The following is a 131,342-nucleotide window of genomic DNA, read 5'->3' on the forward strand; positions in this document are numbered from 1 at the left end:
AATTAGCAAATTCATTTGAAGCTCGACAAGTACAAATAAAGTGGTGATAAGGATAGAAGATGCTAACTTCATGGCAAACAATGCCTCTTCTGTAAATGAATACCATGTTGTAATGAAATTATGGGGGAAAAAACTCATAAATACATTATTTTTTTTAGGTGGATGAATAGACACCTAACATCAAGCCTCCCCTCAAACGATTATTCATCCATCCACTCTCTACCAACCAGGATTTTTCATTCTCTACTTCACCGTGTTGGGGTCAGGACATGTCCATGAAGGGAGCACATCGCCTATCCAATAGAGCTTATCCATGGATTACATCGTGATTGGGGGCCCACTACCTTCGTTCGGCATTCCGAGGATTCATCCATCATGGCTAACTCTGGGGCCTGGCTCTGATACCATGTCAAAGAACCATCTCAACCTAAAAGCTTAAGCTTTAGGTGAGGTCCCAGGATATATACCCCCATGATCCTCCTCACTTCTAGCCAATGTGAGACTTTGGTCGTACACCCAACAATCCTCCCCTCGAACAAAGGACCATCAAGCCTCCCCTCAAACGATTATTCATCCATCCACTCTCTACCAACCATGATTTTTCATTCTCTACTTCACCGTGTTGGGGTCAGGACACGTCCATGAAGGGAGCACACCGCCTATCCAATATAGCTTATCCATGGATTACATCGTGATTGGGGGCCCACTACCTTTGTTCGGCATTCCGAGGATTCATCCATCATGGCTAACTCTGGGGCCTGGCTCTGATACCATGTCAAAGAACCATCTCAACCTAAAAGCTTAAGCTTTAGGTGAGGTCCCAGGATATGATTTATAAAGAACCATCTCAACCCAATAGCTTAAGCTGTTAGGTAAGGTCCCAGGATATGATTTATATTATTCTCTAACACACCCCCTCAAGTGAAAGCCCTTTGGGCTTGAAACTTGCACAGACCCATATTACCTTATGCTTAATTTTTATCAAATAAATGGGGATGGTGAGATTCGAACTCGTGACCACTTAGTCATCAAGGCTCTGATACCATGTCAAAGAACCATCTCAACCCAATAGCTTAAGCTGTTAGGTAAGGTCCCAGGATATGATTTATATTATTCTCTAACACACCTAAAGCAAATTATAACAGAGAGAGATATAACAGAGTTCTTCAACAGAAATTTTCCACACTTTATTACTGTTGTTGAGCATAGATTTATACACAATGTATGCTGAATGTAAGGAGTTAAAGAGGAATTACAGTAAGTTAAATATAGAATGATTTGCAATTGTTTTCCTATAATGTTGCTGCATTATCTGTCTGCATTAATATACATGATTCTCGACTAGGAGTCTGGTGGATCTGGTTTTCCATGAGCTGTGCTAATACACCCCCTCAAAATTGAGCTGCCATCAGCAAGAGCAATTTTGCTTCTTAAATGCTCTGTGCGTTGCTTGGAGAGAGGCTTTGTTAACAAATCAGCAAGTTGATCTTGAGTGTGGACATGTCGGACGCGAATAGCCCCGCGGTGAACCAAATCACGAACAAAGTGAAGATCAATTTGGATATGTTTCATCCTGGAGTGATGTACCAGATTGTGACTGAGATGTGTGGCTCCAAGATTATCGCATAGTAGTGATGGAGTGGTGTTGAGTGTGAATCCAAGTTCATGCAGGAGAGAGTGTATCCAAACAGTTTTCGAAGCTGCATTTGCAAGAGCCCTGTATTCAGCCTCTGTTGAAGATCAAGCTACAGCACGTTGTTTCTTCGAGCTCCATGAGACAGGATTGGAGCCAAGAAAGATGATGTATGCGGACGTGGATGTGCGATCGTCAAGGTTGCCTGCCCAATCTGCATCTGAAAAAGTGGTGAGGGATGGATGAGAATGACGAATCAGTCGAATACCATGAAAGATGGTCTGCTTCAAGTAGCGCAGGAGGTGCTTGGTTGCTGCCCAGTGAGTCTGAGTAGGCTTGTGCATGAATTGAGACAACTTGTTTACAGCAAATGAGATATCCGGTCTGGTGAGAGATAAGTACTGAAGGCTGCCAATTATTCTTCTATATTCGGTGCTGTCGAAAGAAGCAATGCCATCATTGAGTTTCAGAGGTGTGCTTGTGGAGAGAGGGCTACACACTTTCTTTGCCCCAAGCATGTTGCTGTTGGAGAGCAGATCACGAATATACTTGTGCTGGGAAAGGAAAAGACCACCTGGAGTGGGTATGACTTCCATTCCTAAGAAATAATGCAAGGACCCCATATCTTTCAATGAAAATTTGCAGCCAAGTTGTTTAACAATAGAATTCACAAAGTCTAAATTATTTCCGGTAATCACTAAGTCATCCACATATACCAGAAAATAACAGATAATTGACTTATGCTGAAAAATGAATAATGAAGAATCTGCCTGGGAGTTCTTAAAACCAAGCTGAAGTATGGCATTTTTCAAGGCAGAATACCATGCCTGAGGGGCCTGTTTGAGACCATAAATGGCCTTTCGAAGTCAGCAGACATGACCAGGCTTGCTTAAATCTTTAAAACTCGGGGGTCGCAACATATACACAGTTTCACTAAGCGCCCCATGTAAGAAAGCATTATTAATGTCCAGTTGGCGTAAGCCCCAACCATTCATCACAGCAATGGAAAGTATGATTCTAATTGTTGCAGGCTTAACTACGGGATTGAATGTCTCCGCATAGTCCACTCCCGGACGTTGATGATACCCTTTAGCCACTAAACGGGCTTTAAATCTATCCACTGTCCCATCAGATTTACGTTTGACTCTAAAAACCCATTTACAACCGACTGGGTTGCAGTGTTTTGGAGGAGGTACCAGTTCCCATGTCCCATGCCGCATGAGAGCAGTTAGTTCATGAGACATGGCCTCACGCTAGTGAGGTTCAGAAACGGCTTGACTGACACATGTGGGTTCAATGGTATCGGGTATGGGGTGTTTGGTAGCACTGCTCAGTTGTTTGGGTTTAAAAATTTTATTCATAGACCGAGTGGTCATCTGGTGGGGTCGAGAGATTGGTGGTTGTGGGTGGTGGGAAGTGATTTGTGGTTCAGTTGCAGGTTGAGTAGTGGGTCTAGGTCCTAGGGTATGATTGACTCGATGAATGAAGGGTAGAAGGGTAGAATTTAGAGGTGTGAGGGTGTTACCAGTAGAGGACGAAACCAATTGAGAAGATAAATTAGAGGAAGTAGAGACTGGAGGGTTACCTGGAGGTGTAGTGACCGTGGCGGCTACATCAACCGAAGACACCGGTGGTGAAGAAGGCAGGACAGTAACTGGGACCGAATTAGGAACAGTGGAGATAGGTGAGGTAGTGGGTGAAAGTAAAGAGGAAACAGATTCTGTCAACGGTATTTGATCTTCATCAAATAAAACATGGCGTGAAATGTAAACACGTTGAGTGCGTGGATCAGACACCGATAGGCATTTTGAGTAAGGGAATAGCCTAAAAAAATGCAGGATCTGGATTTTGGTTCCATCTTGTGTTTGTTGTATGGTTTGGTGAGAGGGTAACACACACACCCAAATTTTCGCAGTTTGAGATAATTGGGCTGTTGACCGAAAAGAGCTTGATATGGGGAAATATTTTGAAGCAGTGGTGTTGGTTGACGGTTGATAAGGTACGTGGCTGTGTGAAAAGCATAAGGCCAGTATATTAAAGGAAGATTTGCATCATGAAGTAATGTGAGACCAGTTTCCACTAGGTGACGATGACGACGCTAGGAAACACCATTTTGTTGTGATGTGTGTGGAGCGGTAGTGAAATGACTGATGCCATGAAGGGAGAGAAAAGGTTTTAAACTCATATATTCACCCTCATTATCTGAGTATATGGTTTGGATTTTGCTTTGGAACCGGTTTTCCATGAGATTTTTGAATTGTGGAAAAATTTTTGCAACCCCAGATTTTGTTTCCATAGAGTAAAACCACATGTATCTGGTGTAGTGATCAATGAAAATGAGGTAATACCGAGATCCATCTAAACCAACACAGTGAGCAGGACCCTAAACATCAGTATAAATGAGATTAAGAGGTGCAGTGCTTGATAGACTAGTGGATCGAAAAGGTTGTTGATGTGCTTTATTAATAGAACATGAAGGACATAGAGTTGACTTTTGAGCGGTTGTGAATGGAAGTGAAAACTGACAAATAACATTGTGAACAATTTTGAAGGAAGGATGACCAAGCCGTTTGTGCCACCCGTCAAGAGAAGTTTTTTCATGCACATTGGCGACCATAGGGAAGAGAGTTGCCACCAGTGTATTCAGGAAGATGTAAACACCATTTTCACATGCACCTTTTGCCAGGATCACCCCCGAGTTCGTGTCCTTCACAAGAAAATGAGACGGGTGAAATTCAATAAAGACATTATTATGAGCAGTAAAATGGTGCACAGATATAAGGTTTTTGGAGATATCTGGAACACAAAGTGTGTCTTTGAGAATGAAATTTTTGTGTTTTGATTTTAAGGTTAAGGATCCTATATGTGAGACAGTCAAACCTGAACCATCACCGAGCACAACTTCATCAGTGCCATCATATTTTGAGTGGATTGATAGGTTGTTGAGATCACCAGTAATATTATGGGATGCAGCAGAGTCCATGAGCCATTTATTGTCTGTGGCATTAGCGGTAGAAGTGCAGTTTGCTGTGACTGCATGAGAATTCAAGCGGGGGCATGTTTTGGCCGTGTGACCAATTTGGTCACAAAATTGGCATTTGGGCTGATACCTTTTTTGTGTTGTAGTAGGTCTGCCAAATGGCTTAGTATTGTACCGGTTTTCTCTGTGGGGACCCTGGTTTCGTGAGAAACCACTAGGTTTTTTATTCTTCTGAAAAGAATTACCAAAAGAGTTCTTGCGATTTGTGTAATTCGCCGATGCCACAAGTTGATGGGTAGCCGATTCCATCCGCCGAAGGTAGCTGTCATGACCAACCAGCAGATCATGAAGTTCTTCAAAATTCAAGGATTTCTCCCTCGCACGAATTGGTGCAGCAATTTCCCTGAAATCAGAACCCAAACCATGAAGAATATAAAGAGTTAGATCATCATCAGAGATGGGATGGTCAATTAGAGCAATTTCATCAACCAACGCTTTTACTGAGTGGAGATACTCCTGAATCGATCGATTTCCTTTTTGAATCAAGGTAAGATCCTCCTTGAGTTGCATAGCTCTCAGTCGAGATCGACTAGCATACATGTGATTTAGTTTTTTCCATGCCTCATGAGATGTTTTAGTGGTGGCGATGAGGGGAGTAATTGAGGTGGAGGTGGAAGCAAGAATTGCACTGAGAATTAATTTGTCCTGCCGAACCCAATGGGTTCTTTTCAACGCAGATTGGGAAGTGCCATCAGATGAAGGACACACTGAGAGACCAATGACGTAGTCCAGCAGATCATACCCAATTAGAAGAGCTTCAAATTGGGCACGCCATTGTGGAAAGGTGGAGGGAATTAATTTCTCGTTGATTTGAGCTGTAATGTTGAGAGCAATCAGTGGATTCTCTGTGTGGGAGGTGGGTTGGGTGGTCAGATTTTGAGATAGAGACATGTTGGAAGCAGGGATCGTAGTCTCGTTTGAGTTATGGTGCTCTGATACCATAAAGCAAATTATAACAGAGAGAGATATAGCAAAGTTTTTCAACAGAAATTTTCCACACTTTATTACTGTTGTTGAGCATAGATTTATACACAATGTATGCTGAATGTAAGGAGTTACAGAGGAATTACAGTAAGTTAAATATAGAATGATTTGCAATTGTTTTCTTATAATGTTGCTGCATTATCTGTCTGCATTAATATACATGATTCTCGGCCAAGAGTCTGGTGAATCTGGTTTTCCATGAGCTGTGCTAATACACTGGACCAGAGAAAAATTCAACATCGTGTGCAAATTAAGCTGGCCAATAATAATAAGACTTGATGAGTCGGATATGTGCGATTCGATCACGAAGAAGACAACTTGGATAATGCAGTCTCGAAGGCTTCTTTTCTACCTGAAGAATCTATAGAAATTGTGAACAAGCAAACATTAATCACAAAGGAGAGGTAGTAGAGTGGTAAGTTTGTCGTGCGATTAGTGTAGCAGACACAATCCTACAGTTTAATTGCATGATTGCACGGAGTTTCAACCATGTGCTGATTGATAATTTGGTATTGAATGATTTCATGTCGTGGACACTTTTTTTTTTAATTATACATGTAATTATTCTTTCATTTATGGTTTGGTAGACTCACGGGAAAATGTCATTCTATTTGGGGGTGAATACTATTCAAGAAAATTTGAATTGCATAATTTTCTAAACTAATTTGGGTAAAAAAATTAAAAAAAAATCAAAGAATGTGATGATGTTGAAAAAAATTCAATTAGTTTGGAAACGAGGTTTATATCTTGAATAATTTACTATTCTTTTGATTCTGAAAATCTATTTCATTCTTCCTAGCCAAGATAGCTGGTGGGCAATGCCTGATACCTGCAAAAAAATTGTTTTTTTTTTAATTTAAGGACTCTATAATGATTAAATTGATGATTTTTTTAGAAAAAATACAATAACAGTAAAGATAGATATTTTTAAAATAAATATACAATATAAAATATAGATTCTGATCTTTTTGTTTAAAAGATATATATTTATAGTTCACAAGTCTTTTTATGGAAAGAAGAGACTAAAATGTAATATTGTCCTAATAATATTAAAGAGGAAAAATTATCCCTAACACATGTATTAATATTGGTTGGAAATATCCCTAATAAATGTATTAATGTAGATTGAAATATAATAGATCTTTAAATGATTTTTATACACTATTTTTTTTATATAATATTAATATTAATAGAAATATGATGAATCCTTAAAGAATTTTTATACATCTAATAAGTGTAGAAGGAGTGAGAAGATGATTCCTTCCCTTGGTCTAATCCAATAAAGACGGGTCTTTCTTTTAATTCAGTAGAATGAAGGTATTTTTAGGTTAAATTTAAATTAATCAAAATAAAAAAAATTGAGTGCTTATCCGAAATAATTTTGAAGAAAATCAGGTTAGGGTTCAATTTTTTTGAAAAATTGAAATACCTAGAAAGATTTTTAAAATTTATAAATATACAAGTAATTTGTTACTTTGTTGGAAAGAAATATAATGCATTGGGAAAAAAAAGATTTAATTTTTTTTATTTTATAGAATATAATTCAAAGAATCAAAAAATTAAATTGGGTTAGAGAATTTAAAAAACATTTCAAAAACTTGATTTTTTCTCTCAAAATCTCAAGTGCATCCGATTGTAGCCAAAGAGTGTTTGCATATCCAAATGATGTATATACTCTTGATATCTGCACAACATGTCTTAAATTCGAGTCAGGACATGGGTACTGAATGGGTAAGTCGTCAATCTCTAAAACGGATTATGTATTGTACTTTATCTGTTGGGTTACGGGCGGGCATTTTCCAGAGGTTTCTATTGTATCAATCTACCCTTGTGTAATTCCTGTTAAAGACATAGACTCGGGGGTGGTTCCACGGCGTGTACCTTTTATAAGAGCCTGGGACAGCCGAGATTTTACTCACTTACCTGGACCCACAAAATGTATTTTCCGGAAAGTAGAGTTTCCTCGAATCCAAAAAAAAATAAAAATCCAAATGATGTAGTTACTCTTCTATCTTTTATTTCTATTTTATTTACTTTCGTACACTGAAATTTATTCACTAATTCCTTCGAACATTTTATCGGCGAACAACGGACCTGCACTTTCTTTGTTATCCAAAATTCACGACGAGTTCTGAAAATTTACCTCCAAAGTTCGATGGCTGACAAAGAGAAACTGTAACTGATGTTGCTGATAAATTTTTTGCCTGAAATTTACCAAATTCATTTGCAAAATTATTATTTGCCTAAACTTCACCAAATTCATTGCATGAACATGTACTATTTTAATTTAATTGCACCGCCGTCTAAAGGAAATTTGCCCACTTTTTAATATAAATAATGATTTTATTCTGAAGTAGAGGAAGAAAATTTCACGAGAATGCATCTTCGCATCATTTTGCAAACAAACTGATGAACTTTAAATTTAATAGGTATAAATAGGATTGTTTCAGGGGAGGAGTCTCCTTTCATGGGTTCATCTTAGGGGTGGAGTCCGGGCTTGCTTTGCTTCTTGCTATTAAAAAAAAATATTCGAGTTATAAATATATTATGAATTTTTTTTATTTTTAATTTTTTTATTATTAATATTTTTAGTGTATATATTTTCAGAGTTTATTTCTTTAAAATATTTTTAGATTTTAATTTTTGTATTTTTCTGGATTTTTGAATATAAAAATATAAAAATAATTTTAAAAAATCCAAAATTAAGTTATAATAATACATGAACATAATTAACAGTGTAATTAGAATTTTATTCTTTTTGTCGTGGAATGGTTTTTCAAACACCATTATTGTATATGACATTCCTTCTCAAGCAATAGAAATGACTTTTCTAATGTCATGATTATTTCATGTAATTTCTTAAAAAAATTTATACCAGTCAACATTCAGTTTCAAACAACTTTAATTTAAAGAACTTCCCTAGATTTTAAAATTAATTTGGACTCTAAATTATTGATTCACCGAGGTTAAATTGACAATAAACTACATATAATTCCAAGATGCAAGCCTGATGGTTAAAGAAATGTTTTTTATATTTTGATTTCTTGGATTTAAATATATATTTAACTTTTTTAATATACTAGGTGATATATTTTTAAATTTATTAATAAAATGACTTTGATATTATTGCATGTGCTGTGCAAAAAGTTTTAAATTTGTTATTGGTGCAAACCGTGTTTCTAAATAATTTAATTTTTTTTGTTAAAATTTAATATAATTTATATGTTTTGGATCGTTTTAATGTGTTGATATCAAAAATAATTTTTAAAAAATAAAAAAATATTATTAATATATATTTTAACATAAAAAATTATTTAAAAACCAACCGATATCACACTATCAAACATCCTTCATCATCGATAACCAAGCCAAGTCAAGCCGAGGCTCTGGGGGTAGGTTTGAGGTTATATCTAACCGTCCACTGACATTTCTGCGCGGGAAGAGAAACCGGCAGTGACTATGACGCGCCACTGGACAGGCTGTTGGGCCTGCCAACTGGTTTCCCCTAGAGGCAGAAATGCCCTTCCATTTTTTTATTTGTTTTTCCTGCATGCCCTGGGTTCATTAAAATACCTTTATGGCCAGGGGCATCTTCACTAACAAAAATCATATGAAAGAGTCAAATAATTACTATAGTATTTTGAGTAATATTATTTAGCTTTTATTATTTATTTATTTCATGTGATATTCAATGGAAAAAACCATTTTAATGAGTTATTTTATAGAAAGTTTTTTAAAAAAAGCAGTTAAAAAATTTTCTTTTATTTTATGTTTTTTCTCAAAAAAAAATATAAATAGCTTTTCATTTGACTATCTCCTCGTAAACTCAAAATTTATAAATAAAAAGCTATTTTAATAGTTATTTTCTATAGCAATCTAGAAACATTATTGAATATTTAACAAATTATCCATTAATAAAATGAAGGATAAGACTTTGTCAAGAGACAACTAATTGAATACACACACACACTTTTACTTGGAGGCTTAGTTTAGGCCGGGAATAAGTCTTCTCTATTCTATTTTTTTAATATATTCTAATTTAATAGATTGCAAAGTCAATCTAATACTTTGTATGTTTGATATTATATTTAAAAATATATTAAAATAATTTTTTATTTTGATATTTGTACATCAAAACTATAAAAAAATTAAAAAAAATATTAATTTAATATTTTTTTAAATAAAACAAACTTCTAAAACATAACCAAAAAAAAAAAACTACCATATTTCTAAACACCGTGAATCATTTAATTGTTTTGTCAAAGGATATCCTAACTCTAAAATCACTTCCAAATTTCTAATCCACACGTAATTATTTCTCCAGACCAAGTAAAAAGATATGTGCTGCACGGAGAGATATTAAATAATTTTAATCAACGGCAGTCCATTCTATATTATTGCCAAAAACACGAAATAAAATATCGGTACAATCATACATTAAATTCTTAAGGACAATTTTGTCACAAATCGCACCATAAATTTGGTCAGTAATGATCTCATCATTCCCTCAGTATCTTTTTTTTTTCCAAGTCTCAACAGGAATTAAACCGATACTGCAATTCCCTTATCACCCCCACTTCTATTTTTTACGAGAAAAAATTAAATCCCACAATTATTTATTTATTCTTACCTTTCTTTCTAAGCCGAAGCAAAAATAGAACTTTCTGCTCAGCTCCAAACTGTCCATCTCTCTCTCTGCCGAAAATCAAAGACTCTCATGCTTTCACATAAAAACCTCTTCACTTCCATGGTGTTTAACGCTTCTCTTTGATAAACGTTCCTTTTAAAGCACTGTCCATTCATTTTTTGTTTTATCAATTCATTAAAACCCAGTTTCATTCCCTCAACTTTCTCATCTGGGTCTCTCCTATTTCCCTCAAATTCCTCAGCTTTTAGCCTAAGGTTTGTATCTTGACCTTGGTTTTTGGCTTAACTTTAGTTATAAAAGACTCCATAGATTTATTGAAAGAAACCCATGTAACTTCACTCGGTTTTGTCATCCGGGTCTTTTTTATTTCTCTCAAAATCCTCACTTTAAGGCTATTTTTGCACAATTCAGTCGTATACTCATGTCATTAACGGGAGATCCGAGTTCTGAGTTGCTGAGTCGACTCGTTGACTCAGTGAAAGAGATTTCTGGGTTACCGGAGTGTAGAAATGTTTTTAAAAAGACGCATGGCGATTTGGTACGTAGGATTAAGCTATTGAGCCCTATGTTTGAGGAATTGAAGGATAATAATGAAGAGCTAAGTGAAGAAGCAACTAAAGGATTTGAATTATTGAGAACCGTTTTAGATTCTGCTAAGGAACTTCTCAAATCGGTTGTTGAAGGAAGCAAGGTGTATCAGGTACTGTTTTTTGTCCTTTCTGTTTGGTTACAAGGAACAAGAAAAATGAAAGCATTAAGCTCTTTGTTTTTTCTTCTTTGTTAGCTATGAGTTGGAACTATGGTTTAATTATTCTCTGTTCAAGGATAAATTATATTGTCTATTGGATAATTTTTATGAGGAAGATTTCATTTATTTGATTATTTACCTCAATTTTCTGTTTGGTTTCTGAGAAAATGGATGGAAGTTATGTGTTTTGAGTTTTTCTTTTTTCTTATATTTGATGTATGGAGATATTATTGATTTAGAATAGAACGAAAGCTAAGGACTTTGATTATGAACTTCCTGACTGTTAGTTTTATCAGTAACTGAATGCATAGCTGTGCGTGTCTGAAAACATAAGAATCATCTGTAAAATTCTCGATGAATTGAAAGAACAGACCTGGAAATACAAAGTTGTCCTAATACAGGTCGAGTCGTGCAATTGCTAATGTCTGCCACTGAATTTTGTGACCACCTCCCATATTTTTTTGTTTTTCGTCCCACGGTTAGGATATTGCAATCAGCATCCTTAGTTCGCGGCGGGATTGCATGATTTCTTGGAATTCTGACTATACCCATCATCTTCCCATGCTATGCTATGCTTCTGGTGTTCTGCAACAAATACTTTGGTTTTTTCTTTTCATTGATAGTTTTAGAACTTGATCATTCAGTTTTTGAGGTTGAATGATTTGATATTCGCAAGTCTGTAAATTAAGGTGTTGGTATCAAATTTAGCAGTTTTTTTATTTGCAAACATGATTATTTAGATCCAAGCTTCCAAATTTAAATGAAGCCATGTTTGGAATGCAGACCTTGCAAAGGGACGACATAGCAGATAAGATCAACCAGATTACAGAAAAAATTGAAGCAGCATTGGGTGAGATTCCTTATGACAAACTCAATTTATCAGAGGAAGTTCAAGAACAGGTAATCTTATGACCAAATTGATTTCTTTTAGCATATTTACAAGAACCTCCTTTTCCATTTTATTTATGCACATCATGAGATATTCCAAAGAATGATTTTGGCACAAGATGATGACTCAAATTAGTCAATGGATTGCATAATTTTAGTGCTGTCAGTTGATGTTAAATCCACTGCTTTTTTCCAGATTGAACTTGTGCACGCTCAATTCAGAAGAGCAAAGGGAAGACAAGAACTCCAAGATCATCAACTGGAAGTTGATTTGGCCATAGCACAGAGAGAAAAGGATCCTGACCGTGCAATACTAAAAAGACTTTCAGAAAAGTTGCATCTCCAGACTATCGATGATCTAAAGAAAGAATCCCTTGCTTTCCATGAACTGGTTATTGCAAGTGGTGGAGATCCAGGAGACTGGTTCAAGAAGATGGCATCCCTCTTTAAGAAGTTAAAGGACTATGTTCAAACAGAAAACCCTGAAATTGATTCCGCTGAGGCTGGAAAGGGTATGATTAAACACAGATCTCCTGTTATCCCAGATGATTTTCGGTGCCCAATATCTCTTGAACTGATGAAAGATCCTGTTATTGTCTCTACCGGACAGGTTTTCTACAAGTTTTCTTATAGTTTACAGCTTTGCATCTTTGTTAGTAGTCATTATTCATTAATCGTTTATTTCCTTGTCCAGACATATGAAAGATCCTGCATCCAAAAATGGCTAGATGCAGGCCATAAGACATGTCCAAAAACGCAGCAGACCCTTTTGCATACTGCGCTTACACCGAACTATGTTTTGAAGAGTTTGATTGCTTTATGGTGTGAGAGCAATGGAGTAGAGCTCCCTAAACAGCCAGGGGCTTGTAGAAGCAAAAAAGTAGGAAGCAGCATGTCAGATTGCGACCGAGCTGCAGTCACTACCTTATTAGACAAATTGGGCAATGGTAGTCTGGAACAACAAAGATCAGCTGCTGGAGAGCTTCGTTTATTAGCAAAGAGGAATGCGGATAACAGAGTCTGCATTGCTGAAGCAGGAGCAGTTCCACTCCTTGTGGAGCTATTATCCTCAACAGATCCTCGAACCCAAGAGCATGCTGTTACAGCACTTCTCAACCTTTCCATAAATGACCTTAACAAGGGAACCATTGTTAATGCGGGAGCCATTCCTGATATAGTTGATGTTTTAAAAAATGGAAGCATGGAGGCCAGGGAAAATGCAGCCGCAACTCTTTTCAGTTTGTCCGTGATAGATGAGAATAAGGTGGCAATAGGAGCAGCTGGGGCAATCCCAGCTCTTATAAAGTTGCTTTGTGATGGGACTCCAAGAGGAAAGAAGGATGCTGCTACTGCTATCTTTAATCTTTCAATTTATCAGGGAAACAAGGCTAGGGCTGTAAAGGCTGGTATTGTGCCACCCCTAATGAGGTTGCTGAGGGATGCTGGGGGAGGAATGGTGGATGAAGCACTGGCGATTCTTGCCATCCTTGCAGGTCATCAAGAAGGGAAGGTAGCAATTGGTCAGGTTGACCCGATTCCTGTTCTGATAGAGGTCATCAGGACTGGATCTCAACGCAACCGAGAGAATGCTGTAGCAATCTTGTGGTCGCTTTGCACTGGTGATTCACAGCAGTTGATCTTAGCTAAGCAGTTTGGTGCTGAAGAGGCACTAAAGGAGCTCTCGGAGAGCGGTACTGACAGGGCCAAGAGAAAGGCTGGAAGCATATTAGAGCTCCTTCAACGAGCTGATACTGTGGCTGATCAAAGCTGATTCTGAATCACGCTGCAATACTTCAGAAAATTGCAAACCAAAATCATGTCTGTTTGAATAGTTATTCAGTTTTGAATAGGTATCTCTTTACAAAAGGGTAGATATGGAAGTGTGCATCTCGGCGGCTTAGGCATACAAGACTGGTGCGTATCCCCCAGTTAAGATAAAGGTAAAAACAACGGTCAGCTTTCACCAACAGGCAGGAAAGGTCAGTGGCCCTACATTTAAAACTGTGCCGGCTCTGGTGGGACTTGGTCTCGTTCTATGAGCTGCTGCTGATTTCAGGAAATTATTATCTTAATGAGATGGAGGAGTTTGGTAATATAGAGAAGATGAAAGCAACAACTCTACAGCGATTTGATGGGGTGATGCCAGCCTTGAAGCATCGCATTCAAGGTGATGTGTTCTTTCAGTGAACGTTTAGAAGTGCTTGGGGCATCCACATTTCCTCACCAGATGTTATGTAATATGTCAAGAGGTTGGAATTGACTTATAATGGCTATATTTTAGAAACATTTTCAGGTGTCATCTGATCCCTTTTCATCCATGATTGTTAGTTAGAAGGTGCAACTGTAGTCAGCCTAAGATGGCGTGAAACAAAATTTCATTGCAATGAGTTGTAGAGCTGGATCGAAAGATATTTATAGACTTGAAGACAGTCTTTTTAGCTATTTTCATCTGAAGAAGGCATGTATTGATAGTAGCATTCATTGATTGAAAAAACCTCCCTTTCATTCAACCCAAATAAACACTTTACAAGAATTCTCTAGAAATGTCGACACAGCGTATATACACAAAAAATTCCGGCCAGGGAAAATAAAATAATCAAAATACTAATGTTTCTCCGCACAGAATAGCTCGATAGCATTACCTTGGCGCTTTCTGCGCGTTTTCCGTGAGCCGTCTCATTCTCGGCTTGGTAAGCCAAAAAATTTCCAAGTCGTCGCTTAAGAAGTCGGTGTAAAATACAATTCTTTACAAATCAACCCAACTTTTCCATGTATGTCTGGGTCAAGGTGTTACCGTTGACGATTTTTGTTGTCCCAATAATCATATCATATGCCATCGCTTCCTGAAGAATAGATGAATATTTATATATATATATTAAAAAAAACTATACACAACATAACAACCATTCAAATACAATCTTGTCAGAATCCAAATACTTGAGACAGAATTTTCTTTTCAGAAGTCATGTTATAGAGCTTTTCATTAACAAAAGAGAAACTAGACTGGAAAAAAAGATCCAGTAAAATCATCCAAAGGGATGCGCCATCCTTCATTCATTTTGAAATGTTAGTCTAAATGCTTTCACTAATATGGGAGAAAAACCAAGGTCTCACCCACATGCAACTTTGATAATCGAACTGCCTACCTAATCAAGATCCGCATATTACAATTGCCCACTACAGATTCAGACAGCAAAGTATTTAACAAACCTGAGCACTGAGAAATCGAAGTGCAGAAATTTCTGCAAATGTTACCCCTCCAATGAAAACAACAAGTACCAGGGAGCGTCTTCCATCAGCAACTCTGAAACATGTAAACTCGTGTTAAAATTCAACGAAGATCAAGATGTTGCACAATACAAGTTGAAAATGAATCTACTCTAAGCACTTGGAGTGCATGATTAATCCAACCAGTTCCTTGATCAGTCATTCACAAAAACTTTTTGTACTATTAAGTATTTGGTAAAAGTGATACAAAGAGATGCACAATAAAAGTTTTATGATCCTTGATCACAGGCAATGCTCTTTAGATTATATCAATCAGAAAATGTAGATAACCTCACGGTCATCAATGATGGCATGATGCCATCAAAGCAATGTAAATATCAATTGACTAGAAACAACAGCTTGAGCAAAATACAAGAAACCAGGATGAGTTTGAACATGCCTGTCAACAGCTGCTGAAGCCCCATGCAAAGTGTCAAACGAAGAACTGCTTGAGAATCCACCCTGCACAAGTAGTATGAAAGCTATTGTGGTAAAGATATCAAAATTCTATGGCATGCATATATGTAAAAAACTAGAAGCATACTATCAGTAAAACAAAAATATTAGAAGCAACAGCAAAACAAGAGGAAGGGAGGAAAGAGAGAAGTGTACTGACTCTCTTCATTTCTGAATGAGGTCCTGGCAACAGCTTCAAAGTTTCTTCCATGGGACGCCTGAAAGGTCAAGCCATCATGTTTCACTAAGATAAGGTCACTTGTAAAGTTCACATTTATAGTGCAAAGATGGTTATATATCCAATTAAATGTACCAAAGAACACATGAACTTAAGCTTCTTGGAATCGCAAACAAGGTGATAATCAAACTCTAAACGATTGTGCATCAGTTGGACTTGATCACATTAAACTTGCTTCAATTCAACCTATAATGCTTAAGGGGCTTTATCTTTAAGTAAGACCAGAAAAGGCACAGATGCATTAATCTTTAAGGTAGCTCACAATTTAATTACAAAAATGAATATAGATAACCAGTAAACATGCAGGATCCACTGCTGAAGAAGTACAAAAGCTCAAAGCAGAATTCAAAATAGACCCCACCATCCAGATCGAACAGCATGCTGGACAAGGCGGATGCTAAGTGGTGCATATCCAGAAAAGACATACGCAATGTCGTTGGGGCTGTTGCATAAGAAGTAGTTTTACAAGTTATGAAAGAAAGGGATTGTTAGAAAAGGCAAACTTGCAAAATAAATCAAAACAGCATAAATTTATAAATGCAGAAAAGTGTGCTTCATTTTTTTCATGGCATTCCATTTCATTTTTCAAGTATGAATTTTTCAAACAGTAATAGATTTGGAGAATTTCAATTTAAGATGATTTCAACTTTTTAGAGATAAATTAGGAAAAACAAATTGAAAGCATACTACAGATGCTCATGGATGCAGTTTCAGGAGAATTTAAGAAAATGTGTTTTTAGAAAACAATCTAAAACATGTTTGAGCAGACTCTGTAATTTTCAACTTCAGAAACAGATAAAAATAATAATTCTGAGCCACAGGAAAACAGGCCCCATAATACATTCCAGTTCATTATCCCCAGGCATCTTCAGCTTCGGAACAAAAGATTAGCAGAGCTAAATGGACAATGTATTAAACATTCTTTAAATAATTTTATTATAAAAAACAGATTGCATGATCAAGAGGTTGCATACTTGGTAGTGTCAGTATCCTCAGTTACAAGCTGGAGATTACGTTTGATTGTCAGCCAGTTGCCTTTACTTTCCTGCAAGACTAGAATGATGTACAATGAATTTGGGAATTTGAAAGATGCCGTTTACCTTAACTATTAAATTACAATGTAATGCAAACGAAATGCCTTGCTATGAAGGAAAAATCATACTAAACCTGCTTTTTAAGCAATCCAGCCTTCTCTAAATTATTCAACATTGCTATGTGCTCAAATCCATAGCTATGAAGCAGCTCCCTCCTAAATGAGGAATACAGAAGTATTGAATAACCATAATGCAGAATAACTGGAAAATAATTACATAATAGAAAGGATAAAACAGCTGTGAAAGTCAAGAGCAAGAGGAATTAAAGTTGAAAAAAAGGTGAACCAAGCTATTCTTACCTCAAATGATCAAAATTCTTTTTTGGAAGCCCTGAATTTGTGATGGAAAATAAGATCAGAAGACGCACGACAGTAACTAGAGGCTCCTGCTTATGGATTAATTCTTCAATGTAATCATAGCATCTGACAAAACAATCTTAGTCAATTACATTATTCCAAATGCATACAAACATTTTGAATTGAGGAAGCATTTCCAATATTGTGTACAGGAAAGTTTTATCAAAGCACACGAGCAGAAAATAAGTTTGATTAATAGGACTAGACAGAACTCTTATACTATTGTTTGAAACATTGGCAGTTTCTATCTTGCCACGTGCCCAGATTTCTGTCCAACATCCCCTACTGCACAAGTTTGTCCCATGTAGTCTCCTTAGACCAATCCATCTACTCATCAAACACGCCCTAAATTTTTAAAAGAAATCAAATAAACTATTTTTTTGCACACAATATAAAAATATCACATCCAGCAGCTTCTACGAGCGTCAACATGCAGAAAAAGGTCGGTAACTGAAGGAAATAGAACAAATGCAAATGTTGGCCTATTAACCTATTAATCAATATGCAGAAAAGAACAGAGCATATAAAGCTCTCAAAGCAAGGATGTAAGAAGTCAAATCAACTTACATGTCATAACTCTGAGCCTCAACAAGTGTCTGCTCCATGTCAAGTCGTGACTGAAATGAATGCTTTGATGTGAATGTTGACAGATGCTGAGCAAGATTTATGTGTCTCTGAAGCCATTAGAAGCAGCAAATCAAAACCTAGCATCACTGGAACAACACTGACAGAGGGCATGATAGGTGAGAATTGAATTAGAGTGACTTACAGTCATCTCCGGCAATGAATTCAGCTTTTTAACAAAATCCTTTAACTCAGAAACTGTCTGGTGCTGTATCAATTAAATGACACCTGATTAGAAAATGCACATAACTCTTCAAGTATCCAAAAGTAAAGCATTCAAGAGATTAAGCTTGCATGCAATAGTAATCTGATTATTGGTATAAACTGTAGCAGCAACTCTCGACTTGGGAAGCTCTCTCATAAAGCAGAAAGAAGAACAAACAATTACAAGGCAGCTACTTAAGCAGGTAGTGAGTCGGCAACAGTTATTCGTTAATTATGAAAAAACAAACATGAAAGTTCAGGTGATGACAATTCACGTACAGTAGTCGTCATATCTGTGTAGTCCTGCTTCATAGATGTTGCTTTTTGACGAAGGACCTGTAATCATACTGCAGATGCCCACTAAGGAAATAGAAACTGAAGAGCATACAAAGAACTGATAACAGTTGAAAAGGAGAATCTTAGATTAATGTGGAAATTAAAATAAACTTCCAGAAAAATGGAGCAACCTGGACAACAACTTCAAAGTTGAGATCTCGAATTTCCTTGAACAGCTTGTCACTGAAAAAAGGTTCAGCCATGTACAGTGAATTAATTGTCAAGACATAAGAAAAGGGTAGAGAGCAAGAGAGAAGGTTGAAGGTTCTGATAGCTCAGTGAAACATGGGGTATATATCTTAACCCAACTGCACCTATGCAACAGTCACTTATAAGAGTTAGGATTTCAATCAAGGATAACACTTCCTCGCCAACATCCATCCAAACCCATTGTATCATCTCTTTTTCCCTTTTCTATGGAACAGATAAGAGGGGGGAAAGTACCCATATATCACATAGCATACCTTGAATTAAGTGGAACTTTCATCTTTTTTCCTTCTTGTTGAACACCCATGATAGATGAATCATGCTCCATGGCACCATTGTTGATGTGCAGAAACTGCACTAAATCTAATTAGAGATTGGCTAATAACATATCCAACTAACCATAGATAAGTATTGTCATTTTTGTTCATTCAGAAACACTTCGAATATTCAGCATCCAAATAATAGAAACTAAAATTTTCTGATGCTCATGCTAGGAGAGATCAAATATTTTTGTGTCGAAGTTATACTTAATTTAAGGCAGAAACTATAGAATTACAGACATGGACACAAACACATTTTTCATCAGTAATCATATTTAGTAACAAAATTAGCACATATAGTCTCCAAAAAGCAGTCAAAATAGCTAAAGAATCTTGGTTTAAACTTGAGTGTCAAATTACCTCATCCAGAAGTCCTTCATACGTTAATTGAGAGCACATAGGAGTAACCATGTCCACCTGCAGCAAGCGGATAAATTTTTAAATAGCAAGAGTATTTATTTATACATCAAGATCATAATATGCAAAGTCCAAGAGATATCAGCTTTACAATTCATACTACAAGTTTATGCTTTAATTCTAGCTTGGCCCAGGTATCAGCTTAGCTCAACAGCAGAAACTTCAATCAATTTCTTTGCTGACTCATTGATATGCACACGCCTGCAAAGCCCTACAACTAACTCATTGATATGCACACCCCTGCAAAGCCCTACAACTAACTCCTAAATTAGCTAAAGAATCTAGATGTCTTAATTTCATGACCATAGGTGGAGTTTAACCCTATAATATCCCACACAGGCGGGTGAGGGAGTGGTAGATGGCCTTATTAAGAGTACTGGTTGCCAACTTGTTATATGTGTTTTGGGGCATCAGGCTCAGAAGTTAGCTTGCGTCACCAGGAACAAAACCGTGAGGGCGGTAAGGCCCAAAACGGACAATATATGGCAGGTTGGGCCGGGCTGTTATATTTGGTATCAGAGCCGACCTCACTGGTTGTTCGATGGTTCCGACAAGGTCATCGAGCTCCTTAAGGGGGATGGATTGTAAGATCCCATATCGGTGGGTGAGGAGTTAGTTGCTGGCCTTATTAGTAGTGCTGGTGCTAACTTGTCATACGCGTTTTGGGGTGTTAGGCCAGAAGGGCTCGCGTTACCAGGAATAAAACCGTGAGGACGGTAAGGCCCAAAGCAGATAATATATAGCAGATTGGGCCGGGCTGTTAGAAACCCAATGTCTACACAACTTACAATCATTGCAACTACAGTTTGGAATTTCAATTGGCAGATACCATGGAAACAGTACTTGGACTCTAGAAGAACAAATAGAGAGAACTTTTAGTTTATATAAATTTTTTTCATGAAAGAGGGTGTTTACAAAGTTTTCCCAGGAGCAGTATATATAAAGCAATTTCCATCTCGTTATCTAGGATTGTGACCAATCTTTACACTTAATATCCAATATCATGTTTTGAGATGTGCAGTCACTTTCTAATTTTCAGTTTTCTTAAAAATTTTCAAATGCTCGCCCTATTCAAAAGTGCAATCATGTTCTTAAGACAATGATGGGAAATTTATGCATGCCAGTGCACATGTACATGAGTAACTTGCATCACATCGCCTTGCAAAAGTTAGATACAATTGATTATGCTAAGAAGGAAAGGAAGAGAGATAGTTCACCTCCCTGTCTATAAGAATGAGAGTATTTATTTCTGGCATAACCATCTGAAATGATGAGCAAGTAATCAGTCACAGGCAACAAATCAATTGTAAATACACAAAGAAGTGTCTAACTGGCACATTGGTTAAAACTTAAAAGCATACTAAAAGTAGCCACAATTACATCGGATGAGTTAACTGGTTCTTCTGCTTGCATGCGATTGAGAATGTCAGCAATGCGTACTGATGCTTTACCTTTTGCTCTCACATTTGGTATCACTCCAAAAGAAGACTGCAGGCATAATTTTCCATAAAGTATAATCATGAGAAGCATAATTATCAGGAAACATTCTCAGTACTATATTGTTTAAAAGTAAATTTTTTGGATCCATCAAATCATCTAACCTCAAGCTTGTGAATGGCCTTTGCAATATGCCAGAGTGAACTTGTATTACCATCAACTAGGCATTCCTGCCACAACTCAATGGAAAAAAGAAAAGAAAAGGAAGATAATATAGATGAGGATAAACAAAAAGAATATTCAAGAGGTCTTTTGGAGAGAACAAAAACAGCAGCCATACTTTGTTAGCTAAGTCAAGTTCAAATGATAGTACATCCTCATCCAATGGAACCATGTATAATGGGTACTCCCCGATTGTCACCAAGTTATGAACATTTTCCTCCTCAAGGACCTGCACAACCAAGTAAACACCTTACAACCCTAGACATGATCAATACATGAGAATTCAAATGTACACATGAACTACCACTAAAACCATACCTTCTCACAAACAACCTCACGACGAGGCACAAAATAAACATAGTACTCCCTCTGGAGTCCTTGTGACGTGTCATGATGAATATTGGAACATATGAATCTCATCAGACTGAACTCTGAACGAACAAGGTAAACCACTTTAGTACAATCAGTCTGAACTGGTTCCGCTGAAAGATGCCGCAATTCAGCACCATTTTCCTGTTTATTACCAATTAACACAACAGAATTTCTAAAATCAGCAATTAAATTACACAATTCAAATTCATCAAGCTAATAAAACACACTAAAGCATGACAGAATAGAGAAACTTTTTACCCTAAGAATTGTTGTCTGGATGATCAGCGAAATTGATCCACTAAGCTTTGGATCAATCACTAAACACTTCTTTCCTCGAATCTATTAAATTTACAATCAAAATCAATATTGAAATTCAATAAAACATCAAATTTCTCAAAATTCAAGAAAGCTAGCTGGAATATGAACACCGCTAATCTACATTGTACAAAGAATTCCGTTAAACTAAAGCAACGGATCTGCAAGAAACTTGAGAATTTGCATTTTCTCGGGAAACAGACAACGAACTTACGTTCTTGAGGATGTCAACGAGATCCTTCTGAGATTGTTCCCTGAAAAGTTAAAAATTAGTAGATTAGTGATCGTGGTTAAGAGTAGTTAAGTAAATGGTGATTATTGCAGACCTGAAGGATTTAAGATTGAGAGGAGAGTTGTCTAAGTTAGGGATTTGAGCCATTTTTGCTATGAATTCGAGAGTTCGATAAAGTGAAATCTTTCTCTTCGGCTTCTGTTCTGTGTCTGCGACAGGGAGGGAGACGGAGGAGGAAAGGAGAATCGAGAAGGAGATGATGACGTGATTATGGGTTTAGCTTTTTTATTTTTTGAACTGGCTTGAAAGAGAGCTTGGACATTGTTTATGGGCTTGGGCTATTATTTGTTTGTTTGACAGTGTGGTTGTGGTTACTTTTAAAATAGTTTTTTATACCAAAATATGATTTTTTTTATTTTTTAAAAATTATTTTTGATATCGGCACATCAAAATAATTAGAAAACGCTAAAAACATATTAATTTAAAGTTTATAAAAAAATAAAAAAAAATTCAAATTTTATCAAAAACGCTTTTAAAACGCAGAAACAAACAGGCCCATATAAACCTGAATTAGGGAAATATTTGTTGTTTACACGGTAACTTCTACTTTTAAAACTTACCGTATCACGTTGGATAACATTAAAATATAATTTACTATTTGTTTGGGATCTATGTATTTTTTTTTTGTTGAAATGCTAGTTTTTTAAAAAATAGTTGAGAGTTGCTTTTCATGTTTTTTCAATATGAATAATTCACTTGAATATTATTTATGTGAACAGTGTCATTATTATAACTACTTATATTTAAAAAATTATTTTTTAAAAATTATATTTTACCTGAAAAATTAGTATTTAATATTATTTAACAATATTACATAAATTAAAAGAACATCACATAGTAACATAGTATTTGTGGAATTTGATCGCAATTCCAATTTTGTTTCTGATGATATTTAACCTGATTTTGTTGCACGCTCAAAAAACCATGAAAACTATAGTCTTTATCAGATGAATTTCATACATAATAAAATTACATATAAGTTAATGGAATAATAAAAATATTTGATATAAAGTATTATTTATTTAATGATGTAGTAATGATAGTTAAATCTACAATATTTAAATTAAAAACAATCAATAATATATATATATATATATATATATATTATTTATTTATTTATTTTATAACCTCAATTTAAAAAGCATGTTTAACTAGATATATTAAACTATTTTTTATTCAATCTCAATTTTAATCACGGTTTTAACTAAACATATATAAATATCAAATTAACCTCAACTAAAAATACTTTTTATAAAACAATTTTTTTAAAATCACAACCTTAAAAGCTACCACGATACCAAACATACATATCCAGTTAAACTAGGGGTTTGTATCCTGCAGATTAGATGCATCAAATATCCTAAGCTGGTTTATTTTGTGAAAATATTTTTAAATTCTTTTATTATTATTTTGTAAAATATTTATTGTGCGTGTTTGTTTTTTAGTAGAATATTTGATAGAAAAACTAATTAATAAAAAATATCTTACGATTAATTTTAAATTTTAATTATTTACTAAAAAAATATTTTAAAATTATGAAATTATGTAATGAATAATAATTTATTTATAGTATTATTAAATTATTTCAACCGCCAATATTAATTTCTCCCCCACCATTACCTTTAATTTGATCATTATTATTGCGGCGAACATCTCATCACTATCTCTTCATCCATTATCATAATTAAATATTTTATAATATGATTTTTTTATGTAAGTAAACAAAGAGACCCTGGTATATTTTAATAACGCGAGATTATATAGTTTGTTAAGAAAATATGTTACATTTCTTTCAGTTACAGTTGATTACAAGCTCATTTGACAAAGCTTTTTAAAGTTGAATGATATTTTTTGTATAGAAAACCAAAAACCTATTTTTCTACGATGTCATGATTGCATTATTTTTGCACGCACTATTCTCCACGCACGAAAACAAACTTTAAGGGAAGATTTCCTATTATCAAAATATTTTTTTAATGTGATTTTCCAAGTTGTCTTCGAAGGGATTTGATGTCCACAGCCACAATAATAATTTTGCGTGTTAGGGGTTCGTCAATTTAAAGTTCAAGGAAAGTTGGTTGTAGAGTTTAAAAAGGTATTTGAAAGTATATTTAAGTTGTTTTTTAAAATATTTTTTATTTAAAAATATATTAAAATAATATTTTTTTTATTTTTTAAAAATTATTTTTGATGTTAGTAATTTAATAATTTAAAAATACTAAAAAAATATTATTTAAAAAATATAATTTACACCACATTTCCAAAAGCTTCCCAAAACTCTAAGCTTATTTTATTAACCAAAAAATTTAATTTAATTTTTTTTATTATTAAAATTTAATATGATTTGTATTTTTTGAATTGTTTTGATTTTTTTAAAATAAAAAAAATTATTGACATGCATTTCAGTATAAAAAATTATTTTAAAAGCAACCATTACCATACTTTCAAGCACCCTTTTAATATCCTAGTCTTGAAAAAAAATGATATTTTTTTTTTTTAAGAAAAAAAAGAAGGAAAGATGAAAAAAAAGAGAGTTACATTTAAAAGAAACTGAGCACGGGAGTAAAATAGAGGGAAAAGCCCAGGCCATTAGAAAAGGAGACCCAACCCAAATACAAAATATCAACTTAACGGCTAAGCTTAACCTCCCGCAGACCAATCCCAATCCTCCTCCCTAAAATGGCAGCATCGCTATCCACTCTCCATCTTCACCACCAACTCACCTTCTTCAGAAAACCCTCACTCTCCCTCCTCAACAAGTCCATCCGTCCCACACGCATCACCGCTTCTCTAGAATTCAACATCACCTTCGCCCCTCCTAAACCCAAACCCAAACTCCCTGCCAACCTCCAAACCGACGCCGCATCCCTCTCCCTCCCTCCAGGCCAGCTCTTCATTCCCTGGATAGTCCGCGGAGAAGATGGAAACCTCAAGCTCCAATCTAACCCTCCCGCGCGTCTCATCCACGCTATCGCCGATGCCAAAACACAACCAAAGAAAAAGAAAGACAAGGTGAAGAAAGAGAGTGGTGGAAACGTGAAGGCCAAGTTGGAAGCGGAGCCTACGCGGTCTAAGGCGGCGCGTAGGTTCTATAATGAGAATTTTAGAGACCAAGCGCAGCGGTTGAGTAAAGTTCTAGCCGCTGCCGGAGGTAAATCACTGTTAAATACTCCACGTATTCGTTTATGCATACGTAGATACACATGTACATACGTATATGTAATGTATATAACTGTTATTAATTCTGCAATTAGTGGCGTCGAGGAGGAGCAGTGAAGCGTTGATTTTTGAAGGCAAAGTGACTGTTAATGGTTCTGTGTGCAATACTCCACAGGTAATAATAATAAAAATAAATATATGATTTCTCTATTAATAAAACTAGTATTTCTGTTGGAATTTGGAATTTATGGCTTTGTTAACTTGTATTAATGATGTTTAGACTCGAGTTGATCCCGGGAGGGATGCTATTTATGTTAATGGAAATCGGCTTCCCAAGAAACTGCCCCCGAAAATTTATATTGCTCTCAATAAGCCAAAAGGGTAGGCTAGCATTTATGTTTGGGTTGTTTTTAAGTATTCTTGATGGTTATGCAGTATGTGCGGTGGAGACTGATGTGATCCGCGAATTATGGCAGGTACATTTGCTCGTTGGGGGAGAAAGAGTCTAAGTCTGTAATGTGCTTATTGGATGATTATTTTCTGAGTTGGGTAAGGTGTTTATGTTATTTTTTTTATCTACTTGCTTTTGGAAGTTTGTTATAATTGTTTGTGTTTTGTAGGATAAAAGAAATCCAGGATTACCTAAGCCACGGCTATTTACTGTCGGACGACTTGATGTTGCCACAACTGGGTTGATTATCGTGACCAATGATGGTGTGATGATAACATTATGATTTGTGAATATATTGAATTTGGATTTTCTGAGTTTTTTTTTTTTTTTCAAAATTCAATGGATTGATAATAACTAATGCCTTTCTTCTACAGGAGACTTTGCCCAACAAATTGCACATCCATCATCAAATTTATCAAAGGAGTAAGTTTTCATGCAATTAGTCCTTTATTCAAACTACAAACTGTTAAGCTTAATTTTCCTGCAGAATAGATTGAATCATGACTGAAATTGCTTTCTAATTTTTGGTGAGAAAGGACTGGATATAACTTGCTGTGAGTGGTTAGACACGGGAACATCCTCTGCATTTTAGTAACTGTAGGTGTGATTGCAGATATATTGCAACAGTTGATGGTGTAGTAAGCAAGCGTCATTTGTTTGCCATCAGCGAAGGAACAGTCATTGAAGGTGTCCATTGCGCCCCAGACTCTGTGGAGTTGTTACCACACCAACCAGATAGACCAAGACCTCGTCTTCGTATTGTGGTATTTTTCTCATGTTTCAGTCAGCAAGAATTATTTTAATATCGTATGGTGTTGCATCCATAAAGACAAATGTCGCCCAATGATCATTTTCCTTTTCAATTTGTATAACGCTGTGCGTTTCTTTCTGGTTTTGAGGTTTTGCTTTGTTCAATGTCTCATCTCAGCTGATTAACACGCATAAATGCTAAAGACTTTTTACTGTTGTTGCAGGTTCATGAAGGGAGGAACCATGAGGTCCGAGAACTAGTAAAAAATGCTGGGCTTGAGGTTGGTTTTAGTTTTTTATGAGACCCTTGTTACAGTGGAAAAAAAAGAAGGAAACTAGCAGTATCATCAGCATTGTTATTTGTATCCTCGATCAATTATATCCTTACTAAGAGGTTGTATAGGGGAAGTACAGTGATATATTGATTGCTTCTTATTCTTAAGTGTGGCTTGAGATGATAAACAGTTTTGTCCTTTTACTTGCATGCTTTTATCTTAAAAATTCAACACAGACAATGGCCATTACCAGTTTTAGTGGCACTCTTCCTATGTTGACTACTAATAGCAACTCCATTCTTGTCTTGTTTATCTGATTATTGCTCAATGTGTTTCCATCAGATATTTCTCCTTTTTTATTTATTTTTTATTTTATTTTTCAGATTCATTCATTGAAACGTGTCCGCATTGGTGGTTTCAGACTCCCATCAGACCTCGGGTGATTGTCTCTGACATTTTTCTGTTTTTGAGAACATTCTTTAAGTTCCTCTCTCTCATCCTTTTCACTTGAATCAAAATTTTCATTTTGCAAAAGTGGAAGAAAGAATGACAAAGCTTATCTCCCTTGCTAGTTGTGGTAACTTTAGCAGCCTCGATGCTGATATAGTGAACCTTGGAAAGAAAGAAGAAGTTAAAACATTTGATACATCATGAGATAGATGTTTTGGGACAAATGGTGGGTGCCACGCCCAAATTTACTCTCGTCACTTTAGGGAAAGGGCTCACTGTTGTTGCTTGTAGTAGTTGATGCAGCGTGCATTTTCTAAAAGAGGCTGCCTTTCGCTGGCGATGCTATATTTTTTAGAATCCAACTCTTTTGTGATCATTTCATCTGAAAGCTCTAAGTTTTGTTTTATTTTATTCTCAGGCTTGGGAAGCATGTTGAGCTAAAACAAACTGATCTGAAGACTCTGGGATGGAAATGTTAAGGGCAGTCGCTGCAAAATAGCTGGAGTTTTACATTCTCTTCCTGGAAGCAACTTTCAAAATCAGATGGAACCCAGCTTCAAGGTTCTAATTTACGAGAGGTGCCTATGCTTTTTGCACGCTATTGCATTGTTGGATGGCATAAGTATTTATGAATCGGAATGGCCTTTAAATTGAAGGGATTGATCTATACCACTGCATGAGAAGAAGGCAAACTATGTCGGGGAAGCTTGCATTACGAGCATCAAAATGTAAATCCATCAATTGAATCTGCAAATATCTTGGTTGCAAGGAGGATCTGTATGCATACAATGGCAATGTAAATGCGAGTGAAGAGCCTACATGTGGTTTTTCATGGAATCAAAAAATATTAACTTGTCATAGAGATCAAAGGTATGGAGATTTCATGACCTATTTTGATTACTTGAACTAGCATTGTTACCACCATATACATTTCTTAGTAGATAATAAATTTAAAAAAATAAAAAAATATTATTTTAATGTATTTTAAATTAAAAAACACTTTTGAAAATCAACTGAAAGGAATCTTGCAGCAATGCTAAAAAACTCAAAAAGTCTGGATTTTCATACTCGCGTTTCTATATTTGTTGAACCCCACAAACGATTTACGAATTTGAGAAGGTTGCTTCCCACTTCTGTATCCCAGCTTGCACCTGGAACCAAACTTTCTTCTTATGCCGGCCATAATGGATAAAACAAAACAGACAGGAAAGCAATAATAGAAACTGTGGATTCATTTAGGCCCGTTTGTTTGCCGGTTTCCTTTTGAAAAGTGAATGATAAACCCGTTTAATCAGCATAGAAAAGCAAACTGAACCCTGGCTTTAACATTAGGAGTATGAAGTAGTAGTTAAACTGGCCAGTGACAACGATTTAATCAGCATAGAAAAGCAAACTGAACCCTGCCAGCATAATTATATGATGAGAATGCGAGATAAATGCACTGCAATTAGGATAAGAAAAACACATTAAATAAAACAATGTGTAATTAGCTACAAATAAGTTCTTAAGAGTTGTTTTGATATAGCTGTCTTTGTTAAAGTTCTTGACGTGCTTTATAATAATTTCAGGGTAAGTTTTTATTTATCAAAATGAAAGGTAAAAGGAGATATATTCTTTCTATTTTTAATATCTTTGTTATTTATATTAAAAAAAAAAACCAAATATTACTGATATAAACTCATAAATATTCAAAAATATAACCTCTAATAACATGATATATCCGAAAATATGGTCTTCTTCATTTTATAAGAGGAATTTATTACTACTAAGAAAAGTATTCAACATTTGTAAATTTTTGTAACAAAGATAATTCTCTCGAAGTGATCAACTTGAATAAACGATGATGTATGTACATTAGTAATTGGGGCGGCACTTTCTTGGAAGCTCGGATGCCTAGGAATGTTCAGATGCTCAGAACATGACAAAGCAGAACAGGCCCGTGGCTGTGGGTTTGTAGGCTTGTAGCTAGCGAAGTACTAGGAAGTAGGAACGTTAATTATATAGAACTGACATTAATTATACGATGATGAGATTTTAATATCATCATGATAATATTGTAATCTTGTAGCAGTTCCACTTCCACATTAGTTAATGAGCTTTGGAAAATTTGTTTCACGTCCCAGATTCTTGATGTGATTTTAGGATTTTATTTTTTTTAGTTTAATGTGGGTGTTTGAATTAACTTATATATATTTTATTAATTTTATGAGTTTTAAAATTAATAATCATGTAAGCTTTCAGTAATCATCGTATGAATAACTTGAACCTGAAATCATAAAAAAAAAATAATCATGATTCTAGAAAACCTGGTCCATGAAAAAAAAAAGAAGAAAACTTCCATTTATCCACGTTTTCACAAAAGGATTGCAGATAATTGACGCAGCATTCATTGGGCAACACAAACCAAAACTCCATTAACGAACAGTACAGCCACAATCACAAAAAATTGAAATTCTATTTAAGTGAGTCTCTCTCTGTTTTTTTAGTGTGTTTTACATGGAAAAAAAATTTAATTAATATGTTTTTAGTATTTTTTAATAATTTTAATATATTAATATTAAAAAATATTTTAATATATCTCTTTAAAAAAAAAACACGATACATCACTAAAAACACACTTCCAATCTCTCCTCTCTAGGTCTCAGGGCTAATTTTAGCCCTTTCATTAGGCCCACTAATCCCAAAACGGCAACACCTAACCTAACCTAACAACCAACCTAGTAACCTACCGTTACTAAAGTAACTAAACAACACTGACACCAACGTCATGTCGTCCATAACACCACCTCAACGCGCGGGAAAGAACCATATCACACACACAAAACACACGCTACGTCCCCCACTCCCATCGTGCCGGCCTCGAACTTTTATCTCTCTCTAGAAAGGAAAAGAAAAGAAGAGACAAATTTCCAAAAACGAAGAAAACGGTTTCCTTCACTTTTTTTTTTATTAAAAAAAATGGTTACGCTCTGGCTTTGAAATTCCAACAATGGCTCGCAATTCAACAGTGAGAGTGTCATGCAGAGTAGAGAGGCAACAGCAACAAAGTCAAATTACTCCTCTCCATGGATCTTCTTCATCTTTCTCTTCGAATTCGAGAAATGGAGTTCACGACAAAATTATAGTAACTGCAACCATTCTGTTCGCTCTAAGGCTCCTTCCAGACGCTCTGTTACTCCTACTTTCTTGTTATTTCGGAAGAAAAAAAATTCAAAAACCGGAGAGGAGTGTTTTTTCTTTTTTGAATTCTAAAATATTTGATTATTTTTATTTATTGTGTTAATGACAGACAATGGAAGAGTGAGAGTAGCTGCAAGGTTACGGCCAAGGAATGCAGAAGAACTCATTTTAGATGCCGATTTTAATGATTGTGTGGAATTACTACCTGAGGTTATATATATATTTTTTCCTGTTTGTTTTATGTGCTGAAAAGTGATTAAAAATGTTTTTATTTTATTTATTCACACATATTTTTTGTAAATAAGAATTCATGCGTGTGCTTGTTTCTTGATATGCAGTTGAAGAGGTTGAAATTGAACAAAAACAATTGGAGTTCTGAATCTTATAGATTTGACAAGGTTTTTACTGAAACTGCTTCTCAAAAGCGCGTTTACGAAGCTGTTGTGAAGCCTGTTGTTGTTGAGGTAACTAATTCATATTTATTAGAATGTAATGTGCGATTGAATATATGATTAATATATTTATGTTTACTCATAATTGGTTATGAAAGAAATCGAAGTGATTGTATGGTTTGGATGCAATATGTTGATCATAGACTGGAAATTTTTGATGTACCTTTTTGCAGAGTGTGTTGAGTGGGTATAATGGGACAGTTATGGCTTACGGTCAAACAGGTACCGGAAAAACTTATAAGGTTGGGAAACTGGGCAAAGATGATGCGGCGGAGCGTGGTATTATGGTCAGAGCTCTTGAGGATGTACTTGCTAGTACGATACTTGGTTCTGATGTTGTGGAGGTCTCCTATTTGCAGGTATTGAAATGTTTTTATATGTGGGTGCCAATTCATGTGAAATGAAGAAATGAGTATACGTAACCATGCTCAGTGCTAATAATTTGAGATCAAGAATTTGTTTCTTTATGATCTCAAGTTTAAGCTCTTTGATTGCTAATATTGATAGTCACTGGAGACTTATTTGATCATTAATTTCAAAATCCGTAGAAATTAGTCAAGGTACGTATAAGCTGATTCGGACATCCCAAGTGAATAAAAAAAAACAAGAAAAAGAAAAAGAAATGAGTATACGGGGCACATTTTCATGTCTTGTTATATACAAGTTTGTGATTGAGAGACGGTAGCATGTGGAAACCTGTATTTTTAATTCAAATGAAGACGTACTGCAATGGCGTGGCCCCTCCCTGGATGGGACCACTGTGTATCATTTGGTTGTCTGCAATGAAAATGACTCTTTTAATTGATTATTATAACTAAAAACAGCGTTTTTTTCCTGCACTTGCTTTGTTATCAAACAATTTCTAGGTGAAGATAATCATGCTAGTTTTAAGATGGATGTTTTCTGTTAGATTCTCACTTCATGTTGCTGCTCCAGTTGTATATGGAATCTATACAAGACTTGCTTGCACCAGAAAAGACTAGTATCCCTATTAATGAGGATGCAAGGACTGAGGAAGTATCATTGCCTGATGTCTCAGTAGTTAAGGTTCAAGATCTCAATCATTTTTCAGAACTGCTACAAATTGGCGAGGCAAACCGTCATGCTGCTAATACAAAGCAGAATACTGAATCTTCCCGAAGTCATGCAATTCTAATGGTGAGCATTTTGTTGGATAATAGATTTCCTTGTTCATGTAATTTCAAGTTTGCAGAGGATTCATGGTGTTTCTTGACCAGTGGTGACAATCTGAATTTTTAGCATCCGAACCTTTTTGGTCTTACAGGTTCATGCACGGAGATCCATAAATCAAAAGGCAGGAGATGAAACCGTTTCTCAAGAGAAAGATGTGAAAAGTAATTTAGTTGGTGGCAATGGGTTACCTAGAGTACGGAAAAGCAAGTTGCTGATTGTGGATCTTGTTGGATCTGAAAGATTAGACAAATCTGGTATGTTGGTGATATTATACAAGTCAGAGCTGATATCTGTACTTCTGTTTTGTTTGGCAGGGCCTTCATTGGAATTTCTGTCAAGCATACATTTTAGGGTGTAACAAGCCTTGTCCTGTATATTTGTTGTGTAGGCAGTGAAGGTCACTTGCTCAAAGAGGCTAAGTTTATCAATCTTTCTCTTACTTCCCTTGGCAAATGTATAAATGCAGTGGCAGAAAACAGTCCACATATACCCACAAGGGATTCTAAGTTAACCAGATTGTTGCGTGATTCATTTGGAGGTTAGCCCCAACAGTCTTTATTTTCTGCTCCTTTTCACTTAATCCCTTTGTTCTCCTTCCAAATTAAATTTTACGAGATTACAGCAACAGTTTCTAGTTTCCCTTATTTTGACATATCAACGCGTGGTGTTATAACGTTTTCCCAGGTCAAATATTAGTAGAAAGAGGCTGAGCATTGCCTCGCTATATTCTTTCCTTACCTAAGGAGAACTTATTTCTGAAATTTATTTTAGAATTCTCCTTTATGTGTTGTGACACATCGGTCCTGTTATTTTTTTTTGAATTCGTACTGATGCTCAAGTGCATCTACCACATTTTGCTAGTATTCTTTTATTTTTGATAAATTTCTTATGGAAATTCATAATCACTTTCAATTAAACAAGCTCTGCAAGGACTTCACTGATAATAACGATTGGGCCATCTGGACGACATCATGCAGAGACCACTAGCACAATCATGTTTGGGCAACGGGTGAGTCCTATAAAGAATCAAATTGAGTATTCTAGAATTCTCTTGTGAATAGTGAACATGGTGAAACTTAAAGAAGAATTTGACTATGAAAGTTTATGTCGGAAGCTTGAGACTCAAGTGGACCATCTTACTGCAGAAATAGAAAGGGAAAAGAAATTGAGAGAGTGAAAAGTTTGACTTGGAGAAACAGCTTAAACAATGTGAAGTTTCTTTTTCTGAAGCAGAAAAGAATCTAGTCACAAGGTCTGAGGTAGTTGTCTCTCCTGTGATTGTGTATCATTTTTGTTTCTGAAGTAATCCCTAGGGTGGGTTTAGTTTCTCTTGATATGATCAACCAGCTTATGTACCGTTTATGAAGTGATTGCTGCTGTATCTAAGTGTTCATTTCAATGTATCTTATAATTTCCTAGCTAATATCTTCTATTGGCTTCCAGTTTCTACAGCAGGAAAATATTCGTCCAGGGCTGGAGATGCAAGACATCGCAAATGAATTGGAGTCTCAAAAAGGCTGTAATGATTTAACATGTGAAAATTTCTCGGCTATAGCTTAGCTTAACAAGTAGCCAGGTTTGTCCCTCTTCCACGATCAATTTATAGCTTGTTGGCCTCAGCCTTTTCTTTTCTGTTCTTTATTCTTTTTTTTGGTGGCGTGTGAGTATACATGTAAAACATATTTGACGACTATTTATACTTGTGTTATCCAACAAATACTGTCCTTGTGCATCTATCATCCAAGGATGACTCACCTTGTAATAAACTTAGCAAGTTTACTTGGACTTGCCATGATGATTTTGAATTCTAGACTGCTCACTGCTTTAGCTCCGCTTTCATAATGAACTCAAGCTAATTGTGAGTGTCTTGTTTCGAGTAAATATCATTTTATAGGTGTAAGAACAGTAAATTTCAAACTGGAATAATTATCACATGAAAATTCGGTTCTAAAGTAGACTACATATTTTTTTGAACTTGACTAAAAAAACAAAACCATGATAAAGAAAAAAAAAGTTGAATCATTCCAGTTACACCATTACCAGTTGAGATTACTCTCTCATTTGGCACAGAATGGTAAACTGCCCATTGAACTAAAGCATTTTCATTGAAGAACTTGAGTTTCGAAACTACTAGTGAAAATCTGGAAGCAAGTGCTTGGCTGTTTTGAAAAAAGAAGAAAAAACAGGGAAATTGTCACCACTAGAGGTGGTGGTTGGATCTTAAATTGAATTTTACCAAGAAAATATAGGAGCTAGCGTCTACACCATTTCATGTCTCTGTGCTAAAAAGAAGAGGATAGGTTTATATATATATAGATCAACCAAAATCAAGAACTTTAATACTTGCAAAAGCATCTGGAGAAAGTCATTACCATAACTACATCTCTACTCTAACCTGGAGTTCCATATGTATCTTTATCTTCCAGATCTCTCATGACTAATAAATTATCCACTACCTCTTGCAAAAGTTTTTTTTTTTTTTGGGTAAAATATCATTCTGTATGATGATCTTTTCGTCCAATCATAATGGTCTTGGTAAGTCAGCTGAAATAAGAATTCAAGGATAGTTAAAAGGCCCAATGGAGCAGCCATAGTTTCTTTTCCAGCAAGAGCCCTAAGGATCTTAGATTACTACCAAATCTTTCAACGGTAAATCAACAGAGATCGAATGGCAACAAGCCACCAAATATAACATAGTAAGGTGTAAGCTAATCCAGTATGAAATGTGCTTGCGTGTATTGTCAAAAACTTTGCGGTTAACTTTGACCATCTCTCATACAGAGTATAAACAAGTTCGATGCCTAGCATTTATTTTATTTTATTAAAAATAATAACTAGACTTTCAGTGCTAAGAGGATCTGGGGAAAATAATAACATGAATGATTTACAAAGTAAAAAGAAAAATGCATCAATTATTTTTCTAGCTAGTACTCAACCCTGGTCCTCCTCTCTCAAACCCAAGGAAAGGAAAGACGTACAAAAATAATATTACTACACAAGACGCTACAATAACAAAAGCATTGACAAGCCCCTTACCTCTGCAATATGCCCCAAAAATTCAACGCAAAGTGGCACATACTTGGAAGGTGATATCCATGAAACTGGCTTTCTGCATCTGGCCGTATCCACAAACTTGAAACAAGTAAATTATCGGTTCTATACATTTGTGAAGCAACATTAATAATGAACCGCTTGGATTTTCACACAACAAAATAATCCTCCTCCCACCAATGAAAGAGTTAATGAGATAAAATGTACAATACTCGATCTTGTGCATCTGGGGGGGTTTCTCTCCCTGAGACGTTGACCTTTAAAAGGTTGATATACCTGCAAAATCAATGTAATGTTTTATTTAATTAATTTTAAATAAGTTCTTACCAGTGACGCAAGAGAAAAAGGGTCATATAAACTAACTCTGCAGCTGTAAACAAGCCCTCATGTTCTGTGATGAAAGCAAGCAAGGCCTGAAAATTCAGGAGATGGCAGCGATCTTAGTATGGATGTATAGAGATTTATTAACAAGAATAAACTATGTTTCCAGTGACTTGCCTCATATGGCATGTTTAGCAGTTCATAATATGTTCGGACATGATCTAATCTCTGCTGTACAGCTTCGCTATCAATTGATGGAATAGCTGCAAGGGCCTGTAAAATGCCAATAAAAATAATTATACCACATTTTTTTCATACAATCTAATGGCAAGGTGCGTTTCAACTAACAGTAGTCAATTCTTGGTATAGATATCATCGGGTTAATAGAAGGATGCCAGATTCCACAAATTACAAAATTATTATGTATTAAAGTTTACCTGTTCCAGCGCAATTGAATTTCGGCATATTTGTTGAACTCCAAAAAGGTTAATGGACTTCATGTCAGCCAGAGCCTGATAAGACATTGTGTTTCCAATTAGTAGCGTGGAAATGGAAGATAACAGGTACCTAGCATTTTAAAGGGCAAGGAAAAAAAGAAGAGAAACAACATCGAAGTCAGCCAAATTTTCAAGAGTAGAGATTCAAACCTTGATAGATGCACTTGCTGCGACGCTACAAATTCCACCAAATATGTAATTCTGCTTCGCTCCCGCAACAAAGGGTGCCATTTCCTCATCTCTACGTGTTATCTACAGTAAGGGAAAGAGATGTAACATTTGATTCCAAGAACATACAGGAAAACTGAAGAAATGATATAAAATTTGATGACAATAGCATTAAAAGACACTGAGCAAGATAGGTAAAATTCTCCAAAATATGCTCCATGCAACAATGTTTCATCTAAAAAAATTGTCCACACAAGCTGTAGGAGAAGATTGAAATGGACATCTACTGTTTAATACCAACATGCCAACCATACATCATTGACACTGACCTGTGCAGTGAGTGAAATAATAAAGTCATCTGGCTCTTCTGCATCCTGGTCCTCCAAGTACACCCTGTTGGTCATTTCCTGTTTGAAGATATTCCCTCAGAAGAGTTAATTTGAAAGATATCACTTCCAATTTAGGGATTAAATTCTTGGAATACACGTGTTTCTCAAACCTGCATATGGAATATTGTCTCCAACTGCATCTCTACACGCAAAACCTTTAGGCAGTCAATAGCCAATTTTCTATAATCATCAGCAAATGATGCTAGTGTCTTGCCCTTATCTGCTACTTGATTTGGTGATCGTGAGGTTATTTTCCCAAGCCTATAAATTAAACAAAATCTCACATGAGTTAATGCCTGGTATTTTCTAATGAATGGAGTTTTGAAAAACAACAATTTTCTATTTATCAGAATTGCATAAAAAATTGATCCCAGAGAAGATAGAAGATGTGAACTAGTCCCTTCTACAGTTGCACTTTATCGGTGACAAAAATAAACTAAAGTACTAAATTAAATACTACCATAGCAAGTGGCACGCCCAAAATATATGGAGATATTATCATGGAGATAAAAGGTAACAACAATGTTTACCAAGTGTCTTGAAGGGGTAAATCAAGAGTAAAGCTCATCTATTCGCAATTATCATCCTCTAAATAGGAAAGATAATGAGCTTTGAGAAGGGTTCTCCAATCATTCAAGTGCCTTCAATAGGGGTTAGTCAGACCCTTGCTAGTTCGAAGGTTCACATAGCCTGATCCCACAGAGCGCAAACACGAGGACATGGTCAATCAAGGAGTATTCCATGGGATTTTAGTTGTCATTTATTTTTGAGGCCCAGGATATGCCACAAAATGGTTGGCACCGATTGAAAGTTCACAACCAATAGAACACCCTTATCTTCATGTCTATTCCAAATAGGTATTCATGTCCTGATGACCATAAGTTCCAACAAAGGTTCACCCTTAATGTAGAAGGCACCTAATACTTCAATACAGAACTTGTATATAGCCACCAAGCATACTATAGCAGCTCAGATAATGAATTGCAGAAAAGGAAAGCATCAACGGTGTCATCAAGCCAAGAACAAAGGGCTAGTTTTGGACAATAGAAGATTGATGTTTCTTAATTGACTTCCTCATTTCCTCCTATTGCTTATTCATGCAACAAACAAAAAGAATACTAAAGCACACATTTATTGCTCTAATAAGATGAACTTGCCTTTCAATTGAGTCTGCAACATACTCAAGTGAATCACTAAGGGAAGCCAGCAAAATAAGCTTGTTATCATCATGAATTAGATTTTCCTGCAAATGAGACATGAAAGGAAAAGAAAATCAATTTGCATCTGTGATACAAATTTTAGAGAGAGTCCAAAGCAGGGAAGATAAACTCATCAACAAGACTCAATAAAGTTCAATTATAATGTCCACTCTTTTAGTCAGTAATGAAGGAACTGTCTCCAAAACAAGCACCTCAACCATTTCAGTACAATAGAATTCTAGTAATCTTACCCGCCCCTGCCACATCCCCACCCCTAAGAGAGAGCAATACTTTGTGACAACAAAAGGGAAAAAAATAAACCCCTGTAATGAAAAATACAACTAGCTGATATAATTACACATACCTGTTTGATAGGTCGCAGATTGAATAATAATTCATTCAATTCTGATTCGATCTCTAAAGATTCAGCATCTGAAGCACTGTTTACCATGTTTGATTCACCAACTGAATTTGGTAAACATGCACTTGATGGGTCAAATCGCATCAATTTCTCAATATCATGCCTTCCGATCAGCATATAGCTCTGCTTCTCAAGAACTGCCTGAAAGATAACCAACAAATTTAGCTGATGGATGCTACATGGTGACTACACAATACAAAAATAGGCTTATAGACACATGCAGAAATCATCTCTTTTCAATGTTAAGGAACAGTAACAACAAAGCAAGAACTTAATGCTTTCGAGAAACATAAAATTAGATGTTATTGTAAAAGACAGATTAAGCAAACAGCACTAATGATTCTTATGGTTAATAGGAAAAGAAAAGGGGAAAATGCCTCCATATATGATGTCCGACATCTTTCATATGTTCGCTCGAGGAAAGTTTGTACAAATTTCACAAGGTCACCAGCAAATTTAGGCATTGCTTGAGCCCAACCAAGCACCTGGAGTTAAGGATAAGTGTTCATTAGACGTCACAAAATCCAATACATCAGACCAAAACTAACTGACAGGAAACGTCAAAAAGCATTCCATAACATATAAAAGCATCACAGTCAAGATCTTCTCAAACCCAACAAAAATTGCACTTATTCAAGGAATGGCAAAATGGAAAGATAAGATATGCTTGCCTCTTTTGCCAAGAAATCAATAGCCAAAAGTCCCTGCAAGACAGGTCGACCTTTCTCAATTGATGGTGTATATGGAGCAACAGTGTGGGCCCTTGGACGAAATGCAGCTGGACCTGTGATAGTACTTCCAGAATTAGATTTTAAACAGTATAAACAATAAAAAAGAGAGTTCAACAACAGAGCAAATGAGTTTCAACAATCTCTTATTGAGCATGCATGTTCTCTCAGCATCATTAAAATTGGTCAAGGTATTTAGATTATCATGTAGCTTATTTGTATTCCATGCCCTTGAGCATAAAAAAATAAAAATTTGGGATCCAATTCAGGATTTTCCTTGGAAAAGGCCTCAAAAGCTGACTCGACAAGGGAAACCCTTGAAATCAGTGCCCCCCCTTGTTTGTTTGCTTTAGAGAGAGGAGACCTCCATAAGCGATTTGAAGCTCTTCATTGGGAGGAACAGTTTATTTTATTTTTATTTTTTTCACAATGCTAGTAAAAAATAAAGTTCTTCCAATTGTCCATGTGATTTCGGCACTCAATCTATTGTCTTACGATCTACTGACACTGTTGCATCTTCAAACAAATATATCTGCTGATGGTATATTAACTTGAACAAGAGAAACCACTCAAGGGAATATTAACAAGTGTATGATGAACTTAATTACTTTATGAAAAGGTATATCATGCATTATTAAACAATCAACACAGTGAAACTAAATTTTGGAGCATATAGAAGAACTTGCTTGATATAGCCTGCTGTACTCCCTTCCGGTAATCCACAAACATAGTTGGTAAAAAATGATCTTTCACAAAGTTCTCCACGAAAGCTAGCAATCCATCATTCCTGCAGTTTTTTAAGCAAAGAGTACAAAAATCACATCAGGATCCCCAGAGAGTCTCTTAGACAAAAAAACACAAATAACAACATAAAATAACTGTGCAGCAATCTTCGAAATCAAACATTTGATTGAGCTTAATATACTATGGTCAAGCTCTAAACAACCAGGAGTGCAAGCAGCACGAAAAGTTCCACTCTTCATAGTTCAAAATAAATAAACACCACAGATGCCCACTCATTGTGATCACCTCTAAGCAAATGTAAAACAAAAAGAACTACCTAGGTAATGATGTAACGAGACCATACTCAGGTCACGTTAGCTCACTTTGGCTAATTTGAATGCCAACAACCCCTCTGCCCCTTAACAGAAATGGTATCAAATACAGTGATTCTGTTCTGTAGTTGATTATGGAATGAGAATTTGGACAAACTATTCAAAGAGTAAAATTTTGGTTGGAAGGTGGTCAGGCATCTTCCCTGCCTCCACAATTTGACTTTGGCACGTTACTTTCATATAGTGCAATGTTTGAATTCAGCCAAATGATGAATAAAAAAGGAAGTTGGAACACAGAAAAATCTAAAGAAAATTTTTGGCCCAATATCTACACTCAAATATGCATGGTGTGGATCATGCAATGTGACCTTTGATTGCATATGCACGCCACCCAACAAGAAGCACAGTGGTTTTCAAGCTTACCCAAGCTGGGAATACTTTTCCGGCAGCATTGAAGCAACCTTATCTGTAAACTGCATAAAAAAATCACTTTAGACAAGCCCAACAAGATAAGCCTTGAACACTTAATACGTTTCAAGTTTGACACTCTGGTTCAATGTCAGTCACTAACCTGAAGAACAGGACGGTATACAGATGCTGCTAGATATATGCCTTGCTCAGGCAAGACAGCAGCAGACCCATAGCCTTCTTGTAACACATTTGGACCCTTCCTGTTCCATCCTTGACGAATGAGATCAACACCTGAATAATTGATAACATGGGGAACCATGAAACTTATGGATTAATCAGACAGGAGCCCATAGCCTATGAAAAACAATTCTAACAACAAAGAAAATGATTGAAAAAAAGTTAACACAGATGAAAACTGAAGCATAATTGGGGATGCGGCCATTGCATCATTGGGGCAAAAAACATGAAGTCACCAGTGACTGTTTTCTTCTAAATCAAGATGAGAGGAGAGTCCCTACTACTATAAGATTGTCATCTAAAGCATGGTTTCAGTAAATTCTAATAAATTTTCAACGGGCCTAATTTCAAACTATTCAAGATTGTAACAAAGCAGAAACAACAGCATTACAAAAGAATGAATACCAACTACCTTGGTTAGGAATAGATATAGTTGCATCCGTAAAGCGAAAAGCAAAGGCGAGCCCATCTTCTGACCCATCCCTGTAACACGTTAGAATTGGCAGGGCATTACTATACAATCTTTCTGAAAAAACAAAACTGTTCAGTTTTTTTTTATATATTAAAAAAGAAAAGAAAAGAAAAGAAGAATATTTCATTCAAAGAGAATGAAACATGATTACATGACACAAGAACTAGAAAATTACAAAATAGGAGCTTTTCTGACTGGTTGAAAGTGACCTAAAGAAACCCCCTTATAGACCCAAAAGAAAATGTATCATAAAGAAGCAAGGAACACTGTAAGAATTAATGTTACCCACTTTTTTCCCTTGGAAGGGACCTTGCTCGCCAGTCTAGCAGTTTGTACAGAAGCATCTGCAGATGCAGCTTCAGGAGTAGCTCGCAGAATTTCACATATGAGTTGTTGGCATTCACTCTTTCACACAATTATATAAGGAAAACAATAAATAAAAATGAGCAAAGGTTTACTACCAGAAAATAGACATTCAAATGCACTGACTTCATTCATCAAGTACCTGTAAGACTGTCAAGGAAAGGCCAATACTGTAACCTCCAGTGACTTGAGATGCTTCAGAATCTGGGCTCCAATTTGCATCTGATGTCAACGACCTTGGTGTGTTCATGTCACCATTCTGAGCAGTTTTTACTTCCAGAAGCTCTCCAACAATGACATGATTCTCTAGACCAACAAAGGTGTCAAGGGTAAATGTATTTTTTCAAATCATATTAATAAAGATGGCAGCCAGTAGCCTACCAAATATTTGAACAACAATGTCCAAAATTGAATCAAGAAGCTCTTTTGCAGCAGCCTGTGCTTTCCCTGTGGGAGCCATCACTGGTGAGACAGGGCTTACTGCCAATAGTGTCCGTGACAATGACATCCCATTCTGACACTTCTGTTTTGACAACTGGTAGCTTTCTAGTTGTCCTTTCACAGAATGAAGACCTCTGGCTTGGGCATTTTGGTCATTGCTAGACCTTGAAGAGTTGACAAGTTCTGAATGAGCTTTTATCTTGGAAGTGATGATGTCATGAATTGTAGGACGCAACCTTTGGCTGTTGAGAAAAAAAAAGGGCAAAGAATGTCATATACTCTCTCCAAGCACTAACTAGTTCTATATGAGCATGAATAGAATTGTAAGATGACTTAAACATTCAATAAGACAATGCTTCTTTTGGTTTTGTATAACTAGACAAGGAACATAACCATGCCAATAATGTATACAAGAAAACTGAACATGAGACAGAACTTCCCTTGATAAATGTTGTTCAAATACATATCCGGTCATTAAAGGGGAAAGGAAGAAAATAAAATAAATAGCATAACAAATTCATGCCATACACATGGGTGATCATTACTAATTTAGTATAGTTGCAGATATGAAGACCACAGAAATTGGATTTTTTCCCCTTCAGTGGAACATAATACATGAAGTGCACCAGCCAGATAACCAACCATAATATTGCACCAGCAGCTGCAACTTTGCCCAGCATGCAGAGGCACTCAACCATGGTCTGCAAATACTTCACATGAAGTGGAGCATCACTCTTTTTAATAATTTCCTGCATGCAAATGTAAAAACCAGCACTTCATCCCAGAGAAAATGAAAATAACCACCACAAATTCAACACGAGTGTGGTTTTTAAGTATAATGTTCATACAATAAATTCATCTGGAGTAGAATTTGAAAGCCAACTTGGTATTTGATGAGAAACAATTTTAATGTCCTTCATGTTCCCATTGCCACCATTTGCTCTCATTGATCCAATGTGCCCATCGGGTGTTGCCTCATCAGATATATCAAGATCCTCATCAGGACCATCAAATGAACTGTGAAGGAAGATAGACATGAATGGTCAGAAAATAATAACAAATAACAGCTGATCACTACAAAATAAACACTTAAAAAAATCTTATACATATCCATGAATGCTGAATCTTGAAAATCTTCACAATTTGCACTTCTATTGAAAATATGAAACCAATTTGAAAACACCCCCCAAAGTGATGGAATGAGAATAGCTGAAATGAACTGGAAAATTTTGCCTAAAGGATATTGACTTCATAAGTGACAATTAATAAGCAGGAAACAAAGTGGCCACGATAAAGCTATGAATTACTCAATCTAAAAGTAACCAATTGAAAACTTGAAAACTTAACTAGAACATCAAAAGGCATATGGGGTCCAAACAATTTGACTTGATGATGTGAGCGAGCATTTAAGAGATCAGGAAAGCACATGATTGTTCAAAGGAGGAACAAACACAAACAATCTATTTCTAAACTTAGGAATCATTTCTCATTTCATAGACATGAAAAATGGAATGTCATGAGTAAGAGAGAATTAATGAGCAGGGGAAGTACAAAGCAAGGGGAGAACAGCACTGAATTATGAAGAAAGTTATTCTTACCTTCCATCAATAGAGCTTGGCCTGTATGATCCATCAGCAAAGCTATGATTGTCACCTTTCATCAACTTCGTTCTTCGAGATAGAGATTGTGAATTGCTCATAGTAAAAGTAACAGCTACGGTAGTCGGCAATTCATCATATCTCTCATGCATGCTTGAGGCAACTGAGCTGCAGAAAATAATCAAACTAATATAAGGAAATTCAATTGCAGAAAAAAAAAGGTCTCAAATTATAGCTTGCATTAACATTCAAAAGATCAACAGTTCCAGCAAACTTAAGAATCACAACAGAGAGAGAAGCTTTCTTAAAAATGTCATCACTTTTCTTTAACATTATAAAAGAGAAGCTCCCAGTATAAAACACATGATCTATGTGATATAAGCAAGAACAAGCATCACTCTCCACACGCAATATAGGAGAGGGTATAAATTGGCAAACAAAAGGCAAATAAAAATAAAGCACAAAATGCCATCAAAATTCTATTTACCCATGTTCTCCCTTGTTGTAAAGATGTGCATGCAAATCCTCCAAAACTTTATAGAAGAGAACTCCTCGCAGCTTTGTCAGCTCAGATCGCACATCTTGAAGAGCACCAACCTGAGAGACAATAATCATAGTAAATTCGAAGTTCCCAAAATACCAATTACATGACATATTAAGGTCAAGTCAGCAAAAAAAAAATAATAATCAAAAACATGTACAAAAACCCCATGTTGAAATCCTGAACCAGTGTTAAGCGAAATTTGACCTTCATAGAAAGGATATTGCTTCCATACCTCCAAAAGTATTGTATTACAAGTCAAACAAATCTCAAAGCTAGATTTTGACAATTATAACAAGAATGGTGCGTGATAAAAAAACATTTGTTGGACATCCATAATAAGCAGTGTAGAGCCAGTAAATAATCACCAACAACCTATGATGTCCTAAGTCACCACCATCAAATCTAGGAATCGGAAGCAATATGAGATAAAATAGAACTTTAACTTAAACCAAACAAACAATAAAGGACATGGACCATTCTCATGAGCTAATTACAGGAAGTTTGACAACCCACCGTTTGAAGACTTTCTCGCTCAAGCATCAATGATGAGTGAGCATGCAATTGAACTGCTGCATAAAATTGCTTTTCAGCAATGAGTTTCTCAATACGAGCCGGAACCTAAGCCAAAAAAAAAAGCAGCAGTAGATTGGTTCTAGAACATCAAAATACGTGACATGGAAATAGTTCTGCCATGAACACTGTTATGCTAATGAATTGTAGCGTGGTAGTAGAGCAAATCCTTTCATTATGCAAATCATTTACAAAATCTGCTGGGAAATTTAGACCAACCTTAGCAATGCCTTCAATTTGATCTAAAAGAGAGATTATGTGTCGTAGTGTAACAGACCGATACCACAACTGATGCAATTGCTTATTCCGGTTACCAAGACGTTTCTTTGCTTCAGCCAAATCAATCTTTAATGCAGTGATACTTTCAGCAGATTCACTGAATAACCGCAAGATCTGGAAGAAAAATTAAAAAAATGATAATCAAGAATAGACACCAGCTCTTTTTTGTCAAATTCCAGAGAAGTGAGATATATGATAATCCTTTATGAGGTTATGAGTAAATCTAGTCCCATGGAACTTGTGATGAAATCATCACAATCTAGCATACAATTTCACTCACTCCTCCTATGGACGATCACCCTCAATTCTTTATCAACCAATCATTTATCACTTTTTTTTATGAAGAAGCATTTGATCAGGCTTTTACATCATAAAAGGGAAATTTTAGGAATAATACAAGCAACAATTTAGAAGAAAAAAGTGAATGAAGTTAGGAATTTCTTGATATAGAAATAGGTAAAAACATATAAAAATATGTAATCTAAAGCAACTGAGTGGCCATTATAACAAGGGGCAGCTGGATCACAATCTTCATCTGTGGGAAACAAGTCTGGAAACATGTTTGGCTAGAGAATTGTTATTTTTGGATGATAAACTTTGAAAATCAACAGCTTCAACAGTGAGAAAGCTACTGATATAAATTTTACTTGAACATCTACTGAAATCAACAAAAAATTACTATATAATGCACAAATTTACCTAAAACATACAGTTGAATAATTGAACCATGGTCGGGAGGGAGCTTAGGAGGTTTATACTAGAACCCAAAGCGAAATAAAATTGTTTGGGAATGAACTCGAGATTCAGGCAAATCAATGCAGTCAAATTGTATCATATGTAGTCAGAAGGTAACGCAAACTACACACTCTATAGATTTTACATCTACATCCAATCTGAAAATAAGTGAAAGGAAGTTGCTTTTTAGCAGACTTCTATTGCATTCTTTTAGTTTACATCAGGGTTGCAAAAAATAATCCTTGGTCATTGACATGGCTCCAATCTGTAAAATAGTGTATACTTAAATATGTGGTGTTTTTAGAATAATACCATTAAAAAATTGTTGCAATTTCTTTAGTATGATCCCTAACTTTCAAAGAACAATTTGCATTAGAAGGGGACAACATTGATATTTTATAGTATGATCCTTGTCTTTCAAATCATAACATTCTACAATCTGAATTATGAGTGAGAAACATTGATATTTTATATGAAACTGATCTAAGGAATTTGAAAAAAAAAAGAAAGGAAGAAAAAAGAAAGGAAAACAATTATCTTTCGCTATCTTGGATACACAGAAGCAAGAAAATTGATAAAAAATAGAAATAGGCATGTTTAGATCAGCATATAGAAAAATATTTAAGAAACCTGAGAATAATTTTGAATTGCTTTATTGAAGCCACTATGATAAGATTGCACAACTTCATCGACGACATCCTCAACAACATCACTTTGCTCCTTCAAAACTTGGGCTTCAGCTTCGCGATCTTTTGAGGTTAAAATATGGACAACATGAGGCAATGAGTCAAAACGTGCAGCAGCCCAACTCTCATCTATTCTTGAAAGCTCTTCTCTTAAATACTGTTTTTTACCAAAGGAGCAAACCAGGGGAATGAGAAAAACAACAACAGGATGATAAAAAGGAAGATGACAATAAGCTACATGACATTACTGAATGATCTATATGATTACATGATTAACAATTTGATATGAAGTTGCTGTCACTTGACACAAAATCAATCATAGAAAGACCATCATGAAATTAAATACAGTATCTTTCCACATTAACACTTAAAGATGCTTGACAACCCTTAAATTGTTTTTGCGAGATGCAGCACCATCTACTACTGCAAGAAAGATATACATATTGTGGCAACACACACATTTATGATTCATCATAGGCTCTTATCATGCAATTTATAATCACATGGCAGTTTCATGCCAAAATAACACTGTCAACTTCCAATCTAATAATTCTAATCAAGATGTTGAATTAAAATCTGAAATCCACTGCGCAAACCAAAACTCTGGCTAAACAACAGTTGTCGATGCACATTATAAAATAAATATTGCATTAAACTTCTACAAAAACACCCCAAAATAAACAAATAAATGACTCACTGCTTTGTCAGAAGGAACAGGCAACCCATCAAAAATCCCCATCTTAATCCTTTCACTTCAACTGCAGTTTTACACCCAGCTCATCCCAACAAGGCCCTTCATTTTTCTTTTGGCTCTTGATGATTCAGTCTCTAAAAATATAAAATTCAATAAAATGAAATGACAAAATCAGTCAAACATCCGGCAATTTTCTCCAACACAGTCAAAATGAAATATTCTCATTATTTCATAACCCATAAATATAATGTTCAACTAGTCTCCTTCAGATACCCAATAAAAGTTACAAAAACAATAATATATAATTAAGTTGAGATATAAATATATTGCATTTTTTAATTAATATTTCTTAGTTTCTAAGGAATAGTGTGTAAAAAGTCAAAGTTGAATGCTCTCCGAATGCATAATTTGACTCTTATTAGCTGTTGAAACATAACCAATACAAGTAATCTTTTCTAAGAAAGTTCTACTCCAAAGGACATCGCAACCTAATTGCTGATTTTTTATTATAAAAAATCTATTAACAATTTTTTCGACTTCATTCAGAAACAGCCGTCCTAAAAATAATTTAAGAAACAAAAGATCGATACAGAAAGAGAAGTGTGCAGCATTTTCTCAGCAACCAAACAGATAAAAAGAAGTAAATGCCAGATCCAACACGGTGAACACTAATATCTCATCATTTTCACAAAATACAACAATAAAAACCCTAATTAAGCTGAATATTAAAGAAATTAACAAAAGCAGATAATTTACCAAAACAGATTCAAAAAAATTCACGAACAGTAGATGATAACAAACTCGAAATAGCTGATCAGATTTGTGCTTTTCAATTCGAAAGAAGAAAACGACGTCGCGTTCGGATGATTGACGGTTGAATAAGAGCGAAGTGGAACGCGGACATGGAGGTGTTCCTATGAATAGGCGAAGGATGGATGCGGATAGCACATTGGCGAGACCGAAATATCGGGACGAATCGCCGGTTTAGGAGGTAGTGAAAAGGATGATCGGTTTGTTACTGTTGTTGATACAGAGAGGAAGACGGACAAGGAAGGAGAACGTAGTCGAAAATGAAAGAATGCTGTATATGGCTTTTGGAGGTTTTTCCTGCTCTTGGCTGGCTCTGTAATAATTTAACTTCTATTTCTAGGAAAAAGGATGGAGCTCCAATTATAAATATGGATTTTTTTCATCTGGAATAACTACAAGTTAGATATTGAAAGTTTAGATATTGTTTCATACCAGTCCATGGATTTTGAAATTATGTGACTATGACACTAGGGTATTATTAATGGCTCAATTTTGTCCCTGTGTTTAAGGCATGTATTTGAATAAAATATTATTTAAAAAATATTTAAAAAATATATTGTATCATGAAAACAAAATAGATAAGACATGTATAAAGATTTATTTATTTAAAAATATAGTAAAGATTGTTTTTCAAATTAATTTTTATTTAAAAATATATTAAAATAATATATTTTTTAGTTTTATAAATTTTATTTTTAATATTAACACATTAAAACTATATAATAATACCAAAAATATAATTTAAAACTAAAAAATTTTAATTTTTTTTAAAAAAACTGCGAAGCGAAACGGTTTCTAAATTAAGTGGCTTCAACATTCAATTCAAGTCCTCTCGAATATATTTGTTACCAAAAAAAAAAGAAAAAAAATGAAGTACAGAAAATAAATAATAAATAAAGTGGTTCCAGGCTCAATACTTCAGGAGTTAAGGTTGTTCGGAAGGGTTTTTACCAGATACGATAAAAAAAATTTAATGTACACTCTATTTAATGAAAAAAAAAAACCACCACAAGTTTAAGCTGGATGTAGATGGCAGTTCGTGTAGCAATCCAGGCAGGTTGGGTTTTGGTGGTCTCCTTAGAAATGAGGCAGGTTCTTGGTCAATGAGTTTCTCCGGCTTTGCTGGGGTCGGCACAAATCTCTTGCCAGAACTGCAAGCTATCAAACATGGTCTTCAACTCTCTTGGGACCAGGGGTTTACTAAGATTCTGTGTTACTCTTGACTTCATGATGCTGCTATTCGACTCATTCGAGAAGACAGTATAGGGTTCCATAAATTTTAGCTGACATTATAAGGAGCTGATGCAGAGACCATGGGTGATTGATCTTCATCACACGCTCAGGGAGGGGAATTCCTGTGCAGACTTTTTAGCTAAACCTGGGGCTAAAAGGGTAGAGCGTTTTCATATTTGGGAAAGCCCCCCGCCTGGTAGGGGCCATTTGATTCAGGCTGATGCGATGGGTAGTACTCATCATAGGCAGTTGTTCTGTTTTCATTTCCACTGTATAAAACAAAAAGGCCACCGTAAAAGCATAAAATTTGCTTTTTTATTTATTTTTTCTCATAGAAAAAAGAGTAAATTATATCTCCCCTCACCTCTATCCCAAGCACATCTGTATCTAGCCTCAGATCACTATCAACGAAACGTCGTTCACAAAGCAATCCAGTTCGTTTCAAGAAATTAACTATTACACATCGTCATCCACCACGCTATCAGCTGCTTAACCACCGCCACCGCCACACTAACCTCCTTCACTCTCTCCACAACCACCAACAACTAAAATCGTACAATCATGAACCCACCAATTCCAACGCCCGAAGAATTCTCCTCCCTCCCTCTCGAATTCATCCCCTTCCTTCCTCTCCCTTCCCAGACCACCCCTAGTCCAACCCAAAACCAACCCGCACCAGCACCAGCGCTTCCTGATCCCAACGCCTTCCTCTCCTTCCCTATTCCCAAGAAACGCCGCCGCGGCAGACCCCAAAAGGCCCAAACCTCCTTTCACTTCCCCCAATTTTTCTCACAAAACCAACACCAAAAACAACCGATCCCCGATATCTCCGAAGAAATCATAGTAATCAACAAAGATCCAACGAACGAAGCCGTGATCGGTCTCTCTGCTGGATTCCCTGCTGATTCCTTAACTGAAGAGGAAATAGATGCCCGTGTGGTCACCAATATCGGCGGAATCGAACAGGTTAATTACATTCTAATTAGGAATCATATAATTGCGAAATGGCGTGAGAATGTTAATGTTTGGGTGACTAAAGAAATGTTTCTTAATTCCGTGCCGAAACATTGTCATGGGTTATTAGAATCTGCTTATAATTATTTAGTTTCGCGTGGGTATATTAATTTTGGAGTTTCGCAGTCAATAAAAGAGCAATTTCCCCAGGAGGATACGAAATCAAATGTGATTGTTGTTGGGGCAGGATTGGCAGGGTTGAGTGCGGCGAGGCAGTTAATGAGGTTGGGATTTAAGGTTACGGTTTTGGAAGGGAGGAAGCGTGCTGGTGGGAGAGTTTACACGAAGAGAATGGAAGGAGGAGCCGGGAATAGGGTGAGTGCGTCGGTGGATTTAGGAGGGAGTGTGTTGACGGGGACATTGGGGAACCCGTTGGGGATTTTGGCGAGGCAGTTGGGGTATTCAATGCATAAGGTGAGGGATAAGTGTCCGCTTTATAGTGTGGATGGGAAACCAGTTGATTTGGATATGGATATGAAGGTTGAGACGGCATTTAATAGGTTATTGGATAAAGCGAGTAGGCTCAGGCAGTTGATGGGGGATGTCTCGGTGGATGTATCGCTGGGGGCTGCATTGGAGACATTTAGGCAGGTTTATGAGGATGCAGTGAATAAGGAGGAGATCAATTTGTTTAATTGGCATTGTGCTAATTTGGAATATGCGAATGCAGGTTTGTTGTCAAAGTTATCATTGGCATTTTGGGACCAGGATGATCCGTATGACATGGGAGGGGATCATTGTTTTTTGCCTGGAGGGAATGGGCGGTTGGTTCAGGCTTTAGCTGAGAATGTACCAATTTTGTATGAGAAGACTGTGCATACTGTTAGGTATGGGAGTGATGGGGTGCGGGTTATTGCAGGGAGTCAAGTCTTTGAGGGGGATATGGTGCTGTGTACAGTTCCACTTGGGGTGTTGAAGAGTGGGTCGATCAAGTTTATTCCTGAGTTGCCACAGAGGAAGCTTGATGGGATAAAAAGGTTAGGATATGGACTGCTGAATAAGGTCGCAATGCTTTTTCCTTGCGTGTTTTGGGAAACTGATCTTGACACATTTGGTCATTTGACTGACAATACAAGCTCTCGAGGGGAATTCTTCTTGTTTTATAGCTATGCAACTGTTGCTGGTGGTCCAGTCTTGATTGCTTTAGTAGCAGGGGAAGCTGCACATACATTTGAGAGTATGCCGCCTACAGATGCGGTGACCCAGGTTATTCAGATCCTCAAGGGTAATATATTCAACTTTTCGTTTGAAAATATTGTTTATGTAGCTTTCTCTTTTCTTTCTTATAAATCTCTGCAATTTCTAGAATACCACATTTGTGTGTTAGTTGCAAACAGTTGGAGTAGTTACATCATTATGCATGGTCATTTAAATTGGCTTTTTTCCTTCAATGTCCGGTAGCATTGCCCACTGTAATTGTCTGTTTCAAGATGAAAAGCAAATCTGAATATTGAGTAGATGATTAAATAATATTTATATGCGACTCAAGTTTGAACGCGTGCAGGTATTTATGAACCACAAGGAATCACTGTCCCTGAGCCTATCCAAACTATCTGCACAAGATGGGGTAGTGATCCATTTACTCTTGGTTCTTACTCTAATGTTGCAGTTGGAGCATCAGGAGATGACTATGATATATTAGCAGAAAGTGTGGGAGATGGGAGACTTTTCTTTGCTGGGGAGGCCACAATGAGGCGGTATCCGGCAACCATGCATGGAGCTTTTCTCAGTGGGTTAAGAGAAGCTGCAAACATAGCTCACTATGCTGGCGCTCGAGCCTTAAGGGTGAAGGTTAATCAGAGCCCGTCAAATAATGCCCACGCTTGTGCTTCCCTTCTTGCAGATTTATTTAGGGAGCCAGATATAGAGTTTGGGAGTTTTTCTGTTATTTTTGGCAGAAATAATCCTGACTTGAAGTCAACAGCAATTTTAAGGGTTACATTTAATGAACCACGGAAAAAGAGTCAGGAAAGTTCTAGGCCAGATCAACACCATTCCAATAAGCTCCTTTTTCAGCAACTTCAGTCACATTTCAATCAGCAACAGCCGCTTCATGTGTACACTTTATTATCAAAGCAACAGGTGCTTGAGCTGAGAGAGGTGAGAGGGGGTGATGAAATGAGGATGAATTATCTCTGCGAGAAGCTAGGAGTGAAATTGATTGGGAGAAAGGGTTTGGGGTCCACTGCTGATTCACTTATTGCTTCTATTAAAGCCGAGAGAGGTGGTCGCAAAGCTTCTGCTACTTCTTTAGGTCTAAAATCAGGTGAAAATGATGAAACATTATTTGTTTACTTCCTCTTTTCTCCAAATTATTAGGTTAGTCTGTTATGTGGAACTTGAAATAACGTTTTACTTCTTTTTTGGAAAGGGATGTCAAAACTACAAAAGGGAACTTTGAAGCGAAAATTGGTCAGGTTTGTGTTGATTGAAGATGATTTATCATCATTGTTTCTTTTGATGTTCTAAAATTTTTCTTATACCATTTGACTGAGAATTTTCCCTGTTAACTCTTATTACTAAAATCTTGCAGGAGGGCTAAAATAGTGCGCAGCAGCAATAAGCCTGCTCCTCTGCCCAATTCTAACATGGTTAGTGCTAAGGCATCCGAAGAAATTCGGACAACAAATCAGGCACCTCCTGAAACGAGTAGTGCAGGTAAATATCAAATCCTTTTAGTTTTATAATAAATCTGTTAGTTTTGGTATAGTTGGATGCAAGGTGGAAGTGAATCGTTCCTGTTCTGTTTACTCTTTACATGCATATTGAGCCTCTTCTTCTCTTGTTATGTCAAGTTAATATAAATGCCCTTTCATCACTTCATACTAACATCAATATAATCTATCCATGTCCTATATAATACGATGACTTTAGTTCTTGCACTTCCATTGAGAGAAGTGACATATATTCTCTAGAACCACAGAAGGAGCTATGGAATAATACACTTTTTTACACTCCATAGAAAGGGTTGTAAACTGATGCTTTTTTTTCTGTCCATATTCATTCATTAGTATTGTTTTCTCTAACTATTCTCATCATGGAAATCTAAAGTAAATGCTTCAATTTTGTTAGGACAAAGTCAAGTATACATGTTGAAGAATGATCAGACAGCACCTCCATGATGAGTGTCTAGGATGGTGAACTATCTTCTACCACCAAGGTTATTTTGAGAATTCCTTGTGCAAGTTAACTTTATGGTTTCTGATATTGTTTTTCATCACGTCTCTTGGTGCATGGCAAATGAGCACTCATTTTTCTTGATGATTACTAGGTTGAATGCATTTTAGTGATACATGTTTCTGAATTTTATTTCAATTGATGCTACTTGTTCTCTCTCTTTTATGATAAAATTGAAATGTGTATCAAACAAGATTCAATACCTTGTCTGTGGATTTGATATTTCTATCCCTGTTTGGTGGGGAACTCGCTCTCCATTTTGAATGTTTTTCTCTGATGTGTTGCAGAATTTGTTCCTTCTTTCTTCTGAAGTAGTCAACTAGGGACGCTGGAGAATTCTGTACGTGCTATTCCCAACTGTTGAAGATGCATGTTCCATGTGCAAAAGCACTAGGAGTAATGGATGGTGTCTGCAATGAGAAGTGAAAATGGCAGTATCTAATCAAACAAGATGTCATCAATGACTCCTCATTCTTCATCACTGCAGTCATTTCTCAAAGACTGCATAATGAATTGGAGCTTTATGACAAAGGCCAACAGTTTGGTCATGCCTTGGAGAGAGGCAGTGCCCCTGAACTACCCACTTACCATGAAGCTTGTCCCTAAGCCAACTGTGGTGTGGAGAATGTGTCCTTATGGAGGAGGTTTTATGAATCCAGGTAAATTGGTTATGTTTTTATTTATAGTTTCCAAGTTCAATTCATCATTATTTTAAACAGCACAACTGTATTGTGACATGATGGAGAGAAGATTTTATGATGCAAGCGCTAGTCACGGTGAAATCTGACTTCAACTTCCTCTATCACAAAAGCACAAGATATGATCATTGATGCTAGACCTTAATCAACGTCATAAAATTTTTTATGATGAAGACTGCCAGTAAAGGCCTGTGTACTAAACTTGGTTGTCAGTGCAGACTCGTGGCCAGATTCAGATCAGGTACTAGACCCTGTATCGTCAATGTCAAATTTTTCTCTGACGTTGAAGATAAGATGGCCGTGTAATGGTTTGTAAAAATAAAGGGAAAAAAACTGATTAAACTTTGCCTTTTCAGTTACAGGATGGACAGCTTGTTGGCAAACAAATACAGGAGAAAAAAACCGAGCTTCGGTTTCCATTGTGCTTTTAAATGCATGCAAAGGTAGTGATCCTCTGGTTAAAGGTTTTAGTCCATCCAGTTTCATCTTGGGTTCCGCCTGTACTTTGTATAGGAGGTCGAAGTGTATTTGGGGTGGTTTGACTCGTTCATCCCGTCCCAACTCTAGCTGACTGGTTATAGCTGTTGTCATGGCGAGAAAATTGATCAAATTAGCCTGTATGTTATTATTTTGCAAAGGCAATGTAAGGATATTGGAATTGGAGGCAAATGGATCAATATATTAAATTTCAAGGGATTACATGCTTGGTTCTTCAGAGCGAAGTCCACCGGACAGACTTTGTGATAGACCTAAAGAACAATTTGATCTTGAACTTGTCTGAAATTCAATGGTAGCTCTTAAAAATGAATTCATGTATTTCATTGGGCAACACCATTGGCAGGGAATCCATCTTCCCAGTCCTTGATTTTCCAAACAAAGCACTCTCCAAAGCATAGCTTTAAAGCTGACCTGGGGCAAATTCCTTGTCATGGGTTTGGAAAAAATAAAACATCTTTTTGAACAAAAAATTTAAAAAAAAAAAATCAAGCATTCTCTCGTGTGATTTAGGGTGCTGAAGGGTGAAGTCTTAGATTGCCCTTAGGTAAGAGAGTTTTGGGACGTCGAATTCTTTGACTAGCCTGTTAAACTGTATTGGTCTCATCTCTAAGCTTCTTGAATATCCCTGGGTTGTTGATTAGCTCTGCCATGACCCATTGCAAGGCTACCGATGTTGTGTCCTTGTCCGTGCCTGCACAAAATGTCCTGAGATACAGAGTTTTTTCCCCCTTGGGTACATAAAAGAACTATAGCAAGACAAGAAAACTATCTCCTGCTATAAAATAGCACCACCAGCTAAATGAGCTTGAAGAGCATCCACCAAGATCGGCAAGGGGAGAAGCCCAAGTTTGATCCAAAGCAAGCTTGCTATAAAGGAAATCAGCACACCGATTACCCTCATGTAGCGTATGCAAGACCCTGAATTGAGGAATGCCGAGAGAAGCAGCCTCGCATCACTAATCAGGTGAGAGCGAGGGTGGTAACCAGCTGGAGACGAAGAAATAAACTGCGTGGTTTCCAGACTATCTGACTCCACCTCCAAATGAGCACATCCTATGGAGAGCGCCTACTCTAAATCACTTTGCAGAGCTCCAAGTTCAGCAGCCATGATAGTTGTGCAACCACTATAACCCGAGAAACTCATAATCCATTTGCCAGCATGATCACGAATTAACCCTTCAACACCAGCATCGCCCGAAGCCCCAAAAACACTGCCATCCATATTAAGCTTCCACCAATCACGAGGAGGAAGAACCCAAGAAACAAAACGGCAAGCAGATGAAGCTGTACCCTCTGCATCCCATGAAAAAGCTTGAGAATAACCTATAAAGCTGCTTGACCTAATACACTTGATTCTATAATGGAGTGAATGAACCTTTAATCACTTCGTTGTTTCTGGTCTTCAACATAACCCAACTATGATAATAACATGTATCAAGATCATATATTTATATATAAATAGTGGAATAAGTTTTTGATGTTAAAAATAAAATTATTTGCTTTATAAAAATTTATTTGATTGGTCCCATGTATTTATTTATTTCCTTTCCGTTCTTTTCCTTAGCCTCTTTTTTTTTTTTTTTTACGAGTTAATGCATTCAGCAAGAAATTCGATCGTAGTAAGATTAGAGTATCAAGAATTTCACTGGTGTCATAAGTCCATATAGTTAAGAAAATCTCTTCTTGCAGTTTCTGAATAATCCAAGCTAGAAGTCTTCGTGAATATTCACAACCGTGTACAAAATTGTGTGTGGTTAGGATTCAATCCACGTATACTTCAGGACGGATCCCACCATAGAAAGGGTGCTTATCCAATCGCAGAGCTCTCTGCTAATGAAGTTCAAGACTCCTAGAAGATGATCAAATCTCTTCGTGCAAAAACATAACCAAGTGATGATCGATCTCACTGTACAAGTTTATCACCAGAGAAGACTCAACTATCGTCAGAATATCATCAACTGGTCTTGCTGACATGATCAACCTCCACTGTTACTTTGTTCATATTTGCATATTTTGCGATGGTTTATCTTATCTATTTATGCCAGCTGGAGTCGGCTGATTATTATTCGATCTTGCTTTCAAGATCAGATAAATAGGGAGAACTAAGCATTGATTCAAGCGTATTACACAACCGGGAAGAACCTGTCAAGATCCCCAACCCCCCCTCCTCACCCCAGGTGACAAGCAGCTCCAGTTTTGCACGAAATGTTTGCGAACTTAGGACTCAAGGTATCTTGCCTAACACTACTGAAGAGACAAATCTGGACAACAAAGGTGAACATCAACATCTCAAGGGTGTTTGCAGATGTGCCAGGCTTGAGCAATAACCAAGATCGTATTCGTAATAAATGGGAGCTGGAGTTTTCCCGCGGGATAAGTTCCAAAAAATACAGTACAATTTTGGAAATGTTTAGCTTGTACCAGGAGTGTTGCTGGAAGCAAGCATGCACGCATAAATCCTGCTTCACAAATATGATTTTGCTTTTGGGCGTACTAGGCAAAAAAAGCATTGCCAAAGAGTTTACCTTGTGCAGCAATCATACAGAAGATCTCTCTTGTTACATTTAATTACATAAGAAAACAGAAAAAAGTTAATAAAAGAAACCTGAGACGCTAAACCTATGTGAAACCAACCAAAACGAGACAAGTATTTTTGATGAACCGTGTAATATAACTTCCAAGCTCACTAAGCACAAACAACAGATATACAAGCAAAAGGTTTTTTGAGAAGCAATGGCATTGGACATGTTCGATGAAGAAGAAGGAAAAGCCACCTGCATCATTTGCTCCATTGCACTTTATCTTGGTTGTCAGCAGTCCTTCTCAACCACTCCTCTAGCTTGGCTTCCTTATCAGCCTGTAAGTCATTGTAGTTTTCTGCTACCAACAATATATTATGAGGTGGTGAATTTACACCAACCTGATCCTTTTCTTTATCTAATTCTTGCTCGTCAGCAGTTAGACTGGACAAGGGCAGTTCATCAAGTTCTGCAGCAGGCAAAGATGAACTAGAGATACCGACCAAGTGTGATGGATTGGGATAAGACAATGGTTTTTCTGCCCGGTTTGTGGTTGATTCTTTTGAATCACGTGGTGGCCACTTGAAATTGCTTGCCCTTTCTTTGGCAGATTTAAATACAGTTGAAAAGTAATTGCTCGTTCTTTTGCCATCCTTCTTGGCATCATCTCCATTACGACCCCAAGTGCCTGGTCCCCATGAGCTGGTTCTTCCCATCTGGAAACCCGAAACTGGGCTATTCATTAATCCTCTTCTTGGTTGTTTAGCTGACAATATTGCTAAAGATGTCCTGATGTCTCTAATCATCTCATCAGCAACAGGGAAACCACATTCTTTCATTGACTTCACCACGGTGATAGAATCATCCAAGTCTTCAGTGTGCAAATTTGTTTCACGTGACTTCTCCACAACATTATTCTGGAGCCTAATGACATTCGGAACTGCATTCTGAGTATGCTGCTGAATATAGAAAAGCCCTACCGAGGGTTCGTTCGCCACATACTTGATCATCTCAGCCAAGCTTTCAGTTATCTCCGCAAAGCCATCAACCATGGAGAATCCATGCATCTTGTCAAAGCCCAGTGACAGTTCATTACTGCTTTTGTCACAAATTACAAATGCAACTGCTACTCAACGTGGAGAAACAAAGAATTCAAATGAAAAGGATATACTAGTACAACAATATCAAATAGTTCTCTAACACATTCTTTGACCATTGAAGATTATTTCTTCAGTTGATTTCCACTTTCTCTGCTTCAAGTTAAGAACTTCCTCGTCACATTTAATGCTTATTTCACCAGTGTTCATGTTTTCTGTGCATTGAATTGCATATTACAGCTCATTCTTAATTGAGAAATTAAACATCCCATGATTTTCCCACTAAACAGCTTCCAGTCAAACATTTTCTCAACAACGCACGACACAACACGAAAATCGAAATTAAACCAAATATCAGACATTTAAATCCAATCCCACGTGAGAAAATCACAAGAAACAAATCCCAGTTCTCATAACATCGAATTATATCAAATACATACGGTTCAGTAAATGCAATCTTTGAGTAGATAAAAAGAATTATACCCAGTGAAAACAAGAGAGGGAAAGCGAAAATCACTTACAGGAAGACCCAGGAGTGGAAAATAATTACAATCTTCAGGTTCTTGTTTCGTGAAGTTAAATCTTTCCAACTTTTCTTGTAGATTCGGCGATGGACCATAACAGATTGAAACTTTGCTTGATGCTAGACAATATTTTAGCTTCGGGGGTTTGATAATATAAGGCGTCGGTAGGAGTGGAACCAAAAATTGTCAATCTTTTTATCTGTTTCTGACACAGTAGACGACATGAGCCATGAAAGACAAAAAAATTTTGTTTCTGAGTTTGTTGATGGATAAGATTTTTTTTGTTTTTAACAAAAAAATAAAAATGGGAGCATATTTTATTTATGGTAAATTATTAAACTCATTACTCTCTACTTATTAGAACGAAAATAAGGCCATCTCTCTCATATTTTAGGTTTTAGGTTAATTAGTGTCTTCTTTTAAAAAAAAATATGTTGATTGTCAAATTAATTTAATATATATTTAATATTTTGATGTATGTAATTTTTAAAAGTATTTTCAATTAAAAATATATTAAAATAATTTTTATTTTTTTATTTTTAATATTTGTGCTATGCTTTTGTTTGGTATTATCACATCTTTCATCCAAATTTAATCAATAGTATTCACGCTGTAAAGGCTTTGGAAATTGTTTTTGGCATGTGATTTGAGATTTATTTGGAATTCTCGCTCTTTTGTTAGAGATTGTGACCAACTTTAGGTTGGAGACAGATCGTTCTTTACATCTTTGGTCGTAGCTTTTCTAAAGAAGTTGCCTCGGCTGGATCCAGAATTTTAAACAGGTGATCTTGCTAAGCACAAAGATGCAGCTGATACAAGGATTCACTACAGTGAAATCTGTGTTTGTAACGCGTAGGGTAGAAAGATCAGTACATATACTTCTGTTGCATACACTGTCAGACTTCGCACTGGTGTCCATTTTCTTATTGTTTCATACTCTCAGATTTTTCACTAGTGTCTAATCTCTTTTGTTGCATCCTATTCAGAGCTTAAAAAACGAGTGCTCTGTACAATTGCTACTAACAATGCCTATCTACATGGAAGTAGGAAATATTAACCTGAGTGGTAAAATTGAAAACTGGACTTTGCTATTGATTCTGTTTCTCCCTTTCTTTCTGGTTAACAACAATGGAGGTTCAATATATGCTCTTATTCTGACAAAAGAAAAAAAAGAACTTCCTCGACTGATGAGGAGAAAACGTGACTTCTTTTCCCCAGAAATCACAATCAATGAGAACTTTATTATCAGAAAACCCCATGAACGACAGTAGAAATAATCTCGAGCCTTCAGGTAGAGTCTGATTTTGCCTCTGTTGAGCCAGGTTGATTTGCAGCCTGCGCAGGAAATTAAATTTTATCATTGGTGAGAACTTAGATGGAGATGCTTGCTCAGGAGTTTATCAAAGCTAGCAAGATCAGCTCACCAGCATTTCATGGTCCCCCATAATTTCTTCTATTAATTCCTCGAGTGGTTTGTCAGCACTGTTTGGAACAAGAGCTGCAAACACAGCTGGTTCTAGTCCTGTATATAGCCAAAAGAGTAGGTTTATGCCTGTTGCATAATGCATACTGCTGCTACGTGCAAGAATAACGATACACCCGCCCTCATCCATGAAGGGGAAGATGGAGATCTCTTCTGGCTAATTGGGTTGAATGATGTGCTATATTATTTTCCATTAAAAAAAACAGGATGGAATGCTAAATCCTGTCCAAGCAATTCAATACCATGCACCTAACAATTTTTTTAATGGCAACGATTACTAAAACCTTCTGACATGACTATGATTTGAAGTTAGAATTAAATTACTGTCAAACTAATAATTGCATTAAACTAATTTTACTTCATCAAGAAAAACAATGGAATACCTGTTTCTGGAAAAGCATCAATGAACATCATCATCTCCTCCCCACTAAGGCCAGACAAGAAGCAGATCCGTGGCAATGACTTTGCAACCTGCAGAACAGGATACAATAAATTCAGGCAACTTCTAAAACAGTACACAAAGTTTGACAGTATTAACAGATGACATACTTCCTGCATGATTTGGCAGAGAAATACAACCAAATTAATTGATTTTCTTTATTCATCAACTCGTCTTGCTATCTTTCTTTTTGCAAACTCATGATATTGATTAATAAGAACATGTTCTTCCACGTTACAATTGCTGGTCTTTCCACCAAAACTATTCACAAGACCCAAGTATTTAACCATCCCCAGATAGCTAAATGCATCGTAAACAGGCAGGAATAAGAACAGGCTGCTGGAGGCAGCATGTTAAGAAAACCAACCATCACAGTTTCCAAATTTGTTTGACTTGTATTCATTGCTTCCCATAGCGACCGAGGAATCATGTCTTCGGTACAAAAAATAACCTACAATGGAGAACATCAAAATACAAACCAGTTAAATAACACTTGGAAGTGTATCTATATTCTTGGTTACATGTTGAGCATCCATCATAACATCCTTTTTACGTTGTCTCGAGCCTCAAGTCTTAAAAACAAAAACAACTACAAGGATAGTGATTAACTTTCTTATACCCCCCCTCGCAAACAAAGTTCATGGACTCTTCTTGATTAGATCACTTATTTCTGTGCCATTATTCTATTCCATGCATTGATGTGATACTAAAACTCAGTAAGAAAATAAAACCTCATGATGAGCTAACTTTTGGTTAAGATTTCTGTAAAATAAAAATCTTCTTAAATAAAACTCAAGAATTTTGTTCTTTGAATTTAAAGCTTTTTAAAAGCATTTATTTTCTTGACCTATTTAATACATTTCCCATAAATATTCTGACTTCATGATCGGAGGGTCTTTAAATCCCCTTGATTGGAACTGCTTTTACAAGTATTCAAGCTTTTACTATAAGCCTGGAGTTCCTTAGATTAAAAGGAAGAAATCCAAGCACTTGAATATATTGATTAATCATTATCCCAAACACTAAATAACCATTTAGTTATATATCTTGGATTTGCCTCAACACTGAATTCATGATGTTCCAGCTATTTCTTATCATATCCACAATCCAATTAGATGAGGATGAACCGATAAATAGAGAAATTATATATTACCTTTAAGAATTCACCATCCAACTCTTTGAGAAGCTCTCTTATCTGTTCCAAGAAGATTCAAAGTTAGACATGTTTCCGGGACATACTGCCTTAAACAATTATTTTGGTGCCTTCAAGAGAGAAATTAATTTCTAAGGACTTGTTTTTCCCAGAAATTAGGCAAAGAATTATATTGAACAGACCTAAAGTAGTACAAATGTTGGAACTTGCAGTAATTATTGTGCTGGCCTAGCCAGTATCCTCTGAACCAACGCATAAGCTAACTCTCATATTAATGGTTCGCACTTATCAGGAATGACGACAATAGGTTATAAAAAAAAGCCACAAATCAATATTAGTACTGGCAATCTCCATAAAGGTCAGTAGACAGAAAACAAGAGTTACCTTCACTGCTTCCTCTACTTCAAACCCCAACAATAACAAGGCCTGCAAAATAAGAAGGGTTCTTTAGCCTCACTTGATTAGAGGCCGGATATGTTCGTTGGCTTACACGTCAAAACATAAAATTCAATTGCATAGTGACAGGAAATGTTCAAATTTGAAGGCAATAGGAAAAGAACTAACCAGAACTTACAGGTGGACCATGTGCAGAATCCTCCGCGTTTAAGGGAACAAACTTTGAATCTTCATCCATTAACTCACTAGGAATTCCTGCAAGAGATAAGTGCAGATCTTAACTGAAGCAGTCCTAATTAGTGAACTTGAAAGGGTGCTAACTGCTAAGCATACCCTCAGCAGATGCTCGTGAGGGGTTCTTGAGCTTCATGTGATGGCCTGCATCTTTTGTTGATAAATAAGAAACTGTAGATATCTTTGAGATTACAAGAGGGTTTGATGAAACTGAAGGAAACAGAAGGGCACGAGAATTTAAAAAACGGTTGGTAATTGAGAATGCAAGAGCAGCAGCCATGAAAGCGAGCACTTGTTTTCCTTATCTTCTGGGAGTTAAACTGTAATCCTTTGTTCTGTGTTCTTGATAAAAGTAGTATACGGTTTGGATCTTGTCCCGTGTTACTGTTACCAGGATCTTCCGTGTATCCAATAATAACTTGCCACATCAAGTTACGATAAGAGGTATGTGAAGTTGGGTTTTTTTTTGGGGGGTACTGGTAGAGATATTTGGACACATCAGGACCAAGTTATAATTTATTTGAGTTTTAATCCGTACCCGTGCTTTCACTAGATTTCTCATCAGTTATCCTTGAACGGTAACACTGTCACCATTATAGAAACTAAAATGTTAGAACCATCCAGGTACTGAAAATGGGATTAAAAAATTTGTTTTTTTTATAGTTTTAAGTTTCAATGATGTTGTTGTTTATATGATGGTTACTAAAAACTTACATGGTCATCAATTTTAGGATCTGTGAGATTAGTCGAGGTATATATAAGCTGGTTCAGACACCTACATTAAACTATAAAAAAAAATTACTACGAAATCACATTGTTCAAACAAGATAAATCCGTCCCCTAAATTAGCGGGAAAAATATATCCAATGACAAAAACAGAAGTAATATAAAAAAGTTCAATTGTTGATATATCTTTATAAATATAGTTTTTTTTAGATGCACTCCAATTTTAAAAATTTATTTTAACAATCCATTTGTATTTTAATATATTTAATATTAATATTTTTAGTTTTTTTATAAAACCTTTGGAAAAAAATTAAATCTTTAAATAATTTATTTTATGTTTTTAACTCTTTTAATAGAAATGTAAGAATGACTTTTATTCAACAGAAAAATCATTTTGACTCTTCATTTAGCTATCCTTTTGAAGCTACACAATAATTATAAAAAAAAGGTAAAAAAAAATCTTTTTTTTCTTTGGAGATGCTTTAATGTTCAGTACTGAGATCAGTTTTTGTCCTAATACTCATCAACTTACCTGAAAATTAGGTTTTCATGCAAAAGGATGGCGGTAATCATGCAATTCTATTTTTACGAACATTTCTTAGTTTTTTACCCAGTCCGCAATGGTGAAATGAGTCGGACTGCGATTAACAACTACACGGGTCCTTCGGGTAAAAGGGGTTAACCTGCAAAACTTGAAAATCTTTGTTCTCCCAGTATTGGGCTCAAGCAAAACTCTGAAAATACCAGTTCTAAGGCCCAAAAGTGTGCGCCTCTGTAAAGAAATTATAGCTGGTTTGTTGTGGACCAATGCTGGAAACTCACTTTGACATCCCAGATAGCATGTTGTTAGATGGCTAAAATTCCTCAAACAAATACATGCAAATGTAAGATTCCAGCACAAATCACAAACGATATAGCAGCTACACAAACAAGCATGCATCCATAAAACACTACGATTCTAGCAGTCTATAATCTTGAAAGAATCAAAAGCCAAGATACCACGTTGTATAGGATTCTGTTTGATTCGTGAGAGAATAATATTTACAAGCGTACAGGAAAAACCAAGGAAACCATATATTGCGGTCACTCTTATTAATGCTTGATAAAGGCAATCAAATCTCAGCAACCAATTGTTGGGGCTCCTCTGTGGCTTCTGACAATGTGCCCCGAGTCCACCTCTTCAGCATCTCTAATGAAGCCTCGGGCTGGTCCATGGGAACCATGTGCCCGGCATCATGGACCTGTTGGCAGAGGCATCGTGCAACAAGATTAGCACTCCTCATAAAATGAAAGCTATGGTTTTTGGTAAAGAAAATGGAGGCTATGGTTTTTGGTAAAGAAAATGGAGGCTATTGTTTTTTGAGAGAAAGAGGGAGAGAGACCTTAAGGAATGCGAGAGGCCCATAACTTTTCAGTACTCCAGCTTCAGAACCACTAACTTCGAAAGGAACTTCAGGAGATGCCACAAACGCCTTCTGACCAGGCCATTCCATGGCATGAACCCATCTTGAATTACCTGCTCATGTGAGATTTACCCTCAGCCTTGGATAAATGATAAGTAAGTGAAACTTGCTGTACCTTAATCGTTGGTACTACTTACCAAGCCAGTTGCAGATGAGATCATATTCTCCAGCATACACAAGCAACTTGATTCCATCCTCAAGGAGAGCAGGAATGCCCACTTCAAGATTTCTCATCCAGTCCATCAGCATCGCCTGGTAGACTGTAGGGCTACAGGAAACAAAGTCTATATCCCCAACACCAAGTGCCTCCTTAACAGATTTCTGGCCCAGAAATTTCTCCATATTTGAGAAGTCGTAGCAGAGGCTCCCCTCGCAATTCTTTCTAATGTCATAATACTGCAGAGATAATATATCAATGCTTGTCAATTTTTGGTTGGTTGTTACACACATCATGCATCCAGTATGCAGATTACTTTCACGTCTACAAAAGTGCATCTGATACAAATTCTTCAAGGACATATTTTATTCAATGTAAAGAAGAATTCCTTCAAGGAGAGATATGATCAATGGGAGCACATTGGAAATTGAAAAAAAAATATTTTGTCATGAACACTCCAACAGGAGGGTTTATGAGGTCTTACATTTATATTACCAGCAACTGATATAATGCTGTTGAATATGGTGCTGCAAACTAAATAGGAGGCCATGCAAGAGACTGTACCATCAGTGCCTGAGACAGAAAGCACATGTTCAAGCAAGGAACCAGGAGCTAAAAGTCAAACCCTCATGCATGGAGAAAAATTTGAAAAACAAATTTGATTGATACAAAAAATGGGATCTAAAAACAATGAAACAATCTAGGAAAATGATCTCCTAGAGGAATTAGAGTAAATTGAGATAAAACATTACCGCAAAGCTTTATTGCCATTTCACACACTGGAACTATCTTGCTGATGCGATCATGCTCAGCTTGTTTAATTATTCCCATATCCAACGCATAATCTGTGTATGCTTTATACTGGATTGCAGGATCAGTGAGCCCATTACCAATGGCGAATCCCTGCTCCAAAATTTTTATTGCAATTAAAAAATATAGAAAACAGATCCATCAAAGGTCAGTATTAGACAAATTCATTAATATACCTTGAGGTTTATATGAATTCCTTCTTTAGCTTTGTTTCCTCTGTGGACTCGGGCTGCAAAAGCAGGGATATAGTGGCCAGCATATGATTCTCCAGTTATGTAGAAGTCATTCTTTGCCAATTCAGGATGCTCCTTGAAGAAGGCCTGGTGCCATACAAAGAATGCACTTTAGTCCATTTCAATATGTTGCTTTAACAAATCTTAATCATTTATAAACAACAATTCACCAATCCTTTCAAGTTTCACATAATGTGTTTTTAGTGTCACAAACTAAGACTAGCATGCAGTACAGTAAAACTTTAGCAATTACAGTTCTTTCCTGAGAAATTAATATATAAGAAGTTCATGGGGATGCCAGAATATTCTGCTCTATTTCATTTCTTATCACAGGGAAATACAGGATAACTACCTGTAAGAAGTCATATAGATCGTTACTAACTCCCTCTTCATTGTGACGGATGTCACGCCTATCAGTACTATAACTGTATCCAGTCCCAGTAGGTTGGTCAACATATAGAAGGTTTGACACCTGCAAAATCATCATAGCAACATGTTAATTCTCTTGTCACCAAGCAGGGAAGTTGCAGTTCTTCCCTGCCAAATTAATGAAAAGGAATAGAGAAACAAAAGCCAAACTCAATAGCACTAGTAACAATCCTTCATTTTTTCCAGAACACATCTTATTTAATTTGTGCTTCGTATTTCTGCTAACACAATATAACAAAAAAACCACCACTGCACTAAGAACCAAGTTAAAGTGAACTCCAGTGCATAAAGTGCAACCGTGTGCCAAAATGAAGAAAATAACTCTAAAGTGCAAGTGTAAGTATTTTGTTGGGAGATATTCACAAAATGCAATCAAGGATCTTAAATCAAATAAACAACTAACTACTGACCAAGCAGCTAGCTTAAGAGTTGGAACAAAGAAATCACAAAAAGCCTGCAGGTTCAATGCCAACGGCAGCATGCCCGTGATAAGTACAGAACATATCAACATCCTGCTATCAACTCCTACTCTAGGTTGATTAAGGGCCAGGATTTGTAAATAATACACAATACGAAACACACTTTTAATAACATTGGGTAAAAAATTGGATATTTGCTCCATTTGGCATAACATTATATGATATTTCACAATTTACATTTGCTACACTATGGAAAACATTTATTTGTTTATTTTTTTATGAAGAAAGAACAAAGAAATTACAGTCCAGTATTAATTAAGTATTGCATAAACTGAAGAAGATTTAATGGCACCTTACCTTGTCCCATCCGTACTTGTTTCGCACAAGCGACAAGTTATTTGCAATAGTATATGGACCATTTTCATAAAACATAGCCAATTCACTACTACACCCTGGTCCTCCAGTCAACCAAATGACCACAGGATCCTTCTTGCTGGTCCTTGATTCAAAGAAAAAGTAAAACATCCTACAAAACCACAAGCGCACCAATTAGTAACCACTAATTAGAAACCAACAAACAAACTTCAAAAAAAAAATCCTCTTTTAACAACCCATTCAAACTTAATTCCAACATCCAATCTTTTTTAGAAAAAAAAAATGATACCTGACATAAAATGAAACCCTAATCAAACATTCATTACAGCATCAATAATTAGAAACCAACAAACTAACTGAAAATCCCACTCAATGGCGCACACACGAAAAATTCTCAAAAAAATCACCAATCCACTTAATCTCCAACCTCAAAAACCCAATCTTTACCCAAAAATCAAAACTTTGACCAAACCAAAACAAGCAAACACAAAAGCCAAAAAAACCCATCTCCCCAAACTCAACTCAAGGCCAAAAAAATCAAGGGTTTTTAAAATCAAATACCTAGCATCATGGGAATTCTCAATCTTGTAATAACCAGCATGATTTCCCAGATCATCAACAGTAACGCTTTCTTCCTTATCACCAACTACATTAGGAAACCTAAATTTCCTCTCTACAATCCTCTTATTATACCCTGCTTGGTCAATAACACTAACACCATCGATCACGTTGACTTCTGAATTTGGAAACAAATTCAGCTCCCTTATCAGCTTCTCTGCTTGCACAGACGGGAAATTTGACTTCCCGAGACTGAGATAAGCATTGTCTGATAAACTTGCGTGAGATATCGCTATAAGTGAGAGGAGAAAGACAGAAATGAAATTAAGGTTCTCCATTTTCGAGGTTCTTGAAGAATGAGTGGGAGACAAAGGTGAGAACTTTATATGGAAGAAGAGAACTGTAGATTGTTTTGAAGATGGACACGTGGCATAACTACCAGTCTTACTTTAGGGGTTAACATCTTAAGGAATGTGGTTGACAATGCTTAGGTTGAAGTTATTTTTAGTCCTTACAGCTCTTTAATTTTCAATTAAAATCTTATGTGGAAAAGAGCTTTAAGTTTCCCTTTCGTTGCAATTCTTGGTCCAATAATTAAATAAATTTAGTTGTATTTGTAATTGATACACACATGAGATATAAAATAAATGTTCAGTGATTAAATTCATATAGCATCTTTTTTTAAGAAATAATCTTGCTTATTTTTATTTAATTAATTGTGTCTTGGTAATATAATACATGGTAGTTTTAAAAAATATTTTTCAATAAAAAATATGTTAAAATAATTTTTTCATATATTTTTTTATTTTTAATATTAGCATATTAGAATATCAAAAAACACCTACAAACATCAATTTAATATTTTTTCTTGTGAAAAATATATTAAAATAAATTGAATTATAATACCAAACACTAGTTTCATTCGGTTTAATTTTATTTTCTCAATAAATATATATTTAGATTAATAATAATGATGAATAAAATAATATTATTTTATATACTATAAATCAAGTTACATGTTCCTAGATAAATTATCTTAGAACAAATAGATAAAACAATCTTTCATTGTGTTGTTAGAAATTCAATAATATTTTTGCATAACCCAACAAATTGGAGGATCTAGAGTTTGTACAAAGTTTTTAACTACAGGTATATAAGTGTAATATCTTAAGAAATACGAGGACTAAGATGAATTCTCGTCTTGTGTTTTTTATACATGGGAAGCAAAGGAAACGTGAGGGAGACAACGTGTCGTTGTTTTTGTTGGTGATGATATGATGTGGTGTCGTTTTTGCTTCGGGCGGGAAGATGAAGGGATTTTTGATTACGCGAGAAGGGGTCCACTGTTACAAATGTGCACGCAAGTTGATTGTGTGTTTATACAAGGAGCTATTGTGTGTGTTATCTTATCTGTAAGAAAATTATTTTGGAAATTTAATAATTAATTTTTTAAATACAGGTATATTTATGAAATCATTTTTTGGAAATTTTATTTGTTGGTCTGTTGAATGTATGAAAATTTAATAATTACTTTTAAAAAAAGAATTTAGCAAAGAATTCGATGATTTGGTTTAATAAGGTTTGTTAGGTTCCAAATGCCTGAGACTTTAGTCTGGAGTTTTGACTAAGAAATGTGGGTCCCAATGTACATTGATCAAGGTCTTTTAGATGGGAGATCATGATCGTTGATTTATTAGAACTTTAAAAGTCAGAGTTGTGGATGGTGACGATTCATTTTGGGGGCAACAATCCAAGTTATGCTTGTAATGGAAGAAAGTGGACTGGAACATGGAAGGGCGGTGGTGACGGTTTCAAAGGCAAATAATAATAAATAAAGGAAAAAGAGAGGTATTTTGATGGAAAGAACATGAAACTGGTGTGAGTAAAGCTATGTTTAGCTAAAACCTTTTGCAAGATTACCTTAAGGTTGTTAAAAATATTGTTTTAACACGATATTAAAAAATATAATATAAACTTGAATTGTAAAATTATAAAATTATAAATATTTTTTAAATTAATTATATATTAATAATTCTAGTTAATAAATTAAATTACATTAAAATGTAATAAAACGAGTCAATAATATTATAATTAACGAGTAATCTAAATAAAAAAAATAGTATGAATTAATAAATTAATGACATTGAGAAATAAAAAATATCATAACAAAATTTTTCAATATAGGAGAATCACTAAAAGGTAAGAAGCACACGTGAATCTAGTGATAACCTGGTTGTTTTCATCACAATAAATCTTGATAAATCCATTTTGGGTTGCAAGCTAATAAGTTTAAATTAGTAATTAACTAATATGATTTCAATAATGAAATAAACCCCTAAACAATGTCTAATGCGCTAACAAAAATTAAATTAGAAATAATTATTTAAAACTAAATAAATAAATAAATAAAATAGAATAATAAAAAAGTCTTCATGTTGAAATTCCTTCATGTAGCCTGAATCTTCATTTTTTGTATGTTCCTGGTAGGTTTGAGTCTTGATTTCAAACATGTCATTCTCTCCTGATTTTAAACATATTGGTCTCTATTGTTTAGATGAATTATTGGGCCTATGATATATAGTTGGAAAGTTTTCAGATGTTTAGTTTATATCTCAACTTTAATCGAAGCAAAATTCCACCAGTAGTTCTAGATATGCCCTAAACAGTGCACGAATGTGTTGTTCGACATATTTAACAATATTAGTTTACTAAATTTGACCATTTAAAATATTATGTTTCCTGGCTTCATTTGACTTGAAAATTTACCACAATATATTTTCATGTATCTAATATTTCTCTGTAAAATTTCAGTTTTATCCAATAAACGGTTTGAAAGATATGTTCAATCTCGCAAAACTAGCCAGCAGACATCGTAATGCCAAATTTGAACCTAACTTAGTTCATATCACAAATTTAGTAAACTCGTAAAATCGGACTAAGTTTACCAATTTTATCGATCTTGCACGAGTTAAGTCTGATTTTACTGATTTCAAGTTTTTAGTCCGATTTAACACGTTAGATACATGTTAACTCGTAAAAACTTACGATTTTACGAGTGAAGTCACGATTTTAACAGCCTTAATTATGTTCTAAAAAATTAACTATAAACTTGGAAAATAGGGAGTAAGGAGTTTTCACATATTATTATTTACTGGAATGATGTTTTGTTTTTGTTTTTAATTTTATTATTTAATATTTTTTTATTTAATTATCAAACTTTTATAATATGAATCTCAGATTTGATGGATTAACCTAGTTTGATAGGCTGACCCGGTTGGCTCAATTTTTTTTATTTAATCATTTAATATTGATTTAACTGAGAATTAAACTTTATAATTTGTTTTATTTACCTTTCATTAGGTTATTATGATCTCATAACCTGAGAATAGTGTTTAATGGGTTAACTCATGTTATTTTTTGGTGTCTTTTATTTAATTGATTTTTTTTCAATTTTATCATTTAATATTGAGTCGGCTGGGAATTGAGTTTCATAATGTATTTTTATTTGCTTTTTATTAGAATACCTTAGTCTCACAATTAAGGTCCCAAGTTTTGGCATTTTAACCCTAGTTAAATTAAGTCTTTTATTTTTTAATTTTTTTAAGATGTTATATCAGTTTCATGACTCGGGTCAGGAATCCTTTAATATTGTACTTGTTTTTTACTGGGTTATTCTAGTCTTATGACCCGGTCAGGAATTTAAAATATGAACACAATTTATTTATTTTAATTAATTTTATAAAAATATTTATAGATTAATATTGAAACGAAAGAAAGTGGGATGAAATATAGAAGTGGAAGGGCGGTGATGACAGTTTCAAAGGCAAAAAAAAAAAAAAAAAGGGAAAACGAAAAGGAAAAGGAGAGATATTTTGATGGAAAGAACATGAGACTAGTGTGAGTGAAGCTATTTTTGGCTAAAATAATGGAAGAAAATCATGGAAAAGTTTTGCAAAGTCCAAGTAATATAGCCTTTAGAAACGTGGTTGAGATTGTATTTTTAAAAAATGATTTTTTATATATTTTTTATTATTTTAATGTATTGATATAAAAATAATTTTTTAAAAATAAAAAATATTTATATATTTTAATATATTTTTGAATAAAAAACACCTTTTAACACACTACTAAATGCTTGTGACAAGTTATAAATAAATACAATACTTGACTTATTATTTTGAACTCCGCATTTAATGTCTTAAATTTATGGGACTCGTAAATAAAGAAAATTTTGGATAAATACATTTTTTTAAAAAAAAAACTCTGGAAAGTATCTTCGTAAATAGATCATTGAAGATATGAGCATAACCTCCTTTGACAGAAACATGAACAATGAAAAAGCAGATGGATAAAGACATTGCTATTTATTTCTTTTTTCAGTTTTTCTTTTCGCCAGAAAACATATGGTTCTTGACTAAGAAATGTGGGTCCCAATGTACGCTGATCAAGCTCTTTTAGACGGGAGATCATGATCGTTGATTTGTCGGAACTTTAGAAGTCAAAGCTGTGAGTGGTGACGATTCATTTTGGGTGCAACAATCCAAGTTATGCTTGTAATGGAAGAAAGTGGAATGGAATATTTTGACGCGGAAGGGCGGTGGTGACGGTTTCAAAGGCAAATAAATTTAAGACATTAAATCTCAACTAAATTTAGAACCATGCTAAAATAATGGAAGAAAATCATGGAAAAGTTCTGCAGAAGTCCAACTAATATAGCCTTTATAAAAATAGCTGAAATTGTATTTTTTATTATTTTAATATGTTGATATTAAAAATATTTTTTAAAAATAAAAATATTTATATTATTTTAATGTATTTCCAACTGATAAACACCGTAAAAAATAATTGTTAATATACTACTAAATACTTGTAACAAATTATAAATACAATACTTGACTTATTATTTTGAACTCCGCTTTTAATGTCTTAAATTTATGGGACTCTTAAATAAAGAAAATTTTGGATAAATACATTTAAAAAAAAAATAACTGGAAAGTATCTTCGTAAATAGATTATTGAAGATATGAACATAACCTTCTTAGACAGAAACATGAACAATGGAAAAGCAGATGGATAGAGACATTAATATTTATTTCTTTTTTCAGTTTTCTTTTCGCCAGAAAACATCTGTTACAACACGTGAAAACTGGCAGAGGATCTGCGCAGAAAGTTTTAAGTGAATGCCGATTCTTATTCAATAGAAAAGAAATTAGCTATGTAACCCATGTTTTGTTACAGGTTGAATATTGTTTTTTCAGAATATGTGTATGTACAAGCTTTTACAAAATATTTCTATACATACAAAATTTTAAAAAAAAATTCAAAATATTCATGCAAATATCTAATTAAATAAATTAAAAATTATATATGTATAAAATTTTTTTTATCAAGCCCGATCCTTATCTGGTCAAAATAAACCAACCAAACTCGTGATATTGGTTATAAACTTAATTGGATTCAACAATCTTACTTTATAATTTTTATCTAAAATAAATACTTATAAAATTAAAAACCATCAAGATATCAAAGTGATAAAAAAAATCAAATAAAAATAAATTATATTGTTTAATTAATAATCAACCAAATATTAAGTGATAAAATTAAAAAAAAAAATTAAAAACAAATTTAAAAACAAATACAATTGTAATATATAAAAAAAGGGTTTGGTCTCTTGGTTAGGAAAGCTCAAAGCTCCCAGGCCTCTATAAAAAGTCCAGATATGCAGGCTTAGAGCAATCTAGGTATCAAAGCTTTATTTTTTTAATTTTTTTAAAGGACAACCACCCCTTAATAATTTGAAAATCAGGTTGGTATATTTCAGACCAAGAAAAACCCTTTTTAAACTATATTTTCACTTGAAAAAAAACCATAAAACACCCTAAACACCTTGTAAAGCATATTTATAACATCTAACAATCAAAAAAATTATCTTCAAAACCCACAATAAACCTGAAACTAAAATTATTTTCGGGTTCAGATCCACCATTTCAAACAAGTTTAAAAGAAAAAAAAACATATTATATAAACTTTACTCACAAAAAGGAATATGTTGAAGCCAAAAACACTAGGTTTTCATGGATGGAATCGGTTTCAATTGAGATTTTTTTTTTTTATTATTAGAACTTAGTCGTCAGCCCCCCCTCTCAAAATAGAGAAAAAAAAAATAAGAAAAATAAAATTTAAAACCAAAATTGAATTTCATAGATTATAAATGATTAAAAGTTTATAATCTAAAGTTAAAGGATTAAAGTGTACATTTAGCCCTAATTTAAGCAAAATCTTCTTTTTTTATTGTGTTTTTTTTAGTTCATTGTTTTTGAATCTTACCATTCCTTAACAAATATACTTTAATTAGTCGTTAATATGAAGCTATAATGATGCAATAAAAAAAAATTAAAAAAACAAATCACTGTGATAATTCATAGCAATTTGTTTCTTGGTGAAGAATGATACGGAAAATGATATTTTTTCCATGCCTTTTAAAGTATTACTAAATAAACATAAAAAGATTATATTTAATCCCATAAAAAACAGAAAAATATTTGTAGTACTCAAAAATTATTTTTGTAATTCCCTCTCTCATGCTTCTCCTTTTTAATGTTTTTCTCTCTCCTTGTTATAACTTAATCACCATGAAATTTCCTGACTTGCCTTTTTTTTTTCAATTTCTTTTTAATAATTAAATCAGAAACAAAAGAACAGTAAATAAGGATAATGGCCATTGCCCAGGTATTACTTGTACGATACATGAATGTACGCAGATAGAGACGATAGAGTCCAGCTATGGTCTTGGGAAATTAGAGCAGCATACTTGAAATTTTTCCACTTATTTGCCGTCGCATGGTGACTTGTGAAAGAAGCCATTAGAGGGCAAGTGACTAAACTACACACCATAGAGTGATTATGAGGTGACGTGTTCATGTGATGCCGTGAGCTTATGACATGCTTGTGTATTATCATATATTTATAAAAAAAATTATTATTATTCATAATATTTTAAAGGAAAAAACTACAAAATTATATTCTTAATCAGCTCAATATTAAAAAAATAAAATCAACAAAAACAATTATGAAAAAAAATGAAAAAAAAAGATGATAATTTTGGAAGAAAAAAAAGCAAAAAGCAAATAATAAAAAAATAGAAAAAAAACATGTGGGGTAAGTTAAAGCTAAATTTTCAACCAGCTCAATATTAAAATCATTTAAGAAAACATTGTAGCAATCTATAGTGTTTTGTGAGGAAATATACAATTATAATTCTCAACCAGCTCAATATTAAAAAAAATCAACAAGGATAATTTTGAAAAATATAAAAAAAACGAAAGGAAAAAAACCATGTAGGGAAATACCATAACAATCTATAGTGTTTCATGAGAAAATCTATAGTTGTAATTTTTAACAAGTTTAATATTAAAAGCAATAAAAACAACAAAGACAATTTAAAAAAACATAAAAAAAATCATATGAAAAAACACTGTAGCAATCAACGATGTTTTAAGAAAAAAAAACTAAATTGTCAATCGGCTCAGTATGAAAAAAATAAATTTGACAAAAACATATTTGAAAAAAAAAACATCAATTAAAAAAACATGTGGGAAAACATTGTAGCAAGGCAAAAATCATGTGGGGAAACACTGTAGCAATCTACAATGTTTTAAATAACTACAAAGCTAAATTCTCAATCAGCTTAATATGAAAAAAAAAATCGACAAAGATAATTTTGGGAAAAAAATTATTTAATAAAAAACCATGTAGAGAAACACTGTAGCAATATAGTGTTTTAAAGAAAAAAATTAAAAAACTAAATTCTCAATCAGCTCAATAGTAAAAAAATAAAATCAACAAAAATAATTATGAAAAAAATATAAAGAAGAAAGACAATTTTGGAAAAAAATTAAAAAAATGAAAAAATATACATAGGGAAAGCTAAAGCTAAAGCTAAATTCTCAACCAACTCAATATTAAAAAAATAAATTCGACAAAGATAATTAAAAAAAACATGTGGGGGAAATACTGCAGTCAAACAAAAACCATGTAAGGAAAACATTGTAGCAATCCATAGTTTTTTTTTTTTTTTGAAAAAAGCTACAAAGCTAAGTTCTCAACCAGCTCAATATATAAAAAAAATCGACAAAGACTATTTTTTATTTAAAAAAAGTCAATTTTGGGTAAAAAATGAAAATAATACATGTAAAAAAAAGGAAACAAAAGCGAAAAAAAAAAAAAAACACGTGGAGAAAGCTATAGTGTTTTTTAAAAAGAAACTAAAAAACTAAAATTTCAACCAGCTCAATAGTTAAAAAAAATAAAATCAACAAAAATAATTCTGAAAAAAGCAAAACAAAAAAAAAATGTAAAAAATGACAATTTAAAAAAAAAACAAAAAAAAAAACATGTGGGGAAAACTAAAGTTAGATTATCAGTCAGCTCAATATTGAAAAAATAAATTCGATAAAGATAATTTAAAAAAAAATATGTGGGGAAATATTACAGCAAAACAAAAACTATATAAGAAAAACACTATAGCAATTCATATTATTTTTTTTAAAAAAAACTACAAAACTAAATTTTCAATCAACTTAATATAAAAAAAATAAAATCTACAAAGATCATTTTGAAAAATAAATAAATAAATAAATTATAAAAAAATATGAGAATATAATAACAATCCAGAAAAAAACTATATAGTTAAATTTTCAACCAGCTCAATATTTTAAAAAAATAACAAAGATAATTTAAAAAAATAAAAGAAAAGGAAAAAAAAGGAAAAAGAAGTCAATTTTGGGTTAACAAAAGAGAAAAAAAACATGTTAAAAAAAAGAAAAAAAACAAAAGCAAAAAAAAAAAATGCTACAGTAAAAAACCTACACATTTTAGAGTATTTGTTAATAATTGGACTCGCCAATTTGTATGGACTCATGCGACGCCGGACTACTAGAAAAATGAGACATCAGGGAGTGCTAGTTCTCCCAAGTATTTTTGCATCATTAGATGATGTTATGCAGTAGCGTGTTCCAGGGTGTGAACTACAGGGGAAGCATCGATACATTACACGACACATAAATGGTGTCTGGGGAATACCAGGGGTTTTAGGTAGAGGTAAAATCAAAGTGGTAGTACTGTTATACAAACTGATATGACAAGTGCAGAAATACATTTTCTGCAAAAATTATGGTAACTAGGTCAATGGCCTCTAATCTCATTCATTTTTCTTCAATAAACACCGAGGGAAATGCAGTGAATAAGCATGCATCGAACTAAGATCTGACTTTGGCTAGCCGAGCCCTTAGCTCTTCTAGTTCTTCCTCGTCATCTACACCCTCTGCAATAGCTTCTTCCTGTGAACATTGCAATGAGGTTAGGTCCAACCTTCCTCAAACCAAGTATGCAAAAAATTAGATCGAAGTTAATCGTACTTCATGTGAGGTGCTTGCTTCTTGGGCAGGTACCCTTACTCTTTCCTTTCTGACAGCTTCAGGAAGCTGAGCAGCTGTCTCACCAGCTATTTCTGTTAGGACCTTATCAACTTCTTCTTCAATTTCCTCTTCGATGTCTTCAGAATCCAGTGCTGAATCAACAGCATCAGTTACCATTTCTTCAATAACCCCAGCCTACAAAGTGCAAACCAAAAGCCAAGAATGTAAAATATAGGTGAAGAAGTAAAACATAAAACGATGCTCAAAGCCTGAAACATGTCATTGTTAGTGGACATTATGAACCTACTGCATCCACGCTCTCACTCTAACAAACATCAAGCCTATTTGATAAGTAGATGAATGGATCCTTAGAAATACATTCTCCATTCCCACATTATAAACTTTGAGCTCAGTTAAATTAATTTGCAATTACAGTTTACATAAGAAAAATAATTGTATTTTCCTAGGAGCAAAGTTTCTTAGTCATAATTTCTGCTGGAGATCACAGGGGATTTTTTTTTACTACAACAATGATGAAAAAAAATTCAGAAAAAAAATTGCAAACATTAATTAGATTCCATCATGGGCTCAGCATGTCAGTAGAATTTTTGATGAGCTGTTAAACAGAATGTGAAACTGGTTGGTTTTTCATTGAAACAATTCAAGAAATGATGAAACTAACCTTTGTCATTTCCCTGCTGAATTCTTGCATTGTGGCAGCCATTTCTGGAGCTTTCATAAGGTTATTGACAAGTTTCATGACTTCAGCACTTTTAGATAAATGACCCACAGTACGGGCAATTGCTGAGAATCAAACCCAACATGTGAATCCTCAAGAAAGAGTCTCAATGAAACGGAACAATATTAAAGTATTTTTTTTTTGACAAAAATTATTTCAGATAGTTCAAGCCATTAATTTGAAAGTAAAATGCAAGCAACCAAGAATATAGCAGCATGATCACAGAAGTAGTGTGACAAAAACTGACCAATATGGACATATGACTAAAGACTCTCTCGCCACATCACATCTGTAATACAAAATAAGCTTCCAAGGAAATTTGGCAAAAGTCCAACAATAAAACAAGGGTTTACCTATTTTTCCTTCCCATAAAAATGTTGAAGTTTGAAACTTATTTCATACCTTTTCCCATATCTTTGGAAAGAGCATTCTCATAAAAGGACTTTCAGGTGAAAAAAAATCTTAAAACTAAGTAATTTAAATGCATGCCAAGTAAAAAATCCTACCAACACTTTCTCCAAGGTGCATTGATATTGAATTCAGTTGGGCCTTATTTTCATAAAGACGGTTCACGGCTTTTCTCGACATCACAATCTCCTTTGCAAGTGCCTGAAACATAATAGATGGAAAGGGAGACTTACGAGCATGTAAAATATGATACAGCAAGCCATACAAAAGACATGAAATTGGCATCTTTCATGGCTCAACCAGGATTCACCCAAAGGCAGGCACATAATCTACTACTGAGGTTTATTTTTTTTCAGTTCAACATACTTGCAGGATAAGTCTGAGTACATCACTAGTTTCAACTTTCAACCTAAACTTGATTTGATTTCAACATTATCCACATGGCTTTCTAGCTCTAAGCTCCACTTCAAAGTTAAAAAAGTTTTGCCAGTTCAGTTATTATGATACATAGAAGAATTTGAAGCATAACTACCAAAAGAGACGTCTAAAATCCCCTAAAGCAGGATCATTAACCATGCACATGATCAAGCACATAAAGCAACTAGCAGTTTTAGTTTCGGTAGCTCACAGAGAAGCTGGGATTCTAGAACAAATGCTGATCAACAAAATCAAGCTGTCTAAGTCCATCATGCATGAATCTTCTAAAAATCCTCAATGATTTTCCAAGTTCACAATCACGAGATTACAGATCTTTCATTTTATCTTATTCAGCACCAATTTCATAAAAAATTGAGTAAAATCAACTCTGAAGTTTGATAATTTACCTTAGCCGAGCCCATGTCATTTCTCTTGGCAGCCTCCTTAATTGCCTTATGTACACTTTTCTCCTCTCTCTGCACATCTAAAACCATAACAAAACCCCAAGTCTTTTAGCCCAAAGTCGCCATCACCATACAAAATGTAACAAACCCAGCAATCCAAGCTTCAGGATTCAGAAAACCCAAAACCCACAATTCCCATCAACCAAGATGAAATCTTTCTCCTTTAAAATCTAAAAACACAATAAACCCACGTTTTTTTTTCAGCCCAGATTCACTACAAACACACTAAACAAACCAATCCATCAATCCAAACTCAGAATTGTAAAAAACCTATAATAGAAAAAAAAAGTAAAAAGTTGGAAACTTGCCTCTGATTTGCCGCTCAATGTTACGGCACTCTTGACGTAGCTTTCTCTGCCAATCCCTCAATTGCTGTTGTGGGTTTGGTTTCGGTTTTAACATGCTCTTGAATTTATCCATCCCTCTCTCTCAAGCTCTCAACTTTAACAGGAGAGCAATCAGTCTCCGTCTATGAATAATAGCTTAGGATCGAAACTGAATTTTCTTTTTGGTGTTTGTTCTCCGGGAATGTTTTTCTTTTCCGTTTCCTTTTGTTTCCGGTTCAGTCAGCGTGTCAGGTGTTTTAACATTAATCATGGTCTCGTTAGAGAGCTGGAAAACGACACGTCGTACCATAAACCGCGTTGCCTTTTTTGGAAGAGAGCTTCCTTCTCTCTTTCTTCTTATGCTGCGTTTGGTTCCTGAATTTTTTTTTTTGTGTGTTTGTTTATCATTAAAAAAATTAGTTAACAGAAAACACTTTACAATTAAAGAAAAATTTAGCTTGATTTTTAAACATGTGTTTTCTTAAAAAATTTAAGTGGAAAACATTTTCCACAAGTTGTGAAAAATTTAGAAATGTCATATTATTTGCTGATTATATCAAATTTGATCTTCAAACTTTTGATTGATATATATATTTTGTTTTGAATATTTATTTTTCAATTTCATCTATTAAAATTTAATTTTTATATTAACTTTATTCTTTATTTTTATAATTGCTATTTGCTTTTTCCTTATCATTTTTTTATTGAAATTTTTTATACATCAAATTTACTTCTCATTCTTTTGATTGTTACTTATTTTATTTGAAATGATTTATAAAATATTAATTATTATTATTTTAATTTCTTCATCTTTTATCTTTTTTTTATTTTTTAGACTTGATCTCTATTATTTTGATTATTATTTATTTTATTTGAGATAATTTATGAAATTATTTTTTTTTCAATTTTATTCTCATTCAACTTTTTAATTTGTAAGATTTGTTCCTCGTTATTTTAATAAACTTGAGAAAAATAAAACATTAATAAGTTATTTTCCGGCTCATTTTCCATGACATAATCAAACACTGAAAATTATTTTTCAACTTATTTTTCATTACACTATCAAATATCGAAAAATAATTTACTTTCCTGAAATTCACTTTCCTGGTATTAACTTTCCAAAAAAAAACTACTTTCCAGCAAATAAACGAGACCTTAAAGATAGATTTTCTTCCTTTCTTAACAAGGAAGTGAATGGGCAAATTTCTTTTCTATATATTTTTATTTTTATTTTTCAGAGCCTTCAATAAATAAAAATTAAATATTTTATTAATTCAGTTTAGACAAATCGTTTTCTTTATATATTAGTATATTCACAAAGATTTCTTTCTCCAAACTTTCTCATTCTCTGGATTCAAACATGAGGTAAATAATAGAATAGGTTGGTACCTATTCGTCTTACTGTAGAAAATTTGAATTTTTTGGAGAATCAAATATAAATTTTGTTTCTACTTAATGAATTAAAAAACCAGCAAAATTTGAAATATTTTTTTAAATCAATTGATAATATTATATACTTTTATCAATTAATTTTATAGATAACATTAGTTATTATTTTGAATTAATAAAAATAAAAATAATAGAAAAAGAAACTTATTTAGTTAAAAAGATAAAAATACAAATCAAAACAAAACAAAACTTATTTGGTTACTCCGTGTATTTTTCTATCTTGATTTTTTTTCTATCCCAGCCAGTAACGAAATAAACACTATATATTATATTAAATATAACAAACAAAACCACAATTATTATATTAAAATTCTATTTGTTTTTGTATTCTAAAAGCATTTTTTAAAAAGTTTTATTTTTATTTTATTTTTTTCTTTACTTTAAATTAATATTTTTTTTAATATTTTTAAATCATTTTAATGTACTAATATCAAAAATAAAATTTTAAAAATAAACAAATATTATTTCAATATATTTATGAATAAAAAACACTTTAAAAAATAACCACAACTACACTTTCAAACAAACACATACACTTTCAAACAAACACATTGGAAACAATTTTCCATAGCATCATTAGAAAATTGGATAGAAATGCCAGACTTCCAAAGATGCGCATCATTCTGTATCTGATGCTAATGCTACCAAGAAGTATAGTTTTCACAGTGAATAAATACACAAGTTGTTTGTTACAAATGAAAGTAAAATTACATCTGGGATCTGTAATCCCCGTGAGGATAAGCTGGAAAAAAAACCCTAACTAGTCCAATAGGAATTAATTTCAGGTACATTGAAGCCTTTCCATATCATATTCTACATGGAAGAATCAATTACAAGAAATCAGGCTGCATTTTCAGGCTGTCAGAAATTCCTGCATGCTTTACCTTCTATTAGTCTCCATTGCGCTAGAATTAAAACATTGTCATTGATTATTTAATCAAAGAGGCCTTCATCATGCCAAATATCAACTAAAAAATCTACCATCTCCTGCAAAATTCAACAATCAGTTGAACCGAGATCAACAACTGCACAGGAAATTAAGAAGAAAACTAGAAGTGGAACGTTCTGAAAGATCAGAAGAGTCACCAGTCCAAAATCTTTAACCATGACCTTTCAAGCGCATGCTCATGCACACTACCACTAAAGAAGATTCAAAACCAATAAACCATAAAATTCACTTAATGTGAGAATGGTTGTCAGAAGAGAGCTTACAGATAAAGGAATTGGCTCAGAGAAGGGCTCCTGAGTAGAAAGCAAATCTTCATAGGTTGTTGACCAGCTGCAAAGAAAAGTTCTCAAAACGATTGGCTCCAAGGATGCATGCTTGAATTTAAAAGCACCATGTCATGCAAAAATGCTCAAAAGATTGTATTTTCTTAAACTCTCGTCTTGGCTCCCTCTTAGGTGGGACCATAACAAGGTCAAGACTCGAGACCACTAATACGAGTAATTACAACTAAAGATTAATAACCAATATAATCATGTCAATTGTCATGAACCATCATCATACATGAACAAACTAGGAAGACGTTACCACAGCATGTATGGGCAAAAATAATGACAGAAACAATGATATGATATGATATCATGAACCACGTAATACACAAACTAAATAGGAAGCACGAACATTCTCTTGGAGGTGTCAATGGTGTATTTCTGTCAGTCCTACTTATGAAGCCACTTCAAAAAAAATTCTGTCAGTCCTAAAATTCTGTCAATGGTGTATTTCTATCAGTCCTACTTAGGAAGCACGAATATTCTCTTGGAGGTGTCAATGGTGTATTTCTCATTTCTTTACGCATAGGTTTTGGAAGGACAAGAATAGCCCCTGGTCCCTACTTAATTACAATTTACATGTTGACATGCATTTATTCTTGGCTGAATGCAGCAGGCAGTGAAATGCAGTTCAACAATTCATTTCACTCTCCAAAACTTTCAGTGTCTGCCATCAGGAAGTGCAATAACGTTCTTATTTTTTCCTCATTAATTGCTGAGGCAAGATTTACTATATGCACCCTGAAAACACGAAATACAAATTATTCAGAGTAGGGAGGTTCCAGGCTTATAGATGGTACAAATCATTGACCGCAGAAATAGAGCTCATAACACTCAAGAAGCTTTACAGACAATTACCTTATAATTGGTTCCTTGGTCGTTCTTTGTGGCTGACGAGATTGATTTCCTGTCCACTTTCTTCTGCTCTCGTGCCATGCAATTGCAGCTAAACATGCATTTGGACACGTTATACTCATGGAAAAGAAAATTACACATTGAAAGAAACAGAAAAGAATGAATATGAATAGACAAAGGCTCGCTACTGGGATTTGCACAAGGAAAGAAAGATGCATAACAATCACAAAAGCAAAACCAAAGAAGTATTTACTATTTGAAACTCCGACTTCAATGGATGACTTAGAAACCCATGTGAAGCAACACTTAAAAAAAGTCAAAAGTTTCCAGGCATTATTTTGTACAGAACATTATCAATGACGTTTATTCAGATTATTCCAGTGATGTCAATGGTAGAATAATACACTTCTTTTGTCCTCTTCTCCTTATAAAGCATGAAACTTCAATTGGCATTAGGTGTATCTTTTATATAGCAAAAGAAATCTCTAAGAACACGTCTAATTAAAAAATTAAGACCCTAAAAACCAGCAGATGGAAGACTAGAAAAATCGCTGTAATGCACAATCAACAAGTGAGTCGCTTTAAAGAAATCCCAAAAGGAAGGACAGATTTAGAGAAATTGCTGGCATTCGTGACCAAGGCAACAGACTCACCATGATTAACAAATACAGATGTACTCTTCTCTTTTTCTGTGTTCATATGTTCTCCATTGGTGGATGTGGAATGCTCTGATGATCGCTTCTCATTGGAGTGGGAGCTTGCAGAATTTACCTCCATTTGCTCTAAACTGAATACTCATTCCCTTTGGCAGTAACACATTAACTGCTGACTGGTAGTCCTTTTTAACAAGTTCCTTCAGGGATTTATCAAAAGATATAGCTATTTGGAATGAAGCAAGGCTTCTACAACAACTTCTTGGCATAAAATAGCTCTTCTGTGTGATTCGCAAATCAAAAGGAAAGGTAAGAATAAGGAAATATGAGTCAGAATGTCACTTGAATGCAATAGTGACACACTATGAAAAAAAGAACCACATTCTTCTCGATGGACCAAATATAAAACCATAGCCAACTTCAACATTAATCATATTTACCTTGCTTCTGAAAATCTATGTAAAATCTTCGGTAAATTAATCACCAAAACTTTCAGAGTCCATTTATGTTAATGACAACAGAAGTTCCACCCTAGAAAAGCAGATGCCTTGGTCCTATCAGTATTAATGTCCATCCTTAATCTTTCTTTCTAACACAAGCTTCCTTTCAGACACATAACATGTAAAGTAATAAATAAACCAAAGGCATATGAGCTATAAAACAAGAAAAAATAAAAGTCTCCCAGTAATCATTTTTTTGTCAGACATCATTAGAGCAATAGTGCAGTGATCAACAAAAAAAATGTTTTTTTCATCTAAATTTACGACAAAATTTTATTCTCTACAATCAATAAAGTCAACACAAACTCAGATCTGTTGCAAAGTATGAACTTTTCCAAAAACAAACCCGCAGAACAGAACCATCAAAGACATGCATTTACTTCTTCACATCCCCACCAAGTCACCAAGAAAATCCAAAAAAAGACCACACTTCCTCTTGCACAATTCACCAGGTTGTGATCCAAATTCTCTGGAAAAAAAAAATCCCACCATGCTACTATGCAATTCCTCATTCTACAAGTCCAATAAATTTTTTTTTCACACAAGAACAGATTTCAAGAACTGGGTCGTTAAATCAACTAAATTTCACATTCTAAAGCCGACCTTCTTTTGCTCATCATATCAGCTACAGTTTATCTACTTTTACACTGCTCTTCCTGTTTTCTTGTTGGTATATGCATAACAAAACATGCTCAAAATGTGAAACAAACCAAACAGATTACAAGAACACAGACACAGAAGTTGCAAAAGCAAATCCCACGAGCTCAAAATCATTTTCGGAACTCGGAAACATTTTCTAAATTTAAGATAGCATGCATTTAGCCAGTCTTTTTTTTTTTAATATAGTATAAAAGGTAATCTTGAGCAGAAATAAATGAAAATCCCCAAAAAGAATTACACCGGGAAAGAGAGAAAAGGCTGGGCAATACCTTGTTGCAGATTATTTATCAACGCATTGGGTATTTTAAAGCTGAATCTAAAGTGTTTCTTTTAGAGGGAGGAGGAGGAGGAGGAGGAGGAGGGAGGGGAGGGGGGAGGAAATTAGGAGAACGTCGGTTTTGATAATTATTGACTTTTGGTACGGTAATGATAATATAATAATCTTTCTATTAAAAGAGAAAATCCATTTTCCTAACAAATGATTAATCTCGATCAACTTTGACTAAATCCTTAAATCTAATAAAGTAAATTATCTTTAATCTGACCTTAAATTTTAACTTTAATGGCTAGGTAAACGTGTCCCTGGCTAACCCTTTTATTCTTTTCTTGCTTTGTGAGCTTCCTCCTCTAGGTTTTTATTAGCCAGCGATTCGCTACGATTATATATATATATATATATATATAGATTTTTTAAATACATTTATGTAATTTAAAATATTTAAGTTTAAATAAAAAAATCTATGGATAGAATTATATATAAGAATAAATAAATAAAAATTCATTGACAATACCTAAAAATAAAACTTGAAAAATCAAGAAACAAGTATAAATTAAGATATTTAATCTTAAAAAATAATATTTATCTAGTTATATTTGCTAAACTTTTTTATTAAAATAATTTTTTTATTCAAGTAAACGATAATAGAAATAGAAACATAAATTATATTGATCAAATAAAATAAAATGAGAAAATAACATCATGCAAGACTGCATATATTAGAAATATTATCTAAAAATTAAATTTTATTATTTGAAAAAATAATGTTCATTCATACAAAAGATAAATATATATATATATATAGATAGATAAATCAGCTTTAAATTTAAATGCATAACTAAAAAAATAACTATCATTTAAAAGTAGTTCTCAAATCAAAATGAAAGAGAAAATGAGAACTATTTTAAATATAAATTAAAACAAATTAGAGAAAAAAATCATGAAAAACATTAATTTTAAAAAATAAAAAAAGGAGCAAATGTCATATGCTGTTGGGCCATTTTTTTTTATTTGCAATTGAGGCGGATAACCTGCCCCATATTTTTTTAAAAAAATCAGACTACACGTCGTCTGTTTTGTCTAGATTTCAGCCATTATAGCAACTGAAAATCAAGGTAAGTTTTTTTTAACCTAAAAACCTGTTTTCATCCTATATTTGACCCAAGACACCTATAAAACAATATAAGAATTATGATAAATCTTTTTATGGTCTTGAAAAACCTCAAAAAACCACCTAAAAAATCAAAATCAAACCAAAATAAAAAATCAACCCGAGCTCAAATATGTTTTTATTGGACTCCCTTTATCAAATGGAACCATTTGAAAAAAATATTGTTCATTTTAGTGATTTAAATCAGTGTTAATGGTACTTTTCTCTTTCCAACACCGAAATTTAGCAACCCCTCTCTCTCTCAACCATAAACTAAAAAATAACATAAATAATTTTTTATACCAAAATTAAATTGAAAAAAAATATTAAGATACTAAAATTATATAATTTGTATGATTTTATAAATTCAAAAACCGAGTGCATCATTTGACAAAACCTATGTCATGCTACCTATTCTATTTTGATCCTTTTTGTTTCAACTTCATCATTTCATAAGAAATTAAAAGTAATTGATTTTTAATTAGTATTAAATATCTAAATATTGTTTTTGAGAATCAAATTAAAAAAAATAAAAAAATTTACATAACCCGTCTAGTATAATATATAAAAGGATAAACAATGGATTCCTGCGCAACCAAAAACTCGTGCTCTTAAGACTTATACTTAATTTTCATTGTCAATTTCTGATTTCTCTTTCGAGCTGACGTGGATTTGATATGGGGAAATTTGGAGTGGATAAGCTAAGCTGTCTTTATACCATGATGACTGATATACCCTTCACCTACTGTTAAATCTCATGGTAGGTGGATAATCCAGGGGTGTCTTTGTCATTTCAAAGCAGCAACAACCCAAAACAAATATCTACGTCGCACACTGGTGTTTTTTTCCTCCACTGCACTTTGGTCACAAATTTGTTGTCTAGATTTAGGACAACGAGGTTTGAACTTAAAACCTATTATCTGGTGGAGGGTCATGGCTGCCATGGCCATTGCAGCAATAATTTCATTGCATGAGAAAATAGATCTCAGAACCTGGGGGGTTATGCTGGGCAGTCTACACGCGAAAGATTAAAGTATATCTTTCCTCTTGACGGCCGTGCTTTCTTTTCAATTGTAGACTACCCATGCAATTTATTAGTATCTTAAACGACATGCAAGCCCATGAAGTTTATTTATTCTAAGTCATTTCGTCTAATTGGATTCCTTAGACGAGAAGTTATCTTGATTTCCCTTTTGCTCTTACAAGCTATCACCCCTACAATAATGCTCGTGTAGTGAATTCTGATGAGTGATTTAACTAGATAAATTTTAAATTTACTTTTTAATAATTATAATTTTTAGTTCTTTTAAAATTACTAAAAATTTATATAATTATTAATTTTAAAATTTATAAAATTAATCGATATACATATAAATTAGTCACTAATTGGGTAGATTTCTTAATGCTGCACGGTCATTCATCATCCACCAAAAGTCAAAACTCCAACAAAAGCAAAATACACCATCCACAAAGAGTACCCAATCAAATCCCCTTGAATCGCATGGAAATAAAAGCAGCAATTATGACTAGCATATCATAATTTATGCACAAAGTGAAGGATGGACGGAGCATTAGATTATATAGTTTTTATGGTAGTAGAGTCCACAAACCGACCTTAGCTCAGTTGGTAGAGCGGAGGACTGTAGTTGTAGCTGTAATCCTTAGGTCGCTGGTTCGAATCCGGCAGGTCGGATATTTTTTTTGTTTTCTTTGCTTTCCTTTTTTTATTTTTTATTTTCTTAGAAAATTCCTTACAATATATAAGACAAAAAAAAAAAAAAAACTTCAAAAAATTACGTAGATTGAATGATAGGCAGGACCACAACCTTGATCTCCAAATTTTTTATGCAACTAAAAACCGCCGCAAGATAAAAAATCTGCCCTGCTACCGTCCCTGTCCTGGGCATTCTAAATATTCCTGTACCTTCGTCAGAAGCGTGCTTCACATCAAGGGTCGGTTGGTAAAACGGTTCAAGGTTCCGGTTTAAACTTGGCTACACATACAAACAAAACGAAGCAACTCTCTCCCCTGACTGTAATAAGAAATCCGGACAAAAAAGAAGGAAAACTGAAAAGAACAAAGAACACCATTTTTTGCCGGATAACTTCTTCGATGGATGGAAGGTTTAATCACTTTCCATCAAATAAACTACAAAGATCGAGAGAAACAAATACAACAGCGTGGAATTAGTTCTTTGCTAAATTCTGGACGTCTACATATGAAAGTTATTTCTCAGAACTCACTACTGAACTGCTGGGAATGAACAAAAGAATATTAGACAGGCAATGATGCATCACTGCACATCTCATTTTCAAAAGAGAATCTTCTTTGATCTGACGCTGATGAGTAAGTGTGAACATATAGTAATTTCTGTATAAAGGTAGACGACAGCTGGTGATTGTAACTACCTCAGATTATTCCCTCAATGGGTTATCATTGTGTATTATGTAAAAAAAATCATGAATGTACAGTGTCCATTATGAAACCTCCAGAACAGAATCATCTTCTCCGCTGCCACCAGTCTGGGACTTTCAATCTGTGATTTCTATGGACAGCAAGTTGGGCTCCTGGAAGCTTGTGCTTAACCTGCCTCCATAGCATGTTGACTGCATCTTTCTTCATTGGGGGGTATTGGAATTCAAAGTGATGGGAGATCTTCTTGAGCTGCCTCCACATTTTAATCCACCTGTCCTTTGGAAATTTCCGGAGCTGATTAACCAAGTAATCTGGCTGAATAGCCTCGTTTATAGAGAAGAAAATTGAGAATTGGCTGTAGTCAATTTCATCTTCATAAGGGAGCTCAATTAGATCGCTCACAATGACAGGAACACAGTGGCTAACAATAGCATCGAAAAGCCGGCAAGAGGAAGGAGTGTCTCCTGCAGGATGCAGGCAGAACTTTGATGACCGCATCCCTTGAGTTGACTGATATTCAGGAAAGAAAGGAAAAGAGATGAGACACAAAAATTAAGTAAATTTATTTGGATAACACATTAATTGACTTAGGGTTATCCTCTTTGGAAAACCTACACTAATGGCATTCTCTCTCTACATGAGATCATAAAGAATGATCTTGCATTTTCAATGCCCAGTATGCATGGGAAGATTCCGTTCATTAAATGACAGGGAGTATCAAACATAATAAAACATGGCATGACATTCAATTTAAAGAGTGGATTGCCTTTGATGATAATTAGTTGCAAAAGCACATCATATCGTAATGTCAAATGCACCACATTTTAATGGGATAGGAAAAGGTACTTGTCAGATCCTAATGTTAAGGTCATTTAATAAAAAATTGGAAGAAACTCAGCATGCAACGACAATGTCAATTTTGGCAACCCCCATCACTCACTACTCACCGCTTGTATTGCTTCAGCTGTAGGCGAGCTTCGTTCATACCGAACATCATCATAACCAGCCAATATCTTTTCAAGTTTGGCACGGACTTTTCCTTTCTGCAACACAACAGGTCCGTTAAAAATCACCTTGACATCAAACCAGATGTTTTAAATGAGATTGACATCACCAAGAGCAGCACGCATACATCTTTCCTGACTGTATTCCCCCTGAAGAAAAGAAGTGTCTTTCGAGACTCAAATGGGTCCGATAGGTCATCATCTTTAAAGGAATCGACATTGTGTACATACGGCGACACAACATCTTTACTTAGAGTTGACAAGGATTTAGGGTAGCGGCCAAAATCTGCAACAATAAGAATGGATGCATTCACCAGTTGTCGGAGAAATCTAAAAGCATTTGGATGTGTCATTGGAATCACATGGTCTCTGCCTCCAGACCTCTGCCAGTACTTCGACTTTTGCAAAAAGTCTATCAAATCAACCTGAAACCAGAAGAATCTTACAGTAAACCTTAAGCAACTAGATCTCAAGCAAAAATATATTGGAACACAGTAAATAGATAGCGATATTGCGTAATGGCAGGATACAACAAGTTAGATACTCTGAAACTGAACTTAACTTAACTCCAAAAGATTCTCTACTTCTAGAATCTAGTGTGAATTGACTGGAGAATATCTGATTATCAGTCCAGTACCAGCTTATAAAGATCTACAACTAGTGAGGTGTTCATAACTACTTCCCTATATCAACATCAGCAAGAAAACTCAATCCCCTAACACATAAAACTCCTTGATTCAACAGAATTATTCAGTTAAACCCTCCATTTCTATATCACCCTCATTAAACTCCAGTCACTAAAGAAGCTAAAAAATGTCAACTCTATTAAACAAAAACAAACCGCAATATTAATGCATTGAGCTGATTTCATATCCGATCGAAAAAAAACCGCCTTGGAAAAAAAAACACCCTCCAATCATGAATCAATATATTACTCTCTACAAACTCTTTTTTCTTTATGGAATCAAAATTCTAAGCCAATAACCCTTTGTCCTAAAAAGGCTAAAAAACAGAATGCCATAGTTTATTAAGCTAGAAATCTCACCTTTTCAACCGCAAACAATTCTAAACCCGAAATTTTTTAAAACCCATCAAAATTCAGTCCTTAAGAAAAATCAAAATTCTCCAAATTAAACACAGAAAGCTCAAAACTTGAGCTAAAAAATGAATCCAAAATCACCTGCAATTGCCGATCCTTTTCTGTTTCAGGATCAGTCATGTTACGTCCATGAATATTAAAACTCAACGAACTAAAAAACGGCACAAAATACGCTTCCGCAATCTCAGGATCCAAAACCCTAACAGCCTCCCTCTCCTCTCCCTCTCCACCACTTCCCAAAAGCGAAGCCATTAACCAATACTCCACACTATGTTGCTTCCTCACCCCCGCATTCACCGGCCACCGAGGCAACTCCTCCGCTGTCCTCACCGGCGTGTCATCTCCACCCCCCTTCTTCCACTGCATCATTCCGATGTTGAATCGACGTGGAAGATCATACATGTACACTTTGAGAGGAACAGAAGGAGAGGATTGCGTGTGGGTGGGCGTACAGGGTAAGTTGTGGGCTCCATCTGGTGATGCAAAAAAGTATGATCTGATATCAACAGTGCCGATGAAGAGGGAGAAAGAGATTAAGAGAAGGATTATGAATGCTAGTGAGATAATTGCTTTTCCATACATTTTGGAAGATTAAGAAAGAAAGAAAACTAATTTCTAACAAAGAGAAAGTTCATAGCAGAAGAAGCTGTGTGGATCTGAGTGGAGAGGGAATTGGAATTTATGAGCGGGAGTGTTTGAGAGGAAAAGAGAGGATTTTTGGGATTTTGTCTGGGATTGGGGGAGAGGGAATTTTGATCCAGAAAGAAGGCAATCAATCTGCTTTTAGTATTTCACACGGTCCCTATAGTTTGTACACTTTGTCATATGAAATCTTTAACTTTACAATCTATCAAATGAGTCCCTATTTGAATAAGAGATCTTCTGTCCGATTAGGTCGATCGTCCGATGTGATATTCACATGGATGTTTTAGTTTTTCGTTATTTGAGTGAAGGGTAAAATGTTAGTTAAATACTTCAATTTTGCTCAATAAGTATATTAATAAGCATATTAATTTTTTTAATTTTAAATATTAAGATTAGAACAGGGAGAAATTTATAAAATTTTGCTCAATATCGCAACGCAGAGATTTATCTCTATTGATGCTTAAATTGATTAAAATCATTCTACTCACGTCGAAAAAAAATAAAATTGAAAAAGGCTCAGAATTCAATTTGATAAAATGTAAAAAAAATGAAAACGAGTGTAAAAAATAAAAGTACTGAAAATGTTAAGGACACGAGAAAAAATTTCTTCTTTATTTTTTATTTGTTTTTCAAATTTATTTTTATTTAAAAATAATTTTATTTATTTTTCAAAGTTATTTTTATTTAAAAATATATATATATTTTTAATTTTTAAAATTAATTTTTGATATTATCACATAAAAAGATTTAAATTACTAAAATAATTAATTAAAGATAAAAAAATAAATGTTTTTAAAAATTCATTAAAAAAAAAAACAAACGTGGTTTTTGTATTTTCAGTAAATCACCAATTGGGCATTCAACAATATTTTCATGACTAGCCGCATCAGTCAGCAAGATTTTTACAGCAGTGACCTTTTGTTTTCCCAAAAAAAAAAAACAAATAACCGGAGATTTTAAATAAAACATTAATGATTAAACTATTCCAATGCGATAAGCTGCATCTTTCAAAAATTAAATGATTTTCCCATATGCATTTATCTCATTTCATTAGTGAATCTGGCATTCGATAAAACAAAGCGTTTCCATCTCACGGACAAGTTCTGAAAAACTAGAGATGATAGAGAAACTGAGGATGTTCTAGCTCAGTTGTATGGTGATGCAATAACTGATGCAGCTCCCTTTTCTGGGCAACGAAAGGCCATCCTTTCAATAAACACTGAAGGTAGAAAGAGATTCTTGCGTTAAGTGACATTGGAGCTCAAATATAGTACTGTAATTGCCTGCTCTAATTCATCTACACTATGATATCACATGTTTTTTCTGAGATATCCCCTCTGCTATCATATATCTACGCATCATATACAATCTGACTAGCTACCTATTTGTAGGGATATGGCGTCAGCTTGGACATCCTTGGATCCACTCCTCTGGCGTCAGCTGACTCGTGAGGAAAATGGCCAACCTGAGACCTCAAGAGTTTTCCAAAAAGCTCTACCTGATCATTGGAGAAAGTTAAGTCTTTTCTAGTTGTGAAAATAACATGCTGATTAATTATTCGATCAAAGTTTGACTATTAATTATTTTCTTAATCCAAGTTTTCATTTTAATATGCACTTTTGTTTTGTTTGTTGTGGATGAAACTGTAAACTTTGACTAAAAATAAAGGATATTTCAAGGGAAAAAAAGAGTATTTGCCAAGGAAAACCAATAAAATAACCAGATTAGAAAGAAAAATACACGCAAAGTATTCATTCAATAGTGAGTTTTACAAATAAATGGGATTCAAGAAGTATTTTACATTAAATTCACAGCAAACTCACTGAATTGACGAAGCACTAACCAGGATGGATGAGGTGATGAACTCGAAACGGGTACTCCTCTGCATCACAAGTCCACCATCCACATTTAGTCTAGAATACATATAGTTTCTTATACACAGACATTACATCAATCCTTCTCATTAAATTCTCCGTGAAAAGCTTGTCGTCCCATCTAAAAGTGTATCCATAATATATATATAAAAAATACTCTGTGAAAAGAAATGACCAACAATGAATATTTTTTCCGATCACATTCATACGACAAGGGAAGGGGAAAAAAAGGTAGTCTATGAATTTTTTTCCTCAGATTAATCATTTGAAAAAAATCTAATTTATTGAAAATTTCAAAAAGTAAGGAATTTTTAGGAAAAGTTCGATTCACATTATTTATTAATGCCACGATTTAGCTTTGATCATAGCTGATTGCAATTATTTACCCAACAAGTATGGTTTTTTGCGCATTGATCATCGCAAGATAATATATATATATATATAGCGGTCATGGTAAGCAAACCAATTAAGATCGATCCACGGTCTGGACTGCTATCTTGGAGTTGCTTATGCAAGAAATTCAGGATCCAGTTCAAGTATAGCGTTATCTTTTCAGCTAAGGTAATCCATGCTTCAAATCATCCTTTGCTCCATTTTGTTTCAATCAATGAAGCAAAATTCATATATGCTGGACCAACTTTCCCACAAATACCCAACCAAACAGATTCAGGAATTTCCAAAATTCACATCGTCGAGGCCAAGATTAGACCAACTCGTGATTAGAAACCCATCGGGTTTTTCCTTCGCAAGAAAATCACCTTGCTGCCTTAGACCATCAGAAATGGTTTTAATTAAATCCCTCATCACCTTGTAGACTTTTCAGGAAATCCTGATGGTCCATTTTGGCGACAGATTCTCTTATTATGATGGCCAACTCATGCAGCTCCAGGTCTGCCTCCGGTTTAGATACTGCCCCAACAGTCCGAAATAGGTTTCCAATGGCGCCATCAAATAAGAGTGGCTCTGTTCGCGCTCGCAAGTTCACCACATATCTCAAAATGCATGGCCTTGGGGAGCCTGAGAGTGCAAGAGATGTGGCCATATAACGTTTCCTAAGGAAACTTGACAAAGCTCCAGTTCGAGACGGCTTAAGATCACCTTCACCTTTGGCCTTTTCCCTCAATGTTTCTGTCGCCTTGGCGTCAAACACGAATCTCTTTGTGATGCAGTTGTTTTCCACAAACCATATGTCATCTACAAGAGAGAATAGTTGCCTCGGCACATCATTTCTTGGTGGAAACACTAAAGATGCCTTTGCGAGGTTAGGAAGCAGTGTTTCAAAATCACAAGAGGAAGACCCCTGGCTGATGGCAGACCATGCACTGAAGAGGGTGGAAGCAGTTCCTCCATCACCAAGCTTGTGGGACATGCACCCACCAAGTGCTAATCCACCACAAGAAAATACGCTCAGCTGGAAAATCAAATCTTGTGATTCTTTGGCGAGAGGTGGGCATGGAAGGAACTGATTTAAAGATTCAATTTGCGGGCCTTCAAAAAATTCTGACAAACTACAAGTAACCTACTAGGAAAAGAAATAAGTTAATAAGAAGCAGAAGAATATTACGTGAGCTAAATTAAGGAAAATAATTTAATATTAGCTTGGGAAATTTTCTGCTTCTCGAATTTAAGAAAAGTCATGATTTTTTTTTTGATGAACGCGGTGAACTGTTTAAAGATTTGTTTTTAATAAAAAAAACCTATCCGATAATTCCATTTTAAAAAAAAACATATCAAATAATTAATCATTGAACAAGACTAAAAAAAACTTCTGATGTTATATATGTCATCCCGATACATGCACGTGGCACTATAGTTGCAGAGGCCCATGATGTTATGCATGTCATTCCTAAACACCCACATGGTATTTGTTGGGGATTCCGTCTCTCCTATATGCGGACCGGTGGTGTTTTGATTGTTATTTATTGGAGACTTAGCACATCAATACACAATATTTAATGTGGTTCGGCAAATCGCCTACATCAACGGGAAAAGTCAATATTATTAGAGACAGATAGAGAAAGAATTACAATATACATGGAGAAGGAGGATGATCATTTCACTCAAACTCTACTCCCATTGCTCTTACATTGCTGCACAAGACAGCAAGGCTGCTGCCCTTGACAACCTCTCTTGCTCTCTTGTTCTCTACTGCCTTACTCTCTCTTTGCTCAAACTTTGCTGCTCTTTCTCGGTGTCTATTTATAGACAAAAACGGTGCCACCAACTCCAACTCTTTTTCAATAATGATGGCTGCCAACCTTTAACATTTGAGATGGTTTGCACATGATTGGTGCAGCTACAGCTCTAGCTGCTGCAACTGCTGCAATTATCAATGGATAATGTCATCCATTAATGATTATTGCCCATAATGGCAACAAACCCATCGGTACTATCATAAAATATTTTTTTTGGGTGCTCTAATAGAAAAACTTCTGGCTAAAGAAGAAGAAAGAGAATATTAAATGTGTGGCGATCATTTAAGAAGCATTATTTGCTGTATACTTACCTAATTAATTAACACTGGATCAACGATATTAGCCAGAAGAGTTGTTTAATTGAAAAATAATAAAAAAGTAAATAATACACCACTCAACTCACTTATTTACATATATAAAGATTTAAACAATTGATATTTTTGACTGATAATAATTGATACAGTATTACAGACAGTTTCTTTATTCTTGAAATCTATGAGACCTAGAGAATTCTCAACGTCCCTGAGAAAGCAGCAACCTGCAACCGCAATCTCACCATCACTAGACCCACTCTGCGCGGGACATAGTGCTGATCCTTGGAAACGTGAGTTGTTGACTAGGGCCGCTAGAGGCCTTGATGGTCTAGCAAGCCCTGATGTTGGATTCGAGATGATTTTAGAGTTCAACGTTACAAACATCTCCCGGTGGGAGTTTCGTTGAGATTCCATGAATCTAACAAATATAGGAAAGGCTGATACACCCAAAGCAAGCTGCTATGCCTGAATGAATGCACTACATCATAATCAAACCCTAGTTTACTCAGAGAATACATTTCTTGGTCATGTGTCTTCTAAAGATTAGTCTGAAACTCATCAACAACACCGTGCAACCCACAAAACCAAGCAAGATGACAGCTTTTATGATGGCCTGTTGTCACTGATAATTAGTTCATGAGTTGACAAATATTTTGATCATCTTTTACTCTGCATGTACATGTTTACGTGAGTTCAAAGCTATATACATTCTCTTTTACTGAACAGTACGGATGTATACAACCATTATAATAAAGTTTCAATCTCTCATCGACTTATGACCCTCAACCTTTTTAGAAAATTTGTTTTATAGCTATCCCAGCTATCCTCGTCTAGCATTTCACATCTTCCAACCCATGACAGCCTTTGGAAACCATTTTTAAAGGAGGTTCTCAGAAACCTCATCACTCGTGAGGTAGAATAATTCTATATATTTGGTGCGATTTCGGGCGCGGTTGTATGAAAAATTACAGTTCAATTTTAAAAAATTATATGTATAGACTGTTAGGATACTGGCATGCAAACCCGACAAGACAAAAGGCAAGGAATAAGATAAAATGAGAAATGAGACACACAAGAATTTACGTGGTTCACCCAATTGGGCTACGTCCACAGGCAAGTATAGAAGGATTTTACTAAGTAATGTGGGAATTACAACCTCTCTCAAATAATAGGAGAACAACTAAGAATCTCTCTATTATTAGAAGAAAACACCTCACTTACTCTCTCACAAATACCTCACAATTTTGTGGGATTACACTCTCTTCACTCTCTTCTTCTCTTCTCTATCTTGGTGTGCATATAGGCTTGAATGCATTGTCTATTTATAGGCAAGAGTGAGGGTATAATGGTCATAAATTTAGGAGGAATATATGCCTAACAACTCATCCTCCACTCATACTCCACCAATTATACCAACTCATCCTCCACTCATACTCCACCAATTACAATTTATCTCCCACTCAAATCCCATCAATTATGCCAACTAATTAAAGTGGCTTTACATAGACACCCACGTACACCTTAATCTCTCAAGTCTCTTACAATTCTTAAGGAAAGGAGCGGTATCTAAGACTTACGAATTATTTAATTCTCAACTGAAATGGGATATATATCCTTATCATTATCATCCTTGACTAGTTCTTTATTCTGTGATTAGTTTAAATTATTAATCAAAGAAAAATCGAATATTAAAATTTTCAGGGCCTTTTTTTCGGGTAGGAAAATTACGTCATGGGTTCCTTGTTTTCTTCATGACTTCTGACAACCGTAGCCCTGGCAAAAATGAATTGGTGCTAGACTCGCCAGCTATCAGTCAAGCATGAGAGACAAGGACAGGCTCTCATTATTTAAGCCTCATAAAATCTTCTCTGGCTTGTCAGCGATATACAGAAGTTATCACGTTTTGGTTGCAGATATATGTTTTCTGTTCTCTCTCTCTCTCTCTCTCTCTCTCTCTCTCTATATATATATATATATATATTTATATGTACACACACACTGAAAATAAGAAATAGAATAAGTGGTGCTTTCTAGTTGCACCTCTAGACTGCTATGTATGATCCAGCAACCAAGAACTTGCACAGTGGCTACTGGATTCTTAAATTCCTTCTGCTAGTTAATATTCTGGAGATAGCGACAAGTCTTGCTCTAAGTAAAATGTGAACCACTTCTCACTTTTATAATCTCTTCCATAGTTTTCATTTTTTCTAAGCACGAACTCTCTTACAATCCTGAGGATTTGGTCCTTGCTCATTTGGTATGATAACTCTACAAGTAGCTAGCTACTGTGTGCACCAGATGCTTTGATATAGAAATTATTAAATAATTAATTAGCTTCTAATTCCATTAAAATAATAATGTACAACAATGTTTATTAGTTGAAGGATCCACATCGAGAAGTAGATGGTGCCATTAGTAACTTAAAGTAGTTGTATCTAATATTGTAAGGTTAATTTTTCTTTGAACAAACGTTATAACTGGCTCGAGTGTTGGAGCTGAAATATGGGAGGTTTCTTAAACTAGCTTGTTAGGCAGTGCTTGAATGATTTCATTTTCATACAAATGACACAAATGTTTTAAATTAAAACGGTAGACAACGTAATTAAGCTTACTTAAAAGACTTACATAACATTAGATCTAGTCTGCCAGTTCAAATAGCTGGGGAAAGAGGCATTGTCTCTTACAAATTACCAGAAAGGGATGAGGGAGGAAACCAGCAGCATGCATGGATATATAGTCGAGCTTATTCTAGAGAGTCGTTAATTTGTCTAACTCCAAGCTAGCAAACTAAACAAGATAATTATTTTACCCCAGGACCTGCAATGGTAGGATTTGAAAGGAAAAACATCAAAGGCTTGAAAACTTAGGATTTGGAGAAGCAAATGCCAAAAATTCAGGATCACGTTCCAGTACAGCCATTCGTTCCTCATCTAACGTGACCCATGCCTCAATCCCGTTACCATCTTTGGTTTCGACAAGTACAGTGAGATTTCTGAATGCAGGGCCAACTTTGCCCATGAGACCAACCCAGAAGGGCTCTCCCCATCCAAAGTTTGCCTTGGTTAAACCAAGATAACACCAACAAGTAAAAGCAAATATATCTGGCTTTTCAAGAGAGAATAACCCTTCTAGCTGGCTGCAGTAATCAGACATGGTTTCAAACCCTTCTTCACCTTGCATAGTTCGTGTATAATCACTATCATACAGTGCAATAGCTTCATTCAACTGGTTTACCAATTCATGCAGTTCTGTGTTTGTGTCTGTGGGGTTTGCAACAGCAGTTGCCCACCAAAAGATATTCCCAATGGAAGCTTCGGACATGGGTGGCTTCGTACGCGACCGGAGATTCACTGCTTCGACCATAATGGATGGCTTTGGTGAATCTGATATTGCCTTTGAAGCAGCCATACAGCATTTCCAAATGAAACATGACAATGTCTCGGTTCTTGATGGCTTAGTGTCCGGCTTGCCAGCTTTGGCCTTAGCCCTTAACATTGCTATCGCTTTGGGATTAAAGACAAACCTTCTTGTAATGTAATTTGCTTCCGTGAACCACAAGGTTTCCATTAGTGATATATGGTTCCGTGGAAGTGGATTTCTTGGTGGAAAAAAGAGTGACGCCTTACTGAAATCAGGCTGTATAGCCTCAGTATGTTCTCCTCGAGATTTAGATGCCCAAGCTGAAAGGAAAGCCTTGGCTGTTCCCCCATCAACGAGCTTATGTGAAGCAGACCAGCCAAGTGATATTCCTCCACATGCAAATATGCTCACTTGAAAAGCTGATATAGGTGCACTCATGTTTTCCTTTGTAAAGGGTTGGCATGGAAGGAAAAGGTTCAGTGACTCAACTTCATTGTGTTTAAGGTAATCAGACAAGCGACAATTAACTTGGGCTTCAAGGAATGGGACCCCTTCACTGAAACAATCAATGAAGAGATTATCTTTAACCCTTCCAGAAAAGGGGTAGTAGAGGTTAAGGGTCTCTGAGAGAGATTTCTTTAAGCTATCAATTCTGGTTTTGGCAGTAATATTGTTGAAATTGACATCGTTCATGGGGTAGAAGAAGATAGCTGGGGAATAAGTTGTGGGAGTGAGCTGATCAAAAAGGGTGAGTTCGTAGGGTTTTTTCTGCTGAATTGCTGGGGAAGATGGTTTGATGAGTTCTTTTGAAATGATGTGAACTTCTATCTTCGCCATTTTCACAAGACTCTTGCGGTGCAAAAATTTATCTGTGTTTGAGTGCTTATTGATTGAGGCAGAAGCATTGTTTCGTTATATATATAGAGGAGGTAGACTTTTGCTTCGAGTCGCAAATAATGATTTATATAATTCTTTTCACATATCTTTTTAAGTAAAAATTTCTATTTGTATTGTATTTGCTAAGAGAATCTGGTTATATATATATATATATATATATATATATATATATATTAAGCTAACAAATAAAAATTACTGATAGTTAATGTATATTTATTGTGTATAATTCTTTTGTAATTTAAACAAGATAAATATTATATCACTAAAACTTAAAGCATATTCTTCATTTCATAATGTCAATGACTAAATCTTTTTATATATAATTGAGCAAGTTTTCAGTTTATCCTTGCGTTTTTTATCGTCTTTATATAATAATCAATTTTTTAAATATATCTTTTAATTATTTTTTCCTGTCAAGGTTTTTTATTTAGATTTTGTATAATTGTACATGTCATTCCAAATATACTCTTGAGTTATACAAAAATTTGATTTTAATTATTTTTTTAATGAAATTTTTATTTCTTAACATTTTAATGGTTGAGCAGTAATTTTTAAATTCTTTTATTTCTCAAAATATTTTGAGTAATTTTTCTATTATATGTTCAAATACTCAAGGGTATTTTTAGAATTAATAAAAGATTTAATTCTAATAGTTTTCCTAAGTTTAACATTAACTAAAAGCTAAAAATATTAAATGGTTATTGCTCTTCAATTGAGACTAAATTTTCTTTCTTGCATAGTATCGACATGGTGCTTTTAAAGGACTGTAATAAATTCTTTCGAGTATTTCTAATATTTGAATCCAAAAATCATGGAAATGAGCAAGGCCAACCCAATGTTTTATTGGTAGACAAGTCTTGTACAACCCTCAATTTTAATTTATTCCTAACTTATATATTCATTCTTAATTCTTAATTGATTCTCAAAACAATTAAATATTATCAATTTATTCGTAGATATATATTTAATAAAAAACTTAATCAAGTCTTTATATTAATACTTATCCATCGACATTTTGTTGAATTAATTGTTTTAAAATTGATGTTATTTTAGTTCATGAAATATTTACATTAGGTAAAAAAAAATGTTGATATTCATTAGCTTTTCCATTAAATTTTCTTTAAAACTATGTCGTTTTTTGCATTAGATATTAAGCTTTTGGGTTGAGATGGTTCTTTGACATGATATCAGAGCCTTGATGACCAAGTGGTCACGAGTTCGAATCTCACCATCCCCATTTATTTGATAAAAATTAAGCACAAGGTAAAGTGGACCTGTGCAAGTTTCAAGCCCAAAGGGCTTTCACTTGAGGGGGTGTGTTAGAGAATAATATAAATCATATCCTGGGACCTCACCTAACAGCTTAAGCTTTTAGGTTGAGATGGTTCCTTGACATTAGAGAATAATATAAATCATATCCTGGAACCTCATCTAACAGCTTAAGCTTTTGGGTTGAGATGGTTCTTTGACATGGTATCAGAGCCTTGATGACCAAGCGGTCACGAGTTCGAATCTCACCATCCCCATTTATTTGATAAAAATTAAGCACAAGGTAAAGTGGGCCTGTGCAAGTTTCAAGCCCAAAGGGCTTTCACTTGAGAGGGTGTGTTAGAGAATAATATAAATCATATCCTGGAACCTCATCTAACAACTTAAACTTTTGGGTTGAGATGGTTCTTTGACACTTATCCATCGACATTTTGTTGAATTAATTGTTTTAAAATTGATGTTATTTTAGTTCATGAAATATTTACATTAGGTAAAAAAAAATGTTGATATTCATTAGCTTTTCCATTAAATTTTCTTTAAAACTATGTCGTTTTTTGCATTAGATATGCATATATTAAATTAAAATATATTAAACTTAATTGACAAAATCATCCAATTTAGAAATGTAGAAAATATCGGGACTTAATGAATAATATGAGATAATATTTATAAAATATATAAAAACATGAATCTTTCTAACCAATTATAGCCTAAGTTTTTTTATTCGAATGACTTAATGAATAATTGGTGGTGGGCATTTTTTTTGGTCAACTAACCCAGAACTTAAAGTTCAATTATCACCCAATATGTAATTTTTCAAATTAAATAAGTCTCTTGTAAAATAGCTTTTAAATGATACGAAAACCTAAATTTGGATTTTCACCTAACCGTTTTGTGAGTTCTTAAATCGGGGTAGGATCATCAAATTTAAATTTGACCGGTTAAACTCCAAGACTAAGCTATGATAACTATTTTCCTATGGATCCATTAATTCTGTGTGGATAATCCGTTTTTTACTGTATCAAAACATGAATTTAATCTCAATTTATTTAAATTAGTATGAGAATACCATATCACCTACAGATTAATTAATTTGATTACTTAGTACTAAAAACCAGATGTTTATATAATTGATAGCATAAAAACAATGTGAACTCGGATAAATATTATTTTAAAAAAATTAAAAATCAAATTGAGATTTAATTAAATGATGACTAATTAATTCACTAGATTAAACCAAATTAACTTCATGTGCTTTTTTTTCAACAGCTAGCCCGGGTTAAAAAATGAGTCAACCGGATTTAATAGCTGGGATTTGAGGTTTAGATTTAAAACGTGATCACCAAAAATGATTGAATTCCCCATTGAATATTCGGTTAAAAATATCGATAGAACAGTAAGAAAAATAAGAAAAAGATAATACGGGCTATCAATGGCTGGTTAGGTGGCAATCCATTTAAGATCGCAACCGTAAATATTAATGCTAAATTACCCATTCTGCACACCTGTGCCTGACATGAAAATACAATTTCCCGTGGGAGGAAACCAGTAAATCTAGCTCACAAATGACGAAAATAGGAAGGCCTAGTGCTTCAACTTCGAGTTCCCATAAGCAGAAATCAGAAGTAAATGCATGGTGCATGCCAGCGTAACCATGTCCTGACTTTGAATCTAGTGACGTAGAGCTAGTCCCCCTCAGTGTCCCTTGAAGCTTACTTGTTAGAGATTTTATATTTCTCTACTTTAATTTTCTCTAGTGGCAATGGAGGCTGTTGATTGATATAAATCAGAAAAAACAGGGGGTGCTTTTATATTGTAAAAAAAAAAAAGGCTTGGTTGAGAAATATAATCGAATTCTCAACGTCAATTTTTAATAATAGCATACAACACGATTTTATTTTCAAGCATCAAATTTAACTTAACATGTCAGTGTTGCTGATAATTAATTAATGTAGTAGGACTTAACATTCTTTAATTTCTAGCCAGCCAAGCAACTGATCATGATAATTATCATTATAACACAGAGATGATATTGAGGGGATAAATCTTGGGATTTGGAGATGCAAAAGCCAGGAACTCAGGATCACGTTCCAGGATGGTCATTCTTTCCTCATCTAAGGTGACCCATGCCTCAATGCCTTTACCATCTTTGGTTTCAATGAACATGGTGAGATTTTTGAAAGCAGAGCCGGCCTTTCCCATGTGACCAGCCCAGATGGGCTCTCCCCATCCAAAGTTGGTCTTTGTGAAACCAGAATGACACCAGCTAGTAATTGCAAATATATCTGGCTTTTCAAGTGAAAATAACTCTTCTAGCTGGTTACAGTATTCAGACATGGTTTTAAACCCTTCTTCACCTTGAAGGGTTTGTGTGTAATCACTATCATAGAGTGCAGTGGCTTCATTCAATATGTAAACCAATTCAGGCAACTCTGTTTTTGTGCCCATGGGGTTAACAAGTGCAGTTGCCCACCAAAAGACATTCCCAGTGGAAGTGTCAGAGATGGGCGGATTTGTTCGCGACCGCAGATCGACCGCTTCAACCAAAATGGATGGTTTTGGTGAACCTGATATGGCCTTTGAAGCGGCCATACAACATTTCCAAATGAAACACGTCAACGTTTGAATTCTAGTTGGCTTAGCATCAGGCCTGCCAGCTTTGGCCTTGGCCCTTAACATGGCTATCGCTTTTGGATTAAAGACAAACCTTCTTGTAATGTAATTTCCTTCCGTGAACCACAAGGTTTCCATTAGTGATAGATGGTTTAGTGGAAGTGAATTTCTGGGTGGAAAAAGGAGCGATGCCTGTTCGAAATCAGGTTGTTTAACATCATTGCAATCACCTCGGGATATAAAAGTCAAAGCTGTAAGGAAAGCCTTAAATGTTGCTCCGTCCACGAGCTTGTGTGAAGCAGCAAAACCCACTGCCATTCCTCCACAAGTAAACCTGCTAACTTGTATTGACATCAAAGGTGCATTCATGTCTTCCTTGGAATAGGGTTGGAAGGGAAGGAAATGGTTCAACGACTCAATCTCAAAGTGTTTAAGGAAATCGAACAGGCAACAATTAACTTGGGCTTCAATGGATGGAACTCCTTCATTGAAAGAATCAATGAACAGGTTATCCTTTACCCTTCCAGATAAAGGGTAGTAGATATTAAGAGTCTCTGAGAGAGATTTCTTTAAGTGATCAGTTCTGGTTTTTGTGATACTATTGGAATTGACATCGTTCATATTTGGATAGAAGAAAATAATGGAGGAGTAAGTTGTGGGAGTAAGCTGGTCTAAAAGGGATAGTTTGTAGGGTTTTTTATGCTGAACTATTGGTGAAGATGGTTTGATGATTTCTCTTGAAACAATCTCAGTATCTATCCTCACCATTTCACCAGATTCGTGATGCCAAAAATTGAATTCAGGAGTGTTTCGTTCGGGCACTTAATTAGTTGATGCAGCAAGGTAGAATCATGTGGTTCTTTATATAGAGACAAGAAATGTGCATGATTACTTGTCAGAGAAATTAAATTGGCTACGCTCTTGTTACTTTTCAATAAAATTTGGAGTTTTGTATACAGAGCATAATATTACTGGAAAGCTTTACTTTTACAGTGGACCGGCTCGATCAGGATAATTAAAATTTAATGAATTTTTGAATACTAGGGTTTTGATAAAATAAAAAAAGCATTATCGAGATAAATTATTGCTTAACATTATTCCTGGAAACAAAAAATTATTACCACATCATAGATCTACAGATAACCTATAGTTGCTTAACATTAATTATTTGAACCTGGAATTTTGGCCTAACATTTAAGTTTTTAGCCAGGTTGTTATTTTATATACATATAATGACAAATATTTATAGTAACAGGGGATAATTAATGTGCTATATGAGGTTAGGTAGAGGCTCATTGAAGAACCGGTCTTGAACATCAATGCTAGCTAACCAGCTGCCATTTCAAGGATGGAGCTATTAAGCTAGTATAGTCTAGGTCTAGGGTGGAGGGGTTCTCATTATTAGCAGAGGAATGCTTAAATTCGGAGCTCGTAGTAGTTGAGCCCCCCAAGTAAATTAATATCTTAAAAAAGCCACAGAAGTGATTAATGCACTTCTCCTTCCCTACAATCATTTATCATGATTATCTACAAAATATTTATAAAATAACATAATCGTCAACTTCGTTAAAAAATGAAAAAAATAGTATATGATAAGAAAAACAGCTTAATTATTTTGTTTTTCTTAATCGATCTTTGAAATCAAAATCATCGTTGAGTTTTGGAATATGATCATTCATTTTCTTTTTAAAATCATCCGAGATTTTAGATTAAAGAATTTATTCAGGTTGAGACTTTACATTTAATTAATTCATGCCCGTGTTTCTTTCATGAGATGTAATATTTATTTAAAACCAGTCTCTAATTACGTGTAGGTGTGAAAGACGTAATTCTTTCGATGAAGGCTATTTTTGGATAAATAGTTATGTTGTATGCGCTGTCAAAAAAGTAAAAACAAAGGCCAATAATTTTTCAAAATTTAATTTTAAAAATAAATATTAAATTATTAAAAAGCCCCCCATAACTCTAAATGTGAAAAAAATCAAAATACTCTTGAATACATATAAGGGAGAAGAACTATTTTATTTATTTCAAAGTTTTGGCAAAGTAAAAAACAAAACTTTTAGTCAACAAGTTTTAAATATTATTGATCATGGAAGTAAAAAGGTATATAATTTAAAATAACAATAATACTCATATTTAATTTTTTTAATGACCAATATGTCAATATATAAAACCAAAATATCTTTAGTTAAATTCACTTAACAATAAAGGGATATAAATGTAAATTCACTTAACAATTTATAGTAAACTATATTCTATTCTTATAATAAATTCACCACGCGTTTTTAAATTTGGTTAAATTTCGAGGTCATGTTATTTCTTGAAAGTTTCGGCGCGATTTTGTAAGCACAAAAACACGAAACCTCCTGAATAGAAAAATCGCATACTCTAACGCACAAAAACAGCTTTTGCCGGATTCTTCCTCGGAAAATAAAAAATTACTTGGGCCCATGTCGATAGTTATAGCAGCCCAACTTCGGAAAAAATTGCCCGAGTCTAAAAAAAGAAAAGAAAAAGGAAACTCTCATCAAGCTTACTCTCTCTTCCCATCCGGTGCCAAGAATCCGATGGACAATGGTGCTGACATGCCCACAACTTGGAGAGAGAGATGAGGTAATAAATTCAATTGGCTTATGTTATTAATTAGAAGAGTGAATATGAGCAGTAAGAATATTGTTTGTTCATATATTATATTAAAAAATAATTTAATTTGATAATTTAAAGATATTCTAAGAATATTTTTTATATTATTCCAAAAAAAATGCCTAGTGAAATTATTTAGTTATTAAACCTCTATACTATATTAAAAAAAAATCTAATTTAATAATTCAAATTATTAAGTAATATATTAAGTATAATTTTATATTATTTAAAACAAAAATAACTAATATATTTTTATTTGAAAGAGTAATGATTCACAAAACTATTAAAAAAACATTCATGGAATGGATAATCAAACATGACCAGACGAGTTGGATTGAATTATAGCTCATACCATTGTTTCAATTCGTTAATTATTTCTTAAAAGAGTTATGCCATAACTCTTTATTTAAACTAAACCCAAGAAAGGATGCAAATGATATGATATACAGATTTATTAAAAAAGTAAATACTTTATTAAGAGAATAGAAGACGAGAAACACAAATTTGTCTACAAGAGCAGAGATAACATGCAGCTCCAATAGATAAAGCAAAGATTCAAATCCAATCAACAATTTGTTAAATTCCTGCATTAAGGCATGGAATCCCGAGTTAATAATTGGTTTAGAAGATAATATAGTCACTGTAATTCTAACTAACACAGCACCGATCATAGTATTACACAGTAGGTTAATTAGCAAATAGTACTGTGCCAATACTAATGGTTCTGAATCATTCACTAATTTGTTTGTCACAAACAGAACGAACAAGGCAAGAAACCAATATGGCAATAATCTTGTTCCAGAGAGTATCGTGCATTACAATTTCTTTGTAATTAGATCCTCAAGAAGTACTGATTAACGATATATAATTAATTATTGTACCTGTTACTTAGAAAGATAGGATTACGAGAGGAAAAGACATCAAAGGCTTGAAATCTTGGGATCTGGAGATGCAAAAGCCAGGAATTCAGGATCACGTTCCAGTAGAGTCATTCTTTCCTCATCTAAGGTGACCCATGCCTCGATCCCTTTTCTATCTCCGGTTTCAATAAGAACAGTGAGATTTCTGAATGCAGGGCCAACTTTTCCCATGAGACCAACCCAAATGGGCTCTCCCCATCCAAAGTTGGTCTGAGTGAAACCAAAATAAGACCAACAAGTAAACGCAAATATATCCGGCTTTTCGAGAGAAAATAACTCTTCGAGCTGGTTACAGTATTCAGTCATTGTTTCAAACCCATCTTCACCTTGTAGAGTTTCTGTGTAATCACTATCAAAGAGTGCAGTGACCCCATTCAATATGTCCGCTAATTCAGGCAACTCTGTCTTTGTTCCCATGGGGTTAACAAGCGCGGTTGCCCACCAGAAGGCATTCCCAGTGGAATCATAAGACATGGGTGGCTTTGTTCGAGACCGGAGATCGACTGCTTCAACCAAAATGGATGGTTTTGGTGAACCTGATATTGCCCTTGAAGCAGCCATAAAAGATTTCCAAATGAAACATGTCAACGCTTGAATTCTTGATGTCTTTGCGTCAGGCTTGCCAGCTGTGGCCATAGCCCTTAACGTGGCTATCGCTTTGGTACTAAATACAAATCTTCTTGTAATGTAATTTCCTTCTGTGAACCACAAGGTTTCCATTAGAGATATATGGTTCTGTGGAATTGAATTTCTTGGTGGAAAAAAGAGTGATGCCTGTTCGAGATCAGGTTGTTTAATACTATTGCAATCTCCTCGAGTTATAGATGCCCAAGTCGAGAAGAGAGCCTTGCTTGTTGCTCCATCCACGATCTTGTGCGAAGCAGCACCGGCTACCGCCATTCCTCCACAAGTAAACACGTTCATTTGAAGTGCTATTGGAGGTGCTTCCACATCTTCCTTGGTAAAGGGTTGGCATGGAAGTAAGCGATTCAACGACTCAATTTCATTGTGTTTCAAGAAATCGGACATGCGGCAATTAACTTGGGCTTCAAAGTACGGAACACCTTCATTGAAAGAATCAATGAAAAGGTTACCCCTTACCCTTCCAGATAAATGGTAGAAGATATTGAGGGTCTCTGAGAGAGATTTCTTGCAGTGATCAATTCTGGTTCTTGTGATATCATCGGAGTTGACATCGTACATGTGGTAGAAGAAAATAACTGTTGAATAAGTTGCGGGAGTGAGCTGATCTAAAAGGGAGAGTTTGTAGGGTTTCTTATGCTGAACTGTTGGTGAAGATGGTTTGATGACTTCTCTTGAAACGATGTGAACTTCCATCTTCATTTTCACAAGACTCTTTTTATGCCAAATTGAATTTACGAATGGCTAGGCACTTATTTGTTGAAATAGCCAGAACAATGTGGTGCTTTATATAGAGGTAGAAGCGTGCAGACAGTTTAAAGTTAACTTTTTTTTTTTCTTAAAAAATATAATTAAAACTAAATCAAAACAGGGTAATTTGGGGTATATATACGCGGCCATTGATTCTTCTAAGATATGTGCTAAAATGTTGTATTGATAGACTAGTCTCTGTATGACATAACATATATATTAAAGATATAAAAACATAACTCTCTTAACTAATTATAGCTGAAATTTTTGGATTTGAATGAGTTTGTGAAAGGGCTTTTTAAAAATATATAGCATAACTCATATTTCAATTTTACCTAACATTTTAACTTTTTAATCAATGCTGGGTAGGAAAATGCATTTAAAAACCTGTCAGAACATTTATGCTCGGTGTCCTTTGGCCTGGCATGAAATGCAGTTTCATCCAATGGGGCAACCACAAAGATAAGCACCCTTCTGTCTCGTAATCTGCAGGAAAATGGTTAAATTCGTGATATTTAGTTGTTGAACGCCCCAAGCAGGCAAAATTCATAGACAGCGACATAAGTAAATGCGTGGTGTTAAGGTTTTCTGACTCGGTAAAATCATCCAGCATAGAGGAGAAGTTTGGATCCAAATTCAGGCAGATCTGCCATAAATTAGGAAATATCAGAATAAGATTATTAGTAAGGTTATTCAGAGTCAAATTTGTAATTATACTCTCCAGTTGCTAAGTTAAGTTTCCATCCTTGAAGGGTTCTATACGATGATGTATTAGGACCAATAATACACCAGCAGAGTTGATTTGTAATGATTTATAACCAATAATTAATTATTTAAATATCTTTCAATATTCGTTATACTTTGTTTTTTGGATACTCTGTAACAGATCCGAGTGGTCTCTTTGACACTCTGTTTTCTCTCTTTTTGGCCTGGCCCGGGTTACGCCATTTTCCTGCCAGAGAATTTTTCCGATTTGTCAAAAAGATAACATCCTCATATTAAATTTTAATCTCTCCCTTGTCGAATCTAGTAAGAAAATCCCAGTTAAATTCAAAATGATAATATGGGGATAAAACTTAATAATTTAGCTCTTAGCACAAGTTAAAAACAAATTCGAAACCTCATGGAATTAAATGAGACGAAAAATTAGTCACGAAGCTATTCCATTAACCTTAATAATCACTGAAGCAAATCATTGATTGCTTATTCATAAAATTTATTCTATCTATACACTGATTAGCTAACGTCCTCTCAAACTTTCTCGGTTCCGAGAATTTCTAACCATGTTTCAGAATAAGAAACGCCATTGATCATCTGATGTCTGGCTCTCAGACATGGGAAAAATCTTGCATCCAGGCATGGAATGGAATCCCAGGTTACATGAGAAAACTCTTGCATCCAGGCTAATCAGAATCATGAGTTGCCCAAATGATTCTAGTAGTTCCAGCTAGTTAAAGAGTATTTTGATGGTCCAAAGGAGTGCCCTGCAGGCACCTGCTGCTTATGAATGTAAAAACTAAAGTACAGGGTACTCAAGCTTCCAGTACCATAGATTTAACAAAGTAGTCTGCCTACCAATGATACAAATGATGGTGGCTAAGAGCGTTGTTGTCGGTACTGATCAAGCTGCTTCAGCAGCATGTTTTTGCCTTCAGCACTACTTCTCACCTTACGGTTTTAATTTTCTCTTAAACTGGGCGGTTATTTGATACAAATCAAGTAAAATTATTATAAATGCTAATATGTGATATTGTTGGTTAGGTAGCTATGCCTTCAAAAAATAATGCCCATTGTACTTGTGCAAGACCAGAGCAGCAAATGCAAGACATGGATAGAGCAACATCAAACCAATTGCCATGCCTCTATCCTATGCGATTTACCTGCTTCGTTTTAATGAGAGCTTGAAGATTCTCTCAAAAACCAGGTACAGATCAATGCTAATTAAATTCGCCAGTTCAAGGTAGTTGTGTGCGTATGCCCCGCCCCGCCCCGCCCCGCCCCCGAGTAATGTTAAAATTCTCAAACAATATTAGAAATGCATGCATGTGCGTTTCGTTGTCTCTCTGCCAGTTGTATCTCCCCGTGTAGTGGAGGAACACAATTTTAGTCTTTAGACTACTCGTGTATAATCAATTATTTAATAATTTAATTATCTTATTACAATCTAATTTATAAGTTGTCATAATTATTATAATCACATATATTTTTATTGTTCATGCTGTGTTTAAATAATAATAGTAATAAATCTACACCTATAAAAATGCTTAAACCAAAACTTGTATAATTTTTATAGCATTTTATTTTTTTCTCTAACCTCGCAATATCAATGTATGATTTTTTGATAAAATAAGATTTATTATAAACTTCCTATCCTAAAACTAAAATAATAAATTAAAATATGAAATATGAAATATTTAATTTAAATTCTTAATTACTCTCAATTTTTGAAATAAATATTACTACAACATTTATTTTGTAATTTTATTGCAGGAAAAATTGAATTGAAAAATGATTAGGATTCAAATAATATATTAATTCAACTTCTATACTAGCATAAAACTGAACAACTCGAAGAACCTTAATGTGAATTAATCAAGTATAAGAGATGTTTTTCTTACTTTTATATCTCATCTAAAAAATTATTCAATACAAATCTTAAAATGGAGCTTACGATATGAACTTTCAATTGATTTAAGTGAAAATAATTTACAATAAACTTATGCTAAATAAATTAAGACTTAAAGTTTTTAATTAAGAGGTTTCTCGTATATTTTTTATTTCTTAACTTAGTATCGATGTTTTAATTATATTTTGATGGTTGAGCATTTCCCAAATATTTTCTCAATTCTGAAAAAAATATATTTTTGATTTCTTGAAAATTATCAAAAGTTTATATTATTTAAAAAAACTCTTAAATATTTTTTAAATTCTTTTGATTGAATGCCTTCAAAGAAATATTAATTAATATTTTATAATTCATTCTTTTAAAAAAAAGTTAGAAATTTTCATTTAATAAGATTTTCAGAAATATTTATTTTCTTAAAAAATGGATCTTTTAATTTATTAAACATCTTCAAAGATTTTTAATTGGTATTAATCTTCCAATTTAATGCAATTTGGCCCAGTTGGTTTAATTAACTAAAACTTACAAACACATGGTAAATTTTGACCAAATTGTTTTTATACGGCACAGTTTGTCAAATTGATACAAAAACAGGGGCGTTTTTGAGGTTTTATAAGAGGTTAGTTTCATGTTCCTTGCCTTGGCATGTTTTAGGCTGGGCTGTTGATGCTATAAAGCTCGAGCCGCCATCAGTCATATGCTCTTACTGTTTCAGTTAAGGTAAAAAAAACAATTATTTGATGATGATGATGTCTTGTAATTTTTAAATCCATCATCCTTATTTAGATCTTTAAATTTAGTTACCTGAATTATGAGAATGCTTCTCCTGCTGCTATTGCCAGATGATTTAAAACTAAAAACTTGTCTCAACCACTACATATTCCATCCTTAAATTAATCGAAACACTAGCATAATTCATCTACAAATATGCTGGAAAGACTAACATACCATCAAGGCACTCTATACTGAAAGCAGGCAGTGACATATTGAAACTTGAAACAAGTTCATGCGACAACACGAGGGAAGTCTTATTCCAATTCTTCAACTATTTAGATGTTGGCGTCTATTCTCCTTTGGATCCTCAAGTATTTCATCGGCACTCTGACCTCCTGATCACAGACCTGCAATACATTAATTATTTCTTGGCATAGTTAATATTGACAAATTAATGGACCATCTGTAAATGTTCTCTTAGATGCTTGCAACTTATTTATGCTGTGTAAGCAGAAAGTTCAGCTTGTAAGAGATAGACATGCCCATATATGCTTGTATTTTGTGAGAGTAACATGAAGCTCTCAGAAACGAGAAAGTGCAGTACAGGGTTGTCTCCTGACTGCCATCCTTTCTACTTGTCCAGGTACTAATCAAATGATGGAAATTTACCTTCTGGTGCAGCAATAATTTAGCGCTTCCCATGAGTCTGAGGTCCCAGAAGAATGTGCCTGATTCGACGCAGTTCAACTGCAACACTGCTAATTTCCATGCGTTCTCTAGGGAATTCTGCAGAACAGGCCACTCCAACCTTGACAATAGCAGCAAGACACTCCATATGATTTCCAATATGGCTCATCCTACGAGAGGCATCGCCGCTCGTTTCCTCAGCTTCTGTTACAAGTACTGGGTCCAACACTTCGGCCAAAGAGATTGGCAAAGCCGTTTTAGCAAAGTTATGCAGGTTCAGCCCGTCTTCAAACAAGCCATCCGTAGGTCTCCTTCCTGTAAACACCTCCAATAATAGGATGCCATAGCTGTACACGTCCCCATAAGGCGACACCTCGCTTCCAAGTCCATACTCTGCAGTTCAGATAAAATGGTTGCAAATACTTGTCGTGAAATGGACAGTAAGAAGTCAAATATTTAGTTGAACATTCCAAACTTAATGTCACATAGAAATGGCCAGTAGGTCTTTAGAAGGAAATCCATGCTCTAGATATACATATATAATGCAGAGAAATTGAACCTTTCAATGTAAATCAAATGAAGTCAGACCAAGATTGTAAACTGAAAGGTAAATAATGGAATGAAAATTCTAATATTACCCGGGGGTGCGTAGCCAATGGTGCCTTTTAAACCAATGGAGCTTGTCTGATCCAAACAGAGCTGATGGGAAGCTTGTGGGAGGAGCCTTGCTAATCCAAAGTCACCAACATGAGCAGTCAAGTCACCATCAAGAAGGACATTGCTTGGCTTCAGATCGCAATGAACAATAGCAATCTGGCAATGGTTGTGCAAATAATCGAGTGCACTAGCCACGTCAATTGCGATGTTCAACCGCTGAAGGAGACTCAAATCTCTTCTCTCGTGTGCCTCGTCAGATTGTTGAACAGGATGCAACCACTCTTCTAGACTCCCGTTCACCATGAACTCGTAAACTAGAGCTTTAAAATCATTACCTTGAAAATCAATGCCAGAACACGCTGTTAAAACTTTTACAAGATTCCGGTGCCTCATGTTTATCAAGGCTACACATTCCGCCATGAAACTCTTGGATGCTCCTTCACGTAGCAGGTTGAATACTTTCACTGCAACAGCTGCTCCATCTGATGTGAGGATTCCCTTATACACAGATCCAAAACTACCCGCACCAATTAAATTAGCAGGGGAGAACCCATTGGTTGCTTGAAGCAGGTCTTCGTAGGCTACTCGCTGAAATGTGCTCTCCCATGGGGAGCCTGAAGCTGGCCTACTTTTCTTTTCTCTCAAGAAAGAGAAGCATGTAAGAGATGAGCAAGATAATTCCAACAAAGCCACACGGAATTGCAATTATCAATTTCAGCTTGGTAGAAGATTTAAGCTTTTTTGACTTCTTGGATGTGCATCTGGACAGATTCAGCTGAGGTATTCCTCCACAAAGCTCCTTGTTTCCCAAGATTGAAAATCCACTTGCATTAGCAAAGACACCTTGTACAGGAACCTCACCTTCAAGGTCATTGAATGAAAGATCCAAACTTGTCAGCAACTTAAATTCTCTAAAAAACCTGGGAATCTCTCCACTCAAGTTGTTGTGGGAAAGATTGAGATCTTGAAGTGCTCTCAAAGAACTCAACGACTTAGGAATCGGCCCTTGGAAAAGATTCCCCTCCATATACAAAAACTCCAAACTCACACAGCTTCCAAGTGTTCTGGGGATCTCACCAGATAACCTGTTATGAGAAAGATTGAAATATCCAAGATTCGCCAACTTACCCACTTCCAGGGGAAGGGAACCTGTCAACTGGTTTTCAGATAGAACTAAAATTCTTGATGAGGATGGAATACTAATTACTTCTTTTGGTATGGAGCCACTCAAATTGTTTTGATCAAGATGCAATATCAACAAATTTTGGCAATTTCCAAGACTTGATGGGATTCTACCTTGTAAGTTATTTGCAGATAAATAAACTTCGAGCAAGGAAGTGATATTGCCCATAGAAGATGGAATGTTCCCTGAGATTTTGTTTCCACCAAGAGCCAGTACACCCAAGTTTTGTAATTTACCAATAGAATTTGGAATAACACCAATCAATTGATTCATCTCCAAACCCAAAGTATCCAGGCCATTGAGATTTCCTATACCACTTGGAATACTTCCACGTATTTGGTTTCTTCCGAATGTCATTCTCTTCAGGTTTTCTGAGAAGTTGCTAATTATTTTAGGCAGCAACCCTCCGAAATTGTTATCATTTATAGACAATTCTTCCAAACTGGTCTTGTTTGCCAGGGGAGGGAGAAAACTTAGGTCATCATCATTACCATTTCCAAGATAATTTACATCAACTATCAGCCATCGCAGCTTACTCAGGCTTGATAAATCGGGAACTCTCCCAGTGAGATTGTTGTTTGAGAGTTCAATAACAGCAATAGTCGAGGCATTGGAGAACGTTGGTGGAATTGACCCACTGAAACGGTTGAAAGACATTAGAAGAATTTCAAGGTTTGGAAGAGTTAGGCCTAAGTCAGGAGGAAGATTCCCATGAAGTTGGTTCACTGGCACCGCAAATCGCATGAGAGAAGAAAGATTGTATATAGAGGGAGGGATCATTCTAGTCATATTATTTCGACCAAAAGAGATCGATTTTAAACTTCTCAATTGGCCAATGCTATTGGGGATTCCTCCTTGCAAATTATTCCCCGCCCCAAAAATTTGTATAATATCTGATAAATTTCCAAAAGAAGATGGTATCCCGCCAACCAGATAGTTAAATTGAAAAAACAAAACCTGCAGCTTTGATAACGATCCAAGTTCTATAGGAAGTTTGCCAGTAAGATTATTGCCCGACAAAGAGAGGATCAAGAGGTTTGAGCAATGTGAAATGTTGACTGGGATTTTGCCATCGAATGTATTGTTCTCAAGACTCAGCATCCGTAGGCGAAACAAATGACCCAGTTCCTGTGGGATGTTATGGCTGAACCTGTTGTTTTCCAGTTTCAGTATCCTGAGAAAACTCAAGTTGCCAATGTGTGGAGATAGGCTGCCCACCAGTTGGGCAGAGTGTAGGTCAATCTCTACGACTCTCAGATGCCTCTTTCCACATATAACTCCTGACCACTCGCAGAAGTGCAAGGATTCATTCCAGGAGTTCAGCGTACCAAAGGGATCGTTTGTAATTTGACTCTTAAGTGCAAGCAGGGACAGTCTATCTGTCTCATTTCCTCCCGTAGGTAATGAGAAAGAAATGGAGAGTTGTATTATTTGCAAAAAAAGCAGCCACAATATGCATGAACTCATTCCCGGCCGCTCCATTTTTTAATGCAAACTTAGAGCTTTAGTATTGAGAAACATATGGTTGGCAGTGCTGCGCTATTGATACAAATATAGAGGAAAAGGATGGATGTAATGCTAAGATTGACTTCAGGCAACGGGCTAGATCCGCAAGCATGAGCAAACGTTTGATGGAGAATCTTGAGCCCACAAAGCCCTTAGGTCTTGTAGCGGCTTGGATCAAAGTTTTTTGGATTGTAAAGAATTAATATCTAGACCGATAGAATTTTTTGTTAGCATTCTAATTAACGTGATAGAACAGTTTAAATTCGAAAAATGCCAACTTGACTCTTGGATAGGTTAAGTTTTAAATGAAATCATGTAGAAGTTATATTGAGATGATTTTGTTCTAAAAAAAAATTAAAAAAAAAAAGAAAATATCAGATTCATTTTAGTCAATCCATTAAATCCGTAATCATGGTTATAAACTTCATTAGATTAACTTGTTTTTTTATATATTTTATTATATGATAAAAAATATAAAAATTGATTTATAGTCAACTTAATATAAAATAATAAATTTCAATATTAAAAAACAAAAACAAAATACAAAACACCAATAAAAAAAATCATAAGTTATTACGAAAAAAATCCTAGGCCCACAGGCTTAAGGCAGGGTTGTGTGCCTTCATCCACCCTTTTCTCTTTTTTTTTTTAAGAAAAAAACACATATAATAGCTCATATGTTCCCTGAAAAAAAAATAGTTATCTTAGGCTCGATTGTACTAAATGAGCTATCAAATTAATAACCAACTGAGCTACTAAATGAATATGTTATAAAACAAATTAAAAAAATAAACCGGTTAACTATTTATATAAACATTTAATCTAACCCCATTTCATTTAGTTTTTTTGTTAATCATTATAGAACATAAAATCAATGCAAATGCATTTTTAAATAGTATCCCCAAACAATTTTAATACTACTGGACTCTAATATCTTGCGAACTGCAACCAAGAAATATTTTCCCTGTACTTTTCAAAAAGTTTAACTCTTCAAAAGAATGGAATGATTAGCAAGAAAAATGAACACGTTATGAGAAAAAACAGGCGTGCTAGCTCCGTTTTAGACATGAATATATGGAGAAACATTTGGTCGGCAGTGCTGCTCTATTGATACAAATACAGAGGAAAAGGATGGATGTAATGCTAAGATTGACTTCAGACAATGGGTTAGGTCCGCAAGCATGAGCAAAAGTTTGATGGAGAATTTTGAGCCCAGAAAGCCCTTACATCTTATCATTACAGAACAAAAAGTCGATGCAAATGCACTTTTCAAAAGAATTTTGCAAGTTGCTCTTTAAATCTTGCAAGTTGCAACCAATAAATAATTTCCTGTACTTTTCAAAAGAATTGAATCATTAGCAAGAAAACTGAACACATTATGCGAAAAGTCATGCGTGGTAGCTACATTTTAGACATGAATATACTGATGCTAATATACAGTAAAGAAAAGATTGAAAAAAAATTTATTAAAATCATTATGGATTACAATAATAAAATTACTATTTTAACCTATTAAATAAAAATCATTAAACTTGCTTTTAAGGATAATATGATCTTAACCTCGAGCCTCATTACATTAGTCATTTTTGAATTGAATAAGAGCACAGGGGTTTTTTCATATTTTATCAACATGATATAATGGCATCATCACTTTTAAAAGCAAAGTTTTTTGAACTCGGTCTAGGAGTTTTTTCATCTTTTCAACATGTTTTTTTTTTATATAATAATCAAGTTGATTGATGAGCATTTTAATAATAAAATAAATATAAATATTATTTGAAAAAAATAGCTATTACATACATTGCACGCATCAGCAAGTAGGTTGAGGCTGCACTATATAGGAAGCGCGTTAGGGGTGGTTCGTGTTCAAACAGTTGTTTCTAGAGCGGCATTTAAATCCTTTTGGTGGCCCCTTCATTTTCAAGAGACATGTGTAGTCAACGAACCTCCGGTTTTGCGTCAACAACCTTTTTAAATATTTTTTTTTCTCCTATTTGATTTTTGTGTCTGGCCCTTTATATTTTCAAAGCAGCCATCCAATTTGTTTTTCCTTCATATTTGATTCATGTTTATTTTATTATTATTTGTTTTATTTGTAATAATTTATAAAATTAAATTTTTCTTTCATTTTCATTCTCTAGTTTTTTCATCCGTCAAATTTAGTCTTCATTGTTCTAATTGTTATTTGTTTTATTTGAGATGATATTTAAAAACTATTTTTTTTATGATTTCTTCTACCTTTAGATTTTTTGTCCTATTAGATTTGATTCACGTTCTTTTTATTGTAATTTTTTTTTACTTTGAAAATTGTATTAAATCCATATTTTTTCTGGTTTCATCATTCAATATTAAATTTGTTGAAAATTGAAATTCTTGATTAATCTCAGGTATAAGATATCACAAGTTGTGAGTTTGAGAGATAAATCTAAATTTAGAAGATTCGTTCGGGTTTGCTTAGTTTTTTTTTCTTTTTTTAAGCGTATATTTTTTTAGTTTCATCATTTAGCATTTATTTATTTGGAGATTAATTGAGCTTTGTTATTTTTTTAATTTTCTTTCTATATGATTTTTTACTAATTTTAAAAATGATACGAATTATCTCGCTCTTCAACATTGAGTTATTTAATAATGAAGTTTCATAATTTTATTAAATTTGCTTTGAACTGCGTTGTCTCGGTATCACAAAGGATTATAAATTTTGCATGTTAATCTGTATAGGCTCGGATCAAGTTTTCTTGGATTTTTTTTTCAATTTATTTAATGTCGTTATTTTTTTTTATTTGTGTTATTAAATTAGCCAAGTTCTTAAATCCAATCGAGTTAATGACCTATTTCTTACTTTTTTATATGTTTTTAGGAATGTTTGTATTCCCTTGATATCTTCTTTTACATTAAAAAAATTAGGCAAGCTCACGACATAACGCGTGTTACTTGTCTAGTTGTATTCTAAAATAATTGCACACAAGATATTTACCTTCACAATTAAGCTTATAATCAAAGTCAAAATGCAAATGTTGAATTATTACTGCTATAACTCACATCCTCCATTTCTAATCTTCTTTTCAATTGTGGGGTTCATTGCGTAGGAAAAATCTCTGCATCAAAAATCTTTCGATTGTAGAAATCATTGACCTTAAGAGACAACCACGGCATTGTGATTTGGACACGCCGTGTTGAAATATTCTGTGAGGAATTTCATCGAACAGGATTCGAGCATTACTCAAATACCCACATTTTGACCACACAACAATGAAAGGCGACGGTAGGGGGATACCAAGTTGAAAGCCAAAGATATTTTTTTGCTTTGATTAAGCAATGCTATGCAGAAAGGTTCGGTTTCGAGAGAGATATTTTGAATTGCAGAAAAAGGTGACAGAGAGAGCCACGAGTGAGTTCTTGAAAGGGAGAAATTTAAGGATCTTCCATGGCTAGTTACAGTTAGACGGGCCTCCTATAAAACTGAGATTATAGAATCATTTAATAAAAACTAAGTCTAATCTATCGGTTGAATAGAAAATTATGTCATTTTTATGTTAAGTTGTTGGTCTGACCCTGAAGTGAACATATCTTTTTTTAACTTAACTCTGTTATATCGATCCATAAACAAGTCTGCTAGGATTTTTTTTTTATGATCTATAGATAACAAAGCCACATCCACAGACTAATTGTTCAGAATTATAAAGGCTTTTCTGAGCCACCTACTGACCTGCATCACTATATGATGCCAAGTCCCGTGCAATTTAATTGGTTTGTGAAAATGTTAGGTTTCAAAGAAAATGAAGGAATAGCCTCCTTTTCACCCGCCAATAATCTTACTTGTTTGGGACGAGGCAAAACAAAACATAAATCGTTCAATTTCTCCTTTTCAACCGCCAATGAGTAAGCCTTTAATGGAAAAGCTTATGCATGTATTGATAGTAATGATGTACTAGAATTCAATATACTCAAAATAAAGGTGTTTATTCATGTTCTTGTGTTATTAATGCTCTAAGAATTAAGATACATACGCTTGGAGAGTAGAAAAAAAATGAATCTTTTAATTGGATAGTTCAAAAGGTATTTATACTCTTTGAATCTTGTCGTTTTGATGGAGTGGAGGGATAAAAAAGTTATTTTTACTTGATGACATTAACAAAAGACAAATATCTCTTATATGTCATTAATAAGTAATAAATATCTTTTACATATCATTTATGAACATTAATAAGATAGAAATATGGTAGGCTATTGAAAGAATTTTTATATAAAATACAGGTATAAGAAAATAATTATTTATGACATGAAAAGATTATGTCAATCATCTTATATACACTTTGAACATTCAATTATAAATGTACTTTTATATAAAATACAGGTATAAGAACCCTTGTAGTCATAACATAGATCTCTAAGACTAACTAGATTTGACGCATAGCTAAACTTAGAGGAAAAAAAGTATGGTAGTTTATTGGACTCACGGTAGCTTGGGCTTAGATCATAATTGAATTTCAATATGAAAGGTTTAACAACTTGCCAGATGTATAATATATTGAGATGGCTGAACATGAATATACTAGGTTCGGTATTATGCACTACATGGGTGTGAGTGTGAGTTCACCAAGGTAACAAATGGAAGTTGGTGTTCATAAGGGAGCAGTCCTGGTGCCAATATCTTCACATGTGTAGCAGAAGAGAGAACCACTTGAATCTTGGAAACGCTTTCCTGCTCGTATGTTTGTGTTTGCACAAGGACTGGCGCCTGGCGTAAGAGAGAACTCGTTGTAATGCAATGGTTGGCAATACACTCAGTCATTTCATCACCCTTTCTTGCCAACAGATTCTATTAATTATTATTTGCTATCAAAGTGGTGGAGAAAAAAATTACCAATGAAATGAACAAATTGACCATTTGAAAGGAATTTGATAAACAAATATTAGCAATGAAAAATGGACATTCTTCGGATGTTACATAACCAACGGTGCCTTTTAGGCCGAATGGAACTGATTTTTAAAACTATTAAATAATTTTAAAATTTCTTATGATTGAATTTCTTCAAATTTAGTTAATTTTTTTTTAATTTGACGATAAGGGATCTCATCATATTAGCTTGCGCATCAACCGACGAGAATAAGTCCTTTCTGAATAATTATAAGGACGATTATTTCCATATCAATCTGGTGGATTAAGAGAAAAGTAGTAAATTTCTCCACATACTAACACTAAAATTTAAATCTAAAAGGTAAAAAAACAGAGCATTTCTTTTTATGCCCTGATTAGCACTACGGCTTAACCGTGTATTTAATATTTTTTTAACTTTAAATTAATTTTTTTATGTATTTTTAAATTATTTTGATGTGCTGATATTAAAAATAAATTTTAAAAAATAAAAAAATATTATATTAATAAATATTTATCAAATAAAAAAAACTTTAAAAAATAATAGATAATACTCCCAAACATGCCCTTTTCCATCAATTCAGCCTCTCATAGAAAATATGATGCAAATGTTAATTAATATCCATGCCTAAAAATTAGCTGAACATAAAAACAAAAAACAAAATGAAAATAGAGGAGACTATTTTATGTACGTTTCCACTCAGGACTCATTCAACCTCACAATCATAGCAATGGGCAATTGCGGTTGGATTTAAACTAAATAAAAGCTTATTATATGCTCAAATTCTCCACTCATCATTGCAGCTTGAAATAATTGGCGAATGCGTAGCTGCATCTTTAGGCCCCGACTGGTCCTCTTGTTCGTGTCAAAATAAAAATTTTAAAACTAAACCCTGCAGGGCGAGTGATAATGATGCTAAATTTTAATAAAAAATTTCACGAATTTTTATTTTCTTGAGAAACGGATATTTTCAATTTATTAAAAATATTCATAAATTTTAATTGGTATAAATTTCCCAATTTAATGTAGTTCACTCCAGTTGGTTTAGTTAACTAATTTTTATAAACACGAGCTAAATTTTGACCAAACTGTTTTTACGTGGGACCAATTTGTCAAATTGATAGAAAGACGGGTGATTTTGAGGTTTTTTCAGAAGTGGGTTTCGTGTTTCTTATTTTCTTACCTCGGCATGTTTTCGGCTGGGCTGTTGATACTGCAAGTTTCGGGCCGCCATCAGTTATGTGCTCATATTGTTTCAGTTTAAGGTTGAAAAACCATTTATTTGATGATGATGATGTCTTGTAATGTTTAAATCCATCTCCTGCTGCTATTGCTAGATGATTAAAACTAAAAAGTGGTATCAATCACTAGATATTCCATCCTTAAATTAATCGAAATATTTATATTCGTCTACAAATATGCAGTGAACATGACTGGAAAGACTACCATACCAGCAAGGCACTCTAAACTGAAAGCAGGCATTGACATATTGAAACTTAAAACAAGTTCATGTGACAACACGAGGGAAGTCTTATTCCAATTCTTCAACCATTTAGATGATGGCATCTATTCTCCTTTGGATCCTCAAGTATTTCATTGGCACTCTGATATCCTGATCACAGACCTGCAATACATTAATTATTTCTTGGCGTAGTTAATATTGACAAATTAATGGACCATCTGTAAATGTTCTCGTAGATACTGCAACTTATTTATGCTGTGTAAGCAGAAAACCCAGCTTGTAAGGGACAGACATGCCCATATATGCTAGTATTTTGTGCGTGTAACATGAAGCTCTCAGAAACGAGAATGTGCAGTACAGGGTTGCCTCCTGACTGCCATCCTTTCTAGCTGTCCAGGTACTAATCAAATGATGGAAATTTACCTTCTGGTGCAGCAATAATTTAGCGCTCCCCATGAGTCTGAGGTCCCAGAAGAATGTGCCTGATTCGACGCAGTTCCACTGCAACACTGCTAATTTCCATGCGTTCTCTTGGGAATTCTGCAGAACAGGCCACTCCAACCTTGACAATAGCAGCAAGACACTCCATATGATTTCCAATATGGCTCATCCTACGAGAGGCATCGCCACTCGTTTCCTCAGCTTCTGTTACAAGTACTGGGTCCACAACTTCGGCCACAGAGATTGACAAAGCCGTTTTAGCAAAGTTATGCAGGTTCAGCCCGTCTTTAAACAAGCCGTCCGTAGGTCTCCTTCCGGTAAACACCTCCAATAATAGGATGCCATAGCTGTACACGTCCCCATAAGGCGACACCTCACTTCCAAGGCCATACTCTGCACTTCAGATAAAATGGTTGCAAATACTTGTCGTGAAATGGCCAATAAGAAGTCTAATATTTAGTTGAACATTCCAAACTTAATGTGACATCGAAATGGCCAGTAGGTCTTTAGAAGGGAATCCATGCTCTAGATATACATATATAATGCAGAGAAATTGAAGCTTTCAATGTAAATCAAATGAAGTCAGACCAAGATTGTAAACTGAAAGGTAAATAATGGAAGGATTATTCTAATATTACCCGGGGGTGCGTAGCCAATGGTGCCTTTTAAACCAATGGAGCTTGTCTGATCCAAACAGAGCTGATGGGAAGCTTGTGGGAGGAGCCTTGCCAATCCAAAGTCACCAACATGAGCAGTCATGTCACCATCAAGAAGGACATTGCTTGGCTTCAGATCGCAATGAACAACGGCAATCTGGCAATGGTTGTGCAAATAATCGAGTGCACTAGCCACGTCAATTGCGATGTTCAACCGCTGAAGGAGACTCAAATCTCTTCGCCTGTGTGCCTCGTCAGATTGTTGAACAAGATGCAACCACTCTTCTAGACTCCCGTTCACCATGAACTCGTAAACTAGAGCTTTAAAATCATTACCTTGAAAATCAATGCCAGAACACGCTGTTAAAACTTTTACAAGATTTCGGTGCCTGATGTTTACCAAGGCTGCACACTCCGCCATGAAACTCTTGGACGCTCCTTCACGTAGCAGGTTGAATACTTTCACTGCAACAGCTGCTCCATCTGATCTGAGGATTCCCTTGTACACAGATCCAAAACTACCTGCACCAATTAAATTAGCAGGGGAGAACCCATTGGTTGCTTGAAGCAGGTCTTCGTAGGCTACTCGCTGAAATGTGCTCTCCCATGGGGAGCCTGAAGCTGGCCTACTTTTCTTCTCTTTCAAGAAAAAGAAAAGCATGTAAGAGACGACCAAGATAATTCCAACAAAGGCACAAGGAATTGCAATTATCAATTTCAGCTTGGTAGAAGATTTCAGCTTTCTAGACTTCTTGGATGTGCATCTGGACAGATTCAGCTGAGGCATTCCTCCACAAAGTTTTTTGTTTCCCAACATTGAAAATCCACTGGCCCTAGCAAAGACCCCTTGTACAGGCACCTCACCTTCAAGGTTATTAAATGAAAGATCCAAACTTGTCAGCAACTTAAATTCTGCCAAAAACTTGGGAATCTTTCCACTCAAGTTGTTGTGGGAGAGATCGAGAGTTTCAAGTGCCCTCAAGGAACTCAAAGACTCGGGAATCGACCCTTGGAAAAAGTTGGCCCCCAAATTCAAATACTCCAAACTCACACAACTGCTAAGAATTCCGGGAATTTCACCAGATAACCCGTTTTTGTAAACGTTCAAACCTCCAAGATGTACCAGCTTACCCACTTCCGAGGGAAGGGGACCTGTCAACTGATTTTCAGCCAAGTCTAAATACATGGACAATGATGAAATTCCAAGTACTTCTTTTGGTATAGAACCACTCAAATTGTTTTGATCGAGACGCAATATCAACAAATTTTGGCAAATTCCAAGACTTGATGGGATTCTACCTTGTAAGTTATTTGCAAACAAATAAACTTCGAGCAAGGAAGTGATATTGCCCAGAGAAGATGGGATGTTTCCTGATATTTTATTTCCATTGATATTAAAAACTCCCAAACGCTGTAATTTTCCAATAGAACTTGGTATAATGCCAGTCAATTGATTCAACTCGAAGCCCAAAATTTCTAGGCTGAAGAGGTTACCAATCTCAGTTGGAATGCTTCCACGTAGGTTATTTCCTCCAACTAACAATATGCTGAGCTTTGTTGAGAAGTTGCTTACTATTTCAGGCAGCACCCCTCCAAACTCGTTATCATTTATTGCCAAAACTTCCAAACTGGTAGTGTTTGCAAGGGGATTGAGAAAACCCAGGTCGTCATCCTTGTTATTTCCAAGGTTATTGAAATGAAGTAACAGTTTCCGTAGATTATGCACGCCAGCTAAAGAAGGCACTTTTCCAGTGAAGCTGTTGTTATGAAGTTGAAGATTAGAAATTTTCGAGGCATTGGATAGGGTAGATGGAATTAGTCCCCTAAATTGGTTGCTGTGAATGTTAAAGGTATCGAGGTTTGGAAGTAGGCCTAACTCAGAAGGAAGAATCCCATAAAGTTGGTTAAGTGGTGCACTGAAACGGACAAGGGATGATATATTGTATATAGAGGAAGGGATCGTACCACTCAAACTATTAATACCAAATGTAAAGTCTGCTAGTCTTTTTAGTTGCCCAATACTGTCGGGAATACCTCCTTGCAAATTGTTCCGCACTCCACGAATTATCTGAAGTTCAGAGAGATTTCCATATGAAGGTGGAATCTCACCAAACAGATGGTTATGTTGGAAATTAAGTACCTGTAGCTTTGACAGTGACCCAAATTCCGCAGGAAGCTTTCCTGTGAGATTGTTGCTCGCCAATCCAATACTCAAGAGATTTGTGCAGCGCGAGATGTTGACAGGGATTTCACCGCTGAATGTGTTGTTCCCAAGGCTTAGCTCCTGGATCCGAAACAAACGCCCTAGCTCCTGTGGAATCAGATAGCTGAAGCTGTTTATTTCCAGGTTAAGTATCCTGAGAAAACTCAAGTTGCCGATGTGGGGAGATAGGCTGCCTGCCAGTTGGGAAGAGTGCAGGTCAAGCTCTACGACCCTCCGATGCTTCCTTCCACAGTTAACTCCTGACCATTCACAGAAGTGTAAGGATTCATTCCATGAGCTCAATTTACCAAGGGGATCCCTAATTTGAGTCTTAAAGGCTAACAGGGAGAGTCTATCTGTCTCATTTCCTACGAGTAAACATGAAGCAATAGAGAATTGAATTATTAGCAAGAAAAGTGAATACAGTATGTTTGAACTCAAGCCTGGAATCTCCATTTTAGACATGATCATTCAAATAGCTTCACTCTTGAAGATGTGATATATTAGCTTCACGGCAAATGAAACCAAAATACAATGCGTGAGGAAAATTCAAGCCTCGAATATCAGAATACATTCGAGTACTAATGACGTGGGAAAATTTGGCTAAACTTAACTCTTGACATAATTTTTTCTTGACTTGGTCTTCCTTTTATTTGGAAGGTTCCGACTTGAACAAATACAAGATACAAAAATTTATCCTTTTCTATCCCATGGAAATCAAAGCCCATTAAAGTATTGCCTTGACACACAGCGACCGCATTGCAGTTTTTGCAAACGCTCAGTAATTATATATTTCTGTGAGGAATTTCATCGAACCGCTTTCGGGAAATCCCAAGAAAAGGGAGAAAAAAAGAAAAAGTTTATTGTCATTATCTGAAGAGGCCATGAATCCTACTCCATGTCATGTCCAATGCTAGCCACTGAAGTAAGATCAATAATAATTGCGTGACATATAGTTGAATGAACAGTAATAATAATTGAAGGGAGATAAGAAGCTTAGAGTACCGTCATATCGGATCAAGGATCCAGGCAATCCATTGGGACGCAAGGTCTTATCCTTGGACCCCTCAGTATGCTTGCTAACCTCCACTAGCATTCTGCCAATTAAGCAGACATAAGAACATGTAAACTAGCAAGATGATAGATATATCTACCATTTTAAATTAATTGTCATATACACTAAAATAACCAAAGCTTTTGCTTTGTTGTGCTTGCAGTTGATAGTAACATGCAAGACGTCTAGGACCAACTGGGTTTCTAAAATGAACTCAGCGATTGTTGACTTGTAAACCCAGTAATTGACTTAAACGTCAATTATTGATATTAACATAGTTATTGAACTTGATCACTTGATTGGGGTTGGCCTAGAAAGAAAAATTTAAAAAAATATTTCAAATGAAAAAATGAAAAAATGAAAAAATATTTTATATGAATATAAAATATTAAAAAATATTTCATGTGAATGTAGTCTATATATATAGTTATCTTATATAGAAAAGTTAAGAAATATTACATACGGATGAAGACTATAAATATAATTAGCCTATGAAAAAAAGTTAGGAGACATTTCATGAGAATGTATGCTATAAAAAAAAAATATAAGGTCAAGTATTTATAAATTAATTTTATATCTTTTTGGTTTATTAAAAAAATGTAGAAAAAAAATCAAGTCTTATTCAAGTAACATCGAGTCATCCTGGTTTCGAATTGATCTTACAGGCGGAACCATATTTGATTAAGCCAAATGCAAGTTTGGATTTTAACTATTTAAAACTTTGTTAAAGTCCAGGATCGTTTTGATCTCAGATCAACTGACCGGGCTAAACACCGAAGGCATTCTCAGTCTCATTCCAGTTCCAAAATAGAACCCGTCAATAATTGCTTGGAATGAGGCAAAACAAGACATAATTTGTCCAGTTTCTCGATACGAGGAACCTTTGAATAATCTCTGAGGAATGTGTTTTTTTTTTTCCATATTAGCATAGTAATAAGAAAATATTTCTTAAATTAACATATTTAAAAAATTATTTCTTAACAAACAAGTTTTTCCACAAAATATTCTTGTATTTGAAAATATGATAGCAATTACTTTTAAAGTATTTTTTATTCGAAGATCGCAAATTTTGAAATCATAATATTAATTTAAAATAAAATAAAAATCTTAATATTTTTTAAAAAACTTTTGAAATACAAAAATCAGTCTATATTTCTGAAGAAATCATACAAATGACAAGAGAGGGAAAGGCGGGGATCGCAAGTTTGTCCCCTGTGGTGGCAACTTTTGATATCTTCTCGATTACTTTTAAAGTATTTTTTATTTAGTAATTTATTAAAATAATATATTTTTTATTTTTTAAAAAAATATTTTTAATATTAATATATTAAAATAATCTGAAAATACTAAAATAAAATAAAAATCTTAATATTATTTTAAAAACTTTTGAAACACAGAAATCAGTCTATATTTCCGGAGAAATCATGCAAGTGACAACCCACCCCCAAGTTTTTCCATCTCTTATCTTTCACGGTCTTTATCTGGAGAAATTATACAAGTGACAGGAGAGGGAAACGTGTTTGTCCCATGTGAGTGTGTTTGTCCCCTGTGAGCGCTTTATTGTGCTTCCCGTTAATAATATGCGAGAAGTATAGGACCGACTGGGTCCCTAAAATGATTGTCCACAAGAATCTTACTTAGAGATTGTCACTTGTAAACTTCAATCAATTATTGGTAGGGATGATTTTTTATTCAGTTTTTATATATAAAAAATCAAATTGAATTTTAAAAAAACATCAAAATCGAACTGAAAACCAGTTCAAACCAATTTAGCTCGGTTTTTTCCGGTTTGGCTTAGTTTTTTTCTAGTCTTTTTTTTTTGCTAGGTTCGGTTCCGTTTGGTTTTTTCGGTTTTAGGCTTATAAAACCGAAACCGAACCGAACCAATTGGTTTTTTCAAAATTTTAATCGGTTTTTTTTCACGGTTCGGTTTTTTCAGTTATTTTTTTCCGGTTTTCTCGGTTTAATCTTCCTTGTAGTTGCGTGCATACTCTGATGCTGATCATGGTAGTGATCTCATAGATCGCAAGTCTGTTACCGGGTTCTGTATCTTTTTAGGTGATTCTCTTATTTTTTGAAAGAGCAAGAAACAATCTATTGTTTCTCAATCATCCACCGAAACAGAATATCGTGTCATGACATCTACTGCCAAAGAGATTGTTTGGTTACGTTGGTTACTTGCTGATATAGGAGTTTTCTTTTCTCATCCTACTCCTATGTATTGTGACAACCAGAGTTCTATTCAGATTGCTCATAACTCGATTTTTCATGAGCGAACTAAGCACATTGAGATCGATTGTCATCTTACTCGTCATCATCTTAAGCATGACACCATTGCTTTGCCTTTTGTTCCTTTTTCCTTGCATATTGCAGATTTCTTTACCAAGGCGCATTCCATCTCTTGTTTTTGTTTTCTGGTTGGCAAACTCTCGATGTTTGTAACTACCGTATCGTGAGTTTGAGGAGAGATGCTAAATAATATTTATGTAATTTTATTTATTAAGGGTAGAATAGTATTTTCAGTTTAACCTATATATACTTTATTTGTATTTAGGTTAAGACTATGCACTCATAATATACATATCATTCAAAATTCTAGCCTTCTTTTTTATAATTGATCTTAATTATTTTAACACGGGTATCACCAAAAAAACCAAAGCTTTTGCTTTATTGTGCTTCCAGTTGTAAAAAATAAGTTTTAAAAATAAAATAAAATATTATTTTAATATATTAATAAATAAAAAATATTTTATAAATAACCACAACCAAATTTGTTTTACTCCATCGCAGGTGAGCTACATAAAAGACAAAAGAAGCCATTCTCAATACGGTAAGCTTGTATAAGGAGGCATTGCTTAATTGCCCACATTTCAACCATGTATGATCAGGGAACTTGTTTAATATTATAATGTAAATGTATTTTTGAATTTTTTTTAGTTTTAATTTTTTTTTTATGTTTTTAGATTATTTTTATAAGCTAATATTAAAAATAAATTTTTTAAAAAATATTATTTTGATATATTTTAAACAAAAAGATATTTTGAAAAATAATTTTTATCATTCTACTAAATAAACACAAAAAAATTGCAAAACGATACTTGAATAAATTTTTTTTAGAGAAAATGATCTGCTTTTCATTGAGCATTGAAATGTAGAAAGGTTCAGTTTTGCGAGTTTTGCGAGTGAGTGTTTTTTTATTTGATTAATGTGGGTATTTGGATCAAATTAAGCATACCTCAATTAATTTTATGGGTCATGAAGTTAATAATTATGTAAGTTTCTAGTAATTTTAGGATTTATAAAACTCGAACTGATAATCTCTATAAAATAAATTTAAAATCTGGTCAGTTGAAATATATCTTTTAAAATTAATAAATTAAAGAGAAGGTGAGAGAGAGTCCTAAGGATTCCTTCGTTCCATTCAATTTAGAAATATCAAATAATTATGTGAAAAAATTAAATTAATGGAAAAAAAATCAGAGCTTTGGAGACAGAAATTGTAATAATTAACTTGAATAAAAGAAATAGAAAAAAAAATCCAAGAGTAAAAACTAAAAAGCCCGCCAGCACAGTTGGTGGAGCGCATGTCTTTTAAACCTGTGGTCATGGGTTTTATAAAAAATAATTTTTATCAATACATTTGATTTGAGTTTTAATATGTTTTTTAATTATTATTTTTAAATATATTAAAATAATATTTTTTTATATTTTAAAAATTATTTTTAAAATCAGCACAACAAAATAATTTAAAAATATAAAAAAATATTTTTTAAATTAACACATTTAAAAAATTATTTCTTCGTCTAACATGATTAACATGCATTGCAAGCATAACCATTCAATCATGTAGTACAATCGTTAAATTTGTTTGCAGAAGAAGGTGGTGAATGTGCTCCTAGAGAGTGTTTGGTTATGCGTTAACTTCTGCGTTTTTTATTAAACTTAGTAACATAACGTTTGGTTATTTTCAGCGGCTGTGTTTTAGTCATGGAACCCACGAAAATTTGATATTTTACCTGCGGTTTTGCAGAAGCAATATTTCCATGCTTCTTCTGCGTTTTTCAAAAGTGAAGAGCTGCACTCTTCACTGTTCACATAAGTGAATAGTTGGGTTGGCTCTCCACTGTTCACTTATGTGAACAGTGGAGTGTTTCCGGTTGGACCGGATCCGGTTCAAAGTAATGCATTGAACCTGGTCTGACCCAGTAAAAAAAAATTAGAAAAAGATCGCTTGATGATGTAGCATTTGCAGAATTTGATCGCAATTCCAATTTTGTTCTTGCCGGGTCCGATCCAGTTAAAAAAATTCAATTTTTATTTTTATTTTTAATTGTGTTTTATTCAAAAAATTAGAAGATCATCATTTAATAACGTAGCATTTGCAGAATTTGATCCCAATCTCAATTTTATTTATTTTACCTAATGTTGTTGCGCGCTTAAGAAACCATGAAAAATATAGTCCTTGTTGGATAGATTTCGTACGTGATGAAATTGCATATAGTTTAATAGAACAATAAAAAATATTTGATATCAATATTATTTATTTCATGATGTAATAATATTAGTTAAATTTACAATATATATATATATATATACTCAGTTTGAAAAGCATTCTTTTAACCAAACACATTAAACTATTTTTTGTTCAACTTCAATTTCAACCACAGTTTTAACCAAACATATATTTTTCTAAACTAACCTCAATTAAAAATGTTTTTTATAAAATAATTTTT

General features: G+C 34.6%; 17 protein-coding genes, 1 non-coding gene and 1 pseudogene across 38 annotated transcripts; 5 read left to right on the forward strand and 14 right to left on the reverse strand.

The window, feature by feature from the left end:
- The first annotated feature begins 10,277 nt into the window (after positions 1-10,277).
- Positions 10,278-14,383, forward strand: LOC133705840 (U-box domain-containing protein 14-like). 2 transcript variants are annotated; one of them, XM_062131228.1, is made up of 5 exons: positions 10,278-10,559; positions 10,717-11,005; positions 11,837-11,953; positions 12,138-12,551; positions 12,636-14,383. In XM_062131228.1, the coding sequence occupies exons 2-5, from the start codon at positions 10,727-10,729 to the stop codon at positions 13,710-13,712; spliced, it is 1,887 nt and encodes a 628-aa protein (XP_061987212.1). In that variant the 5' UTR covers positions 10,278-10,559; positions 10,717-10,726; the 3' UTR covers positions 13,713-14,383. The 2 variants fall into 2 exon arrangements, with proteins under 2 accessions (XP_061987212.1, XP_061987211.1); XM_062131227.1 differs by having other exon boundaries at positions 10,278-11,005.
- Positions 14,384-14,422: 39 nt separating this feature from the next.
- On the reverse strand, positions 14,423-22,369 carry LOC133705841 (vacuolar protein-sorting-associated protein 33 homolog). The gene is made up of 22 exons (XM_062131229.1): positions 22,133-22,369; positions 22,021-22,060; positions 21,750-21,830; positions 21,438-21,632; positions 21,238-21,348; positions 21,062-21,127; positions 20,841-20,948; positions 20,678-20,722; positions 19,404-19,460; positions 18,981-19,075; positions 18,648-18,699; positions 18,460-18,516; positions 18,122-18,184; positions 17,920-18,026; positions 17,296-17,418; positions 17,070-17,151; positions 16,877-16,947; positions 16,264-16,344; positions 15,825-15,882; positions 15,609-15,670; positions 15,152-15,245; positions 14,423-14,784 (listed from the first exon to the last, which is right to left on the reverse strand). Exons 1-22 carry the CDS (start codon positions 22,183-22,185, stop codon positions 14,695-14,697), a joined length of 1,791 nt encoding a protein of 596 aa, XP_061987213.1. The 5' UTR covers positions 22,186-22,369; the 3' UTR covers positions 14,423-14,694.
- Positions 22,370-24,723: 2,354 nt separating this feature from the next.
- On the forward strand, positions 24,724-28,089 carry LOC133706009 (putative ribosomal large subunit pseudouridine synthase SVR1, chloroplastic). Of its 2 annotated transcripts, XM_062131501.1 has the most exons (10): positions 24,725-25,249; positions 25,353-25,432; positions 25,538-25,638; positions 25,734-25,806; positions 25,878-25,971; positions 26,083-26,131; positions 26,322-26,472; positions 26,683-26,739; positions 27,117-27,172; positions 27,602-28,089. In XM_062131501.1, the coding sequence occupies exons 1-10, from the start codon at positions 24,778-24,780 to the stop codon at positions 27,660-27,662; spliced, it is 1,194 nt and encodes a 397-aa protein (XP_061987485.1). In that variant the 5' UTR covers positions 24,725-24,777; the 3' UTR covers positions 27,663-28,089. The 2 variants fall into 2 exon arrangements, with proteins under 2 accessions (XP_061987486.1, XP_061987485.1); XM_062131502.1 differs by lacking the exon at positions 27,602-28,089 and having other exon boundaries at positions 24,724-25,249; positions 27,117-27,176.
- A 1,890-nt stretch (positions 28,090-29,979) lies between these two features.
- On the forward strand, positions 29,980-33,836 carry LOC133704915 (kinesin-like protein KIN-UC). Of its 9 annotated transcripts, XR_009844150.1 has the most exons (9): positions 29,986-30,573; positions 30,702-30,827; positions 30,989-31,174; positions 31,752-31,973; positions 32,101-32,263; positions 32,398-32,547; positions 32,931-33,018; positions 33,155-33,268; positions 33,453-33,836. XR_009844150.1 is itself a non-coding variant. In XM_062129977.1 (7 exons), exons 1-7 carry the CDS (start codon positions 30,466-30,468, stop codon positions 33,506-33,508), a joined length of 1,011 nt encoding a protein of 336 aa, XP_061985961.1. In that variant the 5' UTR covers positions 29,983-30,465; the 3' UTR covers positions 33,509-33,836. The 9 variants fall into 9 exon arrangements, 2 of the variants coding, with proteins under 2 accessions (XP_061985962.1, XP_061985961.1); XR_009844151.1 differs by having other exon boundaries at positions 29,985-30,573; positions 33,124-33,836; XR_009844148.1 differs by having other exon boundaries at positions 32,931-33,268.
- Positions 33,837-34,794: 958 nt separating this feature from the next.
- LOC133704914 (exocyst complex component SEC8-like) lies at positions 34,795-48,024 on the reverse strand. 2 transcript variants are annotated; one of them, XM_062129975.1, is made up of 27 exons: positions 47,625-48,024; positions 46,872-47,002; positions 46,119-46,331; positions 44,694-44,867; positions 44,418-44,522; positions 43,848-43,957; positions 43,361-43,528; positions 42,611-42,779; positions 42,405-42,511; positions 41,703-42,004; positions 41,464-41,627; positions 41,248-41,363; positions 40,899-40,969; positions 40,410-40,540; positions 40,262-40,311; positions 39,470-39,570; positions 38,727-38,839; positions 38,433-38,540; positions 37,999-38,196; positions 37,593-37,678; positions 36,546-36,696; positions 36,376-36,453; positions 36,029-36,130; positions 35,819-35,893; positions 35,559-35,654; positions 35,424-35,473; positions 34,795-35,336 (listed from the first exon to the last, which is right to left on the reverse strand). In XM_062129975.1, the coding sequence occupies exons 2-27, from the start codon at positions 46,911-46,913 to the stop codon at positions 35,249-35,251; spliced, it is 3,168 nt and encodes a 1,055-aa protein (XP_061985959.1). In that variant the 5' UTR covers positions 46,914-47,002; positions 47,625-48,024; the 3' UTR covers positions 34,795-35,248. The 2 variants fall into 2 exon arrangements, with proteins under 2 accessions (XP_061985959.1, XP_061985958.1); XM_062129974.1 differs by having other exon boundaries at positions 40,896-40,969.
- A 1,086-nt stretch (positions 48,025-49,110) lies between these two features.
- LOC133705406 (protein FLOWERING LOCUS D-like) lies at positions 49,111-54,499 on the forward strand. 2 transcript variants are annotated; one of them, XM_062130591.1, is made up of 8 exons: positions 49,115-51,150; positions 51,430-52,191; positions 52,297-52,342; positions 52,459-52,583; positions 52,998-53,085; positions 53,390-53,761; positions 53,853-54,041; positions 54,157-54,499. In XM_062130591.1, exons 1-5 carry the CDS (start codon positions 49,473-49,475, stop codon positions 53,045-53,047), a joined length of 2,661 nt encoding a protein of 886 aa, XP_061986575.1. In that variant the 5' UTR covers positions 49,115-49,472; the 3' UTR covers positions 53,048-53,085; positions 53,390-53,761; positions 53,853-54,041; positions 54,157-54,499. The 2 variants fall into 2 exon arrangements, with proteins under 2 accessions (XP_061986576.1, XP_061986575.1); XM_062130592.1 differs by lacking the exon at positions 52,998-53,085 and having other exon boundaries at positions 49,111-51,150.
- Positions 54,500-56,792: 2,293 nt separating this feature from the next.
- On the reverse strand, positions 56,793-58,667 carry LOC133706067 (uncharacterized). Of its 5 annotated transcripts, none has more exons than XM_062131585.1 (2): positions 58,436-58,667; positions 56,793-57,915 (listed from the first exon to the last, which is right to left on the reverse strand). In XM_062131585.1, the coding sequence occupies exons 1-2, from the start codon at positions 58,531-58,533 to the stop codon at positions 57,078-57,080; spliced, it is 936 nt and encodes a 311-aa protein (XP_061987569.1). In that variant the 5' UTR covers positions 58,534-58,667; the 3' UTR covers positions 56,793-57,077. The 5 variants fall into 5 exon arrangements, with proteins under 5 accessions (XP_061987569.1, XP_061987570.1, XP_061987574.1 ...); XM_062131586.1 differs by having other exon boundaries at positions 56,793-57,912; positions 58,436-58,664; XM_062131590.1 differs by having other exon boundaries at positions 56,793-57,884; positions 58,436-58,658.
- An 837-nt stretch (positions 58,668-59,504) lies between these two features.
- On the reverse strand, positions 59,505-62,494 carry LOC133704596 (uncharacterized). Its single transcript, XM_062129470.1, has 8 exons — positions 62,243-62,494; positions 62,088-62,164; positions 61,898-61,939; positions 61,514-61,555; positions 60,728-60,811; positions 60,305-60,392; positions 59,863-59,960; positions 59,505-59,773 (listed from the first exon to the last, which is right to left on the reverse strand). The coding sequence occupies exons 1-8, from the start codon at positions 62,421-62,423 to the stop codon at positions 59,726-59,728; spliced, it is 660 nt and encodes a 219-aa protein (XP_061985454.1). The 5' UTR covers positions 62,424-62,494; the 3' UTR covers positions 59,505-59,725.
- Positions 62,495-63,843: 1,349 nt separating this feature from the next.
- LOC133705664 (serine carboxypeptidase-like) lies at positions 63,844-67,691 on the reverse strand. The gene is made up of 9 exons (XM_062130991.1): positions 67,317-67,691; positions 66,738-66,906; positions 65,885-66,004; positions 65,476-65,619; positions 65,242-65,392; positions 64,974-65,062; positions 64,470-64,728; positions 64,252-64,385; positions 63,844-64,110 (listed from the first exon to the last, which is right to left on the reverse strand). Exons 1-9 carry the CDS (start codon positions 67,649-67,651, stop codon positions 63,982-63,984), a joined length of 1,530 nt encoding a protein of 509 aa, XP_061986975.1. The 5' UTR covers positions 67,652-67,691; the 3' UTR covers positions 63,844-63,981.
- Positions 67,692-76,256: 8,565 nt separating this feature from the next.
- On the reverse strand, positions 76,257-79,410 carry LOC133705563 (vacuolar protein sorting-associated protein 24 homolog 1). Of its 2 annotated transcripts, none has more exons than XM_062130839.1 (6): positions 79,066-79,410; positions 78,701-78,777; positions 77,975-78,077; positions 77,412-77,533; positions 76,730-76,924; positions 76,257-76,651 (listed from the first exon to the last, which is right to left on the reverse strand). In XM_062130839.1, the coding sequence occupies exons 1-6, from the start codon at positions 79,175-79,177 to the stop codon at positions 76,571-76,573; spliced, it is 690 nt and encodes a 229-aa protein (XP_061986823.1). In that variant the 5' UTR covers positions 79,178-79,410; the 3' UTR covers positions 76,257-76,570. The 2 variants fall into 2 exon arrangements, with proteins under 2 accessions (XP_061986823.1, XP_061986824.1); XM_062130840.1 differs by having other exon boundaries at positions 78,701-78,769; positions 79,066-79,409.
- A 1,725-nt stretch (positions 79,411-81,135) lies between these two features.
- Positions 81,136-84,902, reverse strand: LOC133705564 (uncharacterized). 3 transcript variants are annotated; one of them, XM_062130843.1, is made up of 6 exons: positions 84,745-84,902; positions 83,756-83,846; positions 83,316-83,596; positions 82,666-82,753; positions 81,745-81,811; positions 81,136-81,519 (listed from the first exon to the last, which is right to left on the reverse strand). In XM_062130843.1, exons 3-6 carry the CDS (start codon positions 83,437-83,439, stop codon positions 81,466-81,468), a joined length of 333 nt encoding a protein of 110 aa, XP_061986827.1. In that variant the 5' UTR covers positions 83,440-83,596; positions 83,756-83,846; positions 84,745-84,902; the 3' UTR covers positions 81,136-81,465. The 3 variants fall into 3 exon arrangements, with proteins under 3 accessions (XP_061986827.1, XP_061986825.1, XP_061986828.1); XM_062130841.1 differs by lacking the exon at positions 83,756-83,846; XM_062130844.1 differs by lacking the exon at positions 84,745-84,902 and having other exon boundaries at positions 83,756-83,859.
- Positions 84,903-87,511: 2,609 nt separating this feature from the next.
- TRNAY-GUA (transfer RNA tyrosine (anticodon GUA)) lies at positions 87,512-87,595 on the forward strand. Its single transcript is given in 2 exon segments — positions 87,512-87,548; positions 87,560-87,595. It is a non-coding gene; the product is annotated as a tRNA-Tyr (tRNA).
- A 471-nt stretch (positions 87,596-88,066) lies between these two features.
- On the reverse strand, positions 88,067-91,180 carry LOC133704232 (probable arabinosyltransferase ARAD1). The gene is made up of 4 exons (XM_062129009.1): positions 90,503-91,180; positions 89,451-89,747; positions 89,266-89,361; positions 88,067-88,828 (listed from the first exon to the last, which is right to left on the reverse strand). The coding sequence occupies exons 1-4, from the start codon at positions 91,001-91,003 to the stop codon at positions 88,403-88,405; spliced, it is 1,320 nt and encodes a 439-aa protein (XP_061984993.1). The 5' UTR covers positions 91,004-91,180; the 3' UTR covers positions 88,067-88,402.
- Positions 91,181-93,727: 2,547 nt separating this feature from the next.
- Positions 93,728-95,863, reverse strand: LOC133705763 (stemmadenine O-acetyltransferase-like). The gene is made up of 3 exons (XM_062131151.1): positions 95,674-95,863; positions 95,199-95,260; positions 93,728-94,459 (listed from the first exon to the last, which is right to left on the reverse strand). The coding sequence occupies exons 1-3, from the start codon at positions 95,861-95,863 to the stop codon at positions 93,728-93,730; spliced, it is 984 nt and encodes a 327-aa protein (XP_061987135.1).
- A 2,433-nt stretch (positions 95,864-98,296) lies between these two features.
- Positions 98,297-99,646, reverse strand: LOC133704834 (stemmadenine O-acetyltransferase-like). The gene has a single exon (XM_062129852.1). The coding sequence runs from the start codon at positions 99,644-99,646 to the stop codon at positions 98,297-98,299; it is 1,350 nt and encodes a 449-aa protein (XP_061985836.1).
- A 3,342-nt stretch (positions 99,647-102,988) lies between these two features.
- Positions 102,989-104,356, reverse strand: LOC133705765 (stemmadenine O-acetyltransferase-like). Its single transcript, XM_062131152.1, has one exon. The coding sequence runs from the start codon at positions 104,354-104,356 to the stop codon at positions 102,989-102,991; it is 1,368 nt and encodes a 455-aa protein (XP_061987136.1).
- Positions 104,357-107,122: 2,766 nt separating this feature from the next.
- LOC133704776 (stemmadenine O-acetyltransferase-like) lies at positions 107,123-108,498 on the reverse strand. Its single transcript, XM_062129747.1, has one exon. It carries the CDS (start codon positions 108,496-108,498, stop codon positions 107,155-107,157), a length of 1,344 nt encoding a protein of 447 aa, XP_061985731.1. The 3' UTR covers positions 107,123-107,154.
- A 4,073-nt stretch (positions 108,499-112,571) lies between these two features.
- On the reverse strand, positions 112,572-115,892 carry LOC133704568 (probable LRR receptor-like serine/threonine-protein kinase At3g47570; annotated as a pseudogene).
- Positions 115,893-122,134: 6,242 nt separating this feature from the next.
- LOC133705076 (putative receptor-like protein kinase At3g47110) lies at positions 122,135-126,181 on the reverse strand. Of its 2 annotated transcripts, none has more exons than XM_062130168.1 (3): positions 123,335-126,181; positions 122,679-123,089; positions 122,135-122,405 (listed from the first exon to the last, which is right to left on the reverse strand). In XM_062130168.1, exons 1-2 carry the CDS (start codon positions 126,024-126,026, stop codon positions 122,698-122,700), a joined length of 3,084 nt encoding a protein of 1,027 aa, XP_061986152.1. In that variant the 5' UTR covers positions 126,027-126,181; the 3' UTR covers positions 122,135-122,405; positions 122,679-122,697. The 2 variants fall into 2 exon arrangements, with proteins under 2 accessions (XP_061986152.1, XP_061986151.1); XM_062130167.1 differs by having other exon boundaries at positions 122,135-122,417; positions 123,335-126,180.
- Positions 126,182-131,342: the final 5,161 nt, after the last annotated feature.

The sequence above is a fragment of the Populus nigra genome, chromosome 10 (genome assembly GCF_951802175.1).
Source record: "Populus nigra chromosome 10, ddPopNigr1.1, whole genome shotgun sequence".
Classification (NCBI taxonomy): Eukaryota; Viridiplantae; Streptophyta; class Magnoliopsida; order Malpighiales; family Salicaceae; genus Populus; species Populus nigra.

Coding starts and splice junctions, on each gene's coding strand:
- LOC133705840 (XM_062131227.1), top strand. CDS start 10,727: ATGTCATTAACGGGAGATCCGAGTTCTGAGTTGCTGAGTCGACTCGTT. Junction 11,006..11,836: donor AAGGAAGCAAGGTGTATCAG/GTACTGTTTTTT, acceptor TTTGGAATGCAG/ACCTTGCAAAGGGACGACAT. Junction 11,954..12,137: donor CAGAGGAAGTTCAAGAACAG/GTAATCTTATGA, acceptor GCTTTTTTCCAG/ATTGAACTTGTGCACGCTCA.
- LOC133705841 (XM_062131229.1), bottom strand. CDS start 22,185: ATGGCTCAAATCCCTAACTTAGACAACTCTCCTCTCAATCTTAAATCC. Junction 18,027..18,121: donor ATTCATTGCCGGAGATGACT/GTAAGTCACTCT, acceptor TAATGGCTTCAG/AGACACATAAATCTTGCTCA. Junction 15,246..15,608: donor GCTTCAGCAGCTGTTGACAG/GCATGTTCAAAC, acceptor TACATGTTTCAG/AGTTGCTGATGGAAGACGCT.
- LOC133706009 (XM_062131501.1), top strand. CDS start 24,778: ATGGCAGCATCGCTATCCACTCTCCATCTTCACCACCAACTCACCTTC. Junction 25,433..25,537: donor CTGTGTGCAATACTCCACAG/GTAATAATAATA, acceptor AATGATGTTTAG/ACTCGAGTTGATCCCGGGAG. Junction 25,807..25,877: donor ATGATTATTTTCTGAGTTGG/GTAAGGTGTTTA, acceptor TGTGTTTTGTAG/GATAAAAGAAATCCAGGATT.
- LOC133704915 (XM_062129977.1), top strand. CDS start 30,466: ATGACAGACAATGGAAGAGTGAGAGTAGCTGCAAGGTTACGGCCAAGG. Junction 30,828..30,988: donor TGAAGCCTGTTGTTGTTGAG/GTAACTAATTCA, acceptor ACCTTTTTGCAG/AGTGTGTTGAGTGGGTATAA. Junction 31,974..32,100: donor GAAGTCATGCAATTCTAATG/GTGAGCATTTTG, acceptor TTGGTCTTACAG/GTTCATGCACGGAGATCCAT.
- LOC133704914 (XM_062129974.1), bottom strand. CDS start 46,913: ATGGGGATTTTTGATGGGTTGCCTGTTCCTTCTGACAAAGCA. Junction 36,454..36,545: donor AGACAATATTCCATATGCAG/GTTTGAGAAACA, acceptor ATCTTCAAACAG/GAAATGACCAACAGGGTGTA. Junction 35,474..35,558: donor TGCTAAACATGCCATATGAG/GCAAGTCACTGG, acceptor CTGAATTTTCAG/GCCTTGCTTGCTTTCATCAC.
- LOC133705406 (XM_062130591.1), top strand. CDS start 49,473: ATGAACCCACCAATTCCAACGCCCGAAGAATTCTCCTCCCTCCCTCTC. Junction 52,192..52,296: donor TTCTTTAGGTCTAAAATCAG/GTGAAAATGATG, acceptor TTTTTTGGAAAG/GGATGTCAAAACTACAAAAG. Junction 52,584..52,997: donor TCCTGAAACGAGTAGTGCAG/GTAAATATCAAA, acceptor CAATTTTGTTAG/GACAAAGTCAAGTATACATG.
- LOC133706067 (XM_062131585.1), bottom strand. CDS start 58,533: ATGGTCCATCGCCGAATCTACAAGAAAAGTTGGAAAGATTTAACTTCA. Junction 57,916..58,435: donor TTCCACTCCTGGGTCTTCCT/GTAAGTGATTTT, acceptor TTGTGACAAAAG/CAGTAATGAACTGTCACTGG.
- LOC133704596 (XM_062129470.1), bottom strand. CDS start 62,423: ATGGCTGCTGCTCTTGCATTCTCAATTACCAACCGTTTTTTAAATTCT. Junction 61,940..62,087: donor ATTCTGCACATGGTCCACCT/GTAAGTTCTGGT, acceptor CTTATTTTGCAG/GCCTTGTTATTGTTGGGGTT. Junction 60,812..61,513: donor TGGATGGTGAATTCTTAAAG/GTAATATATAAT, acceptor TCTCCATTGTAG/GTTATTTTTTGTACCGAAGA.
- LOC133705664 (XM_062130991.1), bottom strand. CDS start 67,651: ATGGAGAACCTTAATTTCATTTCTGTCTTTCTCCTCTCACTTATAGCG. Junction 65,620..65,884: donor ATCTATATGACTTCTTACAG/GTAGTTATCCTG, acceptor GTATGGCACCAG/GCCTTCTTCAAGGAGCATCC. Junction 65,393..65,475: donor GAATTCATATAAACCTCAAG/GTATATTAATGA, acceptor ATTTTGGAGCAG/GGATTCGCCATTGGTAATGG.
- LOC133705563 (XM_062130839.1), bottom strand. CDS start 79,177: ATGGATAAATTCAAGAGCATGTTAAAACCGAAACCAAACCCACAACAG. Junction 78,778..79,065: donor CATTGAGCGGCAAATCAGAG/GCAAGTTTCCAA, acceptor TTATGGTTTTAG/ATGTGCAGAGAGAGGAGAAA. Junction 76,925..77,411: donor TCAGCAGGGAAATGACAAAG/GTTAGTTTCATC, acceptor TGCACTTTGTAG/GCTGGGGTTATTGAAGAAAT.
- LOC133705564 (XM_062130841.1), bottom strand. CDS start 83,439: ATGGAGGTAAATTCTGCAAGCTCCCACTCCAATGAGAAGCGATCATCA. Junction 81,812..82,665: donor ACCAAGGAACCAATTATAAG/GTAATTGTCTGT, acceptor TTTTCTTTGCAG/CTGGTCAACAACCTATGAAG. Junction 81,520..81,744: donor CTGAGCCAATTCCTTTATCT/GTAAGCTCTCTT, acceptor TGAATTTTGCAG/GAGATGGTAGATTTTTTAGT.
- LOC133704232 (XM_062129009.1), bottom strand. CDS start 91,003: ATGTATGGAAAAGCAATTATCTCACTAGCATTCATAATCCTTCTCTTA. Junction 89,748..90,502: donor AAAAGGATCGGCAATTGCAG/GTGATTTTGGAT, acceptor TTCTGGTTTCAG/GTTGATTTGATAGACTTTTT. Junction 89,362..89,450: donor GGAATACAGTCAGGAAAGAT/GTATGCGTGCTG, acceptor GTTGTGTTGCAG/AAAGGAAAAGTCCGTGCCAA.
- LOC133705763 (XM_062131151.1), bottom strand. CDS start 95,863: ATGGAATCTCAACGAAACTCCCACCGGGAGATGTTTGTAACGTTGAAC. Junction 95,261..95,673: donor TGGTGAGATTGCGGTTGCAG/GTTGCTGCTTTC, acceptor TGATAATTGCAG/CAGTTGCAGCAGCTAGAGCT. Junction 94,460..95,198: donor AACCATCTCAAATGTTAAAG/GTTGGCAGCCAT, acceptor TTTTCCTAGTAG/GTTACTTGTAGTTTGTCAGA.
- LOC133704834 (XM_062129852.1), bottom strand. CDS start 99,646: ATGGCGAAGATAGAAGTTCACATCATTTCAAAAGAACTCATCAAACCA.
- LOC133705765 (XM_062131152.1), bottom strand. CDS start 104,356: ATGGTGAGGATAGATACTGAGATTGTTTCAAGAGAAATCATCAAACCA.
- LOC133704776 (XM_062129747.1), bottom strand. CDS start 108,498: ATGAAGATGGAAGTTCACATCGTTTCAAGAGAAGTCATCAAACCATCT.
- LOC133705076 (XM_062130168.1), bottom strand. CDS start 126,026: ATGATCATGTCTAAAATGGAGATTCCAGGCTTGAGTTCAAACATACTG. Junction 123,090..123,334: donor CATTGGCTACGCACCCCCGG/GTAATATTAGAA, acceptor TCTGAAGTGCAG/AGTATGGCCTTGGAAGTGAG.